At 44.7% G+C, this 143,522-nt stretch overlaps 5 protein-coding genes across 10 annotated transcripts in view; 2 read left to right on the plus strand and 3 right to left on the minus strand.

Annotated features, from left to right (window-relative positions):
- Window positions 1-2,270: 2,270 nt before the first annotated feature.
- MDH2 (malate dehydrogenase 2) lies at window positions 2,271-23,093 on the minus strand. The gene is made up of 9 exons (XM_067472168.1): window positions 22,988-23,093; window positions 19,832-20,000; window positions 18,662-18,745; window positions 17,536-17,645; window positions 15,337-15,462; window positions 13,654-13,731; window positions 12,646-12,745; window positions 10,308-10,459; window positions 2,271-2,597 (listed from the first exon to the last, which is right to left on the minus strand). The coding sequence occupies exons 1-9, from the start codon at window positions 23,054-23,056 to the stop codon at window positions 2,466-2,468; spliced, it is 1,020 nt and encodes a 339-aa protein (XP_067328269.1). The 5' UTR covers window positions 23,057-23,093; the 3' UTR covers window positions 2,271-2,465.
- Window positions 23,094-23,169: 76 nt separating this feature from the next.
- Window positions 23,170-38,346, plus strand: STYXL1 (serine/threonine/tyrosine interacting like 1). Of its 2 annotated transcripts, XM_067472169.1 has the most exons (11): window positions 23,170-23,255; window positions 25,782-25,889; window positions 28,407-28,658; window positions 28,773-28,834; window positions 28,924-29,068; window positions 30,785-30,841; window positions 30,971-31,116; window positions 32,188-32,333; window positions 34,920-35,017; window positions 35,105-35,214; window positions 38,098-38,346. In XM_067472169.1, exons 3-11 carry the CDS (start codon window positions 28,556-28,558, stop codon window positions 38,227-38,229), a joined length of 999 nt encoding a protein of 332 aa, XP_067328270.1. In that variant the 5' UTR covers window positions 23,170-23,255; window positions 25,782-25,889; window positions 28,407-28,555; the 3' UTR covers window positions 38,230-38,346. The 2 variants fall into 2 exon arrangements, with proteins under 2 accessions (XP_067328270.1, XP_067328271.1); XM_067472170.1 differs by lacking the exon at window positions 25,782-25,889 and having other exon boundaries at window positions 23,188-23,255.
- A 2,577-nt stretch (window positions 38,347-40,923) lies between these two features.
- Window positions 40,924-54,479, plus strand: TMEM120A (transmembrane protein 120A). The gene is made up of 12 exons (XM_060756732.2): window positions 40,924-41,096; window positions 42,886-43,004; window positions 43,409-43,537; window positions 43,680-43,739; window positions 46,242-46,337; window positions 46,429-46,518; window positions 48,039-48,104; window positions 48,222-48,283; window positions 48,493-48,585; window positions 50,333-50,397; window positions 50,511-50,579; window positions 53,981-54,479. The coding sequence occupies exons 1-12, from the start codon at window positions 41,022-41,024 to the stop codon at window positions 54,086-54,088; spliced, it is 1,032 nt and encodes a 343-aa protein (XP_060612715.2). The 5' UTR covers window positions 40,924-41,021; the 3' UTR covers window positions 54,089-54,479.
- A 1,977-nt stretch (window positions 54,480-56,456) lies between these two features.
- Window positions 56,457-114,488, minus strand: POR (cytochrome p450 oxidoreductase). Of its 4 annotated transcripts, none has more exons than XM_060756729.2 (16): window positions 114,362-114,488; window positions 88,474-88,716; window positions 80,242-80,290; window positions 78,792-78,920; window positions 78,424-78,573; window positions 73,614-73,738; window positions 71,455-71,544; window positions 71,163-71,261; window positions 69,666-69,782; window positions 69,344-69,462; window positions 62,535-62,716; window positions 61,310-61,459; window positions 59,903-60,170; window positions 59,482-59,627; window positions 58,392-58,477; window positions 56,457-57,469 (listed from the first exon to the last, which is right to left on the minus strand). In XM_060756729.2, exons 2-16 carry the CDS (start codon window positions 88,653-88,655, stop codon window positions 57,325-57,327), a joined length of 2,037 nt encoding a protein of 678 aa, XP_060612712.1. In that variant the 5' UTR covers window positions 88,656-88,716; window positions 114,362-114,488; the 3' UTR covers window positions 56,457-57,324. The 4 variants fall into 4 exon arrangements, with proteins under 4 accessions (XP_060612712.1, XP_060612713.1, XP_067328272.1 ...); XM_060756730.2 differs by lacking the exon at window positions 114,362-114,488 and adding an exon at window positions 111,472-111,586; XM_067472171.1 differs by lacking the exon at window positions 114,362-114,488 and adding an exon at window positions 95,587-95,711.
- A 25,608-nt stretch (window positions 114,489-140,096) lies between these two features.
- Window positions 140,097-143,522, minus strand: part of RHBDD2 (rhomboid domain containing 2) — a 6,170-nt gene continuing 2,744 nt past the window's right edge. The window contains exons 2-5 of one of the 2 annotated variants that reach the window (XR_010910352.1): window positions 143,220-143,522; window positions 142,145-142,295; window positions 140,230-140,829; window positions 140,097-140,180 (exon numbers count right to left, since the gene is read on the minus strand). The exon at window positions 143,220-143,522 is cut by the window's right edge and continues 99 nt beyond it. Coding sequence is in view for 1 of the 2 variants with exons in the window: in XM_060756727.2 (XP_060612710.2) it covers window positions 140,508-140,829; window positions 142,145-142,295; window positions 143,220-143,522 (776 nt within the window). In the remaining variant the exon portion in view is untranslated. Of the gene's footprint in view, window positions 140,830-142,144; window positions 142,296-143,219 lie in introns of both variants that reach the window. The other variant, XM_060756727.2, reaches the window with a different exon arrangement.

The raw sequence follows: 143,522 nt of genomic DNA on the forward strand, positions 1-143,522 counted from the left end.
ATCCGACATAAACAGGCTGGCAGAATGTCGGATAAACGAAAATGGCTGATAATAGGGAGTCTCTTACTGTTACCCGTCCGACACAGCGCTAGACACCTAGAATACTAACAACAGAGACTCCAAGAGTTAAGGAAAGGCAATGCCCCGGGGTTAGAGGGCCCAGCAGGAAGTGCCTGGATCTGGAAGAGGAGAGGGGAAATCATAAAAGGACAGAGGATGCTTCCACTTCTGGTCCTGCCTCTTTTCCCCCTTTCTTCCTCCTCCTCATCTTTCCTTTTTTCAGTTATTGGGAATGGAGAGAGAGTTGGGGAGGTCTCCTTTAAGTGATGGGGAAACACTGGAGCAAAAGGGAAGCGTCGGATAAGACGGAGTGTCGGATAAATGAAAATGTCAGATAATATAGAGTCTTCTACTGTTACCCGTCCGATGCAACGCTAGATACCTAGAATACTAACCACATGGACTCAAAGAGTTAAGGCAAGGCCCCAGGGCTAGAGGGGCCCAGCAGGAAGTGCCCGGATGTGGAAGAGGAACAGGGAAATCATAAAACGAGGGCGGAAGCTTCCCCTTCTGGTCCTGCCTTTCCCCCCCTTTTCCTCCCCCTTCCTCTTTGTCTTGCCTTTTTTCACTTATTGGGGATGGAGAGAGAGTTGGGGAGCACTCCTTTAACTGAAGGGGAAATGCTGGAGGAAAAGAGAAGCGTCAGATAAGACGGAATGTCAGATAAACAAAAATGTCGGATGATACGGAGTCTCCTACTGTTACCCGTCTGATGCAGCGCTAAACACCTCGAATACTAACAACAGGGAATCAAAGAGTTAAGGCAAGGCATCGCCCCGGGGCTTGATGGACCCAGCAGGAATTGCCTGGATGCGGAAGAGGAGTGTGGAAAACAGAGAGGGAAGGAAAGAGGATGTTTCTGCTTCCGGTCCTGCCTCTTTTCCCCCTTTCCTCCTCTCTCCTCTGTGTCTTGCCTTTTCCACTTATTGGGAATGGCGAGAGAGTTGGGAACCGCTCCTGTAATTGAAGGGGAAATGCAGGAGGAAAAGAGAAGCGTCGGGTAAGGCGGAATGTCGGATATATGAAAATGTCGGATAATACTGAGTCTCCTACCGTTACCCATCTGACGTGGCGGTAGACACCTAGAATACTAACAACAGGGACTCAAAGAGTTAAGGCAAGGCAATGCCCCGGGACTAGAGGGCCCAGCAGGAAGTGCCTGGATGCAGAAGAGGAGCGTGGAAATCATAGAGGGGAGGAAGGAGGATGTTTCTGCTTCTGGTCCTGCCTCTTTTCCCCCTTTCCTCCTTCTCCTCCATGTCTTGCCTTTTTCACTTATTGGGAATGGAGAGAGAGTTGGGGACCGCTCCTTTAATTGAAGGGGAAATGCTGGAGGAAAAAGGGGCGTCGGATAAGACGGAATGTCGGATAAGCAAAGGTCGGATGAGCAAAACTCTACTGAAGACTTGAATTCATTTAGTTATTTTGTTACTGCATTCATGTTTTTGTTGGGGTTTTTTTTGTTTGTTAATGTAATTTGATGCTGTTGCTTGTTGCTTATGTTTTGGTTTTATTTTTGCTGTAATATGTTGTCCGGTCTCGGCCCCATGTAAGCTGCTCCGAGTCCCCGTTGGGGAGATGGTGGTGGGGTATAAAGATGATGATGATAATTATTATTATTATTAGAGTAGCCAGACATTCTAAGTTAGTGGGACACCTTATGCTTTTTGGTACACTCCAAAAGCAGTGAGAGAGAAGGGTGGAAAGAATGGACGACATACTTTGTTGTTATGTTGGACTTCAGCCCTTTACGGTCTCCCGAGCCCCATAACCTTCCTCACTCCTAGACCTGGCCTGTTGGGGTCTCCCCCAAGCAATGTCCTCAATCCTACTGTGAATCAGCTGGATTCACCCTTCTGAAACACTGATTCATAGGTTTGGAAGGGGCTCCCAAGGTTCATCCAGTCCAACCCCATTCTGCCATAAAGGAAGACACAATCCAATCCCTCCCAACAGATGGCCATCCAGCCTGTTTAAAAACCTCCAGAGGAGACTCCCCCAGGCTCCACAGTGTATACCATCTGGAGGTTCTGCCTCACGTTGAGGTGGAATCTGTTTCCAAAGCTCCGTTGTGTCCCGATTTCCAGCAAACGAGCCTGGCTCCCTTCCTCCCCCTCCATGGGACCTCCTTCCCAACATGGCTCCCGTGTCCCCTTCTCTCAGCCTTGACCGAGACATACGTACGCTATGACCACCACATCAGTCCCCTGGAAAAAATAAGAGAGGCTTTTAATTGAGGAGAGTAATTCCAATCGAGAGATCACAGGGCGGGGAACGCTAAGGCCTTTTCATTTTGTTTCCGAGGTGGGCAAAGCCAACCCCTTGCTTTGCCTCCGGACGCCTTCACAGTGACATGATGCACCTTAGAATAAATTACGGGGGCTTGGCGGCCCGCGGGGGCAGCCTCACTTCATGCTCTTGGCAAAGTCTTCGCCCTTCTTAATGGAGGCCTTCAGCTCCGGAATGGCCTCCGCCACCATCTTCTCTTCGAAGGGAGAGATCTTGCCGATGCCCAGGTTCTTCTCGATGCCGTTTTTCTGGAATGGAGAAGGCGAGGAGAGGGAGAAAGAAAGGGAAGACAAACAGGATGAGCACACTTGGGGGGCATCATTACCTACTTTGTGCAATCTTCATACCAAAGATAGGCACGTGTCCCAAGTTTCTGACCCTCTCCCTCTCTATTTAAATCAGGCCTGGGCAAACTTTGGCCCTCCAGGTCTTTTGAACTTCAACTCCCAGAATTCCTAACAGTTGGTAGGTAGGAAGGAAGGGAAGGGCCAAGAGAGCCATGTTGCCATGGAGACATTGTGAGATAGGCCCATCTCAGAGCTGGGGAATGGGAAATAGAAAGAACGAAAGAGAAAAAGGAAAGGAAAGGAAAGGAAAGGAAAGGAAAGGAAAGGAAGAGGGAGGGAGGGAGGGAGGGAGGGAGGGAGGGAGGGAGGGAGGGAGGAAGGAAGGAAGGAAGGGGCTAGGAAAAAAAGGAGGGAGGGAAAGGAAAGGGGAAAAGATGATGAGAGGAAAGAAAAAGAAGGGAATGAGGAAGAGAAGAAAGAAGGGATGAGGTAGGGAGGAAGAGAGAGAAAGAAGGAAAGGAATGGGGAAGAAAGAAAAAGGAAGAAGGGATTCAGGAAGGGAGGTAAGAGAGAAAAAGAAGGGAAGGGAGAAGAAAGGGAAGGAAGCAAGGGGAGGAAAGAAAAGGGAAGAAAAGAGGAAAGGGGGAAAAGGAGGAAGGAAAAAGAAGGAGGACAAGGCATGAGTGGAGGAAAAGGAAAGAAAGGGAAAGAAGGGATTCAGGAAGGGAGGGAAGAGAGGAAAAGAAGAGAAGGGATGAGATAGGGAAGGAAGGAAGGAAGGAAGGAAGGAAGGAAGGAAGGAAGGCAGGCAGGCAGGAAGGGGGAAAAGGAGGGAGGGAAAAGAAAGAGGACAAGGCATGAGTGGAAGAAAGGAAAGAAAGAGAAAGAAAGAAGGGATTCAGGAAAGGAGGAAAGAGAGAAAATGCAAGTTGCTTACCTGTAACTGCGTTTCCACGAGTGATAGTCTGTGAAATTCGCACATAATGGGTTTTGTTCTGCGCATGCGCAGCTGTTCGGAACCTTCTAGAATTTTCAAATAGAAATTTTTAATTGGCGGACGCCCCGCCCAAACTCCCCATACTATAAATGCCGCAGGCGGGAAACTCCTGCTCAGTTCCGCAGCCGCTATCAGCAGCTATAGAACAAGCATGACTACTGCGGGGAGGTCGGGCGGGGATGTGCGAATTTCACAGACTATCACTCGTGGAAACGCAGTTACAGGTAAGCAACTTGCATTTCCCCTTCGTGTAGTCTGTGAAAAACGCACATAATGGGTGAAATAGCAAGCTACCCACCTTTGGAGGCGGGAGTCATGCGACACTGGAAAACAGCACCGCTCTGCCAAAAGCCGCATCTTTTCTTGCCATCGCATCCAGTCTGTAGTGGGCGGCGAATGTTGAAGAATTGGACCATGTCGCTGCTTTGCAGATGTCATCGATTGGAATGCCCCTCAGGAACGCTTGTGAGGTCGACACCGCCCTCGTGGAGTGGGCGTGAATTTGCTGAGGGGGCTCTTTTTTTGCTAGCAGGTAAGCAAGTCTGATGGTCGAGACGATCCACGAAGCTAGGCGCTGGGAGGAGACAGGAAGCCCCAGAGAATCCTGGCGGTATTTCAGAAAAAGCTTGACTGATTTCCTATGAGGAGCAGTTCTGCTAGTGTAGAACGCTAGCGCTCGTCTGACATCTAAAGAGTGTAGAGAGATCTCCAGGGGGGAAGAAGGGTTTTGGAAGAAGGCCGGTAAAGAAATGTCCTGTGATAGGTGAAACTTAGACACAACCTTTGGTAGGAAGTCGACATCTGGTCGGAGGACAACCTTCTCCTTGTGGAATCGTAGGTAAGGAGCGTCCACTCTTAGAGCACAGATTTCACTCACTCTCCTGGCCGATGTAATGGCCACAAGGAAGGCTGTCTTCCATGAGAGATGCGACAGGTCGCATGTGGCCAGTGGCTCAAAGGGCGGTTTGGAGAGTTGCGACAACACCAATTCCAGACTCCACGCTGGGGAAGGAGGTGTGACAGGCGGGTGCAAGTTGGAGTACCCTTTAAGGAAGAGCCGTATCATGGGGTCATGGAAGCACGATGGGCGGCCTGTCTGTCTCCAGTACCATGATAGTGATGCCAGGTAGCATTTAATGGAAGACAGAGAGAGTCCTTTTTTGGATAAATACACCAGAAAGTCCAAAATAACCCTCGTCGGGGCTTCCCAGGGGTCAACTTTCAGAGGCTTGAGGTACTCCCGGAAGCGTGACCATTTGTATGCATAGGCCTTCTTAGTGGTGGTTTTCTGGGCCGCCGCGATTATATCCTGCACCGCCTCCGAGAGAGGGGCTTGATCCGGATTCTCCACGCTGTGAGGCGCAGGGAGGCCAAGTCCGGGTGATACACTCTGCCCTCTTGGATGGAGAGGAGGTCCGGTCTGTTTCGGAGATGGAGGTATTCGCCTCTCGAGGCTTTGAGGAGGGGGGCGAACCAGTGCTGGCGTGGCCACCAGGGGGCAACCAGTATCGCATCTGCGTTGTCCTCGATCAATTTGGACAGCACTCTGGGGATCAACGGGATTGGGGGGAATGCGTAGAGCAGGCCCGGTGACCAAGTGAATGTGAATGCGTCCCCCATGCATCCCTGGATCGATCCGGGGCGACGTCTGGCACAGAACGTGTCGCACTGCGCGTTCATTGGCGATGCGAACAGATCCAGGGTTGGTTGGCCCCAATGCCGGGACAAGAAGCGGAACTCTTCTCGATGGAGTTGCCACTCGTGATTCGATGTCTGAGTTCGACTGAGGGCATCGGCGAGAGTGTTGTCTTCGCCCGGGAGGTGCACTGCTGTGAGATGTATCCTTCGTGGGATGCACCATTCCCATATTGTTGTGGACAAGGTGAGGAGGTCGGAGGATCGCGTCCCGCCCTGCTTGTTTATGTAAGCCTTTACAGTTGTATTGTCCGTGACAATTTGTACAGCGTGCCCTGTGATATGGGGCTCGAAAGCACGGAGGGCCTTCTGGACAGCAAGGAGCTCTAGGTGGTTTATATGGTAGACTGCTTCCTCCCGAGACCATCTGTCGTGCACTGTCAGGTCGCGGAGATGGGCTCCCCATCCCTGGTTGGATGCGTCCGTTGTGAGACAGTGGGATGGACGTGGTTGCCTGAAGGCCATTCCTGCAAGGGCGTGCTCCTCCTTTGTCCACCACTTGAGGGATTGTAGGACCTGACGTGGTGGGTACAGGTGGATGTTCTGACTGTCGCGTTGGGGCTTGAACGCCCTGACGAACCAATGCTGCAGGGGGCGCATTCGTAGCCTCGCAAACCTGATGACTGACGTTGTCGAGGCCATGTGCCCGAGCAGGGATTGGAAGGTCCATGCGGTGGCTCCTCCTTGTGAGCGGATGTTGTTTATCATCAATTTGATGGTCTGGAAGCGGTCCTCGGGCAGGAAGGCCTTTTCTGCGATGGAATCTATGGTGGCACCGATGAATTGGATGCATCTTGAAGGAGTCAGGTTGGATTTCCCGAAATTGACGATGAGGCCAAGGCTCTGTAAGAGAGACAGAGTGTAGGTGAGGTCTGATTGCAGTTGACATCTCGATTCCGAAGTTATCAGCCAATCGTCCAGGTACGGGAAGATCGTTATCCCCTTCTGTCTCAGGTGAGCGGCTACCACCGCTATACACTTCGTAAAGACACGAGGTGCAGATGAAAGTCCAAAGGGAAGTACGTTGTAGGAAAACAGCTGGTCGTCTATTGCAAAACTTAGAAACTTTCTATGGTCCTCCCTAATCGAAAAATGAAAATACGCATCGCGGAGGTCAAGGGTCACGAACCATGAACCCCTCTGCAGTAGTGGAAGGATGTTCGCGAGGGTGATCATGCGAAATTTACGAGGTTTTATAAAGAAGTTGACATCTCTTAAGTCCAGGATGGGGCGGAGACCTCCGTCTCTCTTTGAAATCAAAAAATATCTGGAGAAAAAGCAGCCATTGGCCTCCGTTGGGTGGATCCTGGAGATGGCCCCTTTTTCTAAGAGGGATGAGATCTCCTCCAGAAGCTGAGGGGAGGATGGAGTCACTTTGATGGATCCTACCGGGGGCCAGGATTCGAATTCTATAGCATAACCTCGTTCCACTATGGAGAGGACCCAGGAGTCAGTGGTTATCCTCTTCCACGCGTGCAGAAAGGGGGCCAATCGGTCCTTGAAGATTCCTCGCGGGAGGGAGGGAGGGCTGTCATCAGAACAAAGAGAACTAGTAAACGGTGAACTTGGCTGAACAGTGCCAACTGTAGAACTCGAAAACTGGGAACTTGTTGAGGAGGATGGAGACTTGCTTCCAGCCGCGGGGCTAGAAGCGGCGCCTCTGGCGGTCGGGCTGTTTACCTCCGCCGCGTTGTTGCCTATATGGGAGGGAAGGTTTTCTGGCGGCTGGAGCCGGAGCCGTAGGGCGCTGACGTCCTCTATAGGCTGGAGGGCTGTAACGTCTCCGATGTTGATGAAAACGGCTTGGCCAGTATTGTCTGTGGTGCTGCGACAGATAGGGAGAGAAACCATATTTGTGAGCTGTCTGTCTCATCTTCTGTGTATGTTCTAGCTGGGAGTCTGTCTGTGGGTTGAACAGGCCGGACTCGTCCATTGGGAGGTCCTCTATCACTGTCCTTGCTGATTGGGATAAGCCGGAGCCTCTCAGCCAGGCGTGGCGGCGTAGGGTCACTGCTGTCGCCAGAAGCTTGCCCGCGGCGTCGGCTGTGTGTTTGGCCAGGTCTTTCTGAAAGGAGGCCAGCAGAGTTGCCTCCTGGTGGAAGGCCTTTGCCAGCATCTGTTCGTTTGGTGGCAGAAGATCGAGGTATTTAGCCGTCTTGCCCCACAGATGATCTTGGTAGCCTGCCATATACGCCCCGTAGTGGGCCATTCTGGAAGAGAGGCAGGCAGAAGCGTAGATTTTCTTTCCTAATGCTTCTAACTTTTTCCCTTCCTTGTCGGAAGGGGTAGATTGGGACTTCTGGGAGGGGCGAGGTTGGCTGACATCCACTACAATGGAGTTGGGTTTAGGTTGCTTGGCTAGCCATGGAGCGGCGGAAAGGTCCACTTTATAGAGATTCTCTGCCCGCTTGGGTGTTGCTGGTACTGCTGAAGGGGGTACGCCCTCAGCCTTACTAAGTTGTAATAGGAATGGAAGGGAGGGCAGGACCGTCGTTGGAGGTTCTTGCTGCTTGGAGGAAGGATACATTGGGTCCTCTACTACCCTCGCTGATTGTGGTACCGATAATTGTAGGGCCCTGGAAAGTCTGACTAGTAAGGCAGAAAAACCTCCAAGCTCTTCCGGAGTAAGAGCCTCGGAATCAGGATGAGGCTCAGAAAGGGAGTGGTCTTCCGGATCCGAAGAGCCTGATAAAATTGCCTCCATCCGTGGAGTTGTTGCCGCCGGTGCCGAAGAGCTTGCTCGCGGAACCGAGGGGCCCGCAGCAGGTGGCGCTGTTGCAGCGGCAGTGGCTGGGGTTGTCTCAGCCTCCACATGTTGAGCTCCGGTTCCAGGGTGAGGAGGAGCTGAAGCCGTCGGCCCCTGGTGGGTGGGGCTTATGCCCGGGGGCGTGGCCCCCATGGAGGGGGAAGCGTGGCCCGCGTATTGGCAGCAATGGCCATGGCTACAGCAGGTTCTGTCCCAATGGGACGCTGCATACTTGCATTGGGCATAGCCCCTGGCGTGCCTGGGATAGTGCCGCTCTAGGGAGCAATCTTCCTCATATGCATGTCTTGGCGGGCTGCGCGAACGAGAGCTCCATGAGCTAATGGATGGGGATCTGCGTCGGTGCCTAGGCACGTGGCGCGATCGGCGCTCTTGTGAGCGGCCCCTCTCCCTATCCCTTCTGCGCCCTGCCGGCGGAGAGGGAGGACTTTGGCCCTGCTGAGGCGGCCCCGAGGGAGTCAGGGGTTCCCCTGAGCCCCGCGCAACAGGTAAGTTAGTTGGTGGGGAAGGCCCCGAAGCAACCGACGGGGCGGCTCGCACAATGCCGCTCGGAGGGATATCTTCGGCGGGGGAGAGTGTTGGAGGATTCGGCGTCATCTCCTCCCCTTCAGCGGCTCGAGTCGCCATTTGCCGCGTTTCTCCTAGCGGCTCAACAGAGGCCTCCAAAAGGGGGCGAACAGGGGCTCCCTGGGCTGGGCCTCTTGTGGAGCGGGGACTCGGGGGCGAGTTGCCGCCGAGTTGCCCCTTCTTTTTCCCTTTTTTAAGCCCGTCCTTTGACTTGAGGGAGGCTTTTCCCTGCTTTGAGGGTCTGGGCTTCTTCGCGGGCCCCGGTTGGGAGTCATTCTCATCTGCCCGATCGTTCTCAGAGTCCCGCGGCCGCGGGGACAGTTGGGAGGGAACGAGGCCGGAATCTTGGGTCTCAGAGAGGGCCTCAGAGGCCGGGCGCTTCTCCGCCCTGGTGGAGACAGGGGCTAAGGCCCTTTCATAAAGCAGGGCCTTAAGTCTGGACTCTCGATCTTTCCTAGCCCTGGGAGTGAACGCCAAACAGACCGGGCAGGATTGGGGCCGGTGGGATTCCCCTAGGCATAATAAGCACATGGCGTGTCCATCCGAGTCGGGCACCTTGCCGCCACAGGAGGTGCATTTCTTAAAGAAGGAGGTACTCATTTTAAAGATCTGGCCTGATCGAAGCGACGAAATCGTAGTCAAAGAACGTTCCGTGGTCGAGGGGTGTAGAGTAGCACAGGTCGATAAGCTTTCCGAGGTCTAAACTAAGAATCTGTCCGCTAGAGTAAGCACTCGCTAGAGAGGTTCCAAACGCTGCTGATGGCGGAAAAGGAACTGAGCAGGAGTTTCCCGCCTGCGGCATTTATAGTATGGGGAGTTTGGGCGGGGCGTCCGCCAATTAAAAATTTCTATTTGAAAATTCTAGAAGGTTCCGAACAGCTGCGCATGCGCAGAACAAAACCCATTATGTGCGTTTTTCACAGACTACACGAAGGGGAAAAGAAGGGAAGGGAAGGCAGAAGAAAGGGAAGGGAGGAAGGAAGAAAAAGAAAGGAAGGAGAGAAGGGGTAAAGGAGGGAGGGAAAAGAAAGAGGACAAGGCATGAGTGGTGGAAAGGAAAGAAAGAGAAAGACGGGAAGACAAGAATTAAAAGATTCAGGAAGGGAGGGAAGAGAGAAAAAGGGAAGGGGAGAAAGAAAGGGAAAGAGGGGAAGGAAGAAGGAAGGATGGAAAGAAGGAGGGGAAAAGGAGGGAGGGAATAGAAAGAGGACACGGTGTGAGTGGAGGAAAGGAAAAAAAGAGAAAGAAAGAAAGAAAGAAAGAAGGGAAGACAAGAAAGAAGGGATTCAGAAAGGGAGGGAAGAGAGAAAAAGAAGGGAGAAGAAAGGGAAGGAAGCAAGGGGAGGAAAGAAAAAGGAAGGACGAAAGGAGGGGAGAAAAAGAAAGAGAACAAGGAATGAGTGGAGGAAAGGAAAGAAAGAGAAAAAAGAAGAGATTCAGGAAGGGAGGGAAGAGAGAAAAAGAAGGGAACGAAAGGGAGAAGAAAGGGAAGCAATGAGGGGGAAGAAAGAAAAAGGGAGGGAAGGAGGGAAGAAAAGGAAAAGGTACGAGGGGAGGGAAAGGGGCAGAAGGGGTGAAAGCAGGGTGAGCATGACTAAATAAACCATGTGCGGAGGACTCTTTGGCGCATGAGCCTGGGCCCTTTTACCCCGAGGAGCAGCGGCGTGGAGAAATAGGTGCACTCCGTTTCCTCGGACCGGATGAAAGAGCACTCGATGACCCCTTCCTTCCCGTTCATGGCGTCTAGGACGGAGAAGACGAAGCGGGCTCCGGCGTAGGCCATGGAGAGAGTGGCCGATCCTGTGGGCGCAGAGGAGGACACATTATTCGGCGATACATCGCACAGTCCTAGACACTTGCAAAGTGTCCGACGTGTGATCCAATACAACAGCCAGAAGAGTGATTCTGTTTGCTGTGTACCAATCTTGTTGCATTTCTAACAACAAGAAGAAGTAACCTGCAAAGACTCTGGCACAAGCCAATAAAGGTGTCCCAGTGGTGATGAGCACACTGGGTGCAGTGCCTCAAGACCTTGGCCTGCACTTAAAAACAATCAGCACTGACAAGATTACCATCTCTCAACTGCAAAAGGCCACCCGACTCAGACCTGCACACATAATTCGCTGATACATCACACAGCCTCAGACACTTGGGAAGTGTCTGGACATGTGATCGAATACAAAAGCATAGTGATTGTGTTTGCTGTGTACTAATCTTGTTGTGTATCTAATAATAATAATAATAATAATAATAATAATAATAATAATAATAATAGACAAAATCATGATCTGTCAACTGCAAAAGGCCACCTGACTTGGATCTGCGCACAACATTTGAAAATACATCACACAGCCCTAGACGCTTGGGAAGTGTTTGACTTGTGGTTTTGTAATACGAAATCCTGAATATATATCTCGTTTGCTGTGACATACTGTGGTGATGATGGTGATGATGATAATAATAATAATAATAATAATAATAATAACAATAATTCTGTGTGACTGATGTGGGGCTGGCTCAAGCTTTTACAAGGACATGATGATGATGATGATAATAATATGAAATAATAATAATAATAATACAAAGTCCAGCATATATATCTCATTTGCCTTGTCATACTGTGTTTTTGTGTCAGTAAAATAATAATAATAATAATAATAATAATAATAATAATTCTGTTTCATGTGGGGCTGGCTCAAGCTTTTACAAGGACATGAAAATAATAATGATGATGATGATGATGATAATACGAAATAATAATAATAATATAAAATCCAGCATATATATCTCGTTTGCTGTGTCATACTGTGTTTCTGTGTCAGAATAATAATAATAATAATAATAATAATAATAATAATAATTCTGTGTGACATGTGGGGCTGGCTCAAGCTTTTACAAGAACATGATAATAATGATGATAATAATAATATGAAATAATAATAATAATACAAAATCCAGCATATATATCTCGTTTGCTGTGTCATACTGTGTTTTTGTGTCAGTAAAACAACAACAACAACAATAATTCTGTTTGACATGAGCTTTTACAAGGACATGATAATAATGATGATAATAATATGAAATAATAATAATAATACAAAATCCAGCATATATATCTTGTTTGCTGTGTCATACTGTGTTTCCGTGTCAGTAAAACAACAACAACAACAACAATAATATTTCTGTGTGACATGAGCTTTTACAAGGACATGATAATAATGATGATAATAATAATAATATGAAATAATAATAATAATACAAAATACAGCATATATATCTCGTTTGCTGTGTCATACTGCTTCAGTGTCAGTAAAATAATAATAATAATAATAATAATAATAATAATAATAATAATAATAATAATTCTGTGTGACTGATGTGGGGCTGGTTCAAGCTTTTACAAGGATAATGATGATGATAATAATATTAAATAATAATAATAATAATACAAAATCCAGCATATATATCTCGTTTGCTGTGCCATACTGTGTTTTTGTGTCAGTAAAATAATAATAATAATAATAATAATAATAATAATAATAATAATAATTCTGTGTGACTGATATGGGGCTGGCTCAAGCTTTTACAAGGATATGATAATGATAATAATAATAATATGAAACAATAATAATAATAAATCCAGCATATATGTCTTGTTTACTGTGTCATACTGTGTTTTTGTGTCAGTAAAATAATAATAATAATAATAATAATAATGATAATTCTGTGTGACATGTGGGGCTGGCTCAAGCTTTTACAAAGACATGATAATAATGATGATGATGATAATAATATGAAATAGTAATAATAATACAAAATCCAGCATACATATCTCGTTTGCTGTGTCATACTGTGTTTTTGTGTGAGTAAAATAATAATAATAATAATAATAATAATAATAATAATAATTATAGCAGACAGGGAAAGGTCGATGCTGTCAGCACACACTATGCATAGACAGGGCTCCTTGGGACATGCAAACCCACCTGCGCCAGCTTTGGCCTTGACCACTTCTGTGCCGGCCTCCTGGATCCGTCCCGTGAGGGCCGTCAGCTGGTCCTGAGGGAACTCCACTTTGGGCGTACACTGCAGGAAAACAGCAGGAGGAGAGGGTGACAAAGTGAACCCAATGAGGGCTGGACAACGCAACTGCACAATAGATTGGGACAGGGCCACCTGGTTGAACCCAAAGGGTGCTTCTGGCCAATGACTGCTCTTCTTTCCGCCTCCTGGAGAGAAGTGACTACCGACGTAGGAGTCTTGGTAAACCACAAGCTGAGCCTGAGCCCAGTGTGACACAGCAGCTGACAAAAGCCAGTGCCATTCTCAGCTCTTCAACATCTTTATCCATGACATGGATGATGGGATAGAAGGTATGTGGATCAAATTTGCAGATGCGACCAAATTGGGAGAGCCAATGCCCTAGAGGACAGGATCTGGACCCAAAACAACCGTAACAGGTTAGAACAGTGTTTCTGGGCACCACAACTGAAGGGAGATGTTGACAAGCTGGAATGTGTCCAAAGGAAGGCGACTAAAATGATCAAGGGTCTGGAAAACAAGCCCTATGAGGAGTGGCTGAAAGAGCTGGGCATGTTTACCCTGAAGAAGCGAAGGCTGAGAGGAGATATCATGAGGGCAATGTATAAATATGTGAGGGAAAGTCATAGGGAGGAGGGAGCAGGCTTGTTTTCTGCTGCCCTGGAGACTATTTTATTATTTTATCTGAAAATCCTATCCCAACTCTGCTCCAGAATGTGATGGAGGCACTGTCTTTGGAGGCTTTGAAACAGAGGCTGGATGGCCATCTGTCAGGGGTGCTTTGAATGCTATTTCCCTGCTTCTTGGCAGAATGGGGTTGGGGTCCCCTCCAAATGGATGATTCTAAGATCAGGGTGGAAGTGATGAGAAAAGGCTTCTTACTCATTCCTCTTGGACTTCCCAACCTTTGGGGCCCCGGAATCATGGCACGCCCTTTGAACTCGCACACAAACCTGAGAGATCAAGGGGATGATGGTCTTCCCTGCATGGCCGCCGATCACCGGGACATTGACGCGAGCCGGATCCAGGCCCTGCAGATAGAAGGAGAGCCTTTCAGGACAAAGAATCAGAAGGAATGGCTAGGGATTGGAGCTCAGCGGTTTAACCCACTGCGCCACCAGGGGCCTGATTAAAACATAACATATAATAAAAACTAAACAAATCAATACATTATAAATTCATAGTGTCTCCTTGTTAAAAACGTAGTCGGGTCTCATTGTTGTCATTCCATTTTCCTATATCAGTTACTCTGCATTTGGAACCACTTCTTCAAAAAGCCACGTCTTGACTTGTTTCCGGAATGTTAAAAGGGAGGTGGCCAATCCAATATTTATAGGGAGGGCATTCCATAGCTGAGGGGCCACCGCCGAGAAGGCGCTGTCTCTTGTCTCTGCCAAACGTGCTTGTGACGAAGGCGGTAATGAGAGCAGGGCCTCCCCAGATGATTTTAAGGTCCTAGATCAAGGGTCCTCAAACTAAGGCCCGGGGGCCAGATACGGCAAGGTCATTTACCCGGCCCTCGCTCAGGGTCAATCGAAGTCTGAAACAACTTGAAAGCACACCACCACAACAACAATCCTATCTCATCAGCCAAAAGCAGGCACACACTTCCCACTGAAATACTAATAAGTTTATATTTGTTAAAATTGTTCTTAATTTTAATTATTGTATTGTTTTAAGTGTTGTTTTTTTCACTACAAATAAGATATGTGCATAGGAATTCATACTTTTTTTTTCAAAAAAGGGAGGGAGGGAAAGAAGAAAGGAAAGGAAAGAAAGAAAAATAGAGAAGTAAGGAAGGAGAGAAGGAAATAAAAAAAGTGAAAGGGAAAAGAGAGGGAAAGAATGAGAGAAGGAACGAAAGACAGGGAAGGAAGGAAGGAAGGAAGGAAGGAAGGAAGGAAGGAAGGAAGGAGAGAAGGATGCAACCAAAGAGCAAAGAAGGGGGGAAAGAAACAGGTAGATATGGAAGAAAGAAGAGAAATAAGAAGGGAAAGAAATAGAGGAAAGGAAGGAAGGAAGGAAGGAAGGAAAGAAAGAAAAGCAAGGAAGAAAGAGAAGCAAGAAAGGAGAGAAGGAAATAAAAAAGTGAAAGGGAAAAGAGAGGGAAAGAAGGAGAGAAGGAACGAAAGACAGGGAAGGAAGGAAGGAAGGAAGGAAGGATGCAACCAAAGAGCAAAGAAGGGAGGAAAGAAACAGGTAGAGATGGAAGAAAGAAGAGAAATAGGAAGGGAAAGAAATAGAGGAAAGAAAGGAAAGAGGGAGGGAAGTTTGGCCACAGCAACGTGTGGCGGGTACAGCTAGTTATATTATAGATATTAGAGGTATATACAATATACTACATTACATTATATTATATTGTATTATTAGCCCAAGAGCAGAGCCAATATTACACTGGAGGGCAGTTCTTGTAAGGACCTGGCATTGAGCCGGAGCTTCCTCAGGCCAAAGTCAAAGCCACGCTTCTATTTATGGTCAACCTTCAGTCAAAAGGGCAAAGTCCAGCAACCGGCCAAAGGCCAGGTTCCATCGGCTCGGGACATTGGCTTCCTCTCGCCCTCACAAGACGTTCTTTGCTGCCAAAAGGGACCCCCCCCCCCCCAAGGCAGCCCATGTTCAAACAGACTCCAACCTACCTTCAGTTCTGCCACAAAAGTATTTGCTCGGACAATGTCCAGCGTCGTGACCCCAAAGATTCTGTTGGGGTTGTACACCCCGTGCTTCTTAAAGACCTCCGAAGTAATGGGGATGGTGGAATTGACCTGGAAAGCAAAGAGAAGGCGGTCCACTCAGTTTGTGGGTTTTTGTGTGTTTTGCAGGCTATACGGTCTTGTTCCAGAAGCATTATCTCCTGACGTTTCACCTGCATCTATGGCACGCATCCTCAGAGGTTGTGAGGTCTGATTATATATCAGATGACCATCTAGCCTCTGTTTAAAAGCTTCCCCGACAGATGACCATCCAGCCTCTGTTTAAAAGCTTTCAAAGAAGGAGCCTCCACCACACTCCCGGGCAGAGAGTTCCACTGCTGAACAGCTCTCACAGTCAGGAAGTCCTTCCTTATTTTCAGATGGAATCTCCTCTCTTGTAGTTTGAAGCCATTGTTCCATTGCGTCTTAGTCTCCAGGGAAGCAGAAAACAAGCTTGCTCCCTCCTCCCTGTGGCTTCCTCTCACATATTTATACATGGCTATCATATCTCCTCTCAGCCTTCTCCTTTGCAGGCTAAACATGCCCAGCTCTTTAAGCTGCTCCTCATAGGGCTTGTTCTCCAGACCCTTGATCATTTGAGTCGCCCTCCTCTGGTTACATTCCAGCTTGTCAATATCTCTCTTGAATTGTGGTGCCCAGAATTGGACACAATATTCCAGGTGTGGTCTAACCAAAGCAGAATACAGCATGGGCAGCATGACTTCCCTAGATCTAGACACTATGCTTTGAAGCTGCAAGTCCATTCAGTAACCAACTGAAACATTCTCGCTTGCCTCCAACAGACAAGAGTTATTTCTCCCACCCTGGACGCCATTCTACAGATACATAAACCCCATTTTCAGACCTCACAACCTCTGAGGATGCCTGCCATAGATGCAGGCAAAACGTCAGGAGAGAATGCTTCTGGAACATGGCCACACAGCCCGGAAAACACACAACAACCCAGTGATTCTGGCCATGAAAGCCTTCAACAAAACACTGAGGCTCATTTGAAAGGTATTATCATACTTTAAGGCCCTCTGAGGGACCTCTCCACACTAAGAGCTTAACTGCAGAAATATTAAATCCGTGTATAATTGTCCACACAGTTGACCCTTCACATTCACATGTTGTGGATTTGATGAATATGTGATCTCTAGCACCCTACAGGCCCTCCAATGTGATTCTATGGTCCACTTCCAGAAAAAGCGGTGCTTTCCTAGAGGTAAAAGTTTTCCCTTGATATTAAGTCCAGTCGTGTCCGACACTGAGACTTTGGCGCTCATCTCCATTTCTAAGCTGAAGAGCCAGCGTTGTCCGTAGACACCTCCTATGTCATGTGGCCATAGGCATGACCTCATGGAGCGCCCTTACCTTCCTGCCGGAGCATTACCTATTGATTTCACATTTGCATGTTTTCAAACTGCTAGGTTAGCACAAGCTGGGGCTAACAGCGGAAGCTCACCTCACTCCCCGGATTTGAACTGCCAACCTTTTGGTTCCTGCCTGAGCGGTACCTATTCACCTACTCACATTTGCATGTTTTCGAACTGCTAGGTTGGCAGAAGCTGGGGCTAACAGCAGGAGCTCACCCCACTCCCCGGATTCAAACCGCCAACCTTTTGGTTCCTGCCTGAGCGGGACCTATTGATCTATTCACATTTGCATGTTTTTGAACTGCTAGGTTGGCAGAAGCTGGGGCTAACAGCAGGAGCTCACCCCACTCCCCGGATTCAAACTGCCAACATTTTGATTCCTGCCTGAGCGGTACCTATTGATCTCCTCACGTTTGCATATTTTCGAACTGCTAGGTTGGCAGAAGCTGGGGCTGACAGCGGGAGCTCACCCCTTCCCCAGATTCCAACTGTTGACCTTTTGGTCAACACGTTCAGCAGCTCGGTGGTTTAACCCACTGTGCCACCGGGGGCTCCATTTTCCTAGAGAGGACATCTTAATCCATTCTGGGAAAAGCTGACCACTGAGTCATGCTGGAGGTCCTCAACAGTCCTAGAAAGTTTTTTCAAGTTAAGTGACAGACAATTTTTGGCAGGCACAGGATATGCCCACTTATGCCCAAAACGTAGCTAAGCAAGGAATGCCAGGCACTTGTTCCCAATCCCTTGCGGAATGCTGGGTTTGGCTTACCGGGTTCGCAATGATGCAGATCATGGCCTCGGGGCAGTGCTTGGCACAGGCCGTGGCCAGGTTGGCCACAATGGTGGCATTCGTGTTGAAGAGGTCATCGCGGGTCATGCCTGCGGGTCAGAGCAGAGACATGACAATAGTAAGGCCAATTTTGAAGAAGGCCTCCCTAGAGGTATTTATTTATGTATTTCGAGCATTGTCTCGAAATACATTCCGTGTTCATTCTTCCTATTTCATAATTATTTGCTTTTATTTTTGTTTGATTTGGATTGTTGTATTTTTTTTAAAAAGGTAAAGGTTTCCCCTGACCCTGGGACTCTGTTCCTCATCTCAATTTCTAAGCCAAAGAGCCAGCGTTGTCCATAGACACCTCCAAGGTCATGTGGCCAGCATGACTGCATGGCGTGCCATTGCATTTTACGATGCTCTTGTTTTAGTGGTGTTTTTGTTTTGATGTATTGTTTTGCTTTTTTGCCTGTTGGACTTTCTGTCCCATATGGAAGCCACCCTGAGTCCCTTTGGGGAGATGGTGGCAGGGTATAAAAATAAAGTTGTTGTTGTTGTTGTTATTGACACAAAAGCACAGTATGTCACAGCAAACGAGATCTGTATGCTGAATTTCGTATCACAAAATCACAAGTCGAACACTTCCCAAGCATCTAGGACTGTGTGATGTATTTGTATTATTATTATTATTATTATTATTATTACTTATTATTACTTATACCCCACTTTTTCTCTCCACAAAGGAGACTCAAAGTGGCTATGTATCCATTACTATTATTATTCCAACATTATTATTATTATTATTATTATTATTATTTTACTGATATAAAAACACAGTATGTAACAGCAAACGAGATCTATATGCTGGATTTCGTATCACGAAATCACAAATCGAACACTTCCCAAGCGTCTAGGATTGTGTGATGTATTTTTGAATTATTATTATTATTATTATTATTATTATTATTACTCATTCTAGCGTTACCAACCTCAGGCAATAACTGGTGTAAGAGCTGGTCCCTTCCTGAATATACCTGCTATCTCTTGGCCAAAACCAATCCCCACCTTAATAATAGCACTTGCCCAACCGCCTCCGCAATGTACCCGGCAAAAGACTTACCTGGCTTTCTAGGGACTCCGGCAGGGATCACGACAACTTCGCAGCCCTTTAGAGACTCCGGCAGCTGCTCGGGTCCTAAAAAACCTGCAACAGCATAACATGCGTCCACTTTAACTTCCTTACAAATTGTTCTCCATTCCACACACGCAAATGGTGTATCAAAAGACCACACAAAACCATCTGTGTAGGTTAGGAAAGCCTTTTGCTCCCGACTATCAGAACATTCCATTTAATGCCAGCTCTGACAAATTTACTGTTACAACCTTGCATCTGTCTCTCTACTTATCTGTTGCTCCCTTATGTCTATCTGTCTGTCTCTCCATCCATTATCCATCCCTCCATCTATCTATTTGGCTATCCATCCATCCGGCTATCTCTCTCTCTCTCTCTCCCTCTATTTATCTATCTATCCATCCATCCCTCATCGATCCATCCATCTATCTATCTATCTATCTATCATCTCTCATCTATGTATCATCTATCTATCTATCTATCTCTCTATCTACCTATCTATCTATCCATCCTCCATCCCTCATTGGTCCATCCACCTATCATCCATTTATCATCTATCTATCTATCTATCTATCTATCTATCTATCTATCTATCTATCTATCCATCCATCCATCCATCCATCCATCCTCCATCCCTCATTGGTCCATCTACCTATCATCCATTTATCATTTATCTATCTATCTATCTATCCATCCATCCATCCATCCTCCACCCTTCATTGGTCCATCTACCTATCATCCATTTATCATCTATCTATCCATCCATCCATTCACCACCCCTTATTGGTCCATCTACCTGTCATCTATCTATCTATCTATCTATCTATCTATCTATCTATCTATCTCTTACACCCTTATGTCTATCTGTATAAGGAATGTCAATATCCTGTTAATTATTTTAAGTACACCAAAGACAGGAGACTGGGCCTTGCAGTCTACATCTCTGGGAATCTGGATTCAACCCAATGCCATCCCTAATTGGAAGCCAGTCTCACATTCCTTGGGCCCCAAGTCCCAGAAATGTAATTTAAAATAAGGGATTATATTATGGGGCACGGATAAAGACAGGGCTACGAATTCGCAAACTTTGTGGATTTATAACTCAATACCAGACAGAAGAATGGAGAATTGCACCAATAGCAAACGGGGTTCCAATACCTTTCACTTCGGCTCTGGTTTCGATGTGGCTGAGGTCGGCGGCCACGCCGGGAGTGTGGGCGATATCATAGAGGTTGAGGTGGCTGACCAAGGGGCTGTTCTTCAGCAAGAGGGAGAGCGGCTGCCCAATCCCGCCAGATGCACCCAGCACAGCCACTTTTGCATTACTCTAGATGGGGCAGAAGGGAAGGAAACAGTGACAAGTGTGAATGAGGTGCCAATGAGAAACAGAGGTGGCGCTCTTAGGCACATCCTTGTCACATCTGTTGATCTCTGGAATGCTGCTTCTCCACATGTCTCATCACAATAAGGCCACAGCTACTGGCCATATTCCAGAAGCATTCTCTCATGACATTTTGCACACATGTATGGCAGGCATCCTCAGAGGTTGTGAGGTCTGCTGGAAACTACGCAAGTGGGGTTTATATATCTGTGAATATATGTTATGCATACCATGCAGTTGTGGACAAGTCCCCATAGGGACCACCAATCGCAGCAGCATTGCCCAAACAGGAGTCAAGGAACAGGAAAGGCACTGCAGACTATTTTAACCTGAGAAGTCAGCCATAGCAGAGTGTCTGATGAACCCACCTGGACACAGCAGATTATTTGAGAACACAGAAATGCTTTACCACTCGAACAAATACTATGTCAGGCTACTCAGAGAAGCCATTGAAATCCACAAGCATGTGAACCATTTCAACATAAAGGACGAAACTATGAAAATGAACACAGTCTGGCTAAGTAAAGGTAAAGGTCTTCCCCTGACATTAAGTCCAGCCATGTTTGACTCTGGTGCACATCTCCATTTCTAAGCCAAAGAGCAGACATTGTCCGTAGACGCCTCCAAGGTCATGTGGCCAGCATGACTGCATGGAGCGCCGTTACCTTCCCACTGGAGCGGTACCTATTGATCTACTCACATTTGCTAGGTTGGCAGAAGCTGGGGCTAACAGTGAGAGCTCATACCACTCCCTGGATTGAAACCTGCTGTCGCAACTCAGGATAGATTCGCCTTGCTCAGAACAACACCACACACCAAGGCTGTAGGTTTTGTAGTTTATTGAAGAAAAACAAAATCATTAATGTGGAAATAAGATGGCAAAAGTTCAATAGCCAAAACAGAGTCTTAAATGCAAAGGCAGAGTTTCCAAGGTCCAAAGGCAAATAACATGAAGTATAATCCACAAGCGTTGGTCAAACAAGAATCCATGGCAGCATGACAAAGTCCCCAGAAACCAAGATCAAAACCAAAGTCCCAAAGAGCCAAAAGCTTTCCCCAAACACCGAGGCCATTCCAGAGAAGTTAACAGGGTGTAAGCAAACTTGCACTGACAAAGGGTTGACATTAAATATGCTTTCCTAGCATGAAAGCATTACGTTGACCTTGAACCTCCCGTTTGTTAGCAAGCCGAGCACTTTGGCGTATTCTTAATTGCAAACGGTCCTCCCTAACTAAATCCCCATCACCTTCAAGGCCGAATAATTCATTATCCTGGGACTGGCCAACCTGGGAATCGACAGGCACTGAGCTCACAGATGGAGCGGGTGACTCCTCCATCTGCAGCTGTGAAGTTTCACTCAAATCATGACCATCATCTAAAACAACATTCCTTTCTTGCCTCTCGCCACCCCAAGTCCCCTTTGGGGAGATGGTTGCGGGGTACAAAGAAATATTATTATTTGAAACACTACAAGATGAGTCCAGAGCAGACACTCTGCTGGCTGTTGAATTGGATCACATGTCGGACACTTCCCAAGTGTCTAGGACTGTGTGATGTATCGGTGAATAATGCATGCAGATCCCAGTATGGTGGCCTTTTGCAGCTGGCAGATGATAATTTTGTCAGCGCCAATTGTGTTTAAGTGCAGGCCAAGGTCTTTAGGCACTGCACCCCGTGTGCTGATCAACACAGGGACCACCTTGACTGGCTTGTGCCAGAGCCTTCGCAGTTCAATTTTTAAATCCTCATATCGTGTCAGCTTATCTAGTTGTTTCTCTTCAATTCCTCTGTCACCTGGGATTGCGACATCAACAATCCATACTTTGTTTTTTACACGATTGTGAGGTCAGGAGTATTATGCTCCAAAACTCTTGTCTGTCTGAATCTGGAAGTCCCAGAGGAGTTTGGCGTGTTCATTCTCTGTAACTTTTTCTGGCTTGTGATCCCACCAGTTCAATTGGGGCCAGCTAACAGTTCCCAACAAGGATTCCCCCAGTCTGCAAGTAGCCCGGCTTTGAAGCTACAAGGCCATTCAATGCTAATCAAGCCAACTGCAATATTCACACCTGCCTCCAACAGACAAGAGTTCTTTCTCCCATTGGCCATTATACAGATATATAAACCTCATTTGCCTAGTTTCTAACAGAGCTCACAACCTCTGAGGATGCCTGCCATAGATGTGGGTGAAATGTCAGGAGAGAATGCTTCTGGAACAGGGCCAGACAACCTGGAAATACATAAAACCCAACCTGAATGGATTCCCTTCTCTTTGCTTTCCAGGTCAACTCATAGCAAACCAATAATAATAGTAATAATAATACTAATACTACTACTACTAATAATAATAAACGGGCATGGCCCAATTTACCTGTCCGAATGCATCTACCCTTATGAACCACCATGGAGATTAAGATCTTCTAGGGACCCCGTGCTCTTGGTCTCACCACCATCACAGGCGCGTTTGGCGGGGACGAGAGACAGGGCCTTCTCAGTAATTGCCCCTCGGCTATGGAACTCCCTTCCTAATGAGATCAGGCCAGCTCACGATAGCAAGTCCCTTTGAGGTATGGGGGTTTTGTGTGGGAAGTTTGGCCCAATTCTATCGCTGGTGGAGTTCGGAATGATCTTTGATTGTAGGTAAACTATACATCCCACAATATCTGCTTTGAACTGAGTTATCTGAGTCCACACCTAATTAATGTGGGATTTCCTGCCATGATATTCTGGGATAGAGGGCTGTGTGGAAGGGCCCTAAGTCTAACTAACAGCACCTTCAAAACCAGATTGAAAAAGGTGCGTGCAGCTCTGAGTAATCCACGATTGCCTGGGCCAGGGGGCTGCGCATGCGCAGTCGCCCCTTGGAGTAGGCCGCAAGCCTTGCTGCCCCGCCGCCCTCGCTTGCTTTTCCTCCCCGCCCGCCGGGCTCCGTTACCTGGGAGGAGGAAGCGAAGCCTCTCCGGAGGGCCGAGGCAGCAGCCTGGAGGGTGAGCCGAGAGTACATAGCGAGGAAGGCGGCGGGAAGGCAGCGGCAGTAGTGAGGCGACTTCTCCTCTCTCCTTCTCCTCAAGGGACGACCTCCAGGCAGGCAGGGGCACGGCGAGACTTGGCGCCGCCGCTCTCGCGAGACTTGCCGCTCCCCAAGCTCTTCTCGCGTTTCCTCAGGAAGTCGGCCCCTCCCCTTTCCTCAATCGCCCTACTCGGTAGGTTTGTCCTCTCTCCTGCACCAAACCTGTCACGGAGACCCTTCCTGACCCAACTTAAAAGAATGGCCGGGTTTGAAATATCCAAACTACCCGGAGAAGAGGGAAAGGAAAGGAACGAAGCTGATTGGCTGTGGCTAGTTTAAGAATCATCTGTTGCTAGGTAGATTAGCCCTCTATGACGTCACTAGGAAAAGAAGGGCGTGAAGCTGATTGGCTGTGGCTAGCTTAAGGGTCATCTGTTGCTAGGTAGATTAGCCTTCTGTGATGTCACTGGGAAAAGAAGGGAGTGAAGCTTTAGAATCATCTGTTGCTAGGTAGAATAGCCCTCTGTGATGTCAATGGGAAAGGGAGTGAAGCCAATTGGCTGTGGCTAGCTTCAGAATCTTCTGTTGCTAGGTAGATTAGCCCTCTATGACGACACTGGGAAATGAGGGTAGTTTTTGGTTTTGCGTTTTCGGTTTTCTTTTATGTAATTGTTGTCTGGGCTTGGCCTCATGTAAGCCGCTCCGAGTCGCCATTGGGGAGATGGTGGCGGGGTATAAATAAAGATTATTATTATTATTTTTAAGCCAATTGGCTGTCGCTAGTTTAAGAATCATCTGTTGCTAGGTAGATTAGCCCTCTGTGATATCAATGGGAAAGGGAGTGAAGCCGATTGGCTGGGGCTAGCTTAAGGATCATCTGTTGCTAGGTAAAGTAGCCCTCTGTGATGTCACTTGGAAAGGAAAGGATTGAAGCCAACTGGCTGTGGCTACCTTAAGGATAATAATAAGGGTGTTTTCTAAAAAATAAAATTCAATGCCATGTGCAAATGACAGAATAAGCTAACCGAAGAAGTAATTAAAATTAAGAGTTAAAATAGAAAATTAAAATCACTGAATAAAATCAACCTTAGAAAAACATACCATCAATCAGGCTACATAGTTCACACATCTGTTGCTAGGTGGATTATCCCTCTGTGATGTCACTGGCAAAGGAAGGGAATGAAGCTGATTGGCTGGGGCTAGCTTAAGGATCATCTGTTGCTAGGTAGATTAGCCCTCTGTGATATCAATGGGAAAGGGAGTGAAGCTGATTGGCTGGGGCTAGTTTAAGAATCATCTGTTGCTAGGTAGATTAGCCCTCTGTGATGTCACTGGGAAAAGAAGGAAGTGAAGCTTCAGAATCATCTGTTGCTAGGTAGGATAGCCCTCTGTGATATCAATGGGAAGGGGAGTGAAGCTGATTGGCTGTGGCTAGCGTAGGATCATCTGTTGCTAGGTAGATTAGCCTTCTGTGATGTCACTGGAAAAAGAAGGGAGTGAAGCTTTAGAATCATCTGTTGCTAGGTAGAATAGCCCTCTGTGATATCAATGGGAAAGAGAGTGAAGCTGATTGGCTGTGGCTAGTTTAAGGATCATATGTTGCTAGGTAGATTAGCCTTCTGTGATGTCACTGGGAAAGGAAGGGAGTGAAGCCAATTGGCTGTGGCTAGTTTAAGGATCATCTGTTGCTAGGTAGATTAGCCCTCTGTGACGTCAATGGGAAAGGGGGTGAAGCTAATTGGCTGTGGCTAACTTTAGAATCATCTGTTGCTAGGTAGATTAGCCCTCTGTGATGTCACTGGGAAAGGGAGTGAAGCTGATTGGCTGTGGCTAGTTTAAGAATCATCTGTTGCTAGGTAGATTAGCCCTCTGTGATGTCAGTGGGAAAGGGAGTGAAGCTAATTGTCTGTGGCTAGCTTAAGGGTCATCTGTTGCTAGGTAAAGTAGCCTTCTATGATGTCACTGGGAAAGGAAGGGAGTGAAGCAGATTGGCTGGGGCTATCTTAATGATTGTTGATTTTGTCTGTTGTGTGTGATGTGTTTTAATTGCTTAGGATATTGTTGTGATAACCTGTATTGTGTAAACCGCATTGAGTCGCCTAATTAGGCTGAAAAATGCGGTATAGAAATAAAGCAAATAAATAAATTAAGGATCATATGTTGCTAGGTAGATTAGCTTTCTGTGATGTCACTGGGAAAGGAAGGGAGTGAAGCTGATTGGCTGCGGCTAGTTTAAGAAACATCTGTTGCTAGGTAGAATAGCCCTCTGTGACGTCACTGGGAAAGGAAGGGAGTGAAGCTTATTGGCTGTGGCTAGCTTAAGAATCATCAGTTGCTAGGTAGAATAGCCCTCTGTGATATCAATGGGAAAGGAAGTGAAGCTGATTGGCTGTGGCTTGCTTAAGGATCATCTGTTGCTAGGTAAAGTAGCCCTCTGTGATGTCAATGGGAAAGAAAGCAAATAAAAACTTCCCTGTGTACTTTTTGTTTTGCAAATTTTGGCCCGTTGTCTATCATCTGCAAAAGTCCTTTTGGGCCCTGATCCTCGCTCTCCCTCCTAATTTGGGGCCATTTGCATGACCCACATCCCTTCTATTCTGTCATCAATAAAGAGGTTGCGTGGCCCTAAGAGGCCCAGGGCAGAACCCAACGGCCTGCTGAAATCGAATGAGATTCTAGTCTATGGGACATTATTCTAATCTATGGGGTTTTCCCTTAGCAACGGGGTTCCAATGAGGCTCTACAGAAGCAATGGAGGGCTATTGTGATGTCATCAACATTTCCGTTGTATGGGGTTCATTGCCATCCACAGTTTCCTGGTCCCGCAGTAAGTTTGTGGACGTGTTCCCCCTTCAATGGTTTGACTAAATGACAGTGTCGTGAAATTACGCATTTGGGATAAGTTCATTTGGGAGGTGTAGTCAAAACATAGGTCAAGAGGAATGTTAGAGATTATATATATATATATATGACATTTATATGCCACCCTTCTCACTGCGAAGCGGACTCAGAGCGACTTACAAAGTATATATACATACAATATATGTATGTTGCTGTGGCCCAGTCTGTGTATATGTGTTCTGTGTGTGTATATATGTGTGTATGTGTGTGTATATATCTGTATATATATGTGTGTTTGCATATATATTAATTGTTTGATTTGCTTAGATTGTATTGTTGTGTTGTGTGTTGAGGCCTCGGCCTGTGTAAGCTGCATTGAATCCTTCGAGAGATGCTAGCGGGGTACAAATAAAGTTTAATAATAATAATAATCATAATAATAATATATGTGTGTGTGTATATGTGTGTATATATTTGTGTGTTTATATGTGTACATGCATATTGTGTATATGTGTATATATATTTGTGTATATATGTGTGTTTGCTTTTATATATGAGTGTGTGGGTGTATATATGTGTGTATATATTTCTGTGTTTATATGTGTACATGCATATTGTGTATATGTGTATATATATTTGTGTATATATGTGTGTTTGCTTATATATATGAGTGTGTGGGTGTATATATGTGTGTGTATATTTGTGTGTTTATATGTGTACATGCATGGTGTGTATATGTGTGTATATATTTGTGTATATATGTGAGTGTGTGGGTGTATATATGTGTGTATATATTTGTGTGTTTATATGTGTACATGCATATTGTGTATATGTGTGTATATATTTGTGTATATATGTGTGTGTATATATATATGTGTGTGTGTGTATATATTTGTGTATTTGTGTGTTTATATGCCTACATGCATATTGTGTATATGTGTGTGCTTGTCTATATGCATATTTGTGTGTATATATGTATGTATGTGGATATGTATATGTGTGTGCATGTGTATATGTCCCCTCTGGGGTGAGAAGGGCGGGGTAGAAGTAACCGAAATAAATAAATAAATATGTATATATGTATGTGTATATATGTGTGTATTTGTGTGTGTTGTGCATATATGTGTGTGTGTATGAATGTGTTCATGTACATATGTATATGAGTGTATGTTTGTATGCATATATAGTGTATTTTTGGGGTTTTAAAGTCTGTTCTGCTGGGGTTGTGTGTGTGAGTGAGTGTTTATGAGTGATGGACACTCGTTGGACTGTTAGGTGTGTTGTGTCCAAATTTGGTGTCAATTCGTCCAGTAGTTTTTGAGTTATGTTAATCCCACAAACGAACATTACATTTTTATATATATAGATTAGCATAGTACAATATCAGTACTATATATTACTATATCGTACTATACCATTATACTGTAATATTATTAGTAATATTATATGTAATATGAAATATAAAATTGTATTATTATTATTATTATACTATAATATTATTAGTAATATTATATGTAATATGAAATATAAAATTGTATTATTATTATTATACTATAATATTATTAGTAATATTATATGTAATATGAAATATAAAATTGTATTATTATTATTATTATTATTATACTATAATATTATTAGTAATATTATATGTAATATGAAATATAAGATTCTATTATTATTATTATTATACTATAATATTATTAGTAATATTATATGTAATATGAAATATAAGATTCTATTATTATTATTATACTATAATATTATTAGTAATATTATATGTAATATGAAATATAAAATTGTATTATTATTATTATTATGCTATAATATTATTAGTAATATTATATGTAATATGAAATATAAAATTGTATTATTATTATTATTATACTATAATATTATTAGTAATATTATATGTATTATGAAATATAAAATTGTATTATTATTATTATTATTATTATTATTATACTGTAATATTATTAGTAATATTATATGTAATATGAAATATAACATTGTATTATTATTATTATTATTATACTATAATATTATTAGTAATATTATATGTAATATGAAATATAACATTGTATTATTATTATTATTATTATTATTATTATACTATAATATTATTAGTAATATTATATGTAATATGAAATATAAAATTGTATTATTATTATTATACTATAATATTATTAGTAATATTATATGTAACATGAAATATAAAACTGTAGTATTATTATTATACTGTAATATTATTAGTAATATTATATGTAATATGAAATATACAATTGTATTATTATTATTATACTATAATATTATTAGTAATATTATATGTAATATGAAATATAACATTGTATTATTATTATTATACTATAATATTATTAGTAATATTATATGTAATATGAAATATAAAATTATTATATTGTAATGTTATTGTTATTATTATTATTATTATTATATTGTGTTACATTCCTCATTTCTCACCCTGGTCTTTATTATTATTTTATTTTAGTTCGAACGGTCGACCGCAGAACGGAAAATGTGGGATTTCCCATCACCCCGTTCATGTTGAAGAGCCTCTTCCGATTGACGACTCCTCTCGATGTCAAGACGGTTCGCAATTGACGTGGTTGCCCTCAGCATCTCTCTTGGCTTTCCAAGATGGCGGGCGTGGCCTTGTGTGAGCCCAACGAACTCTACAATTTGCTGAACCAAGCCACCAGGATCTCCAGGTTGGCAGAGCCCAACTACCTCTGTCTGTTGGGTAAGTCTTACCCAACAAACGTAAGAACTAAAATTACAAAAGTAAGACAGAAGACTTTGGGAATCTTAATTAGGGAAGAAGTGGATGATCGCGTACCATTGTCCACATTTTCAGATGCCCGGAGCAAGCGGGAATACAACGAAGACCACGTGGTGACGGCGATACGAGCCAAAACGGTGAGTGAGTTGCCCTTTCCGGGACTGCGCTTCTTCCCTCCCTGGCAGGGTGTTGAATGCCACTTTCTTCTTCTTTTCTTTGCCCGAAGAACCCCTTGGGCAAATACTTGGTCCCGCAGACCGTCAACCTGGAGTGCATCCGCTACTGCGTGGTTTACGACGGCGTCACCAGTTCCGTGGAGGCCGCCTTCGACATGGATTACGACCTGTTCGAAGTGGACACGGAACTCAAACGTACGCGCGGCCTTCTTCCGTGTAGAAAGTAGAACTTCTCAGGGTTGGAGAAAAAAAGTTCTCTCAGAGCTGGAGAAGGGAGAAAGTAGGCCTTCTCAGAGCTGGAGAAGAGAGAGAGTAGGATTCATCTCAGAGTTGGAGAAGGGAGAAAGTAGGCTTTTTTCCCTCAGAGTTGGAGAAGGGAGAATGTAGGGTTTCTTAGAGTTGTAGAAGGGAGAAACTATAACTTCTCAGAGCTGGAGAAAGGAGAGAGTATGACTTCATCTCAGAGTTGGAGAAGGGAAAAAGTAGGCTTTTTCCTCAGAGCTGGAGAAGGGAGAAAGTAGAACTTCTCAGAGATGGAGAAGAGGGGGAGTAGGACTTTGTCTCAGAGCTGGAGAAGGCAGAAAGTAGAGCTGGAGAAGGGAGAGCGAGAGCATAGAACTCACAACTGGAGAAAAGAGAAAGTAGGTCTTCTCAGAACTGGAGTAGAGAGAGAGAGAGTAGGCATTTTCATAGCCAGAGAAGCTGGAGAAGAGAGAAGTAGGCCTTCTTAGAGCTGGAGAAGAGAGAGAGTAGGATTCATCTCAGAGTTGGAGAAAGGAGAAAGTAGGGTTTCTTAGAGTTGTAGAAGGGAGAAACTACTCAGAGCTGGAGAATGAAGAAAGTAGGCCTTCTCAGAGCTGGAGAAGAGAGAGTAGGACTTCATCTCAGAGTTGGAGAAGGGAAAAAGTAGGCTTTTTTTCTCAGAGTTGGAGAAGGAAGAAAGTAGAACTTCTCAGAGCCAGAGTAGGTAGAAAGTAGAACTTCTCAGAGCTGCAGAAGAGGGAGAGTAGGACTTTGTCTCAGAGCTGGAGAAGGCAGAAAGTAGAACTCAGAGCTGGAGAAGGGAGAACATAGAACTCACAACTGGAGAAGAGAGAAAGTAGGCCTTCTCAGAACTGGAGAAGGGAGAGAGAGTAGGCCTTTTCATAGCTGGAGAAGGTAGAATTTCTTAGAGCTGGAAAAGAGAGAAGTAGGCCTTCTCAGAGCTGGAGAACAGAGAGAGTAGGACTTCATCTCAGAGCTGAAGAAGGGAAAAAGTAGAACTCAGAACTGGAGAATAGAGAAGTAGGCCTTCTCAGAGCTGGAGAAGGGACAAAGTAAGCCTCAGAGCTGGAGAAAGCAGGATTTCTCAGAACTGGAGAAGAGCGAGAGTAGGCCTTTTCAAAGCTGGAGAAGGTAGAAGTTCTCAGAGCTGGAGATGGGCGAAAGTAGAACTAGAGAAGGGAAAACGTAGACCTTAGAGCTGGAGAAGAGAGAGAGTAGGTCTTTTCAAAGCTGGACAAGGTAAAACTTCTCAGAGCTGGGGAAGGGACAAAGTAGGCCTGTTCAGAGCTGGGGAAGGGAGAGAATAGAACTTCTCAGAGTTTGATAAGGGACAAAGTAGGCCTGTTCAGAGCTGGGGAAGGGAGAGAGTAGAACTTCTCAGAGCTGGAGAAGGGAGAAAGTAGGTGGTCAGCAGTTCCAAGGACACCTGGCAACACCAAGTAGATAAGTTGGTATGGTACCTAACTGAGTAGCTACACTAATTCTCTACTAAGAACTAAGTAAGTCGTTACTCTTGAAAGGAACTTGTAGCTCATTCTGTGCAAGCTTCGGCCACCTCTTTGTGGTTTTTTTGGGCAAACGGATCAGGCCACAGGATGACCGCTAATTAAAACATGTGTGACCGATGCTCCTCTTTCCTCCGCTCAGCTTATGACACGGGAGCAGACATCAAGGAGCTGCGGCACAAGCCTTCCTCTGAGGAAAGTAAGCGTGATTTTCTCTATCTTTCCTTGCATTCAATAGACGCGTAACGTTCTTGGGGTGGGGTGGCTATGGGGCAGGTGGGCAGTCGTGACACGGGTCAGTGTCCCCACTCTTTCCGTGTTCCTCCAGACACCAAGGATGGGTCTGCGGCTCGCTGTGCCCGGGTCATGCAGCGCCTCACCCGCTTCCCCGTCCTGGTCCTGCGCGGAGGCTACCAGCGCTTCACCCGCTGCTACCATTACCTCCGGACACAGAAGATCATCTGGATGCCACGGGTAGGGATCCTAGAGAGGGAAGGGACTCCCAAGGGACATCCAGTCCAACCCCTTGAATACTGGAAGGCACCATCCACTCCCTCCCGACAGATGGCCATCCATACTCTGCTTAAAATCCATATCATAGAATCCTAGAGAAGGGCTATCCAGTCCAACCTCATGAATACTGGAAGACACCATTCGATCCCTCCTGACAGAAGGCCATCCAGACTCTGCTTAAAATTCATAGAATCCTAGAGTTGGAAGGGACCCCCCAAAGGCTATCCAGTCCAATCCCATGAATACAGGAAGTCACCATTCAATCCCTCCCGATAGATTGCCATCCAGCCTCTGCTTAAAATCTATATCATAGAATACTAGAGTTGGAAGGGATGCCCAAGGGCCATACAGTCCAACCCCATGGATACTGGAAGACACCATTCAATCCCTCCTGACAGATGGCCATCCATACTCTGCTTAAAATCCGTATCATAGAATCCTAGAGTTGGAAGGGACCCCCAAGGGTCATCCTGTCCAATCCCATGAATACAGGAAGTCACCATTCAATCCCACCCGACAGATGGCCACCCAGGCTCTGCTTAAAATCCGTATCATAGAATCCTAGCGTTGGAAGGGACCCCTAAGAGCCATCCAAGCCTAACCCCGTGAATGCAGGAAGACACCATCCGCTCCCTCCCAACAGATGGCCATCCAGCCTTTGCTTAAAATCCATATCATAGAATCGTAGAGGTAGAAGGGACCCCTAAGAGCCATCCAAGCCTAATCCCATGAATGCAGGAAGACACCATCTGCTCCCTCCCGACAGATGGCCATCCAGCCTTTGCTTAAAATCCATATCATAGAATCCTAGAGTTGGAAGGGACCCCCAGGGGCCAACCCCATGAATACTGGAAGATACCATCCAATCCCTCCTGACAGATGGCCATCCAACCTCTGTTTAGAAACCTTCAGAGAAGGAAGGAGACTCCACTAGAGTCCCAGGCAGCGTCTTCTGCTTCCAAGCAGCTCTCCCCATCCAAATATGTGTATGAAGAGAAGGAAGGATGGGTCCATTCTTCCTTCTCTCTGCAGGAACTGGAGGCCTTCAAGCCGTACCCCGTGGAGATCCTCCCTATGAAGCTCTACATGGGGAATTTCTCCCAGGCCTGTGACAGCCAGATCCAGAAGGACCTGAAAATCAAGGCCCACATCAACATCTCTGAGGAGGACGGCATCTTGTGAGTCGTACGGTCCTGGGTCACAACATGTTCAAGGGGTTCATTCTGCCTTCTCTCTTTGGTATATAGACAATCTAAGCTTTTGCTTTTTGGCATGCTTGTTGTAGCCTGGTAAGATTCTGCGTGCTCAGAAGACGAGAAAGGGCATGCTGGGATAGATTTGGAGGACCCAGAGGAGGATAGAAATGGTCTGGAGAGAGTTGTTTTGGAATCTCCTGACAGTTCCCACCAGACTGGAGAAAGCGATATCAGTTCTCATGAGAATCTGCCAGAAGTGTCAGTTGAGAGAAATGTGGGGGGTGAATGTTTGTCCAAATCAAGGCACTTGGAACTTCGGAGGGAGAGCGTTCAATAGAGACAGACTCACTTTTCGCAGCGGCTCAGAGATAAGGAGAAGAGAAGCAGGTGTATGAGGAACGATGTCATGGGAGGGATTGAAGCCTTTTAAGTGGTTTTCTGTTGGTACAATTCCTTGTGAGAGCAATGTTGTATTCAGGTGAACATCTCTCGGTTCCTGGTCCTACATGGATTCATGTATTCAAGTTTCTAAGTTCGTATCTGTTTCTAGTTCGTAGGTTGCCTGTCTTGGATTCATGCTATCATGTTTATGGATATATCTGTGGATTGACTCTTGAGGCTGTATTTGAAAGGATTTTGGAATCTTGGCTATCTTGGAAATATCTTGGAAATAAGATGCCTTCACTGTGTCTGGTTGTGATCCCCAGGTTGTGACAGTCAGCTTTCGTATGATATTATTTCTAGCAGCCACTCTTTGCTTGATAGTCAAGCAGTGCTTCTTGTAGGTCTGAGCACAGTCCAGAATAACCTCCAGGTATTTGGGGTGCTGCAATGTTCCAGTGGGATTCCTTCACAGGTAATAATCCTCAGAGCTTGAGATGCTTGTCTGTTCTGAAGGTGTTTTAGATGGATTAGGAATCAGCTGGTTTCCTCTGTAATGTTAGTTAGGCGATCCCTCGTTGTCTGAGTAGGGTAGTCTTCCAAGATCAGTCTACTGATGGGTCCATAGGTGACTCTGGAGCACTATTCTTGATCTGCATCTTCTCCCACAGTGAGGGCATTGGTTTCCAGGTGGAAGGTGGTCTTGTTTGGGGTTGGCTTGACGTGCCTTCTTCTTGGCATGTTTCTCTCTTTCGCCCTCCATTTGTGCCTCTAATTCAAATTCTACAGCACTGCTGGTTACAGCTGACCTCCAGCTGGAGCGCTCAAGGGCCAGTGCTTCCCAGTTCTCAGTGCCTCTCTGCAATAGGCAGTAAGATCACCTAAAGCTTTGGAGAGCTTCTGTTCCACCATTTCAAAGTTCCCTGCTTGGGTGGTGATGACACGATCGTCAGCATAGACGAAACTCTCTGCCCCTTTTGGCATTGAGTGTTCATGTGTGTAAATGTTAAGCATTTATGGAGCAAGCACGCTCCCCTGAGGCAGGCCGTTCTTCCGTTTCCGCCCTCTGCTTCTCTGGCCCTGGAACTCAACAAAAAAGCTCCTGTTTTGTAGCAGATTTTGTATGAAGTGGTCGTCCTTTGTGATACTATATTTTTTTCTCATGAGAAGTGACTTGCAGTATCCAGATCCTAAAAACAGTAAAGAGTATACTGCATTCTTGCTGACTTTGGAGAGCTTTGGATCTTTGGAGAGCTTCTGTTCAACCATTTCAAAGCTCCCTGCTTGGGTGGTGATGGTGGGATCGTCAGCATAGATGAAATTAGATGGATTAGAAATCCGCTGGTTTTCCCTGTGATAAGAGCATCTCAAGCTTTGAACAGAATGAACTGGTTTCCCCTGTAATAGACAGTAAGAGCATCTCAAGCTTTGGAGATGTTTTGTTCAACCATTTCAAAGCTTCCTTACTGAGCAGTGATGGCACGATCATCAGCATAGATGAAACTTAGATGGATTCGGAATGAGCTGGTTTCCCCCGTAATAAGGCAGTAAGAGCACCTCAAGCTTTGGAGAGCTTCTGTTCAACCATTTCAAAGCTCCCTGCTTGGGTGGTGATGGTGCGATCGACAGCATAGATGAAACTTAGATGGATTAGAAATCAGCTGGTTTCCCCTGTAATAGACAGTAAGAGCACCTCAAGCTTTGGAGAGCTTCTGTTCAGCCATTTCAAAGCTTCCTTACTGAGCGGTGATGGCACGATCATCAGCATAGATGAAACTTAGATGGATTAGAAATCAGCTGGTTTTCCCTGTAATGGGCAGTAAGAGCACCTCAAGCTTTGGAGAGCTTCTGTTCAACCATTTCAAAGCTTCCTTACTGAGCGGTGATGGCACGATCATCAGCATAGATTAAACGTAGATGGATTACAAATCAGCTGGTTTTCCCTGTGATAGGCAGTAAGAGCACCTCAAGCTTTGAAGAGCTTCTGTTCAACCATTTCAAAGCTCCCTGCTTGAGTGGTGATGGCACGATCGTCAGCATAGATGAAACTCTCCAATTAGGAAAAGGCAAGTGAGGTGGTCGTCCTTTGAGATACTGTAAGTTTTTCTTACAGTGTCATAAGCTGCTGACAGGTCTGTGAGGACAGCTCCGCTAATCTGCTGCTTTCCAAAACCCTCTTGGTCCCAGTTTCGTCGGAGACAGCGAGAAGCTCCTTCACATTCCCGTCCCGGATTCTCCGGAGGCCAATATCTTTCCGTACTTTGGCGACATTTGCCACTTCATCGGTGAGTAGTTTGCACTGCCGTTCCCCCTTTTCTCCCTGTCTTAGCGTCACCGTAAGTTAAAAGAGACGACACTTTCCTTCCGCACAGACACTCGCATCGATAAAGACGCCGTCTTGGTTTTTTCGACGTTGGGCATCAGCCGCAGCAGCACGGCCATCATGGCCTACCTGATCCATTCGTGTCGGCTCTATCTAAAGGTAAACATAAACTCCAGGTAGTAGTAATAGTAGTAGTAGTAGTTATTATCATTATTATTTAGTTGCCTGACCATTATATAGTCTCTATTTATATCTAGCTAGTAATCAATAAATAATAACCACTGTTATAACTATAACAACAACAACAACAACAATAATAATAATAACTACCTCTATTATAACTAAATAATAATAGTAGTAGTAATACTGTCGTATGTATCCAGCTGGGGGAATCTTGGTGTTGTAACCCCCCAAGTAATAATAATAATTAATTGATGTTGTTATTATTACTATCCTATAGTTGTATGGCCATTATATAGTCTCTATTTCTATCTAGCTAGTAATATTGTTTTAGATATCGTTGTTGTTGTTGTTATTATTTAGTTGTCTGGCCATTATATAGTCTCTATTTGTATCTAGCTAGTAATAAATAAATAGTAACCTCTGTTATAACTATAATAATAATATCTAGCTAGTATAACTATAATAATAATAATAATAACAATAATAATAATAACTACCTCTATTATAACTAAATAATAATAGTAGTAGTAATGCTGTCATATGTAACCAGCTGGGGGAATCTGGGAGTTGTAACCCCCCCAAGTAATAATAATAATAAATTGTTATTGTTATTATTACTATCATATAGTTGGATGACCATTATATAGTCTCTATTTCTATCTAGCTAGTAATACATAAATAAGTAAATAAATATTAACCTTTGTTATAACAATAATAATAATAATAATAATAACATCTATTATAACTAAATAGTAGTAATGCTGTCATATGGATCCAGCTGGGGGAATCTGGGAGTTGTAACCCCCCCCCCAGTAATAATAATAAATTAATTAATTGCCTCTACTATAACTAAATAATTATAATAGCAATAAATTATAATTAAATATTAATTACCGCTACTATAACTATATAATAATAAATAAGAATAATAACGATCTCTACTATGTATGATAATAACAATAATAAAATAAATAATAGCAACTTCTACTGTAACTAAATAATAATAATAATAATAATAATAATAATAATAGATATAAGAACACCAGGGCCCCTTGTTGGCACGGTGGGTTAAACTGCTGAGCTACTGAACTTGCTGACCGAAAGGTTGGCGGTTCAAATCTGGGGAGCAGGGTGAGCTCCCACTTATAGCCCCAGCTTCTACCAACCTAGCAGTTTGAAAACATGCAGATGTGAGTAGATCAATAGGTACCGCTCAGGTGGTAAGGTAACTGCGCTCTGGTGGGAAGGTTGGTTTTTTTTGTTGTGCCAGGAGCAACTTGAGAATCTGCAAGTCGTTTCTGGTGTGAGAGAATTGGCCATCTGCAAGGATGTTACCCAAGGATGTTACCCAGGGGATGTTACCCAGGGGATGTTTTTATCATCCTTGTGGGAGGCTTCTTTCATGTCCCTGCATAAGGAGCTGGAGCTGATAGAGGGAGCTCATCCGAGCTATCCCCGGATTCGAACCTGCGACCTGCCGGTCTTCAATCCTGCCGGCACAGGGGTTTAACCCACTGCGCCACTGGGGGCTCCGGTGGGAAGGTAACAGCGCTCCATGCAGTCATGCAGTCCACATGACCTTGGAGGTGTCTAGGGATAACACCCACTCTTCGGATTAGAAATGAAGATGAGCATTGGAGTCCCAAAGTCGTATACGACTGGACTTAATGTCAGGGGAAACTTCTACTTTTAGGTAGATAGACAGATAGATATATTGATACATCACAAGACTACCAGGGATGGTTGGGAAGAGGCTGTGAATGGCACTTTACCTTCACCTATTTGTATCTGACTCTGCCTCTGTTTCTATCCAACCCTGCCTCTATTTCTATATAGCGGTAGGTATTCATATTCATATCATACTAGCGGTCCCCTGCCACACATTGCTGTGGCCCAGTCTGTTGATCTGGAAAATAAAGTAATTAGAAAGTGCTGGTTTCTAATATATGGAATTTCTTTATGCTTGTGGGTAAATAGTATTTCTTAATGTTTCTTTGACAGTGTTGACGTAGAGATTGTCTGGTTTGGAACATGCAACATAATAATTGTCCATCTTTAGGAGTCCCTTTCAAATCGATAATACTTTATCTGTGTATGTGTGAATCATATATATCTCTGGCTGGATGGCTCTCTATCAGGAGGGCTTTGATAACACGTTCTTGCCCTGGTGAAGGGAGTTGGACTGGATGGCCTTAAGTATTTTCTGTTGGTCATGGAGGTTCTGCGTGGGAAGTTTGCCCCAGTTCTGTCATTTGTGGGGTTCATTCAGAATTGTCTTTGATTGTAGGTGAACTATAAATCCCAGTAACTACAACTCCCAAATGCCAAGGTCTATTTCCCCCAAACTCCATCTGTGTTCATATTTGGGCATATGGAATATTTGTGCCAAGTTTGGTCCAATTCCATCATTGTTTGAGTCCATGGTAGTCTCTGGATGTAGGTGAACTACAACTCCCAAACTCAAGGTCAATGCCCACTGAACGCTGCTAGTATTTTGTGTTGGTCATGGGAGTTCTGTGTGCCAAGTTTGGTTCAATTCCATCACTGGTGGTGTTCAGAGTGCTCTTTGATTGTAGGTAAACTATAAATCCCAGCAATTACAACTCCCAAATGACAAAATCATGATTTTTTTGAGTGATGCTCACTCCTTGTGTTGTGAGATGTTTTGTTTCCAAATTTGGTCTGATTTCGTTCATTGGTTCTTTTGTTTTTAAGGTACTTATTATGCACAGAGCATTTTAATATATATAGATAGTCGTATGGCCATTATAGATTCTCTTCTATATTGACTCTAGCCAACCTGTCTCTATTCTTCCCTGGCTCCCGACCTTCGTAGTGAACCTTGCCTTTCCTTTGCAGAATGCGTGGACCTACCTCCAGAAGTGCAAGGGCAACATGCGGCCCAACCGGGGGTTCGTCAAGCAGCTCTCGGAGTGGGAGGAGCGGATCAACTTCACCACCATCACTGACATCTCCGAACCCAATTACTGACGGCAAGCGTCTCCCAGTGCGATGGCCTAGGATGGGATGCGTTCTCCCTTCAAGAGCAGTCTTTTTTTAAAAAAATATTTATTTTATATTTTTTGAAATATACATATTAACTTTGCAGTGTCCCTGTGTGTTCATCTGCCTGCAATGTGTTTGCGCTTTGCATTTTTCCGGATTTAGCTGAGAAAGAGCGGGACCTTATATGAATTCTGCTTGGCTGGGGACGATGGGAATTGGAGTCCACATAAAAACCAGTATTTGGGGGGGGGGGGCAGGCCGTTTTGCTCTTTTGAGACCCAGTTATGGAGCATAGCACTAATACACAATAATAAACAACTACAACTACAAAATAACGTCAACAATATAGAGTTGTAGTACTAGCAGTGGTTTATTATTATAATAATCACAATAAACAACGACTACAATTATTACTATTACTATTATAAATATTAATAGTTATAATAATTACTATTACTATTATACTATTATTACTAATTGTAATTTATTTATTTTAAATAAATAAATACTAATTGTAATAATAATTACTATTACTATTATAAATGGACATGAGAGAAGCCTCCCACAAGGATGATAAAAACAACAAATCATCCAGGCAATGTCCCCTGAGCAACATCCTTGCAGACGGCCAATTTTCTCACACCAGAAGCGACTTGCAGTTTCTCAAGTCGCTCCTGACACGACAAAAAAAAACCTATTATAATTATAATATTTAAAATATTGTAATACAATATATTACTACTAATAATAATATATTATAATTATATTTATATATTTTATATTATATTATTATATTTATATTATAAAATTATATTAGATTTTATATTATTTATATTATATATATTATATATTATGTTATATATAATATTGCTAATAATATTAAAATATAGTACAATATAGTAATATATGATAATGATATTGTGCTATGCCAATAATATAATATATTGTATATATAATATATCTTGTAAGCCACTCTGAATAAATATTAGGACTATATAATAATAATAAAAATAATAAATGTCATAAATAAATAAAAATAAATAAATATTATAACTATATAATAATAATAAATGTCATAAATAAATATAAATAAATAACTAAATATTAGTACTATATAAAAATAATAAAAATAATAAATGTCATAAATAAAAATAAATAAATATTATAACTATATAATAATAATAAAAATAATAAATGTCATAAATAAAAATAAATAAATAAATAAATATTATAACTATATAATTATAATAATAATAGTTTTATTTCTTGCCTGCCTCTCCTCACAGCTCAAGGCAGGTTACAGCATAGTTATAATAGCGGTAATTATTATTATTTTATTATTATTATTTATTTATTAGTATTAGTATTAGTATTATTTAGTTATAGTAGAGCTATTTATTATTATTATTATTATTATTATTATTACTACTACTACTACTACTACTTGGGGAGACTACAACTCCCAGATTTCCCCCAACTAGATCCATATGACAGCATTACTATTATTTAGTTATAGTAGAGGTAGTTATTATTTATTTATTTATTTATTATTTACAACATTTATTTATTATTTATTATTTAATTATTATTTATTTGTATTATTATTTAGTTATAGTAGAGCTATTTATTATTAATTTATTATAATTATTATTACTTAGGGAGACTACAACTTCCAGATTCCCCCAACTAGATCCATATGACAGCATGATTATTATTTATTTATATTAGTAGTTATTAATTAATTTATTTATTATTTGCACCATTTATTTATTATTATTATTTCATTAGTATTATTATTATTTAGTTATAGTAGGGCTATTTATTATTAAATTATTATTATTGTTATTATTATTATTATTATTATTATTATTATTATTACCTGGGGAGACTACAACTCCCAGATTTCCCCCAACTAGATCCATATGACAGCATTACTATTATTTATTTATAGTAGAGGTAGTTATTATTATTTATTTATTTACAACATTTATTTACTATTTATTATATAGTTGTAATGGAGGCAATTATTATGGATTTGTGTATTATTTGGGGGACTCCCAGATTCCCCCCTATGACAGCATGACTATTATTATATATTGTTATTATTGTTGTTATTATTATTATTATTATTATATATTGTTGTTATTATTATATTGTTATTGTTATTGTTATATTGCTATTATTATTATTATATTGTTATTATTATTATATTGTTATTATTATTATATTGTTATTGTTATTATTGATGTTGTTATTATTATTATTTTATATTGTTATTATTATAATAATATTGTTATTATTAATTATATTGTTATCTTTATTATTATATTGTTATTGCTGTTATTATTATTATATTGTTGTTATTATTATTATTATTATTATATATTGTTATTATTGTTATTATATTGTTATTATTATTTTATATTGTTATTATTATGATTATTATGATTATTATTATTGTATAGTTGGAGGTCTGGCTCTTCCTATGAGCTGTCACTCAAAGTGCCTTCTTTTGTCCACAAAGGGGCGTGGCTAGAGATTTCCCCCGCCCACTGCCTCTCAGCAACGGTTGCCCTGGGCTACGCCCCGCCCCCTGGCATCTCCCCGCCCCCGCGCGGCGCTGATTGGCTGAGGCGGCGTGGGGCAGGCGTGCGTGCGCTGATTGGCTGTTTCCTTTCCCGGAAGCGAGCCTGCTCTCCTTCCTTCCTTCCTCCCTTCCTTCCTGGTGGGCTTCTTTCTTTCTTTCTTTCTTTCTGAGGGAAGGAAGGGTGTCGGCCATGATCCGCCGGGCCTCGGTCAGCGACTGCTTGCGGGACTGGGAGGAGCTGCAGGACGGATTCCAGAGGGTCCAGGTGAGGGCTGGGAAGGGAGGGAGGGAAACAAGGGGGCTCCTGGGCATCAGCAGAGGGACAGCAGGGCAGTCAGGGAAGGAGGGGGTGGGGCTGGGAAACAAGGCCTGAGACAGGGAGCCAGAACCAGGGACTGAGCAGGAGACCATGCTCTGGGGAAGCAGCAGAAAAGGCCAATGCGAGCCCCAACAGATTGCACTTTAGGGTAAAACAAGGCACTGTGTGTTTGTGGGTATGTATATATGTGTGTGTGTATGAATACATACACACATACACACACAGACTCACATATATTCACACACATATATACACACATACACACACACACATATATATACACTCACATATACACACACATATATACACACACATATATATATATACATACACACATATATATATATACACATACACACACATATATATACACACTCATATATACACACACTTATATACACACACATATATGTATATATACATACACACTCAGATGCACACACACACATATATATATACACACTCAAGATATATATATACATATATACATACACACTCATACACACACTCACATATATATACACACACATATATACATACACACTCATACACACACTCACATATATATACACACTCATATATGTATATATACATGCACACTCAGATGCACACACATATATACACTCTCAGATATATATATGTAAATATATATATATATACACACACATATATAAATACACTCACATATATATACACACTCAGATATATATACACATATAGACACATATATACATACACACTCATATATACACACATATATATACACACACTCACATATATGTATATATACATGCACACTCAGATGCACACACATATATATACATACACACACTCACATATATATACACTCTCAGATATATATATATATATATATGCACACACATATATACACACACATATATACATACACACATATATATACATACTCACATATATATATATATATATATATATACACACTCAGATATATATACACACACTCACATATATTTATATATACATACACACTCAGATGCACACACATATATATATATATACACACTCATATACACATATAGACACATACTCACATATATATACATAAACACACTCACATATATATACACTCTCAGATATGTACACACACATATACATACACACTCACATATACACACACACATATATATACACACTCTCATATATATATACATATTCATACACACACACACACACAAACATACACACACATGCGCACACACATATACACACAGTCCATTGTTTTGTTCAGATAATATTTTGGGATAATATTTTTCTCCTTCTCTGGAGGCTGTTAAGCAGCAGCTGGGTGGCCCTCTGTCAGGAGGGAGTGGATGGTGCCTGCCTTCATGGCGGAAAGGGGTTAGACTAGATGGCTTTTGGGGGTCCCTTGCAACTCTAGGATTCTCTTGTTGGTAGCTTTTGTCTCTTGGGTATGCCTTTTACAATGGCCAAGGAAGAATTGTGTTGCTCGGCTATGGTGACAGAGATGGTCTTGCGCCATGCGCTGCCATGGATAGGGCTCTCCTCTGCCCTCCTTGGCCCAGTTGCTGCCTCTTGAGCAATGCTTGTCCTTTATCACAGAGGAACTGCTGTTGTTTTGTCTGCAGTGCCAAGAAAGCCCACATTTCCAGCCTAGAAGACTTTGCAGAGTCTTCACTTTTTCCAACAAATTTTGTAACGCGGTGTAATAATATCCTAGTTCTTTTGTTGTTGTTAGGAGACTCACCGGCTCTACAAGCAAAAGTTGGAGGAGCTGACCAAGCTCCAAGATGGGATCTCCAGCTCCATCTCGAGACAGAAAAAGCAGCTGAAGGAGCTCTCGCTTGCCCTCAAAAAGTACGTCCATCCATTCTGGGAGGTTATGGCTTCCCATCCAAATCATAACCAGGATTAACCCTGCTTCGCTGCCAAAATCAGAGACCCTTAGTGCATTTTAAGCCCTTGGCAATGAGACCATTGTCTTTGTTTGCGTTAAGAGATTAAGTTCATCTCATTTGTTTCCCATTCTCTCTGTATTAATGCATACCTTACCTTCGAGCCCCTGTTGGTTTTCCTGCCTATGAAACTAGCCAACATTACATGATATTCCTTGGTGGTCCCCCTTTCCAGAGGTCCTCTGTCTCTCTCTTGGTCCGAACAGCAGAAACAAGACCCCGCTTGACCTTGTTGTGGGAGTCAAAGCAGTGTAGGAGTGTCAGAAAGTGGTTTGCGAATGTAAGAAACATGTTGTTTTGCTGCAGGTGCAAGACCTCTCTCACCGACCAGGAGGCCAAAGAGAAAGACCCCGCCATCCAGGAGCTGCAAGGGATGGTCAAAGACCGGCAGAGCGTCTTCTTCGAAATGGAGGCCTACTTGCCCAAGAAGAACGGGTGAGATTGCACTCTAAACGTCTAGACCCCTTTTCCATGGAGTTATCAAGCAATCGGCGTCACCTGTCCTATATCTGTGCATTTCCTTCGTTTTGGCCTTGATCTCTCCCTTTCTCTCTCTCTCTCTTTGTTTACCATCCAGGTTGTATCTGAGTCTCGTCCTGGGGAATGTGAATGTCACGCTGCTGAGCAAGCAAGCCAAGTAAGGATGCTCATATTCCCTGTACATGCTCCAGTGAGCAATTTGCTGCCTGATTGACCAGTTGAGACTTTCGAACAGTCTTCAAAGGCAACCCCACGTAGAGTGCATTGCAGTAGTGTATTCAGGATGCCCATATTCCCTGTACGTGCTCCGGTGAGCAATTTGCTGCCTGATTGACCAGTTGAAACTTTCGAACAGTCTTCAAAGGCAGCCCCACGTAGAGTGCATTGCAGTAGTCTATTCAGGATGCTCATATTCCCTGTACGTGCTCCGGTGAGCAATTTGCTGCCTGATTGGTCAACTGAAACTTTCGAGCAGTCTTCAAAGGTAGTCCCACGTAGAGTGCATTGCAGTAGTCTATTCAGGATGCTCATATTCCCTGTACGTGCTCCGGTGAGCAATTTGCTGCCTGATTGATCAATTGAAACTTTCAAACAGTCTTCAAAGGCAGCCCCACGTAGAGTGCATTGCAGTAGTCTATTCAGCATGCCCATATTCCCTGTACGTGCTTTGGTGAGCAATCTGCTGCCTGATTGACCAGTTGAAACTTTCGAACAGTCTTCAAAGGCAGCCCCACGTAGAATGCATTGCAGTATATTCAGGATGCTCAGTAGTCTATTCAGGAACCTCATCTAGAGGTTGTGAGATCTGTTGGAAACTAGGAAAATTGGGGTTTTTGTATCTGTGGAATAATGTCCAGGGTGGGAGAAAGAACTCTTATCTGCTTGAGATAGGTGTGACTGTTGCAACTAGCCACCTTGATTAGCATTGAATGGCCTTGCAGATTCAAAGCCTGGCTGCTTCCCACTTGGGGGAATCCTTTGTAGGGAGGTGTTAGCTGTCCCTGATTGTTTCCTGTCTGGAATTCCCCTGCTTTTTGAGACGTCAGCCATAAAAGAGCCAAGCTGGACATAGCATATTATTGGAGAACACAGAAATGCTGGACCACTCTCACAACCACCGCGTCAGGCTACACAAAAAGCCTTTGAAATACACAAACAGGTGGACAATTTCAACACAAAGGAGGAAACCATGAAAATGAACAAAATCTGGCTATTAATAAACTCTAAAATCAGGACAGGAAATAAAGGTGGGAGCTACAGACAAGAAACAAGCAGGGACAGCTAATCACCTCTCAACAATGGATGCCCTCAGGCAGTAAGAAGCAACACCTTTTTTTGAGCAATACTAAAAAAAAGCAAAAACGGGTGAATTCCAGGCAGGAACAATGAGGGCCAGCTAACACCTCCCAACAAAGGATTCCCCCAGACAGGAAGCAGCCAGGCTTTGAAGCTGCAAGGCTTTGCAGTGCTAATGAAGGTGATTAATTGCAACATTCATACTTCCCTCCAACAGACAAGAGTTCTTTCTCCTACCCTGGATATTATTCCTCAGATAGATAGATAGATAGATAGATAGATAGATAGACGGATAGATAGATAGATAGATAGATAGATAGAAGGATAGATAGATAGATAGATAGATAGATAGATAGATAGATAAAAATGTAATGTTTGAACTCAAAAACCATTGGACGAATTGACACCAAATTTGGACACAAGACACCTAACAACCCAATGTATGTCCTTCACTCAAAAAATTGATTTTGTCATTTGGGAGTTGTAGTTGCTGGGATTTATAATTCACCTACAATCAAAGAGCATTCTGAACTCCACCAACGATGGAATTGAACCAAACTTGGCACACAGATCTCCCACGACAAAGAGAAAATACTGGAAGGGTTTGGTGGGCAATGTCCTTTGGTTTTGGAGTTGTAGTTCACCTACATCCTGAGATCACTGTGGACTCAAACAATGAGAATCTGGACCAAACTTGGCATGGATACTCAATATGCCCAAATGTGAACACTGGTGGAGTTTGGGGAGAATAGAGTCTTGACATTTGGGAGTTGTAGTTGTTGGGATTTATAGTTCACCTACAATCACAGAGCATTCTGAACCCCACCAACGATAGAATTGGGCCAAGCTTCCCACACAGAACCCCCATGTGGGCCACAGCAATGTGTGGCAGGAGACGGCTAGTATATGTATGTATGTATGTATGCAAACCCCACTTTCCTAGTTTCTAACAGACCTCACAACCTCTCAGGATGCCTGGCAGAGATGTGGGCAAAACATCAGGAGAGAATGCTTCTGGAACTTGATCAGACAGCCAGGAAAACTCACATTAATTCACTGATTCGGGCCTTGAAAGCCTTCAGCAACACAATTCTACATCTTTTGTGGCAGCCACAAAAACAAACTTTCTGGAGTGGAATAATGACTTTCAAACTAAAGACAACACAATTAAACAGGAAATGGCACTTTCGAAACAGGAACCGAACATTTTTCTGTAGTTATAAATGGCGAGAGGGCTTCGCTAACCCAACGTAGTCTGCATGAGGCCAAGAGGGATCAATTCAGGAGGATTTCCCCCCCTTAGCGTTGAGCTAGAGCTGAGCTTTGAGGCCAGATCCATCCTTGTTTCACTCCCTCCTGACAGGTTCGCCTACAAGGACGAGTACGAGAAGTTCAAGCTCTACCTCACCATCATTCTCCTCATCATCTCCTTCACCTGCCGGTTCCTTCTGAACTCCAGGTGAGTCTCCAGCCTCAGGTTGGCAGGTGCCTAGCCCAACCCATCCCTATCCCTACATCCATCTACCTGTTGTTTTTGGTCTTCCTCCCAGGGTGACCGACGCCGTCTTCAACTTCCTCCTGGTCTGGTACTATTGCACTCTGACCATCCGGGAAAGCATCTTGATCAACAACGGCTCCAAGTAAGGGCTGCTTCCCCTAGAGTCATAGAATCCTAGAGTTGGAAGAGACCTCCTGGGCAATCATCAGTCCAACCCCATTCTGCCAAGAAGCAGGAATATTGCATTCAAAGCACCCCTGACAGATGACCATCCAGCCTCTGCTTAAAAGCTTCCAAAGAAGGAGCCTCCACCACACTCCGGGGCAGAGAGTTCCACTGCTGAACGGCTCTCACAGTCAGGAAGTTCTTCCTCATGTTCAGGAAGCCTCCCGACTTCAAGGCTCCCAAGCCAATCTTTTGAGGCTTGAGCCACGGCAGGGCAAGTTGGGTTCAAAGGGGAAAGTTCAATAAAAATTTTATTTTTATTTATTTATGGCATTTCTATGCCGCCCTTCTCACCCCCAAGGGGACTCAGACAGGCTTACAAGATATATAGATATACAATATATTATGTTACTAGCTGTACCTGCCACGTGTTGCTGTGGCCAGTCTTCCCTCTTTCTCTCCCCCTTTCCTTCTTTCCTTCCCGTCTTTCTTCCTTCTCTATCTCTTTCCTTTCTTCCCCCTTTTTCTTTCTCTCCTGCTGTCTCTCTTTTCTTCCTTCTCTCTTTCCTTCTTTCCTTCCCTCCCTCTCTCTTTCTCTACATCTTTCCCTCTTCCTTCGCTCCCTCTTTCCTTCCTTCTTTCCCTTTTTCCTTCTCTCCCTCCTTCCTTTTCTAACTTGCCTTCTCACTTTTTCTTTCCCTCCCTCTTTCCTTCCTTCCTTCCCGTCTTTCTTTCTCTATCTTTTTCCTTTCTTCCCCCTTTTTCTTTCTCTCCTGCTGTCTCTCTTTTCTTCCTTCTCTCTTCTTTCCTTCCCTCCCTCTTTCTCTACATCTTCCCCCCTTCCTTCGCTCCCTCTTTCCTTCCTTCTTTCCCTTTTCCCTTTCCTTCTCTCCTTCCTTTTCTAACTTTCCCCCTTTTCTTTCCCTCCCTTTTTCTCTCCTTCCTTCCTTCCTTCCTTCCTTCCTTCCTTCCTTCTCTGCCTCTTTCCTTCCTTCCTTCTCTCTTTGCTTCCATGCTTCCTTCTCCCTTTCCTTCTTTCTTTCCCTCCCTCTTTTCTTTCTTTTTTCTCTCTCCTTCCCTCCCTCTTTCTTCCCTTTTTTAACAGCCTGGCTTCTTCTGTCCAGCAAGAAACCTTTGATGGGAAGGGTTCCCTGGCCCAGATATTGCTTCATGTCTGCAAATCCTCTGTTTTCTGAGGGCCACAGCAACGCGTGGCCAGGTACAGCTAGTACATACATATACATACATACATACATACATGCATACATAATGAATGGGTGAAAAAGGCAGGGTTCCTATTGCCAAAGGGAACAAAACCGTGGAGGTTTAGCTGTTGAAGTCCAGGTAGTCCCCAAGACTTGGTCTTGTAGGTTTGTTCTTAAGCTGAATGTGTATGTAAGTCAGAACAGGGACATTTCTAAAGTGTCACTCCAGCCATATATACATTCATGAATTCAAACTCCTCCTTTCTCTTCCTGGTTCTGCTCCCTCTCCTAGGATTAAAGGCTGGTGGGTTTTCCATCACTACATCTCCACCTTCCTCTCCGGAGTCATGCTGACCTGGTGAGTCGCTGGTGCTTTGCGTACAATCCTTTGCTTTTTTGGGGGGGATCATCACTCGATGTTGAGCGTCCAGGAGTAAACACAACTTCCTCTCTCTCTCTTTCTGGCGTCGCTCAGGCCAGACGGACCCATGTACCACAAGTTCCGGAACCAGTTCCTCACCTTCTCCATGTACCAGAGTAAGTCTTCCCTAACCCTCAGTCCTGCCAAAAGCTTGGACTCCAGTCCCCATCATCCCCTGTCGTGTCTGGATGATAGACTCAGTCAAAAACATGAGCTCACCATTTCAGTTCTGCCAAATCTTGATAAAATGATTCTGACTATAAAGCTAGATAAACATGGAAAGGCTCTCTTTGCCTGATCCTAACCGGCAGCGTTTCTCTCGCAGGTTTTGTCCAGTTTCTCCAGTATTACTACCAAAGTGGCTGCCTGTACCGGCTGAGAGCGCTGGGCGAGCGGCACAACATGGACCTCACGGTGGGTAAGTGGGCACAAGGGTGGCTCAGGCCACAACATCGCCATGGCTGTCTTCACAATACTTCCTTTGATCCCTCCCCCCACATCCATAATATTGGTTTCCCCCCAAAATATGGGACGCAAGACCATTCCCAGCATAAGGTTCTTGTGGGTTTTTTCGGGCTATATGGCCATGTTCTAGAGGCATTTTCTCCTGACGTTTCGCCTGCATCTATGGCAAGCATCCTCAGAGGTACCTTGCCATAGATGCAGGCGAAACGTCAGGGGAAAATGCCTCTAGAACATGGCCATATAGCCCGAAAAAACCCAGAAGAACCTAGTGATTCCAGCCATGAAAGCCTTTGACAATACATTCTCAGCATACTTTAGAAAGGAAGAACAGCTGAAGAAAATCAGCATTTTTAATAAAGGGAGGGCAAAAGGATTCGCCTAACAGCAAAAGCTATCTATCACGGAATCCAAGAGTTGGGATCCCAAGGGCTCTACCCATCCACCTAGAATCCTAGACTTGGAAGGGACCCCAAGGGTTCTGTCTGTCTGTCTATCTATCTATCCATCTATCCATCTATCCATCTATCCATCTAACCTAGTTGGAAGGGATCCCAAGGGATTGATCTGCCTGCCTTCCTGCCTGTATATTTCTAACAGAATCTGAGCATTGGAAGGGCTATATCTATCCATCTACCTATCAATCAATCAATCAATCCTAGAGTTGGAACGGACTCCAAGGGCTCTATCTATCTATCTATCACCCACCCTAGAATTGGAAGGGATCCTAGGGCTATTTCTATCTGTCTGTCTATCTTTCCTTCCATTCATCCATCCATCCATCCATCAATCAATAATAGAATCCTAGAGTTGGAAGGAACCTCAATGGATTGATCTGTCTGTCTGTCTACCTATCATAGAATCCTAGACTTGGAAGGGACTCAAGGGCTATCTCTATCTATCTATCTATCTATCTATCTATCTATCTATCTACCTACCTACCTACCTACCTCTATATATCTACCTACCTACCTACCTACCTACCTGCTTACCTATCCATCCATCTTAGAGTTGAAAGGGATCCCTAGGGTTCTATCTATCTATCTGTCTATCTATCTATCTATCTATCTATCTATCTATCTATCTATCTATCTATCTATCTATCCATCTATCCACCCAACCACCCACCCACCCATCCACCTACCCACCTGCCTACTTATCTACCTCCCTACCTATTCATCCATCCAACCATCCTAGAGTTGAAAGGGATCCCTAGGGCTCTATCTATCTATCTATCTATCTATCTATCTATCTATCTATCCGTCCATCTATTCTAGTTGGAAGGAATCAGTCTGTCTGTCTGACTGGCTGTCTATCTATAACAGAAGAGTTCGAAGGGACCCCAAGGGCTATCTCTCTCTCTCTCTATCCGTCCATCTATCAATCAATAATAGAATCGTAGAGTTGGAAGGAACCTCAAGGGCCCCATCCATCCTAGAACTAGACTCCTAGGCTTGGAAGAACCCCAAGAGCTCGATCTATCTATCTATCTATCTATCTATCTATCTATCTATCTATCTATCTATCTATCTATCCATCTATCTATCTATCTATCCCTCTATCTGGCTATCTCTCCATCCATCTTTCCTAGTTGGAAGGGACCCCAGGGGCCATCCAGTCCAACCCCATTCTGCCATAAAGGAAGAAAAGTCAATAGGCAAAGCCCCCCCTGTGATGCAATTAACCCCCCTCTTTTCTCCCAGAGGGTTTCCAGTCCTGGATGTGGCGCGGCCTCACCTTCCTCCTCCCCTTCCTCTTCTTTGGCCAGGTGAGTCCCATTTCACCAAGAGAGGGTGGGAAGGCTTTGGAAGCCCAGTTAAGGGCTGAACCATCTTGATTTCCCCCCCTTCTCTTCCCCATTTCCCTTGCTTCTTCCCATAGTTCTGGCAACTGTACAATGCCATCACTCTCTTCCAACTGGCCAGGCATCCAGAATGCAAAGAATGGCAGGTAAGACGAAGGCAGCGGGGTTAATATGGCCGGGAGGAGGAGGGCGGCCTTGAATCTGAACTCTTATTCTCTTGGTCGCCTTGCATTTCCTTCCTTCTTTTCCCTCTTGCATCTTCTTCCTCTCTTTCATTCTTTTCCATACCCCTCATACACTTTCCTCCCTCTTCCTTTCCTTCTTTTGTCCCTTTCCTGTTTCTCTTTCCATTCTCTTCCTCCATTCCCTTTTTCTCTTCCCCTCATTTATTTTTCCCTTTGCTTCCTCTTCCTTCGATCTATCCATCCTTTTTCTTTCTTCCTCCCCCTTTTTTGGTTCTGTTGGGCAAGTTTGCTCTAGATGCATCCTCGGTGGGGTTCAGTGTGCTCTCTGGCTGTAGGGTAAACTACAACTCCCACTATGGCAAGTCAGTCCTCTCAAACCCCTCCAGTAGGTTGAGCTAGTCATGGCGGTTCTGTGTGCCAAGTGTGGTCCAGGTCCATCATTGGTGGAGGGCACCGTTTCTCTAGATGTGGGTGAACTACAATTCCCAGAAAGGAAGGTCAGTTCCCGCCAAACCCCTCCAGTAATCAGGTTTTGGCATATTAGATAAATGTGCCCAGTTCCAGCTGTGTACGGGTTCACAGTACTCTCTGGATGTAGGTGAACTACAGCTCCCCCAAGTCAAGGTGAATTTCCCCCAAAGACCTCCAGTATTTTTTGCTGGTCATAGAGGCTCTGTGTGCCAAGTTTGGTCCAATTCCATCTTTGGTAGAGTTCAGAGTGCTCATGGATTGCAGGTGAACTATACATCCCAGTACCTACAACTCCAAAATATCCAGGCCAGTTACTCTCAAACCCCACCAATATTCAAATATGGGCGTATTGGGTATGGATGTCATGTTTGGTCCAGATCAATCATTGTTTGGCTTCATAGTGTGCTCTGGGTGTGGGTGAACTACAACTCCCCCAAATCAAGGTGAATTTTCCCTAAAGACCTCCAGTATTCGTTACTGGTACAGTATTTTTTGCTGGTATGTATGCCAAGTTTGGTCCAATTCCCTCTTTGGTGGAGTTCAGAGTGCTCCTTGATTGCAGGTGAACTATACATCCCAGTACCTCCAACTCCAAAACGTCCAGGCCAGTTACCCTCAAGACCCACCAGTATTCAAATATGGGCGTATTGGGTATGCATGCCACGTTTGGTCCAGATCTATCCTTGTTTGGGTTAATAATGTGCTCTGGGTGTGGGTGAACTAGAACTCCCTTAGATCAAGGTGCATTTTCCCCAAAGACCTCCAGACAATACATTGACCTCCAGTATTTTTATTTTTTGCTGGTCCTGTATTTTTTGCTGGCCTGTGTGCCAAGTTTGGTCCAATTCCCTCTTTGGTGGAGTTCAGAGTGCTCCTTAATTGCAGGTGAACTATACATCCCAGTACCTCCAACTCCAAAACGTCCAGGCCAATTCCCCTCAAAACCCACCAGTATTCCAATTTGGGCATATTGGAGGTCACTAATTCTCTAGTTGTGGGTGAACTACAACTCCCAGAAAGGAAGGTCAGTTCTCCCCAAACCCCTCCAGTAATCAAGTTTTGGCATATCAGGTCTGTGTGCCAAGTTTGGTCCAGATCCACCATTGTTTGGGTTCATAGTGTGCTCTGGATGTAGGTGAACTAGAACTCCCCCAAATCAAGATGAATTTTCCCCAAACACCTCCAGTATTTGTTGCTGGTCCAGTATTTTTTGTTGGTCTGTGTGCCAAGTTTGGTCCAATTCCCTCTTTGGTAGAGTTCAGAGTGCTCATGGATTGCAGGTGAACTATACATCCCAGTACCTCCAACTCCAAAATGTCCAGGCCAAATCCCCTCAAAACCAATCAGTATTCAAATTTGGGCGTATTGGGTATGCATGCCACGTTTGGTCCAGATCCATTCTTGTTTGGGTTCATAGTGCGCTCTGGGTGTGGGTGAACTACAACTCCCCCAAATCAAGGTGAATTTTCCCCAAAGACCTCCAGTATGTTTTGCTGGTTGTGGGGGTTCTGTGTGCCAAGTTTGGTCCAATTCCCTCTTTGGTGGAGTTCTGAGTGCTCATGGATTGCAGGTGAACTATACATCCCAAGATCTACAACTCCAAAAAGTTCAGGCCAATTCCCCTCAAAACCCACCAGCATTCAGATATGGGCGTATTGGGTATGTGTGCCAAGTTTGGTCCAGATCTATCATAGTTTGGGTTCATAGTGTGCTCTGGATGTAGGTGAACTTCAACTCCCCTAAATCAAGGTGAATTTTCTCCAAAGACCTCCAGTATTTATTTTATTTTATTTTATTGCTGGTCCAGTATTTTTTGCTGGTCTGTGTGCCAAGTTTGGTCCAATTCCATCATTGGTGGAGTTCAGAGTGCTCCTTGATTACAGGCAAACTATACATCCCAGTACCTCCAACTCCAAAACGTCCAGGCCAGTTACCCTCAAAACCCCCCAGTATTCAAATATGGGCGTATTGGGTATGCATGCCACGTTTGGTCCAGATCTATCCTTGTTTGGGTTAATAATGCGCTCTGGGTGTGGGTGAACTACAACTCCCCCAAATCAAGGTGCATTTTCCCCAAAGACCTCCAGTATTTTTTGCTAGTTATGGGGGCTCTGTGTGCCAAGTTAGGTCGAATTCCATTTTTGGTGGAGTTAAGGGTGCCGTTCTTAGATTGCAGGTGAACTATAAATCCCAGAACAAGGTGAATTTTCCCCAAAGACCTCCAGTATTTTTTACTGGTCTGTGTGCCAAGTTTGGTCCAATTCCCTCTGGTGATGTTCAGAGTGCTCCTTGATTGCAGGTGAACTATACATCCCAGTACCTCGAACTCCAAAATGTCCGGGCCAGTTACCCTCAAAACCCACCAGCATTCAAATATGGGCGTATCGGGTCTGCATGCCACGTTTGGTCCAGATCCATCATTGTTTGGGTTCATAGTGTGCTCTGGATGTAGGTGAACTACAACTCCCCCAAATCAAGGTGCATTTTCCCCAAAGACCTCCAGTATTTTTTGATGGTCATGGGGGCTCTGTGTGTCAAGTTTGGTCCAATTTCATCTTTGGTGGAGTTCAGAGTGCTCCTTAATTGTAGGTGAACTATACATCCCAGTACCTCCAACTCCAAAATGTCCAGGTCAGTTACCCTTAAAACCCACCAATATTCAAATATGGGCGTATCGGGTATGCATGCCATGTTTGGTCCAGATCCATCATAGTTCGGGTTCATAGTGTGCTCTGGGTGTGGGTGAACTACAACTCCCTTAGATCAAGGTGCATTTTCCCCAAAGACCTCCAGTATTTGTTGCTGGTACAACAAATTTGGTCCAGATCCATCATAGTTTGGATTCATAGTGCACTCTGGGTGTAGGTGAACTACAACTCCCTTTCTTTTAGGTCCTGATGTGCGGCCTCCCCTTCTTCATCCTCTTCGCCGGCAACTTTTTCACCACTTTGCGGGTCGTCCACCAGAAGTTCCAAGACAAGTCCCAGAAGGCGGAGTGAGGACGATGGGAACCCGAGTGCCTGTCCTGTTCCGTCCCCAGAGGTCTTGAAAAGCCAGGCTTTGAGGATTGTGGACCCGAGGGTCTTCTCCGGACACTACCCTTCCGCTCCGAAACCCAATTCCAGGACTGGGACCAGTCTCGTTTGAGAGCGTTGGGACCATTGGTCTGAACTGGGATCCCAAGGGAAAGTTGTCGAAGTTGTGCGTCTGGAAACGGTCCCGTTTCCCTTCCGATGTTGTTTGTGTCCGTCGTGTTGTCTTGAGCGCCGTCTTGAAAGATCTGGCCTGGGTTGACCAGCAACTCTTGCCAACGAATGTACTTCTTGTCGTTCCGTATATGTATGTTTATATATATATTGACGTTTGGGAAAATAAAGCAAAGGGAAATGCCTTGTTGGTCCTGCGTTGTGGTTTGAGGTGCAAAAAATTGGTATTGGACAAGCACAATGTCCCAGGTTTTCTGCTTCGAACCGGATTATATGGCAGTGTGGACACAGATAACCCTGTTCAAAGCTGATATCCCACGAAAATATCACTCTAGATTTGAGAAATGTGAATTTAATAACGATGTGTGGAAATGAATATAAGAATGTAATATATTTTTCAAAGCCTGGCTGCTTCCTGCCTGGGGGAATCCTTTGTTGGAAGGTGTTAGCTGTTCCTGATTTTTTTCCTGTCTGAAATTCCATTTTTTTTGTTTTGAGTGTTCCTCTCTGCCTGGGGGAATCCTTTGTTGGAAGGTGTTAGCCGTTCCTGATTTTTTTTCCTGCCTGAAATTCCATTTTTTTGTTTTGAGTGTTCCTCTCTGCCCGGGGGAATCCTTTGTTGGAAGGTGTTAGCCGTTCCTGATTTTTTTCCTGCCTGAAATTCCATTTTTTGTATTGAGTGTTCCTCTCTGCCTGGGGGAATCCTTTGTTGGAAGGTGTTAGCTGTTCCTGATTTTTTTTCCTGCCTGTAATTCCATTTTTTTTGTTTTGAGTGTTCCTCTCTGCCTGGGGGAATCCTTTGTTGGAAGGTGTTAGCTGTTCTTGATTTTTTTCCTGCCTGAAATTCCATTTTTTTGTTTTGAGTGTTCCTCTCTGCCTGGGGGAATCCTTTGTTGGAAGGTGTTAGCTGTTCCTGAATTTTTCCTGCCTGAAATTCCCCTTTTTTTTGGTGTTACTCTTTATTTACAGAGGTTGTGAGGTCTGTTGAAAACTAAGAAAATTGGATTTATATATCTGTGGAATGTGTCCAGGGTGGGAGAAAGAACGCTTGTCTGTTGGAGGGAAGTGTGAATGTTGCAATTAATCACCTTGATTAGCACTGCAAAGCCTTGCAGCTTCAAAGCCTGGCTGCTTTCTGCCTGGGGAAATCCTTTGTTGGGAGGTGTTAGCTGGCTCTCATTGTTCGTGCCTGGAATTCCCGTTTTTGTTTTTTGGAGTGTTGCTCAAAAAAAAAAGTATTGCTTCTTACTGCCTGGGGGAATCCTTTGTTGAGAGGTGATTAGCTGTCCCTGCTTGTTTCTTGTCTGTAGCTCCCGCCTTTATTTCCTGTCCTCATTTTAAAGTTTATTAATAGCCACATTTTGTTCATTTTCATGGTTTCCTCCTTTGTGTTGAAATTGTCCACCTGTTTGTGGATTTCAAAGGCTTCTTTGTGTAGCCTGACGCGGTGGTTGTGAGAGTGGTCCAGCATTTCTGTGTTCTCCAATAATATGCTGTGTCCAGCTTTGTTCTTCTATGGATAACTTCTCAAAAAGCAAGGCAATTCCAGACAGGAAACAATCAGGGACAACTAACACCTCCCAATATGCTGTATCCAGCTTGGTTCTTTTATGGCTGGCTTCTCAAAAAGCAGGGGAATTCCAGACAGGAAACAATCAGGGCCAGCTAACACCTCCCAACAAAGGATTCCCCCGAGCAGGATGTAGCCAAGCTTTGACGCTGCAAGGCCATTCAATGCTAATCAAGGTAGTCACATCTACCTCAAGCAGAAAAGAATTCTTTCTCATGGTCTCTTCTGCTTTTTCTTCCTTCCAATGAGGACGCATTTTGCCTCTTTCTTAGGCAAAATGTAGCTGCCGCCACAGCGTTTCGAGGGTTTTCCTTCCACTGAAGGAGCAAATTTGACTTGAGAAGTATTGAGTTCGGTGGGTGATCAGATTTTTTTGGTCATTTTACCCTTTACCTTTCTAAGAAGATGAGATTTAATAAGCTAGATATCCCTCTGAACCCCCCCCCCCCCCCCGCGATCCCCCCAGAGGTCCCGAGCCCCTGCTGGACTACGTCTTCCAGAATCCGTTCCTGAACACTTCCTCTCAAGGGCCACGTGAATGGCGACCGTGGCACGACGACACGCGCTTTGATACACTCCAAACAAAGGAAATGGTGCAAAAGAACCAAGGGTTGTTTTTATTCGAAGAGCAAGTCTCCTGAACCGTATGCACATTCGATGGACAGTCATCAGGATCACCGAATGCAAATATTGGGGCCCCATAGCAGCTTCAATGTGCGGAAAGGAGCAAGCGAGGCCACGACGGGAAGGCCCTGCCAGCCAAATTCCCTCCTCCGCCGCCACAGCGTTTTGAGGGTTTTCCTTCCACCGAAGGAGCAAATTTGACCGGAGAAGCATTAAGTTCGGCGGGCGATCAGAAGAGGCTTCTCCGCAGAGTCGGGGAGCAAGAAGACGGAAGCGAAGCCCTCCACTCCGAAGGAAAGCGGCCTCGAAATGAGCCGTTTTCCTGCCCTGTTTCCCCATCTTGTCGGAGCTTGAGAAGGAAGAGAGAGAGAAAAGCCAAGCGGCCACCAAAAGCTCCTCCCCGAACGGGTTTCGGAACAGATCCGGACTGTTTAACAGGCCGAAGGAAATAAAGCGAGAAGGATGAGAAGAAGAAGAGCGCCACCGCCGTCGTTTTGAGTCTGGGGCCGGTGGAGGCGGCTCGCCAAAAAGAGACGCTCTCGAGACACAAAAAGACAGACCGAAAGACACCTCAAGGAAGGAAGATGGGCACTCCCTCAATGGTGCAGAGGCTCCCGCGAAAGAAGCAGGCGATAAAGGAGGGAAGGGGAAGGAAAGGGTGTGTGTTCTCACGCAAATCCCGCTCCTCGCAAAAGAGCGCCAAAAGTCCCCAAAGGGAATGGATGGAGTGGCAGCGGAGGGACCTGCTCGGCCACTTTCTCCCCTTCCGCTAACCCTTTGAGAAGCAAAACAAACACCTCCTCCTTCTCCTCCTCCTCGTCCTCCTCCCCCCGTCTTAACTCCAGATGTCCAAGGAGTAGCGGCCCTTGGTCATGAGCTTCTTGATGTAGTCCACCGCCTGCGGCTGGTCCATCTTGCCGAACTCGGCCACGATCTCGTAGAAGGTGTTCTGCACGTCGCGAGCCATGTTGCGGGCGTCCCTGCAAAAGGAGGGAAGGCATAACATTGCAGAGGGAGTCGCAATCATGTCTTACTGCATTACATTAGTAGTCAGCTGCACTAAATCACCACTATAAATCCCAGTACCTACAACTCCAAAATGTCTAGGCCAATTCCCCTCAAAATCCACGAGTACTCAAATTTGGCCATATCGGGTATGCACGCCACGTTTGGTCCAGATTCATTGGTGTTTGGGATCACAGTACTTTCTGGGTGTAGGTGAACTACAACTCCCCCATATCAAGGTGGATTTTCCCCCAAAGACCTCCAGTATTTTTTTTTCTGGTCATGGGCGCTCTGTGTGCCAAGTTGGGTCCAATTCCCTCTTTGGTGGAGTTCAGAGTGCTCATGGATTGCGGGTGAACTATAAATCCCAGTACCTACAACTCCAAAATATCCAGGCCAATTCCCTACAAAACCCACCTGTATTCAAATATGGGTCCAGATTCATTGGTGTTTGAGATCACAGTACTTTCTGGGTGTAGGTGAACTACAACTCCCCTATAATCAAGGTGATTTTCCCCGAAAGACCTCCAGTATTTTTTGCTGGTCATGGGGGCTCTGTGTGCCAAGTTTGGTCCAATTCCATCTTTGGTGGAGTTCAAAGTGCTCTTAGACTGGAGGTGAACTATAAATCCCAGGACCTACAATGGCTATAAATCAAGGTCAGTTCCTCCCAAACCTTTCCAGTCTTTTTTATAATAATAATAATAATAATAATAATAATAATAATAATAATAATAATAATTTTCTTTGGTCATGGGGGTTGTGTTAGTTCTGCTCTGCTTGTTGTGTAGAAGGAAAGAGTTAAGGGAGAGGCAAAGGGACAAGGGAGCATCCAGTCCAATCCCCTTTCGGCCAGGCAGGAAGACACAAACAAATCCCTCCCTACAGATGACTCACCCGCAGACGTAGATGTGGCCGTTGTCTTCGTTGATCAGCTTCCAAACGCTCTCCTTGTTCTTCTTCAACAGGTGCTGGACGTAAACCTGGGGAGGGATCGCAAAGGGAAATGAGCTGCAAATGGCCGGGCATCTTGGCTGGAAGGGCCCGAAAGGACCCGAAAGGCCTTGTTTTCCCTCCTCAGGATTTGGAATCTCCTCTTAGAATGAAATATTGGAGAGGGAGGACATTTATGTGGCTCTCCTGAGACAAGAAGTTACACTGGCACATTTCTCACTCATACAGATCCATGGATGGATGGATGGATGGATGGATGGATGGATAGATAGATAGATAGATAGATAGATAGATAGATAGATAGATAGATAGATGATAGTCAAATTGGATGGATGGATGGATGGATGGATGGATGGATGGATAGGTAGGTAGATAGGCAGATAGAGGATAGTCAAATTAGATGAATGGGTGGGTGGGTGGGGTGATGGATGGATGATAGTCAAATTAGATGGGTGGGTGGGTGGATAGATAGAGTTTAGATTGATAGATGATAGTCAGAAAAGATAGATAGATGATAGATAGATAGATAGATAGATAGATAGATAGATAGATAGATAGATGAGAGACAAGATAGACAGGCAGATAATTAATAATAATTATCATAATAATAATAAAAATAACGACAACAACATCTTTATTTGTAGACCGCTCTATCTCCCCGAAGGGACTCAGGTTGGTTCCCAGCACATATGGCAAACATTTAATGCCAATAAAGAGACATAACGGTATATGTATGTATGTATGTATAGAGATAGCTAGATAGATGATATAGCAGATGCTGTTAACCAGAACTGAATGGATGGATGGATGGATAGAAAGATGGATGGATGGATGGATGGATGGATGGAAGGAGGATGGATGGATGGAAGGAGGATGGATGGATGGATGGAGTTGATGGATGGATGGATGGAAGGAGGATGGATGGACGGACGGACGGACAGATAGATAGATAGATAGATAGATAGATAGATAGAAGGATAGATAGATAGATAGATAGATAGATAGATAGATAGATGGATGGAAGGATAGATACCTTCTGGGCCTGATCCCGGGAGAAGGCCACGTGGAGCTGGGTGAGGGCTCCCTCCTTGAGGAAGTTGGCCAGTTCCTCCTTGTAGAGGTAGTCCTCATTCTCGTGCCGGCAGCCATAGTAGAGCACTGTCTCGCCCACATCTTTGCCTGGAACGCAGAAAGGTACAGATCCCATTGGTTACCCTTACTGCCCCAATTGCCCCTTGAATCATAGAATCCTAGCATTGGAAGGGACCTCAAGGGCCCTCCAGTCAACCCCCTTGAGCTAGGCAGGAAGACACCACCCAAGCCTTCCTGCAAGATGGCCATGAAACCATATCACAGTTGGAAAAGATGCAAGGGATACCCAAGGTGCCATGCAATCCCTCCCAACAGATGGCCATCCAGCTTCCATTTCAGACAAGGCCAAGGGTGTCCCTCACCTTGCTTCTTGTGCCATCCGCGCTCCTGGATGAAGCCGATGAAGGGGGCCACGCCGGTGCCGGGCCCGATCATGAGGACAGGCGTGGTGGACTTGAAGGGCAGCCGGAACTGGGACTTGCGGACGTACATGGGCACCACGGACTTGTGCCCGTTGTCCATGGGCTGCTTGCTCTTGAGCCAATTGGTGGCCACCCCTTTGTTGACCCGCCCCGTCTTGGTGGTGTACTCCACCACCACCGCACAGATGTGGATGGAGTTCGAATGCACCTGGGAGAGCCAGAGAGAGCCAGGAAGACGGTCAGCGGGGAGGTTTTCGCAAAGGCAAAAGATTACAGCCAGCCCACAAGTTGAAAGAAAGAATTGACTTCTTGTGGAAACAAGAACGGAAGATAAAGCTTCTGTGGAGACCCCTTTCCCCCCTGATAGTAACCTTTCCAGTTGAATATAAGCAGGTGTGCCTGTAACTTAGTAGCCATCAGGCTGAGGTAAACCTCAGTGTGAGGTAGGCCTCAGTCTGAAAGAGTAGGCCTCACAGTCTGAGGCAAACCTTGGAAGGAGAAAGGTCTGTCTGAGAGAAAGCCTCACAGTGTGAGATAGGCCTTAGTCTGTGAGAGAAGGCCTCACAGTTTGAGGTACGCCTTAGTCTGTGAGAGAAGCCTCTGTGTGAGGTAGGCCTCACAGTCTTAGGCAAACCTTGGAGAAAGATCTCAGTCTGAGAGAAGGCATCACAGTATGAGGGGGTCCCCAGATGTTTTTGGCCTACAACTCCCAGAAATCCCAGCCAGTTTACCAGGTGTTAGGATTTCTGGAGTTGAAGGCCAAAAACATCTGGGACCCCAGGTTGAGAACCACTGCCTTAGTCTGTGAGAGAAGGCCTCGCAATGTGAGGTAGGCCTTAGTCTGTGAGAGAAGCCACTGTGTGAGGTAGTCCTCACAATCTGAGGCAAACCTTGGAGGGAGAAAGGTCTCGGTCTGAGTCTGTGAGAAAAGGCCTCGCAATGTGAGGTAGACCTTAGTCTGTGAGAGAAGCCTCCGTCTGAGGCAAACCTTGGAGAAAGTCTGAGGGAGGGCCTCACAGTGTGAGGTAGACCTTTGTCTGTGAAAGACCGCCTCAGTCTGTGTGAGAAGGCTTCTCTGTAGGCCTGTGTGTTAGTTTGTCTCAGTGAGAGTTCACCATCAGTCTGAGGTAAACCTCAGTGGAAGAATAGCTCCCAGTGGTAGTAGGCCTCACTGTGGGAGAAAGGCCTTAGAGTGTGAGGTAGGCCTCGTGTATGGAAGATATAACATTGGTCTCTGTGTTGTTCTTTTTGTCACTTTGGGCTCCTGGTGCTGGGTCACGCTGTGCATTTACGAGAAGGGTCTTTTGTTAATAAGCCCACTCGCCCAACGGTTTGTGCGCTGCTCACCTTGGAGGAAGAGGCGATGGAGTAGTAGCGCGCCTGGAGGCGGGGCAGGAGCTCGCAGAGGTGGTCGATGGGCGGCCGCAAGGACGGCGTGTCTTGCAAGATGGCCAGGATGTTCCTCCGGGCCTCCACCACCCAGCTAAGGTACAAGGCCTGCAACACAAGGCAAGAAAAGTATAACAGGATGGGTGACACCTGGCTTGGAAACAGTCCACGTGAAAAGGATCTCCTAGTCTTAGTGAAACATCAGCCAGGAGTGCAATGCTGCAGCTAAAAAGGCCAATGTGATTCTTAACCTGCATCAATAGGAGTCTTAGTGTCCATACTGAGGGACATCATAGTCCCACTCCATTCTGGTTTGGTCAGAACTCACCTGGAATAATATTATGTCTAAATTTTTGGGCAATTCAAGAAGGAAGGCTCCCCAGAGACCTTGGAAGCCAAGATCAATGGCAGTAGAAGACATTCCACCTAAATATTAGGATGAGCTTCCTGACAGAGCTATTCAAGTCTGGTGGGGGTTTTGAAGAAGGGGCTAGATGGCCATCTGTCAGGAAGGCTTTCATTATGCTTTCCTGCATGGGAAATTCGGGATGGACTGGGGACCCCCCTTAATATCGTAACAGAATATAGGTGAAGTTTTCTCTTCTTGAAGACTTGAAACAGAGGCTGGATGGCCATCTGTCGGGAGGGATAGGGCTGTGACCTGCCTGGCAGAAAGTGATTGGACTGGTTGGCCTTTGGGATTCTCTTGATAGTGTTATGGGATACAGACTGCCTGGTAATCTGGTGGAGTTTCCTCTTCTTGAAGCAGAGTCCTCAAGATGGATGGCCATCTGTCAGGAGGGATTGAATTGTGACCTCCTGGCCTGGCAGAAGGTGGCTGGACTGGATGGCCTTTGGGGATCTCTTAATAGTGTAATGGGACCTAGACTGCCTGGGAATCTGGTGGAGTTTTCTTTTCTTGAGGACTTGAAGCAGAGGTTGGATGGCCATCTGTCGGGAGGGGTCGGATTTCGACCTCCTGCCTGGAAGAAGGTGGATGGCCTTTGGCGATCCCTTGATAGTGTAATGGGATCTGGACTGCCTGGGAATTGGGTGGACTTGAAGCAGAGAGGCCAGATAGGCGTCTGTTGGGAGGGATCCGATTATGTCCTTCTGCTTGGCAGAAGGGGGTTGGACTAGATGGCCCCTTGGGTTCCCTTCCAACCCTTTTGAGGGTACGCACCTTCCCTTCGGCAGAGGAGGAGGCCATCTTGCGCAGGTGCTCCTGCTCCTCGGGGGAAGTGGCGTACTGGGCCAGTTCGTAGAGGACGTTGGTGCGCGGTGGGTTGGTGATGTCCAGGTAGTGGGTCAGCGCCGTCCGGTAGGTGGTCGGGCATGGGAAGGGGTGCTTCTTGTTGGACTCCTCTGCAAAGGAAGGAAAGAGGCATCAGCCAGGGAGGAAGGCAGCCAAAGGATCCAGAGTTCACTGGGAAGCCTGCCTCTTTGGGGGACTACAACTCCCAGAATCCCCCACAATATGGAAAGTGGTAGGTGACGACGCCCACATTCCCCCAGCTAGCCCAAAGGGATAGTGCATTGCAATGCTCAAATTGTATTGTTAATGTAAGCCGCTTTGTGTCTTCTTGTGGAGAGAAAAAGCAGAATACACATAAAAATAATAAACATAAACATCATCATCAACAACAACAAAGCGAAAGGCCAGCTGGGTGATTCTGGACACCACCACCACCACAACAACAACAACAAAGCAAAGGGCCAGCTGGGTGATTCTGGACAACACCACCACCACCAGCAGCTGGGTGACTCTGGACACCACCACAACAACAAAGCAAAAGGCCAGCTGGGTGATTCTGGACACAACAACAACAGTGATAAAGGCCAGCTGGATGATTCTGGAAACAACAACAATGCTAAAGGCCAGCTGGGTGATTCTGGACACAACAACAACAACGCTAAAGGCCAGCTGGGTGATTCTGGACACATCAACAACAACGCGAAATGCCAGCTGGGTGATTCTGGATACAACAACAACGCTAAAGGCCAGCTGGGTGATTCTGGAAACAACAACAACGCGAAATGCCAGCTGGGTGATTCTGGATACAACAACAACGCGAAATGCCAGCTGGGTGATTCTGGATACAACAACAACGCTAAAGGCCAGCTGAGTGATTCTGGAAACAACAACAACGCTAAAGGCCAGCTGGGTGATTCTGGATACAACAACAACGCGAAATGCCAGCTGGGTGATTCTGGATACAACAACAACGCTAAAGGCCAGCTGAGTGATTCTGGAAACAACAACAACAACAGCGCTAAAGGCCAGTTGGGTGATTCTGGACCCCACCACCACCACCACAACAACAACAAAGTGAAAGGCCAGCTGGGTGATTCTGGACACCACCACCACCACCACAACAACAACAACAATAAAGTAAAAAGCCAGCTGGGTGATTCTGGACATCACCACCACCACAACAACAACAAAGCAAAAGGCCAGCTGGGTGACTCTGGACACCACCACCACCACCACAACAACAACAAAGCAAAAGGTCAGCTGGATGATTCTGGAGATGACAATGACAACAACTACAACAAAGTGAAAGACCAGCTGGGTGATTCTGGATACTTCTACTACTACTACATGAAAGGCCAGCTGGGTGATTCTGGACACAACAACTACAACGCGAAAGGCCAGCTGGGTGATTCTGGAGATGACAATGACAACAACAACAAAGTGAAAGACCAGCTGGGTGATTCCGGATACTACTACTCCTACAACTATTACTACATGAAAGGCCAGCTGGGTGATTCTGGAAGTTGTAATGACCCTGACCCCTCCTCTCTTTTCCTACTGGTCTCCCATTTTGCCAGTAGGCCAAGCTGGGGGCTTCTGGGAGTTGTAATCTTCCCTTTTCTTACTTGTCTACCATTGGGCCAGGTGGAAGATGCTGAGAGCTGTAGTCTTCCTTCCTTCGGCCTATTTCTCTCCGACTTTAACACTGAGCTGGCTGGAGAATTTCTGTATGTGTATGTATATATTATTTTTGGTCAAAGACCAGGAATGATTTTGGGAACTCCCTCTTTTCCTCCTTTCTCCAACTCTACCACTGGGCTGACTGAGGGATTCTGGGAGCTGTAGTTTTTGTTGCATATTCAAGGACCTCAGGGCAACATGCCCTAAAACCAACTGAGAACAGTTTAGGGGTCTGCTGAAGGCCGTAAGGCATAACAATATATAATAAGAAGCCCATTTCCCAAGGCCTGATCCCATTCTACAAGTCCAAATGCCCGCCTTCTTTGCCAGGGCAGGGCGCTCTACATATCCCAGCCAGTCTTTGGGGAATACTCCCACGTGACACAGACAACTGTGCCGCTTATGGGGCAACCGGTTTGTCCGGAAAGGTTTCAGAAAAAGTTGAAATCGGCACCAACCCCGTGGGAGGAAGGAACCAGTTCGGCTGGAAAAGAACACGAGCCAGAAATGCCACTTTTTTGGCCCCAGGAGCCAGGACACTGGAAAGGCAATTAGCCGTCTGGGGGATTCCGGGAGCTGCAGTTCCAAAGGACTCCTGAAGCAGTTTCCCCTTTGGCTTTGGCTCAAAACTATGATGACTGAATCCAACGCGCACCCAAATTTTGACAAGGCCACTTAGCCCAAAAAGGTTAGATGGAAAGTAAATGCTTCCATAAGAATTAAAGTTTCTCTGGGAGTAAAGAGACAATAGTTTTGAATGCTTTTAATGTTAGCCACTTTGAGTCTCCTTATGGAGAGAGTAAGTGGGATATAAATAAATATAAACATAATAATAATTTATATCGATAATAATACGTTGGTTGGATAGAAATAGGAACAGAGTCAGATAGAAAATAGACTATATAATAATAATAATATCATCATCATCATCATCATCATAATCATAATCATAATCTATATTGATAATACGTAGGTTGGATAGAAATAGGGACAGAGTCAGATAGAAAATAGACTTAATAATAATAATAATAATAATAATAATAATAATACGTGGGTTGGATAGAGATAGGGACAGAGTCAGAAAATGGACATAATAATAATAATAATAATAATCTATATTGATAATAATACATAGGTTGGATAGAAATAGGGATAGAGTCAGATAGAAAATAGACTATATAATAATAATAATAATAATAATAATAATCTATATCCATAGTAATACGGGAGTTGGATAGAAATAGGGATAGAGTCAGATAGAAAATAGACTTAATAATAATAATAATAATAATAATAATAATCTATACCCATAACAATAATCTATATCCATAATAATACATGGGTTGGATAGAAATAGGGACAGAGTCAGATAGGAAATAGACTATATAATAATAATAATAATAATAATAATAATAATAATAATCTATATCCATAATAATGCGTGGGTTGGATAGAAATAGGGACAGATAGAAAGCAGACTATATAATCATCATTATCATCATCATCATCTATATCAATAATAATACGTGGGTTGGATAGATAGGGTCAGAGTCAGAAAATGGATCATATAATAATAATAATAATAATAATAATAATCTATATCCATAATAATGCGTAAGTTGGATAGAAATAGGAACAGAGTCAGGTAGAAAATAGACTTAATAATAATAATAATAATAATAATAATAATAATACGTGGGTTGGATAGAGATAGGGACAGAGTCAGAAAATGGACATAATAATAATAATAATAATAATAATAATAATCTATATTGATAATAATACATAGGTTGGATAGAAATAGGGGCAGATAGAAAATAGACTATATAATAATAATAATAATAATAATAATAATAATAATAAGTGGGTTCGATAGAAATAGGGACAGATAGAAAGCAGACTATATAATCATCATCATCATCATCATCATCATCTATATCAATAATAATACGTGGGTTGGATAGAGATAGGGTCAGAGTCAGAAAATGGATCATATAATAATAATAATAATAATAATAATCTATATCCATAATAATGCGTGAGTTGGATAGAAATAGGGACAGAGTCAGATAGAAAATAGACTTAATAATAATAATAATAATAATAATAATAATAATCTATATCCATAATAATGCGTGAGTTGGATAGAAATAGGGACAGAGTCAGATAGGAAATAGACTTAATAATAATAATAATAATAATAATAATCTATACCCATAAGAATAACCTATATCCATAATAATACATGGGTTGGATAGAAATAGGGACAGAGTCAGATAGGAAATAGACTATATAATAATAATAATAATAATAATAATAATAATAACAACAACAACCTATATCCATAATAATGCGTGAGTTGGATAGAAATAGGGACAGAGTCAGATAGAAAATAGACTTAATAATAATAATAATAATAATAATAATAATAATCTATATCCATAATAATACATGGGTTGGATAGAAATAGGGACAGAGTCAGATAGAAAATAGACTTAATAATAATAATAATAATAATAATAATAATCTATACCCATAAGAATAACCTATATCCATAATAATACATGGGTTGGATAGAAATAGGGACAGAGACAGATAGGAAATAGACTATATAATAATAATAATAATAATAATAATAATAATAATCTATATCCATAGTAATACGGGAGTTGGATAGAAATAGGGATAGAGTCAGATAGAAAATAGACTTAATAATAATAATAATAATAATAATACGTGGGTTGGATACAAATAGGGACAAAGTCAGATAGAAAATAGACTATATAATAATAATAATAATAATAATAATAATAATCTATATCCATAATAATATTTCGGTTGGATACAAATAGGGACAGAGTCAGATAGAAAATAGACTATATAATAATAATAAGTGGGTTGAATAGAAATAGGGACAGAGTAAGATAGAAAATAGACTATATAATAATAATAACCTAGATCCATAATAATACATGGGTTGGATACAAATAGGGACAGAGTAAGATAGAAAATAGACTATATAACAACAACAACAACAATAATAATAATAACAACAATAATCTATACCCATAATAATATGTGGGTTGGATAGAAATAGGGACAGAGTCAGATAGAAAATAGACTTAATAATAATAATAATAATAATAACTAGCTGTGCCCTGCCACGCGTTGCTGTGGCCTATAGTAAAACTTATCAAAGTTGAGGTAGATATCTGGACTATTATGTGTGTGCAGCGGCGGGGGGAATGATGGAGCCTGGGGTTGCGTGTCTGTGTGCGGCGGCGGGGGGAGTGATGGAGCGTGGGGTTGCGTGTGTGTGTGCAGCGGCGGGGGGAGTGATGGAGCATGGGGTTGTGTGTGTGTGTGTGCAGCGGCGGGGGGAGTGGGGTTGCGTGTGTGTGGCGGCAGAGGGAGTGATGGAGCGTGCAGTTGCGTGTGTGTGTGCGGCGGCGGGGGGAGTGATGGAGCGTGGGGTTGCGTGTGTGTGTGGCGGCGGGGGGAATGATGGAGCCTGGGGTTGCGTGTGTGTGTGCGGCGGCGGGGGGAGTGGGGTTGCGTGTGTGTGTGCGGCAGCGGGGGGAGTGATGGAGCGTGGGATTGTGTGTGTGCGGCGGCGGGGGGAGTGATGGAGTGTGGGGTTGCGTGTGTGTGTGCGGCGGCGGGGGGAGTGATGGAGCGTGGGGTTGTGTGTGTGCGTGCGGCAGGGGGTGTGTGTGTGTGGGAAGCGGCGCGGAGGGGCTTGGAGTGGGCATGGCTTCTGCAGAGGGAACGTTGGCTGGAAGGCTGTGTGCGTGCACCAGGGAACCTGCGGCTGGGCACCAATGCGCATGCTCAGTTGTTTTGCCGTTTTGTGAGTGTGTTGTTGTGTTGTTTTTCATTTTGAGTAGATATGTTTGTACCTTGTGGGTTGTGTTATGGGCATGGGAACTTTGGTTAAGTTTCGTTGGTGGGTTTGTGAGTTTTGTTGTTTTGCCGTTTTGTGAGTGTGTTGTTGTGTTGTTTTTCATTTTGGGTAGATATGTTTGTACCTTGTGGGTTGTGTTACGGGCATGGGAATTTTGGTTAAGTTTCGTTGGGTTTTTTTTTTAGTTTTGTTGTTTTGCCGTTTTGTGAGTGTGTTGTTGTGTTGTTTTTCATTTTGCGTAGATATGTTTGTACCTTGTGGGTTGTGTTATGGGCATGGGAATTTTGGTTAAGTTTCGTTGGGGGGTTGTGGAGTTTTGCTGTCCGGTTGAACCAACCTAACAGATTTATATATATAGATAATAATATGTGGGTTGAATAGAAATAGGGACAGAGTCAGATAGAAAATAGACTTAATAATAATAATAATAATAATAATAATAATAATAATATGTGGGTTGAATAGAAATAGGGACAGAGTCAGATAGAAAATAGACTTAATAATAATAATAATAATAATAATAATAATCTATATCCGTAATAATACATGTGTTGAATAGAAATAGGGACAGTCAGATAGAAAATAGACTATATACCAATAATAATAATAATAATAATAATAATAATAATAATAATCTAAATCCATAATAATATGTGAGTTGGATAGAAATAGGGACAGAGTAAGATAGAAAATAGACTATATAATAATAATAATAATAATAATAATAATAATAAGTGGGTTGAATAGAAATACGGACAGAATAAGATAGAAAATAGACATAATAATAATAATTATCTATATCTATAATAATACGTGGGTTGGATAGAAATAGGGACAGCTTCAGATAGAAAATGTACAGTATATAATGCCTATATGATTATATGATAGGAATACTCTATACCAGGCATGGGCAAACTCCAGCTCTCCAGGTGTTTTGGACTTCAACTCTAGAGCAAACTTGCCCAACATAACAAACTTTGAGACCAGATGGAGTGTCAGGAGGTTAACCTGGCAAGATGGGAGTTGTAGTTCACCCACAACCATATGCGTTTGGTACAATTAAAAAAATGACTTTTTCAAATAACCCGGGCAACGTCACGTACCAAAGCTAACAACAACAACAACAAGAATATAGTTTGGTCCTGACACTCACCATCCAGGTTGTTTAGGGAAATGACTGTATCCAAATCAGCGCCCAGGATCTCTCCCAGCTGGTTCACTAGCGAAGTGTCATTGCAGGGGTAGACGGCCACATGGTCCCCGGACTCGTACCTAGAAGATTTCAAAATAATAATAACAATAATAACAATAGCAACAACAGCACTACGCAACAAAATACAGTTTAATAAATTTTTCCCATGTTTGTTTGTTTGTTTGTTTGAATAGAAGCAATTAGGAAATGATATTTGTAACCCAGGAACAAAAATCATGTGACCTAAGTGTAAATCTGGAGTGTTCTCTGCTGCCACACTTACCTGATTTTGGACCCGGTGATGTCCACCTCGAGGTGCATGAGGTGCCGCTCCCCACCTTGGTTCAGCTTCCGGTTCACCATCACAGGAGCCAAGAAGGGGTTTTTGGCATCGAACGGCCTGGAAAGAAACCAAAAACGCTTGAAGCAGAGGCTGGATGGCCATCTGTCCAGAGGGCTTTGATTGTGTCTTTCTTCCTGGCAGAAGGAGGTTGGACTGGGGGTCCCTTCCAACTCTAGGATCCCATTGGTCTACAACCCTATTTCTCCATTAAGCTTCTGATGCCTATGAGGATGGATGTCCATCTGCTGGGAGGGTTTTGATTGTGTCTTCCTTCATGGCAGAAGGAAATTGGACTGAATGGCCCTTGGGGGTCTAGAATCCTATTGGTCTACAGCCCTATTTCTCCATTAACCTTCTGATGCCTATGAGGCTGGATGTCCATCTGCTGGGAGGGTTTTGATTGTGCCCTGGCAGAAGGAGGTTGGACTGGATGGCCCTTGGGGATCTCTTCCAACTCTAGAATCCTATTGGTCAACAGCCCTATTTCTCCATTAACCTTCTGATGTCTACGAGGATGGATATCCATCTGCTGGGAGGGTTTTGATTGTGTCTTCTTTCCTGGCAGAAGGAGGTTGGACTGGATGACTCTTGGGGGTCTAGAATCCTATTGGTCTACAGCCCTATTTCTCCATTAAGCTTCTGATGTCTATGAGGATGGATGTCCATCTGCTGGGAGGGTTTTGATTGTGTCTTCCTTCCTGGAAAAGGAGGTTGGACTGGATGGCCCTTGGGGGTCTAGAACCCTATTGGTCTAGAGCCCTATTTCTCCATTAAGCGTCTGATGTGTATGAGGATGGATGTCCATCTGCTGGGAGGGTTTTGATTGTGTCCTGGCAGAAGGAGGTTGGACTGGATGGCCCTTGGGGGTCTCTTCCTACTCTAGAATCCTATTAGTATACAGCCCCATTTCTCCATTAAGCGTCTGATGTCCATGAGGATGGATGGCCATCTGCTGGGAGGGTTTTGATGGTGACCCCTTGAGGTCTCTTTGAACTAAGATTCTATTTTAGTTCGCAGCCCTTCCAAACGAGACTTGTTTTAATAGATATGATTCCCTAGAGCAGTATGGACACAAAGTATGTCTTAGTGGAGAAGTCCACCTTCTGGAGGCCAAATAATAATAATAATAATAATAATAATAATAAATTAATATGTATATCCTGCTTTTCTCCCTCACGGGACCCAAAGCAGCTTACAACATATTAACATTATGTAAACAACCATCCAAATAAGTATAAAACAGCATAAAATAACATTTTAAACCCACAATAATATACATTCACATTCTTCTAGCCTCATGTCAGATCATATTACACTTTGTCCCAGTCCAAAATGGTCCCATTTGAATGAGGGGTGCATTTTTGGGATACTTTGGGGGATCCTTGAGCCCTAAATGGCGCATGTTGCGCATGATCCTGCCCGTATGTCTTCACTTACGGTTTCTGGTTCTCGAAACTCTTCAGCCGGCCCATCTCCCCGGTGTAAACCTTGTTTGCGTTGATGTCCGTGTGGACGACCAGCTCGTATTGGCGTATGCTGCAGGAGGAGAACGGAGAAGGAGGCTGACGTAAGGAAGAGGGAGCAAGGCTTGTTTTCCGCTGCTTTGGAATCTGGGGGTGGGCTAGATGGCCCTTGGAGTCTCTTCCACCTCTAGGGTTCTAGGCTGCCCTTGCAAAACCCATCCCAGCTCCAAGCCCATGCATCCCAACGTCCACATGCACGTACTGACCTGGATTCGTCTCCCGTCGCCTCCACGCCAAAGTGTTCGCAGACGGCCGGCCAGAACTGTTCCCGCCACGTGATGAAGTCTTCCTCCAGGCTGTTTGGGAGGGAAAGCAACACAAAAGCAAGTTATCAAGACCCCCAAACAAAATCCTTCCGCGTTGCTTTGGAACACACTACTTTGATTTGGTAGTTCGGTAGCTCCAAAACCCGTGAAGGCTTTCCTGACTGATGTGAAGAAGCATCAGAAGCATCTATAGAGTTAGTCTGGAAATCTGGGGATTCAGACAAACCTCAGAAGGAGAAAGGTAGGCCTCACAGTCTGAGGCAAACCTCGGAGGGAGAAAGGCCTCAGTCTGAGAGAAGGCCTCACAGTGTGAGGCAGGCCTTAGTCTGTGAAAGAAAGCTTCACAGCGTCAGGTAGGCCTTAGTCTGTGAGAGAAAGCCTCACAGTGTGAGGTAGGCCTCACAGTCTGAGGCAAACCTCGGAGGGAGAAAGGTCTCAGTCTGAGAGAAGGCCTCACAATGTCAGGCAGGTCTTAGGCTGTGAGAGAAAGCTTCACAGTGTGAGGTAGGCTTTAGTCTGTGAGAAAAGCCTCTGTGTGAGGAAGGCTTCATAGTCAGAGGCAAACCTCAGAGGGAGAAAGGTCTCAGTCTAAGAGAAAGCTTCACAGTGTGAGGTAGGCCTTAGTCTGTGAGAGAAAGCTTCACAGTGTCAGGTAGGCCTTCATCTGTGAGAGAAAGTTTCACAGTTTGAGCTAGGTCTCACAGTCTGAGGCACACCTCGGAGAAAGAGAGGTCTCAGTCTGAGAGAAGGCCTCACAGTGTGAGGCAGGCCTTAGTCTGTGAGAGAAAGTTTCACAGTGTCAGGTAGGCCTTAGTCTGTGAGAGAAAGCTTCACAGTGTCAGGTAGGCCTTAGTCTGTGAGAGAAAGTCTCACAGTTTGAGCTAGGTCTCACAGTCTGAGGCACACATTGGAGGAAGAGAGGTCTCAGTCTGAGAGAAGGCCTCACAGTGTGAGGTAGGCCTTAGTCTGTGAGAGAAAGTTTCACAGTGTCAGGTAAGCCTTAGTCTGTGAGAGAAAGCCTCAAAGTGTGAGGTAGGCCTCACAGTCTGAGGCAAACCTCAGAGGGATAAAGGTCTCAGTCTGAGGGAAGGCCTCACAGTGTAAGGCAGGCCTTAGTCTGTGAGAGAAAGCTTCACAGTGTGAGGTAGACCTTAGTCTGTGAGAGAAGGCCTCGCAATGTGAGGCAGGCCTCACAGTCTGAGGCAAACCTCGGAGGGAGAAAGGTCTCAGTCTGAGAGAAGGCCTCACAGTGTAAGGCAGGCCTTAGTCTGTGAGAGAAAGCTTCACAGTGTGAGGTAGACCTTAGTCTGTGAGAGAAGGCTCTGTGTGAGGTAGGCTTCCTAGTCCAAAGCAAACCTCGGAGGGAGAAAGGTCTCAGTCTAAGAGAAAGCTTTACAGTGTGAAGTAGGCCTTAGTCTGTAAGAGAAGCCTCTGCGTGAGGCAGGCCTTAGTCTGTGAGAGAAGGCCTCGCAATGTGAGGCAGGCCTCACAGTCTGGGGCAAACCTCAGAGGAAGAAAGGTCTCAGTCTGAGAGAAGGCCTCACATTGTGAGGTAGGCCTTCATTTGTGAGGTAGGCCTCACAGTCTGAGGGAGAAAGGTCTCAGTCTGAGAGAACACCTCACAGTGCGAGGTAGGCCTTTGTCTGTGAGATAACGCCTCAGTCTGTGTGAGGAGGCTTCTCTGTAGGCCTCTGTGTTAGTTTACCCCAGTGAGAGTTCGCTGTCAGTCTGAGATAAACCTCAGTGGGAGAACAGATCTCAGTGGTAGTAGGCCTCACTGTGGGGGAAAGGCCTTAGAGTGTGAGGAAGGCCTCATTATGAGAAAGCCTCATGTGTGAAGCTCCAGTGTGAAGGTCGAACTATTTCTGTGTTATGGAAACCTTGTTCTTGTAAATATTGCAACCATATTATTTTACTACAAAGAAAAGCCTCCTATGGATAACATTGGTCTGTGTGTTGTTGTTCTTTTTCACGTTGGGCTCCTGGTGCTGGGTCACGCTGCTGCTACTTTAATGGGGAAGATCTTTTGTCACTAAGCCCACTCGCCCAACTGTTATGTTTATTTATACTCCAGGAGAAAACTGAATGGGGCCACTCACTTGCCATCGTCGTCACCCAAGCCGAGCTCGAAGATCCGCTGGGCTCCCAACTCCTCCATCCGCTTGTCCACGTACTTCCCCATAGCGTTGAAGTGTTCGTAGGTCTTGTTCCCGAGCCCAAAGACCTGAATGACAGTGAGAAGAGGAGAAGCCATTCAGGAGGCTGAGCCCAAAGAATCAAAACTCAGGACCAAGTTCCCTCCTGCTGGGATGCTCCGAAGAAAAAGGTTTGAGAGATGGGAAGGGAAGGAAGGAAGGAAGGAAGGAAGGAGGGAAAGGTGGAAGGGTTTGGGGGATGGGAAGGAAAGGAAGGAAAAGGAAGGAAGGCGAAGAAAGGAAGGAAAAAGAAAAAGGAAGAATAGAAAGATAGAAAGGAGAAAAAGTATAGGAGATGGGAAGGAAAGGGAGAAAGAAGAAAAGAAAAGGAAGAAAGGAAGGAGAAAGAAAAAGGAGGAACGGAAGGAGGGAAAGGAGAAGGTGTGAAATGGGAAGGGAAGGAAGAAAAAAAAGGAAGGAGAAAGAAAAATGAGGAATAGAAGGAGGGAAAGTAGAAAAGGTTTGGGAGATGGGAAGGAAAGGAAGAAAGAAAGTAGAAAGAAAAAAGGGGGAAAGGAAGGAGGGAAAGGAGAAAAGGTATGAGATGGGAAGGGAAGGAAGAAAAAGAAAGGAAGGAGAAAGAAAAGGGGGGAAAGGAAGGAGAGAAAAGAGAAAAGGTATGAGAGATGGGAAGGAAAGGAAGAAAAAGAAGAGGAAGGAAGGAAGGAAGGAAGGAAGGAAGGAAGGAGAAAGAAGGAGGGAAAGTAGAAAAGATTTGGGAGATGGGAAGAAAAGGAAGAAAGAAGAAAGAAAGGAGAAAGAAAAAGGGGAAAGGAAGGAGGGAAAGGAGAAAAGGTCTGAGAGGGGAATGAAAGGAAGAAAAAGAAAGGAAGGAGAAAGAAAAAGGAGGAACAAAAGGAGGGAAAAGAGAAAAGGTATGAGAGAAGGGAAGGAAGGGAAGAAAGAAGAAGGGAAGAGAAAGGAAGGAAGGAGAAAGAAAAAGGAGGAATGGAAGGAGGGAAAGGAGAAAAGGTCTGAGAGAAGGAAATGAAAGGAAGAAAAAGAAAAGAAGAGGGAGGGAGAAAGGAAGGAGGGAGAAAGGAAAAGGAGGAAAGGAAGGAGGGAAAGAAGAAAAGGCACGAGAGATGGGAAGGAAAGGAAGAAAAAAAGGAAGAGGAAAAGAAGGAGGGAAAGGTGAAAATGTATGAAACATGGGAAGGAAAGGGGGAAAAGAAAGGAAGAGGAAGAGGGGAAGGAAGGAGGGAAAGGAGAAAAGATTTGGGAGATGGGAAGAAAAGGAAGAAAGAAGAAAGGAGAAATAAAAGGGGAAACGAAGGAGGGAAAGGAGAAAAGGTCTGAGAGGGGAATGAAAGGAAGAAAAAGGAAGGAGAAAGAAAAAGGAGGAACAAAAGGAGGGAAAAGAGAAAAGATATGAGAGAAGGGAAGGAAGGGAAGAAAGAAGAAGGGAAGAGAAAGGAAGGAAGGAGAAAGAAAAAGGAGGCGTGGAAGGAGGGAAAGGAGAAAAGGTCTGAGAGAAGGAAATGAAAGGGAAAAAAAGAAAAGAAGAGGGAGGGAGAAAGGAAGGAGGGAGAAAGGAAAAGGAGGAAAGGAAGGAGGGAAAGAAGAAAAGGCACGAGAGATGGGAAGGAAAGGAAGAAAAAAAGGAAGAGGGAAAGAAGGAGGGAAAGGAGAAAATGTATGAAACATGGGAAGGAAAGGGGGGAAAAGAAAGGAAGAGGAAGAAAGGAAGGAGGGAAAGGAGAAAAGGTATTAGAGATGGGAAGGAAAGGAAGAAAAAAAGAAAGAGGAAAAGAAGGAGAGGAGGGAAGGTGTATGCAGAAAGTGAGGGAAGGAGAAAATAAAGGAAGAATAGAGAGGGAGAAGGTTCATAAGGGAAAGGGAGAAAGAAAGGAAACTTGCAAGGAGAGCTTGCCCACGATTGCCACAGCATTACCAACGGAGACACTCTTTTCTAAGAGCTGGAGAATGGGGAAAACAGGCAGGCAATGGTTCCAATGCCACATGGGCAACACTGGGGATAAACACTAGTAGAAGATAGCCGTATGGATATATGAAGCATCGTAGATCCTAATCACAGGATCCTGACACATAGGGAAGCGGTTGGGATGTTTGGAGACCTTCAGGAAGTTGGGATGGAACCCCAAAAGGGTTTAATTTGTGTGCCCTAATTGGACAAAGCGAGCCGCCTCTGCGCCGGAGACGTGCCTCCTTCAGTTTGGTCCTGAGAGCCGGCCAAGCTTCTCCTCGCCTCATTACTCCCGCCAATTAAGAACTGAAGCACCGCAAAAGAGCGACTAAATTGGGACCGAGACGGATGGAGACCCAATTAGCCGACCCTCGGCCCGCTAAGGAGCCCATCTGCGTCTATAAATACACGCATTGTTTCCTCGGTGACGCACGCACTCCGAAGCAGACATGGGTCTCGGGCAGTTTTCCCAATCCCCGAGCCTGGGAAAAGGAACTTCCCCAAAAGACGGCTGGAGGGGCGGCTCCTGTGGGTAGTAACCCTCCCGCAAAGTAACTTGTTTTTGCAAGCCCGGCATTCCTTCCTAAGTGCTTGCAGATTGTCTCTTTCGTGATCTGCTCCAGAATCTTTCGATGTCAGGATGACATTGTTTTGGTCCCCTTTCCCCCCATATTTTGAAGATAGGGACAACACTGGCCTTCTTCCAATCTGATGGGGTTTCCAGGAATTCTCAAAAAAGGATTGCTCCGAAGAGATTTCCACCACTTCTTTTAATATCCTTGGATGGAGTTTTCCTAATCTTGGAGACTCGAATCTGTTTGGAGTAGCCAGGTATTCCTGCGCTGCCTCTTTTACCTATTCTGTGCCGCGTTTCCCCATCTGCACCCTCTGTAGGAGTCCCGGTGGCCCTATGGGTTAAACCCTGAAGACCGACAGGTCAGAGGCTCAAATCTGGGGAGAGCACGGGTGAGCTCCCTCTGTCAGCTCCAGCTCCCCATGCACGGACATGAGAGAAGCCTCCCACAAGGATGGACAAACATCAAATATCCGGGTAACGTTTCCCGGGCAACGTCCTTGCAGACCGCCAATGCTCTCAACACCAGAAACGACTTGCAGTTTCTCAAGTCGCTCCTGACACGAAAAAAACAAAATCCTTCGCTTCATAATCTGGCCTTCAAAGACGTGAACCCATTTGGAGTGACTCAACGTTCCTGTGCTGACCCTTTACCTATTCTCCCCGACTGTATCACTTGCTCTACTATCTCCAAGTTGAGCGTGTCATGGGATTTGCTGGTACATGAAGTGATTTATAGTTTCCAAATCACGACCTCCCCGAAACGCTGCAAACTGGGTAGCAAATGTCACTCACACTGAGTCACGCAGGAGAGAGAAAGATGGATTCCTTCATCCTCCTTAGATAACCTCCCTGAACCATTGCAAGCTGGATAGCAAGTGTCAATCACACTGAGACATGTGCTTTTCACCTTAAGAACAGACAATTACCTGGGAAAGAATCCCACGGGAGCATTGCAGCGCACCCAAATACCTGGGAGTCACTCTGGACCGTGCTCTGACCTATGAGAAGTACTGCCTGAATATCAAGGAAAAAGTGGGTGTAGAAACAATATCATACAAAAGCTGACTGGCACAACCTGGGGATCACAACCAGACACAGTGAAGACATCTGCCCTTGCACTATGCTACTCTGCTGCTGAGTATGTATGCCCAGTGTGGAACACATCTCACCACGCTAAAACAGTGGATGTGGCTCTTAATGAGACATGCCGCATTATCACGGGGTGTCTGTGCCCTACACCACTGGAGAAATTACACTGCTTAGCTGGTATTGCACCACCTGACATCCGCCGAGAAGTAGCAGCCAATAGTGAAAGGACCAAGGCAGAGACATCTCCAGCCCATCCTCTGTTTGGGTATCAGCCAGCACCTCAATGACTTAAATCAAGAAATAGTTTTCTAAGATCTACAGAGACATTCGCTGGAACACCTCAGCAAGCGAGAGTCCAAAAGTGGCAGGCTCAAACCCAGAATCTGATACCAAATGGGAGACTCCCCCCTGGGCACACAGAAAACGGGGCGACTTGGAAGGCACTGAACAGACTGTGCTCTGGCACCATGAAATGCAGAGCCAACCTTCAGAAATGGGGCCACAAAGTGGAATCCACGACATGCGAGTGTGGAGAGGAGCAAACCACTGACCACCTGCTGCAATGCACCCTGAGCCCTGCCACATGCACCAGGGAGGACCTTCTTGCAGCAACACCAGAGGCACTCCAAGTGGCCAGATACTGGTCAAAGGACATTTAATCCACTACCAAACTCACACATTTTGTATTTTGTCTGTTTGTTTGCTTTGTTCTGTTAGAAATGTAATATAATTGACTGGTTGCCCTGACACGACAAATAACTGGCTGATGCGACCCCTTTGCAATAACCCTCACATGGTTATGACTCAGCCATTACCACATTCCCTTAGGTATTGCATCATGACATTCAGTCACTACCAAGGTGCTACCAACCAACCACGTTCATCAAATAGTGTTTTTCTCCAGGATTAGAAATGCTTTGCCATTTCTATCTAACAGAGCACTGTTTGACTCCCAAGCTACAGCAGAAATTTTTGATTTGGAAGGATTTGCCACGGATCTGTAGTTGGGGAGATACTAGGCCTCTCCACCAAGGAACTCCAAAACAACCAATCCCAACAGCTTAAAGTGGTGATCTAACCAGTCCCAGGAATGAATTGGGAGAGGGGAGGAAAGGACTCACCGCGAACTTGAGGCCGGACAGATCGGCGTCCGTCTCCTGCAGCCAGTCGTAGAAGTCCTGGGCGTTGTCCGTGGGGTCTCCCTCGCCGTAGGTGGCCATGCAGAAGACCGCCAGGGATTTGTCGATCTCGGGGAGGCGGTTCAGGTCAGACTGCGGGAAGAAAAGAACAAACGTCAAGGCTGTGAAGTCCCAGCGGAAGTGAGAAACAGAGCAGAAGCATACCATACAGTCCAAACAGATCACTTAGTAAGTCCTCTCTAGGCATTACTAGGTCCTCCAATGTGATTCATACAGGTCTCAGTCTGACAGTCAGAGGGAGAAAGGTCTCAGTCTGTACAAACCGAAATGAGAAATAATGGGGAATGTACCAAGTTGTACTCCTCGGGGTCAGCAGACATGCCCCGCATCCCGTAGCGATGGGCGTCCTTGGCGAGGCGGTTGGCGAACTCCTCGGCCGTCCCTGTCTGGGAGCCGTAGAAGACGACGATGTTTTTCCCCTGGGAAGGAAACATCAAAGGCAACCGAGTGAGACCCTCAAAAGCCTGGTTCGAATGGAACGCCGTTACCTTCCCGCCGGAGGCTCCTTACAGAATTTTACCCTATTATTATTATTATTATTTATTATTACAATAATAGAGTAAAATAATAAGTATAATAATAATAATAATAAAGTAAAATAAAGGAAATGCAATAACAGTAATAATAGAGTAGAGTAACAAATGTAATAATAGAGTAAAACAATAAATGCAATAATAAAGTAAAATAATAAATGCAATAATAATCAAAAATAGTGTAAAATAATGTAATAATAATTACAGTATTTTACTCTATTATTATTATTACATTTTGAGGACTGTAAATGATAATAAGTAAAGGTTTCCCCTTGATATTAAGTCTAGTTGAAGCTGACTCTGGTGCTCATCTCCATTTCTAAGCTGAAGAGCCGGTGTTGTCCGTAGACACCTCCAAAGTCATGTGGCCAGCATGACTGCATGGAGCGCCATTACCTTCCCGCAGAAGTGATACCTATTGATCTACTCACATTTGCATGTTTTTGAACTGCTAGGTTGGCAGAAGCTAGGGCTGACAGCGGGAGCTCACCCCACTCCCTGGATTCGAACCGCCAACCTAAGTCTAGCTGTGTCCGACTCTGGGACTCTGGTGCTCATCTCCATTTCTAAGCCGAAGAGCCGGCGTTGTCCGTAGACACCTCCAAGGTCATGTGGCCAGCATGACTGCATGGAGCGCCATTACCTTCCTGCAGAAGTGATACCTATCGATCTACTCACATTTGCATGTTTTTGAACTGCTATGTTGGCAGAAGCTGGGGCTAACAGCAGGCGCTCACCCCACTCCCTGGAATCAAACCGCCAACCATTCAGCAGCTCAGCGGTTTAACCCACACCCGGGTTGGAGTGATAATAAATACTGTAAGTTAATACTTTTTCTTTGTGTCAGGAGCAACTTGAGAAACTGCAATTCGCTTCTGGTGTGAGAGAATGGGCTGTCTGCAAGGACATTGCCCAGGGGATGTCGCCTGGATGTTTTGATGTTGTACCATCCTTGTGGGAGGCTTCTCGCATGTCCCCGCATGGGGAGCTGGAGCTGACAGAGGGAGCTCAACCCACTCTCCCTGGATTTGAACCTCCAACCTGTTGGGCTTCGGTCCTGCCAGGACAAGGGTTTAACCCATTGCGCCACTGGGGGCTCCAATTAATAAATATAATAATAATACTAATAACAGTACTATAATAATAATAATAATAACAATAATAATAATAATAATAATTAATGCACCGCTGCTTTCTCCAAACTTACCGTCTTTTTCATTTTCTCAATGAAGCTGCTGTCGTTCGTCGTCTGCCCTCTAAAAGAGAGACAAAAAAGAGAAGCGTTGGGCTCTGAACCAGAAGATGGATGGCCATCTGTTAGGAGGGTTTGGGTTGTGTCTTCAAAGATGAGATATTGGGGGGGGGGGGGGTGTGTGAATGTGTTGATAAGAGTCCAAATGAAAGGGATAATCCTGCTCTGGAAGAAGATTATGTAGGAAGACTGGATTGGCTTGGCTGCTGCGTCTCTAACATGTCCCATCATCCCCCAACATTGAACGCACGGGAGATAAAGGCAGCTGCAAGGCCATTCAATGCTAATCAAACCAGACAATGGCAACATTCACACTTGCCTCCAACAGACAAGCGGTCTTTCTCCCACCCTGGACATTATCATTCCATATAGGGTGCCTCCAAGCCACAAAGGCCAGGCTACCTCTATGAAGACGCCCTCCCTGATTGACTTTGCAGCTGCAAAGCCATTCGATGCTAATCAAGCCGGCCAATGGCAACGTTTACACTTGCATCCAACAGACAAGCGGCCTTTCTCCCACCCTGGACATCATTCCACATGGGGTGCCTCCAAGCCACAAATGCCAGGCTACCTCTATGAAGACGCCCTCCCTGATTGACTTTGCAGCTGCAAGGCCATTCAATGCTACTCATGCTGGCCAATTTGACTTTGCAGCTGCAAAGCCATTCAATGCTAATCAAGCCAGCCAATGGCAACATCTACACTTGCCTCCAACAGACAAGCGGTCTTTCTCCCACCCTGGACATCATTCCACATAGAGTGCCTCCAAGCCACAAAGGCTTGGTGATCTAACCAAACTTGGTACACAGTTCTCCCATGACCAACAGAAAATACTGGAAGGGTTTGGTGGGCAGTGTCCTTTGGTTTTGGAGTTGTAGTTCACCTCCATCCAGAGAGCACTGTGGACTCAAACAATGATGGATCTGGACCAAACTCTACACGAATACTCAATATGCCCAAATGTGAACACTGGTGGAGTTTGGGGAAAATAGAATCTTGACATTTGGGAGTTGTAGTTGCTGGGATTTATAGTTTACCTACAATCAGAGAGCATTCTGAATCCCACCAACGAGAGAATTGGGCCAAACCTCCCACACAGAACCCCCATGTGGGCCACAGCAATGCGTGGCAGGGGACAGCTAGTCTATATAAATAAAAATGTAATCTTTGTTTGTTTGTGGGATTAACATAACTCAAAAACCACTGGACGAATGGACACCAAATTTGGACACAAGACACCTCTCAGGCCAACAAGTGACCATCACTCGCAAAAACATTGAAAAACACAGCGGAAGAGACTTACAAAGCCAAAAAAATAAAAATGACATTACAACGCATGCACAAAACCACATAGATACAGGCAAACACACATATATTTATTTGTTATTTATTTTATTTACAGTATCCATATACCACCTTTGTCACTCCTACATATACACCCAATCTGTGTATATGTATTTTGTGTAATTATATATGTGTATATATACCCCAGAGTATGTATACACATATATAAATACACAAAATACATATACACAGATTGGGTCACAGCAACGTGTGGCAGGGTTCGTCTAGTAGTATAAAATAATAATAATAATAATAATAATAATATAATTTGTTATAATAATAATAATAATAATAATAATTTATTTTATTTACTGTATTCATATACCACCTTTGTCACCCCTACATATACACCCAATCTGAGTGTATATGTATTTTGTGTATTTATATATGTGATATATACCCCTGAGTATATATATATACACAATACACAAAATACTTATACACAGATTGGGCCACAGCAACGTGTGGCAGGGTTCGTCTAGTAGTATAAAATAATAATAATAATAATAATGTAATAATATAATAATTTGTTATAATAATAATAATAATAAATTATTAATAATATTAATAATATAATAATAATTTGTTATAATAATAATAATAATAATTTATTTTATTTACAGTATTCATATACCACCTTTGTCACCCCTACATATACACCCAATCTGTGTGTATATGTATTTTGTGTATTTATGTATGTGATATATACCCCTGAGTATATATATATACACAATACACAAAATACTTATACACAGATTGGGCCACAGCAATGTGTGGCAGGGTTCGTCTAGTAGTATAAAATAATAATAATAATAATAGTAATAATAATAATAATAATAATGTAATAATATAATAACTTGTTATAATAATAATAATAATTTATTTTATTTACAGTATTCATATACCACCTTTGTCACCCCTACATATACACCCAATCGGTGTATATGTATTTTGTGTATTTATATATGTGTATATATACCCCTGAGTATATATACACATATATAAATACACAAAATACATATACACAGATTGGGTCACAGCAACGTGTGGCAGGGTTCGTCTAGTAGTATAAAATAATAATAATAATGTAATAATATAATAATTTGTTATAATAATAATAAATTAATAATAATATTATTAATATTATAATAATAATAATAATAATAATAATAATAATAATAATATAATTTGTTATAATAATAATTTATTTGTAGACCACCCAATTTCCCCAAAGGGATTCAGCGCGGTATCCGACACATATGGCAAACATCCCATGCCAAGAGGGAAAAACATACCAATCCATTTCCCGCAGCTGGAAAAGAGTTTGGAGTTTGGAAAAGAGAAGGAGAGGGAGAAGAACAGGCAAATGGGAACAAGCTGTCCCGAGTCTAGAGAGAGATTGCGAAACCTCGAAACCCCTCGGCAGCTTTGCTGGACTTCCCAGAAGCCGAGGAAAAAACAACAACAGCCTTGGCATCCTACGAGGACGACAACAACGTCTTCCGAATCTCTCCAAAGCCAAAGCCAAGGCAAGGACAACAATGACGACTTACCTCCCAGTGGGCCCCTCTTCTTGGGGGGAGGAATAGGGGCACCCCATACTTTGCAGAGGGATCTTTTTTTGGGGTGGGGGAGAAGATCAAACCCTATTTCTCATGGTGACCCCGTCCTTTTGCCTTGGGTCCCCCAGCCCCAATCCCCAGAGCGCTCTCCTCCTCCTCCCAAGGACTTCCACATCTGGCGGAGGCAGGAAGGAAGGAATGAAGGAGAAGAAGAAAGGGAGAGAAAGAAAGGAAGGGAGGGAGGGGACAGAGGGAAAGCCACAGGAACACGACGGCGGCAAATGCATTCTCTCCCCCTTCTGACACTCAGATGTGGGGACGGAGAGAGCGCCAGGTTTCCAACGCAACTGGAGTGACATCAGAGCCCTTTTCGGAAAGGGTAGAAAGGAAAGGGGTCGCGGGTGGGGGGTTGTTTCCCCCCACACCCACCCATTCTTGCCACTGTCGCAGTCGAGACAAGCAGGGAGGAAAAACAAAGTTTTCCAGTGTAGCCATGAAGCAGCTACGCAGTTGCAAAGTCAATCAGTGAGGGTATCTGCAAAGAGGTAGCCAGGCCTTTGTTGCCTGGAGGCACCCTCTGTGGAATGACGTCCAGGATGGGAGAAAGAACTCTTGCCTGATTGAACCAAGTGTGAATGTTGTCATTGGCCAGCTTGATTAGCATTGGATAGCCTTGCAGCTGCAAAGTCAAGCAGTGAGGGTTTCTATATAGAGGTATGGAATGACATCCAGTGTATTATTTGTTGGAGGCAAGGGTGAATGTTGCTATTGGCCACCACACAAGTACAAAGTCAAGTAGTGAGGGTATGTGCAGAGAGGTAATCTGGCCTTTGTTGCCTGGAGACACCCTCTGTGGAATGACGTCCAGGGTGAAGGATGAACTCTTCTCTGTTGGAAGCAAGTGTGAATGTTGCCATTGGCCAGCTTGATTAGCACTGAATAGCCTTGCAGCTGCAAAGTCAAGCAGTGAGGGTATCTGCAAAGAGGTAACCTGTCCTCTGTTGCCTGGAGGCACCCTCTGGAGAATGGCGTCCAGTGTATTGTTTGTTGGAGGCAAGGATGAATGTTGCCATTGGCCACCATGGTTAGCATTGAATAGCCATGCAGCTGCAAAGTCAAGCAGTGAGGGTCTCTGCAAAGAGGTAGCCTGTCTCCTGTTGCTTGGAGGCACCCTCTCTGGAACAACATCCCAGTGTATTGTTTGTTGGAGGCAAGGGTGAATGTTGCTATTGGCCACCACGCAGATGCAAAGTCAGTCAGGGAGGGTATCTGCAGAGAGGTAATCTGGCCTTTGTTGCCTGGAGGCACTCTCTGTGGAATAATATCCAGGGTAGGAGAACAGACTCTTGTGTGTTGGAGGCAAATGTGAATGTTGCCATTGGCCAGCTTGATTAGCATTAAATAGCCATGCCGCTGCATAGTCAAGCAGTGAGGGTCTCTGCACACAGGTAGCCTGTCTCCTGTTGCTTGGAGGCACCCTCTGTGGAACGACATCCAATGTATTGTTTGTTGGAAGCAAGTGTGAATGTTGCCATTGGCCAGCTTGATTAGCATTGAATAGCCATGCAGTTGCAAAGTGAAGCAGTGAAGGTATCTGCAAAGAGGTAGCCTGTCCTCTGTTGCCTGGAGGCACCCTCTGTAGAATGGCGTCCAGTGTATTGTTTGTTGGAGGCAAGGGTGAATGTTGCTATTGGCCACCATGGTTAGCATTGAATAGCCATGCAGATGCAAAGTCAAGCAGTGAGGGTCTCTGCAAAGAGGTAGCCTGTCCTCTGTTGCCTGGAGGCACCCTCTGCGGAATGATATCCAGGGTGGGAGAAATAACTCTTCTCTGTTGGAAGCAAGAGTGAATGTTGCCATTGGCCAGCTTGATTAGCACTGAATAGCCATGCAGCTGCAGCAAAGTCAAGCAGTGAGGTTATCCGCATAGAGGTAGCCTGGCCTTTGTTGCCTGGAGGCACCCTCTGTGGAATAATATCCAGGGCGAGACATTATTCCACAGCCTGTCCTATTAAATGCTACTCAAACTGTCCAATTTCAACATTCACACTTGTTTCAAACAGGCAAAATTTCTTTCTCTCACCCTAGATATTATTCCACAGGGGGTGTCTCCAGGTAACAAAGGCCAGGCTATTTCTATGCAGAGACCCTCAGTGATTGACTATGCAGCTACAAAGCCATTCAGTGCAAGCTGGAAATGGCAACATTCACATTTGCCTCCAAAAGACAAGAGTTTGTTCATCCTCCTACCCTGGACATTATTCCACAGAGGCAACAAAGGCCAGGCTACCCCTATGCGGAGACCCTCACTGATTGACTTTGCAGCTGTAAGGCCATTCAATGCTAATCTAGCTGGCCAATGGCAACATTCACACTCCAAAACGGCGCCAAATGACTCCCCTCCAGGAATCAACCACCCAATTTAACTCCAAGTTAAGTCAGAGATGGAAGGAAGGAAACCCAAAAGCTGTCATTTTCCCTTTGGGACCGAAATAGACGCAACATTTTAAGCACCAAAACCCATTCCTTGCGCGCTTTTTCTGTCTGTCTTTATAAAGTCGCGGCCAAACCACACAAAAAAGACCAATGCAAATCGAGACACAGAAACAGGATATTTTCCAACACACGAGAAAGCCATTATTATTACTATTATTATTATTATTATTATTATTATTACTATTATTATTATTACTATTATTATTATTATTACTATTACTATTATTGTTGTTGTTGTTGTTGTTGTTAGCTTGGGTAACCCTAGATCTGGGTTATCCTAGATCATGCCAATTCCACACCAATGGAGAGAGAGAGTCAGAAACACTGGGATGCCTGTGGTGGAGGAAACACAAAGTTTCCTCCACCACAGGCATCCCAGTGTTCCTGACTCTCTCCACTGGTGTGGAATTTGCATGACCTCCACCCACTGCCTCTCCCTTCACCCTTTCCTACTCAGAGGAATTGACTGGCAACTGAACATACTAGAGAGGTTTGGGAAGAATTCACCAGGATTTATAGGATTTGTGGGTCCTGGAATGTATAGTTCACCTGCAATCTAAGAGCACTCTGGACTCCTCCAACGATGGACCTGGAAGTAACTTGGCACACAGAACCCTCATGACCAACAAAACATACTGGAAGTCTTTGGAGGGATTTATAGGAGTTGTAGTTCACCTACATCCAGAGCGCACTATGAATCCAAACAAGGATGGATCTGGACCAAACTTGGCGTGCATACTTAATATGCCCATATTTGAATACTGGTGGGTTTGGAGGGGAGTTGACCTGGATATTTTGGGGAGTTGTAAGTACTGGGATTTATAGTTCACCTAAAATCTAAGATCACCCTGAACTCCACCAATGATGGAATTGGACCCAACTTGGCACACAGAGCGTCCATGACCAGAAAAAAAAAATACTGGAGGTCTTTGGGGGAAATTCACCTTGATTTGGGGGAGTTGTAGTTCACCTACACCCAGAGAGCACTGTGAGCCCAAACAGTGATGGATCTGGACCAAACTAGGCACACAGACCTGATATATTGAAATTTGATAACTGGAGGGGTTTGGGGGGAACTGACCTTCCTTTCTGGGAGTTGTAGTTCACCCACAACCAGAGAAATGGTGGCTTCTACTGATGATGGATCTGGATCACACTTGGTATGAATACCAGATATGCTGAAATTGGATTACTGGAGAGGTTTGGAGGGAAGTGACCTTCCTTTCTGGAAGTTGTAGTTCACCCACAAGCAGGGAAACAGTGACCTCCAACAATGATGGACCTGGACCCCCATGACTGACTCAACCTACTAGAGGGGTTTGAGGGGACTGACTCACCACAGTGGGAGTTGTAGTTCACCCTACAACCAGAGAGTTCACTGGATCCCACCCATGATGCATCTGGAGAAAACTTGCCCAACATAACAAACTTTGAATACTGATAAAGTTTCTCAGGGATGATAACCTGGCGTGATGGGAGTTGTAGTTCACCCACAACTTTATGCATTTGGTGCCATTAAAAATTAACATAGATGATGCATCTAGAGCAGACTTGCCCAACATCACAAAGTTTGAGTACTGATGGAGTGTCAGGGGGTTGACCTAGCATGATGGGAGTTGTAGTTCACCCTACAGCTAGAGAGCACACTGAACCCCACCGATGATGTATCTGGAGCAAACTTACTCAACATAACAAACTTTGAGTACTGATGAAGTGTCAAAGGGTTAACCTGGCATGATGGGAGTTGTAGTTCACCCACAAGCAGAGAAACAGTGACCTCCACCGATGATGGACCTGGACCAAACTTGGCGCACAGAACCCCCATGACTAACTTGACCTACTGGAGGGGTTTGAGGGGACTGATCCACCATAGTGAGAGTTGTAGTTCACCCTACAGCCAGAGAGCACGCTAGACCCCACCGAGGATGTATCTTGAGCAAACTTGCCCAACATAACAAACTTTGAGTACTGGTGGAGTGTCAGAGGGTTGACCTAGCATGATGGGAGTTGTAGTTCACCCTACAGCCAGAGAGCACACTGACCCCCACCGATGATGTATCTGGAGCAAATTTGCCCAACATAACAAACTTTGAGTACTGATGGTGTTTCTCGGGGATGATAACCTGGTGTGATGGGAGTTGTAGTTCACCCACAACCTTATGCATTTAGTATCACTAAAAATTGACACCGATGATGCATCTAGAGTAGACTTGTCCAACATCACAAACTTTGAGTACTGGTGGAGTGTCAGGCGGTTGACCTAGCATGATGGGAGTTGTAGTTCACCCACAACCTTATGCATTTGGTACCATTAAAAATTAACACCGATGATGCATCTAGAGGAACCTTGCCCAACATCACAAAGTTTGAGTACTGATGGAGTTTCTCGGGGATGATAACCTGGTGTGATGGGAGTTGTAGTTCACCCACAACCTTATGCATTTGGTACCATTAAAAAAATTGACACTGATGATGCATCTAGAGCAGAATTGCCCAACATCATAAAGTTTGAGTACTGATGGAGTTTTTCGGGGATGGTAACCTGGTGTGATGGGAGTTGTAGTTCACCCACAACCTTATGCATTTGGTACCACTAAAAAAAATTGACACCGATGATGCATCTAAAGGAACCTTTCCCAACATCACAAACTTTTGAGTACTGGTGGAGTGTCAGGGGGTTGACCTAGCATGATGGGAGTTGTAGTTCACCCACAACCTTATGCAAAGGAGAGTGAAATTCCCCGAAGCCTAACGAAGGGGGAAGCGCAGGGGGAATGTGACTTACGGGGAGGGCGTCTGGATCTTGGCGAAGTCGGGGACCTCCTCTTTCTTCTTGCGGAAGAAGAACCAGTAGGTCAAGAGGCCGATGATGATGGAGAAGAGGAAGACGTCGGTGAGGCTGAAGGGGACCGAGGCCTCGGGGGTCGTGGCCGAAGCGGAGTCCTCCTTGGACGAAGCCGACCCCATGGCAGAGGAGGAGGAGGGAATGCTGCAAGCGACAACACAGAGGAGGAGGAGGAGGAGGAAGCTGCAGGAGGGACAATAACAACACGGGGCGCGTCAATACAGACAATTAATATTTATCCATACTAATATATAGGATGCAATATATATTCTAATATGCCCTCATGCCCCCTGTAATTAGCGCAACGTATCAGCATAATGCATGCATTATAATATATTTGTAGGCATCTAATAAGTAATACACATCCTTTCTAAACAAGAATAGGTTACACAAGGTGTGTGTTGTTGGGGGGGGGGGGGTTTCCGCAATTCTATTGTATTCGAAGACGCCGTCCATTGCTAATTTCAGTCCCACCAGCAAGACATGTCATACTCTATTATTAATATTATTGGGGCAAGTTACTATTATTATTATTAGTAGTAGTACTACTACTTGGATAACAAATGTATTAAACCATGATAAAATTCGAAGACGCCGTCCATTGCTAATTTCAGTCCCACCAGCAAGACATGTCATACTCTATTATTATCATTATTAGGGCAAGTTACTATTATTATTACTACTACTACTTGTATAACAAAAGTATTAAACCATGATAAAATAATAAAAATATTTTTTTTAATTACTACTAGAACTACTACTACTGAATCACCTGAGGGCTGAGAAGGGTGGTATATAAATACAGCAAATAAATAACTAAATACTATTACTACTACTACTACTATTTTTATTACTGCTACTTCTATTAGGCTAAGTCAGAGTATTATTATTATTATTACGGTACTAGTATTAAACCATGATAAAATAAAAAATATTTTTAAAAATTACTACTACTACTACTACTACTACTACTACTGAATCACCTGAAGGCTGAGAAGGGTGGTATATAAATACAGCAAATAAATAAATACGATTACTACTACTACTATTTTTGCTACTACTACTATTAGGCTAAGTCAGAGTATTATTATTTTTACTCTTATTAGAAGAAATCACACATTATTTTTACTATTACTACTACTATTAGGGCAACTCACTTTATTACTATTATTAGGACAAGTCACACCACTACTATTATTATTACTATTATTATTACTATTACTATTACTATTATTAGGGCAAGATACTATTATTATTATTATTATTATTATTACTACAACTATTAGGAGAAGTCACACTATTACTACTATTATTAGAACAAGTCAGACATAATTATCATTACTATTAATTTTACTACTACTACTATTAGGGCAAGTCACATTATTATTATTATTATTATTATTATTAGAACAAGTCACACTACTACTATTATTATTACTATTACTATTAGGGCAATATACTATTATTATTAATATTATTATTACTATTACTACAACTATTAGGCCAAGTCACAGTATTATTATTATTACTATTATTAGAACAAGTCACACATTATTCTCATTACTATTAATTTTACTACTACTTTTAGGACATGTCACATTATTATTATTTGGACAAGTCACACTACTATTAGTATTATTACTAGTACTGTTATTACTACTACCAAGTCACAGTGTTACTATTATTACTTTTATTATTATTTACTACTATTGTTAGAAGTCACACATTATCATTACTATTAATTTTAATACTTTACTACTATTACTATTACTACTACTACTAGGCCAAGTCATAGTATTATTATTATTACCATTATTTGGAAAAGTCATGCATTATTATTACTATTAATTTTACTACTACTACTACTACTATTAGGGCGAGTCAAATTATTATTATTAGGACAAGTCGTAGTATTATTATTATTACCATTATTTGGAAAAATCATGCATTATTATTACTATTAATTTTACTACTACTACTACTACTACTATTAGGGCAAGTCAAATTAGTATTATTATTATTATTAGGACAAGTCGTAGTAGTATTATTATTACCATTATTTGGAAAAGTTATGCATTATTATTACTATTAATTTGACTACTACTAGTAGTAGTAGGGCAAGTCAGACTCCATTATTATGATTATCCTCCACTTTCCTCTTCCAAAGCGACTAACTATGCTAAAAACAGTACAACTCACAACCTTCAACATATAAACCCCAAAATAGAATTCAACACAGGGCATGTATATATGTATACATATACGATGTGTATGTCGATATATCCCACGATCCTAAGACTCATCCCATGACTAGAGATGTTTACACAGGAGGAAAGCATCAACACCACCATCCACCACTTACAAAACAATACAATTCCACACATACACAGGGTTAAGTATTTCCCAAAGTCTCAACTCACTTTCGAGACTAGACAAACGCCCTAAGAGTAGGAATTAGAGGGATTTATTGGGGTCAGGGAGGCAAATATGAGTGGCGTTTCCCCATCGCCATTCCTTTGCGGCATGAGCAGCCCTGCTTGCAATGCAAGGTTATTTCAGGAGCAGCTTGGCGTCAGTGGGACAATTAAGGGACATTAGGTCTGCAGAAAAGCCGCCTTCTCCAATGGAGACACCGCACAACCCTCTCCATAAACCGGTATTTTGAGGGCTGAGGAGGAGGAGGAGGAGGAGGAGCAGCATTACAAATGCATGACAAATCCTTCCACGGAGGAGTCGGTTGCCCAAACGGTTGAGAAATCCCACCCAGGACTGGGTGAAAAGCCATGCGGTGATGCAACCTGCAGCACGTCATATATTAACTAAAACTAACCCTCCCTCAGAATGGCAGGGATTGACTCCATCAGGAAGGTAAAGGAAAGAATCAGAGTTGGAAGGGGCCCCGAAGGCCATCTAGTCCAGCCCCTTGGATGTATGTATATATAGTGGTTTGCACATTTGTATGCACCTGCCTCTGTATCACAGAATTCTAGAGTTGGAAAGGAACTCTAAAGGATATCCAGTCCAACCCCCTTCTGCTGTAAAGGGCACCATCAAAGCCCTCCCAACAGATGACCATCTAGGCTCTGAGATAGTCATAGAATCATAGAACGCATCTCCCTCTACGTCCCACCTCGGAGTTTAAGGTCCTCCGGGGAGGCCCTGCTCTCGGCCCCACCTTTATCACAAGTGAGACTGGCGGGGATGAGGAGCAGGGCCTTCTCAGTGGTGGCCCCTCACCTGTGGAATTAACTCCCCGGGGAAATTAGATCATCGCCATCCCTCCTTTCCTTTAGAAGGAAATTGAAGACATGGATTTGGGACCAAGCGTTCGGGCAATCTGGCAGATAGATAAATAAAGGACAATGATGACCGATAGGAATGGAAAATGTGGAATGAAGTTATGGACTCCGAGTTGCGAACGTTGAGCATAAGATTAGTTTTTTATCTATTGTGATGTATATTGATTGTTTTAACTGTCGAAACGGTTTTAATTGCTGTCTATATTTTATCTGTATTACTGTGCAGGCATCGAATTGTGCCTTTTTATAAGCCGCCCTGAGTCCCCCCTCGGGGGTTGAGAAGGGCGGGGTAGAAGTAGACAAAATAAATAAATAAATAATAGAATGAGAATAGTAATAGTATATTTTATTTGTACCCCACCACCATCTCACGGAGGGACTCGGGGCGGCTTACAAAGCACTCCGAAGCGCCACACATAAGATAAACAATACATAGAACTAGAAGAAGAAGAATAACAACAAAAACTACTACTAGTAGTAGTACTATTTTATTTATACCCCACCACCATCTCCCAGAGGGACTCAGGGTGGCTTACAAAGCACTCCGAAGTGCTGCACATAAGATAAACAATACATAGAACTAGAAGAAGAAGAAGAAGAACTACTACTACTACTACTTTATTTATACCCCACCACCATCTCCCAGAGGGACTCGAGGTGGCTTACAAAGCGCTCCGAAGTGCCGCACATAAGATAAACAATACATAGAACTAGAAGAAGAAGAATAACTACTATTACTACTACTACTACTACTTTATTTATACCCCACCACCATCTCCCAGAGGGACTCGAGGCGGCTTACAAAGCGCTCCAAAGTGCCGCACATAAGATAAACAATACATAGAACTAGAAGAAGAAGAATAACTACTATTACTACTACTACTACTACTACTTTATTTATACCCCACCACCATCTTCTGGAGAGACTCAGGGTGGCTTACAAAGCACTCCGAAGTGCCACACATAAGATAAACAATACATAGAACTAGAAGAAGAAGCATAACTACTACTACTACTACTACTACTACTTTATTTATACCTCACCACCATCTCCCGGAGGGATTCGGGGAGGCTTACAAAGAACTCCGAAGTGCCGCACATAAGATAAATAATACATAGAACTAGAAGAAGAAGAACTAGAAGAAGAAGAACTAGAAGAAGAACTACTACTAATACTACTACTACTTTATTTATACTCCGCCACCATCTCCCGAAGGGACTCAGGGCGGCTCACAAAGCAGTCAAAAGGTGCAAACACGTAATGTGGAGGGAAACGGAATAAGAAAGCTCATCTCTGGCATTCAAAAAATGCCAGTTGATGAGCTACTGACGACTGGCACTGCTCGTTTGCTTCCTTTGGCTTCCCACTACAAGGCAGTGGCACCAATTTCTCCCCACAAGAGCTACGTGCCTTGTAAATTTACTTTCCGAATATCCCTTATTCATGGCAAACTTTGTACTCAGAAGGAAACGGAACGAGGGCGATCACTAACCTTCACCACAATGCCAGGCAATGAGCTACTGACGACTGGCACTGCTCGTTCTTTTCCACCTACAAAAATTCCCTGTGAGAGCTACATGCCTTGGAACCTTACATTCCAGATAACCTTCATACATATTAAAAAGCATGGGGGAAAGAATAGAAGCCAAGACGCAAGACAGGAAGACAGAAAGACACAATCCGATCCCTTCTGACAGATGGCCATCCAGCCTCTGCTTTAAAAAACCTCCAGAGAAGAAGACGCTGTTGGATTCTTTCAAACATTTTGATGTAATGTAGAAAGAGTTTGACGGCATCTCCGTCTCTGGAGATTCTTACCAAAGAGGCTAATGGTCATCTGTTGGGAGGGATCGGATTGTGTCTTCCTGTCTTTTCTGGTTGGAAAGCGTCATTTCCTATTTCATTGCGCAGTCTTTCCTTTGAAAGGATTTCTTCTACTGCAGAAACTTCCATTTTCTTGGCTGCCACAAACTAGGTTGAGTTGGTTGAGGCTTGAAGGGAGATTCCAACTCCCAAAACTTCAGTTTACGTGGCTGCTGCAAGCAAGATTGAATTGGTTGAGACTTGATGGGAGAGACTGACTCCCGAAACTTCCGATTCCGTGGCTGCCACAAGCAATATTGAATTGGTTGAGGCTCGGCAGGAGATTCCGACTCCCGAAACTTCCATTTTCGTGGCTGCCACAAACTACATTGAATTGGTTGAGGCTCGATGGGAGATTCCGACTCCCGAAACTTCCGTTTTCGTGGCTGCCACAAGCTAGGTTGAATTGGTTGAGACTCGACGGGAGATTCCGACTCCCGAAACTTCCGTTTTCATGGCTGCCACAAGCTAGGTTGAATTGGTTGAGACTCGGTCGGGAGATTCCGACTCCCGAAACCTCCGTTTTCGTGGATGCCACAAGCTAGGTTGAATTGGTTGAGACTCGACGGGAGATTCCGACTCCCGAAACTTCCGTTTTCGTGGCTGCCACAAGCTAGGTTGAATTGGTTGAGACTCGGTCGGGAGATTCCGACTCCCGAAACTTCCGTTTTCGTGGCTGCCACAAGCTAGGTTGAATTGGTTGAGACTCGGTCGGGAGATTCCGACTCCCGAAACCTCCGTTTTCGTGGATGCCACAAGCTAGGTTGAATTGGTTGAGACTCGACGGGAGATTCCGACTCCCGAAACTTCCATTTTCGTGGCTGCCACAAGCTAGGTTGAATTGGTTGAGACTCGACGGGAGATTCCGACTCCCAAAACTTCCATTTTCGTGGCTGCCACAAGCTAGGTTGAATTGGTTGAGACTCGACGGGAGATTCCGACTCCCGAAACTTCCATTTTCGTGGCTGCCACAAGCTAGGTTGAATTGGTTGAGACTCGACGGGAGATTCCGACTCCCAAAACTTCCATTTTCGTGGCTGCCACAAGCTAGGTTGAATTGGTTGAGACTCGACGGGAGATTCCGACTCCCGAAACTTCCATTTTCGTGGATGCCACAAGCTAGGTTGAATTGGTTGAGACTCAACGGGAGATTCCGACTCCCAAAACTTCCGTTTTCGTGGCTGCCACAAGCTAGGTTGAATTGGTTGAGACTCGGTCGGGAGATTCCGACTCCCGAAACCTCCGTTTTCGTGGATGCCACAAGCTAGGTTGAATTGGTTGAGACTTGACGGGAGATTCCGACTCCCGAAACGTCCGTTTTCGTGGCTGACACAAGCTAGGTTGAGTTGGTTGAGACTCGATGGGAGATTCCGACTCCCGAAACTTCCGTTTTCGTGGCTGACACAAGCTAGGTTGAGTTGGTTGAGGCTCGACGGGAAATTCCGACTCCCGAAACTTCCGTTTTCATGGCTGCCACACGCTAGGTTGAATTGGTTGAGACTCAACGGGAGATTCCGACTCCCGAAACGTCCGTTTTCGTGGCTGACACAAGCTAGGTTGAATTGGTTGAGACTCAACGGGAGATTCCGACTCCCAAAACTTCCGTTTTCGTGGCTGCCACAAGCTAAGTTGAATTCGTTGAGGTTCAGTAAGAGATTCATTGAAAAACGAGAGCAAAATGTGCAGGAACAGAACGAATTCCTTGTCCATTTTGGTTACATAAAGATAATTGGGGGGCATCTGGATTGCATTGTCCTCGATCGGATCCTCTTTCCGAAAACGGAGCCAGCTTGTACGAGTCACACTGGGAGAACAGAGACTCCTTTATTTGTGTTTGAAGAGGTTTCTGAATGTTTCCGAGGCAGAGAGAGCATCTCGAAATCGAATTACCTGAGCTTGCCGCGACACCTCTCCCCATTAAAGCCAAGGACCGTGGATGGGGAATCGTGCCAAGTGACACATCGAGTGGACCACTCTCTGGACCGGTTGCTTTGCGCTCTCTCGTCCGCCGGCTGCTCTTCCAAGAGAGGAAAAGAGGACAACTTGTCCGTTCCCTTTTGTCTCCCCCACTTCGAGTCCCCTTAAGCGACCTTCACTCCTATCTCCATGCCTTGCTTGTTATTATCTTCTCTTTCCACAAGAGTTGAAGAGTCCAACTCTTACGTAAAGCTCTCTCCGAGTTTCGCAATCACTGACGAAGAATACAGTTCCAAGAGGTTGGATTTTTGGACGTGGAGCGGAGCTTCTGCTCTCAGAGGCAGTCTACCTCTCCTCCTCTTCTCCTTCCTAACTTCTCAAGCATTTTCCTCTTTTGTCTCTTCTTGGTATGTCTCAATGGGCCTGTTGCACATGAAAGGGACCTCGGAGACTTAGTAGACTGTAAGCCATGAGCGGGTTTAACTGCTGAGCTACTGAACTTGCTGACCGAAAGGTCAGCAGTTCGAATCTGGGGAGCGGGGTGAGCTCCCACTGTTAACCCCAGCTCTCCTCCTCTTCTCCTTCCTAACTTCTCAAGCATTTTCCTCTTTTGTCTCCTCCTGATATGTCTCAATGGGTCCGTTGCACATGAAAGGGACCTCGGAGACTTAGTAGACTGTAAGCCATGAGCAAGTTTAACTGCTGAGCTACTGAACTTGCTCACCGAAAGGTCAGCAGTTCGAATCTGGGGAGCAGGGTGAGCTCCTGCTGTTAACCCCAGCTCCTGCCAACGTAGCAGTTCAAAAACATACAAATGTGAGAAGGTAATGGTTACCTATCCGAACGCATCTCCGCCTATGAACCCACCAGGACTTTAAGATCTTCTGGGGAGGCCCTGCTCTCGATCCCGCCTGCATCACAAGCACGTTTGGTGGGGACGAGGGACAGGGCCTTCTCAGTGGTGGCCCCTCGGCTGTGGAACGCCCTTCCCATGGACATTAGATCGGCCCCCTCATTAATGGTATTTCGAAGAAAACTGAAAACCTGGCTATTTGAACAGGCGTTTGGATAGGCAGTGCAATGAATATAGGAAAACGGAATTACGGATGACGAGTTGGATCATGATTCTAGTTACGAGGTGCTAATGAGTTGCTTATTGATGTGTAATTACTTAGTATATTATGGTGTTCATTGTTTTAAATAGTTTGTATGTTGTTAGCATTGAATTTTTGCTCCTGTTGTTAACCGCGTTGAGTCGCCTACGGGCTGAGAAACTGCGGTATACAAATAAAGTAAATAAATAAATAACGTTGCCCCAATGCAGTCATGCTGGCCACATGACCTCGGAGGTGTCTACGGACAATGGCGGCTCTTCGGCTTAGAAATGGAGATGAGCATCACCCTCCAATTGGACACGACTAGACTTAATGTCAAGGGGAAATCTTTATCTTTAAGCCAAGAGTGTGACGCAGCAGCGAAAAAGGCCAATGCGATGTGAAGCTGCGTCAATAAGAAACGTATTGAGAAGCTAGAACTCTATTAGGATCTTCTTTATATATATCTAAAAGTCAAAACAGGTAGATAGGTAGGGAAGAAAGACAAGGAAAAGGAGGAAGAATCTGGACGAAGCTAGTCAACTGCTCAAATCACAACACTATGCTTGCTCCAAACAGCATTATTATTACTATGATTATTGTTCTCTCTCTCTCTCTCTCTCTCTATATATATATATATATATATTTGTTTGCCTGTTTGTTTGTATATAAAGGTCATTGTTGAGTGAAGGATTGGCTGTTGCCAGGTGAAGTGGCCCTGTTACATCACTGGGAAAGAAAGGTGGCTTGTGTATGAGGCAGAGGAAGTGAGGACGGGAAGGGAAGGAAGGGAAAAGAAGGGAAGGGAAAGAAAGGAAAAGGAGAGAAGGAAGAAAAATGAAAGAGGAAAAAATATGAGGGAAGGGGAGAAAGAGAAAAGGAAGGAAACAAAGAAGGGATGATGGGAAGGAGGAAAGAGAGAAAAGGGATGAGAAAGGAAAGAAGGGAAAAGAAAAATAGGAGGAAAGGTATATAAGGGGAAGAGAGGAAGGAAGGAGGAAGAGGTTTGAGGGGAGGAAAGGAAGGAAGGAAGGAAGGAAAGAGAAGTAGAGGAAGAAAGAAGGGATGAAGAAAGGGAAGGAAGAGAAAAAAAGAGGACAAGATGGGAAGGGAAACAGGAGGTAAGTTATATGAGGGAAAGGCAGGAAGGAAGGAGGAAGAGGTTTGAGGGAAGGGGAGGGAGGGAGGGAGGAAAGGAGGGAAGGAAGGAAGGAAGGAAGGAAGGAAGGAAGGAAGGAAGGAGGAAAAGGTTTGAGGGGAGGGAAAGAAAGGAAGGAAGGAAGGAAGGAGGAAAAGGTTTGAGGGGAGGGAAAGAAAGGAAGGAAGGAAGGAAGGAAGGAAGGAAGGAAGGAACAGAAAGTAGGGGGAGAAAGAAGGGACGAAGAAAGGGAAGGAAGAGAGAAAAAGGAGGACAAGATGAGAAGGAAGGGAAACGAAAAACAGGACGAAAGGTATAAGAGGGAAAGGAAGGAAGGAAGCAAGGAAGGAAGGAAGGAAAAGGCATATGAGGGAAAGGGAGGGGAAGGGGAAGAAAGGAAAAGGAGGGAAGGGAGAAAGAGAAGGGAAAGAGGAAAAGGTTGGAGAGAAAGAAAAGAAAGGAATAACAAGAGGAAGGAAGGAAGAAGAAAAATAAAAGGAGGGGGAAGGAAGGAAAAGGAAAAACAGGAGGAAAGATATAGGGGAGGGAAGGAGGAAAGGGAAAAGAAGGGAAGGGGGAAAAGATAAAGGAGGGAGAAAGGAAAGTTCGAAAGGAGGAAAGAAAGAGAAAGGAAGAGATGAAGGGAGGGGGAAGAGAGTAAAAAAGGAATGTGAAAGGAAGGAAAGAAAAGGAGATAATGTAAATGTGGGGAAGGGAGGAAGGAAGGGAAGAAGGAATAAAGGAAAAGGAGAGGAAGAAGAGAGGAAAAGGGGGAAAGGTACGCTAAGAAAGAGAGTAAAAAACCCCTACCCACTTTCAGTCAGCAAAATATGACTTGCTCGTGAATTAAAACCTGTGCAAGTTGCAAAAGCAAACCTTTCAAAAGTCAGACCAGATTGATTGAAAACTGGTTCGATTTGTTGTATTCCTTTTCTAAAGTTTTTTTTCTCCCCTCTGGCCATTTTCCGCCCCGAAGAAGAACAAACGGGCCAAACCGGCTCGGAGGGATGGATCCCTTGCTGGGAGACAATCCCCGTGAAACTCGAAAAGGGTCACCGCAAGTTGACAGAGACAGGCAAAGGCATGCACAACAACCCACCCTTGTGCTCCCTTTCCGTGCAATATTCGGCGCATGAAAACAAACATTTGGTGCATAAATCGTCTCAGCGGCCCATGTGGACGACTTTTAATTCTGGATTTCGAAATGACGGATACGTGTAATAATAATCCCATTTTGGAGCATTTCGGGAGGATGGATAAGGGATGCTCAGTCTGGATCAAGACCCACGTCTTTCACTAAAGCCAAGCCTGTTGTCTCAGCCTCGTTCTTAACTTTGGAAGATGAATGTTTGTAACTCGGGGACAGCCTATATAAACCAAGTGGCTTGCTTTCGGAGAGGCAAACGGCGCCTTTCTCTGAACTTTACCACTCCTTGTCCGCATGCTCCTAATTCCAGGGAAAAGTTCAGCACATTCCAGAAGTCAAGCCAAGTTCAGCGGCCAGAGAGAGAGAGAGAGAAGGTACAATGCTGAAAAGTCACGGCCAAGAGATAGCACCAGATTGGCCAAAACCTGGCTAGGGTTGCGGGGAAAGTGGCTCGTCGAATGCGAACACCCGTGGCAAGGAAGCCCACCCCAAATCGGTGCGTTTCCTACGCTACTTCCAACCTAACGCTGTGCCAAGGGGAAAAACAAAACACTCCAGGCTCCAAGGGGAATTATATAACAAGGACGGAGCTGCCAAACAACGGGGAGGCAAAGGAATCCAGTTCTGCGTAGGACTGCCAATGAGAGGCCCAGGAACAAACGCGGGCTTGCCAAGCCAAGAGTGCGTCTACGCTGGAGAGAATTAATGCCACTTGATACCACTTTAGCTGCCCCTGGCACACTGCTGTGCAAAGCTGGGAGTTGCAGTTTGGTGGGAACTGGAAAAAGAGTCTTTTTCTTTTTGGAACTTAGGTCTGAAAGTGCTTCTTTAGTTTGTTGTTATTAATATGACTCCTTTTCCTCCCTTAACAAGAGGAATTCGTGCGCCTTTAGTTAACAGCTTCCTGTTCCCCAGCTGGTGTACAACTGCTTTAAAGTTTTGGGTTGCTTTTAGGGTCTTATTTTTCTTTCTGGAACTCTAGTTTGAAAGTGCTCTTTAGGGACATGTTATTTATATGACTCCTTTTCCTCTCTTCACAAGTGGAACTCGTGTGCCTTTAGTTAATAGCTTCCTGTTCTCCACCTGGTGTACAACTGCTTTTGAGCTTTGAATTACTTTCAGAGCCTTATTTTTCTTTCTGGAAGAAAGAAAGTACTTCTTTAGGGACATGTTGGTTGTTATTTATATGACTCCCTTTCCTCTCTTAACAAGAGGAACTTGTGCGCCTTTAGTTAACAGCTTCCTGTTCCCCAACTGGTGTACAACTGCTTTAAAGTTTTGGGTTGCTTTCATAGCTTTATTTTTCTTTCTGCAACTCTAGTTTGAAAGTGCTCTTTAGGGACATGTTTGTTGTTATTTATATGACTCCTTTTCCTCTCTTCACAAGACGAACTTGCGCGCCTTTAGTTAACAGCTTCCTGTTCTCCAGCTGGTGTACAACTGCTTTAAAGTTTTGGGTTGCTTTCAGAGCCTTATTTTTCTTTCTGGAACTCTAGTTTGAAAGTGCTCTTTAGGGACATGTTGTTATTTATATGACTCCTTTTCCTCTCTTCACAAGACGAACTTGTGTGTCTTTAGTTAACAGCTTCCTGTCCCCCAAGTGATGTAGAAGTGTCTTGTAAGTTTTCAGTAGCTTCCAGAGTCTTATTTTTCTTTCTGGAACTCTAGTCTGAAAGTGCTCTTTAGGGACATGTTGTTGATATTAATATGACTCCTTTTCCTCTCTTAACAAGAGGAACTCGGGCGCCTTTAGTTAACAGCTTCCTGTTCCCCAGCTGGTGTACAACTGCTTTTAAGCTTTGTGTTGCTTTCGGAGCCTTATTTTTCTTACTGGAACTCTAGTTTGAAAGTGTTCTTCAGGGACATGTTATTTATATGACTCCTCTTCCTCTCTTAACAAGAGGAACTTGTGTGCCTTAAGTTAACAGCTTCCTGTTCCCCAACTGGTGTACAACTGCTTTTAAATTTTGGGTTGCTTTTAGGGTCTTATTTTTCTTTCTGGAACTCTAGTCTGAAAGTGCTCTTTAGGGACATGTTGTTGTTATTTATATGACTCCTTTTCCTCTCTTAACAAGAGGAACTTGTGTGCCTTTAGTTAACAGCTTCCTGTCCCCCAAGTGATGTAGAAGTGTCTTGTAAGTTTTCAGTAGCTTCCAGAGTCTTATTTTTCTTTCTGGAACTCTAGTCTGAAAGTGCTCTTTAGGGACATGTTGTTGATATTAATATGACTCCTTTTCCTCTCTTAACAAGAGGAACTCGGGCGCCTTTAGTTAACAGCTTCCTGTTCCCCAGCTGGTGTACAACTGCTTTTAAGCTTTGTGTTGCTTTCAGAGCCTTATTTTTCTTACTGGAACTCTAGTTTGAAAGTGTTCTTCAGGGACATGTTATTTATATGACTCCTCTTCCTCTCTTAACAAGAGGAACTTGTGTGCCTTAAGTTAACAGCTTCCTGTTCCCCAACTGGTGTACAACTGCTTTTAAATTTTGGGTTGCTTTTAGGGTCTTATTTTTCTTTCTGGAACTCTAGTCTGAAAGTGCTCTTTAGGGACATGTTGTTGTTATTTATATGACTCCTTTTCCTCTCTTAACAAGAGGAACTTGTGTGCCTTTAGTTAACAGCTTCCTGTCCCCCAAGTGATGTACAAGTGTCTTTTAAGTTTTCAGTAGCTTCCAGAGTCTTATTTTTCTTTCTGGAACTCTAGTCTGAAACTGCTCTTTAGGGACATATTATTATAATTTACACTATTATTTACAATAGTTCAGCTTCCCCCAGACAGCTGTGGGATAGACTACAACTCCCACTTCATAAGCTTCAGTGAGATGATGAGAACTGTAGACCAACTTCACTTTCCAGGGCACCGAGTTATCAAAGGCTGACACAATTTCCTTTTTTTTAGTGGGGCAGAAGAGCCTTCAATTAACTTTACGAACTGATTTGCAAAAGGAAAGAGATTGAGTCACTCAAAGAGCGGAAACCGTGTTGTCGCCAAAGTGATTTTTCATGAGTTATTTCAACAGCTTATGAAATCCTCGCTCCGGGGAAGTTAACAAGTGTCTAATGTTCAATGCTCACTAGGCTAAGGGGCTCAGACTCCTTTAGTGAAGAGCTTCCTGTGCCATAGCAACAACATTAAAAATTGTATTGTCGAAGGTTTTCATGGCGGAATCACTGGTTTGTTGTAGGTTTCTTCGGGCTATATGGCCATGCTCTAGAGGCATTCTCTCCTGACGTTTCGCCTGCATCTATGACAAGCATCCTCAGAGGTAGTGAAAAAAAATCTGGAGAAAGTTACAAAACCGTAGTTATTCCTACTTCACGCGAAGCACGACTCTTCTTCAGAAAGAGCCTCAATTACACAACCTGATCCACCCAAGCAAGACTCCCAAGATAACTTCAATGTCCCAATTACGCATCTCCGCCTATTTATCTAAATTCACAATCTCTCTACGTGGCTGAGATTACCTCCAATTGGAGAGCAAGCTTTTGTGTCCTGAATTCTTACTCCCACAAGAAGATGACTAGTCCGGCACAAGGCCTACTACTCCTATAATCCTATAATCCTCCGCCACACATAATGGCACCTGGGAGCCGCAATTCTCCAGAAGTAACTTCTCCAAGCTCTGCCGACAGCTACTGCAGTCCCTCTTTGAACAAACTATGGCGAAGAACAGAAGATTTCATGAAACAGATTGAGAACCCATGCCGTGTTAGTTAAAAGCTTCCTGTTTGTCGTAATGATTTATTTATTTTTCGTGTCAGGGCAACCACTCAATTGTATGACATTTCTAACAGAACAAAACAAACAGACAGACAAAACATAAAATTTGCAAGTTTGGTAGTGGATTAGATGTCCTTTGACCAGTATCTGACCCCTTGGAGTGCCTCTGGTGTTGCCGCAAGACGGTCCTCCATTGTGCATGTGGCAGGGCTCAGCGTGCATTGCAGGAGGTGGTCAGTGGTTTGCTCTTCTCCACACTCGCATGTCGTGGACTCCACTTTGTGGCCCCATTTCTGGAGGTTGGCTCTGAATCTCGTGGTGCCAGAGCGCAGTCTGTTCAGCGCCTTCCAAGTCGCCCCGTTTTCTGTGTGCCCAGGGGAGAGTCTCTCATTTGGTATCAGTTCTGGGTTTGAGCCTGCCACTTTTGGACTCTTGCTCGCTGAGGTGTTCCAGCGACTGTCTCTGTAGATCTAAGAAAACTATTTCTTGATTTAAGTTGTTGACGTGCTGGCTGATACCCAAACAAGGGATGAGCTGGAGACGTCTCTGCCTTGGTCCTTTCACTATTGGCTGCCACTTCCTGGCGGATGTCAGGTGGTGCGATACCGGCTAAGTAGTGTAATTTCTCCAGTGGTGTAGGGCGCAGACACCCTGTGATAATGCGGCATGTCTCATTAAGAGCCACAACCACTGTTTTAGTGTGGTGAGATGTGTTCCACACTGGGCATGCATACTCAGCAGTAGAGTAGCATAGCGCAAGGGCAGATGTCTTCACTGTGTCTGGTTGTGATCCCCAGGTTATGCCAGTCAGCTTTCGCATGATATTGTTTCTAGCATCCACCTTTTGCTTGATGTTCAGGCAGCGCTTCTTGTAGGTCAGAGCACAGTCCAGAGTGACTCCCAAGTATTTGGGTGTGCTGCAATGCTCCAGTGGGATTCATTCCCAGGTGATCCTCAGGGCTCAGGATGCTTGTCTGTTCTTGAGATGAAAAGCACATGTCTGTGTTTTAAATGGGTTAGGGATCAGCTGGTTTCCCCTGTAATAGGCAGTAAGGGCACCTAGAGCTTCGGAGAGCTTCTGTTCAACCATCTCAAAGCTCCCTGCTTGAGCGGTGATGGCACGATCATCAGCGTAGATCAAGCTCTCTGTCCCTTCTGGCAGTGGCTGGTCATTTGTGTAGATGTTGAACATGGATGGAGCAAGCACGCTCCCCTGAGGCAGGCCGTTCTTCTGTTTCCGCCATCTGCTTCTCTGGCCCTGGAACTCAACAAAGAAGCTCCTGTTTTGTAGCAGGTTTCCTATGAGGCAGGTGAGGTGGTCGTCCTTTGTGATATTATACATTTTTCTCAGGAGGAGGCAGCGGTGGTTCACAGTATCATAGGCTGCTGACAGGTCTATGAAGACAGCTCCTGTGATCTGCTGCATTTCAAAGCCATTTTCCATGTTCACTTGTTCAGCACTTGCGATGAGCAGCTTTTGATAATGTCAATTGGAATGAACAGCAGAATCCCAACAGTCATTGAGAAAATGAAGGATATTTTTGAAAGGCAGTGACTAGCACTCTTCCTAGACACCCCCATCCCAAAAGAAAATCAGTAATAACACTAATAATAATAATAATAATAATAATAATAATAACTTTATTTATACCCCGCCACCATCTCCCCAAGTCTCAACTCTTTCAACCAAGTTTGTAGCAGCCAAAAAAGCAAAGTTTCTGGAGTAGAACTACTTCTTCCCAAAGTAAGGATTGCACAATGAAACAGGAAATAACACTTTCAAACCAGGAACAGAAAATGTTTCAAATTTTGTTATGTAGTGTAATCAAGATGCTTCAATAGTTTATGAAATCTCTGCTCCAGAAAACTAACGCACAATGTTCGCCAAGCAAAGGGGCTCAGACACCTTTACTTAAAAACTTCCTGTGCCAAAGTGGAAATACTAAAGAATCTGGTATTTCTTGATCGAACCGCCTGCATTTTCTTATAGGTGTCTTAAAATACCTCCCCGCTTTAAGCAGTAACTATTTATCTACTCACATTTGCTTTCAAACTGCTAGGTAGGCAGAAGCTGGGTGAAAGATCAGGAGCTCACCCCGACCTGAGCTTCAAATTGCCAACCTTTCAATTGGCACAATTTACAGCAACTGGAGGTTAACCTGCTGTGCTAAAGCCCGGCCCTGGGACACATTCATCTGTCTAACCATCCTCCGTATCCACAAAACCCTCCTCCAGGAAGAACTGACTTTGCTCTTCATCGTTTTCTTGACTTTCACATCCGTAAAAACCGAAAATACAAGTTTTTACGGACTAGACTTCGGACTGTCAACCTTTCAATTGGCAAGATTTACTGCAGATGGAGATTAACCTGCTGTGTGAAAGCCCGGCTCTGGGACACATCCATCTAACCATCCTCCGTATCCACAAAACTCTCCTCCAGGAAGAACCGACTTTCCTCTTCATCATTTTCTTGACTTTCACATCCGTAAAAACTGAAAATACAACAGCATAGACCAAGAGCTCACCCTGACCCAGGCTTCGAACTGTCAACCTTTCAATTGGCAAGATTTACTGCAACTGGAGGTTAACCTGCTGTGCTAAAGCCCGGCCCTGAGACACATCCATTTCTCTTTCTAACCATCCTCCGTATCCACAAAACTCTCCTCCAGGAAGAACTGACTTTGCTCTTCATAGTTTTCTTGACTTTCACGTCCATAAAAACTGAAAATACAACAGCATGGACCAGGAGCTCACCCTGACACAGGCTTCGAACTGTCAACCTTTCAATTGGCAAGATTTACAGCAGCTGGCGGTTAACCTGCTGTGCAAAAGCCCGGCCCTGGGACACATCCATTTGTCTAACCTTCCTCCATATCCACAAAATTCTCCTCCAGGAAGAACCGACTTTCCTCTTCATTGTATTGTCGAAGGCTTTCATGGCTGGAATCACTAGGTTGCTGTAAGTTTTTTCGGCCTATATGGCCATGTTCTAGAGGCATTCTCTCCTGACGTTTTGCCTGCATCTATGGCAAGCATCCTCAGAGGAAGTGAGATCTGTTGGAACTAGGAAAATGGGTTTATAGATCTGTGGAATGACCAGGGTGGGACAAAGGACTCTTGTCTGTTGGAGCTAGGTGTGAATGTTTCAACTGACCACCTTGATATAATGGCCTGACAGTGCCTGGGGGGATCTTTTGTTGAGATGTGATTAGATTTGCCTGATTGTTTCCTCTCTGTTGTTGTGCTGTTGTAATTTTAGAGTTTTTTTAAATACTGGTAGCCAGACTTTGTTCATTTTCATGGTTTCCTCCTTTCTGTTGAAATTGTCCACATGCTTCTTGTGGATTTCAATGGCTTCTCTGTGTAGTCTGACATGGTGGTTGTGAGAGTGGTCCAGCATTTCTGTGTTCCCAAACAATATGTTGTGTCCAGGTTGGTTCGCCAGGTGCTCTGCTATGGCTGACTTCTCTGGTTGAAGTAGTCTGCAGTGCCTTTCATGTTCCTTGATGCGTGTTTGGGCAATGCTGCGTTTGGGGGTCCCTATGTAGACTTGTCCACAGCTTCATGGTTTACAGTAGACCCCTGCAGAAGTGAGAGGTTCCCTCTTGTCCTCTTCATTGTTTCCTTGACTTTCACATCCATAAAAACTCAAAATACAACAGCATGGACCTGGAGCTCACCCCGACCTAGGCTTCAGACTGTCAACCTTTCAATTGGCAAGATTTACTGCAGCTGGAGGTTAACCTGCTGTGCTAAAGCCCGGGCTTGGGACACATCAATTTGTCTAACCATCCTCCATATCCACAAAACTCTCCTCCAGGAAAAACCAACTTTCCTCTTCATCCGTTTTCTTGACTTTCACATCCATAAAAACTGAAAATACAACAGCATGGACCATCCTGATGTTAGTCTCTGAAGATGTGAGGGACTTGCCTCGTTGCTTCCTGTCTGTCCCGTCTTCTTCTGATCTCTTGATGGCAGTTTCCCTTCTGATTCGTGACTTGAGCAAAGTTGCGGACAATCTTCAACTACAGGTCCTCAACACTTACAAACGCGGAAGCCTTCAAGCCAATCAAGAGCAGACTTTTGGATCTTCACGTTCATAATCTGACTCTTGGAGCACACACCACTTGTTCCCCTACCACATCATTGATTCCGTACGAGCGTTTGGTGTCTACAAGATGCAATGTTTTGCCATCAGCTCTTTGGGATGGGAGATATTGTTTTTGTGAGACACTCATTTTGATTCTTGAGATTAGTAACTTTTCAGTATGCTTTCCATTCTATCTGCGAATACCTCTTGTTGTATTTGCCTATGTTGTGATTTTGTTGTTGCACGCCAATAAAGGCTGTGCATGAGTAACTACAGGTCGTGGATCCCTTTATCTAAAGCGCATGGGGCCAATGCTTTCCCCGAATTTGGGAAGAGCTGTATGCCAAAACACCGCCCCTCGCCTTTCCAAACAAGAGAAGCCAGGACGGAACGCTCCAGACTATAACTCCCGGCCAAAGAGTTGCAGGCCAAAAAGAATGGCTTCTCTTTGTTCTCACCATTCAAAAGATTTCTTGGTATTGTAAGTATTTCTTCCTCCGGGCCCTTCTCATTCCTCCCGTTCCTGAAGGACCTATATAACCCCAAAGAGCACCCAGGGGCCAGTCAGAAATGTAAAGGCAATTCTATTTTAAGGTTCTTAGATTGCAGATTTGTAAACTGTAAGCTTTTTGGGTTGTTGTAGGTTTTTTTGGACTATATGGCCATGGTCTAGAGGCATTCTCTAGCCTCTGAGGAGGCTTGCCATAGATGCAGGCGAAACGTCAGGAGAGAATGCCTCTAGACCATGGCCATATAGCCCAAAAAAACATACAACAACCCAGTGATTCCAGCCATGAAAGCCTTCGGCAATACATGTAAGCCTTTTCTTTTCTTGAGAAACTGCAAGTTGCTTCTGGTGTGAGTGAATTGGCCGTCTGCAAGGACGTTGCCCAGGGGACATTGCCCGGATATTTGACCATCCTGTGGGAGGTTTCTCTCATGTCCTTGCACGAGAAGCTGGAGCTGACAGATGGGAGATCACCCCAAGCTGTATTGTTTTGAGTGCTGTAGGCCGCTTTGAGTCTGGTTTTCAAAGAGGAATGCAGGATACACAGTGTTCCCTCATTTACCGCTGGTGTTATGTTGCAGGACCACCCCGCGAAAAGTGAAAATTCACTGAGTAGGGACTATATATATATATAGTATAGTATATATTGGAAGCGATTGCAACCAGTCTCTGAGATTCTTCTTGGAATAGCAAATGGAGGAAAGCTGTTGCTAATATTATTATTACTATTATTATATTTGTCTACACTGTTCCCTCACTACTTTGCGGTTCGCTTTTCGTGGACTCGCGGTTTCGCGGGTTTTTGCATCCTGGTAACAATGGAGTGTGGAAGGGGATTTCAACCTCCCCCTCAGGTATAATCCTCTCTCTCTTTTTTAATGATTGGCTGCCTCTCTCCCAAGGTTGAAATCCCCTTCCACACTCCATTGTTACTAGGAGGCAAAAACCTGCAAAACAGCGAGTCCGCAAAAAGCGAACCGCGAAGTAGTGAGGGAACACTGTAGACAAATATAATAATAGTAATAATAATAATAGCAACAGCTTTCCTCCATTTGGTATTCCAAGAAGAGGCTCAGAGACTGGTTGCAATGCCTCCCAATAAAAGGGAAGCAGGTTCTGTGCATAATAATAATAATAATAATAATAATAATAATAATCTTTATTTATACCCTGCCACCATCTCCCCAAGGGACTTGGAGCGGCTTACATGAGGCCAAGACACCTCTCAGGCCAACGAGTGACCATCACTCATAAAAAACACTGGAAAACACAGCAAAAAAAAAACCATTACAACGCATGCGCAAAACCACATATATAGAGAAAGAGGGAGGGAAGGTTCGCCACAGCAACGCGTGGCGGGTAGAGCTAGTCACATATAAACAATAACCAATAAACAATAACACACAGGGAATTAAAAACGTATGGCCAGACAATTCCCTTTCCAATAGATAAACAGAAACTCAGGCAAAAAAAGGACAGAGGAATCCAATTCATCAATCCACCCCATCAAAAAAATAACCAAAGCAAAAGAGTATCTGAACTTTTCATTACACGGTGGCGCAATGGGTTAAACCCTTGTGTCGGCGGGACTGAAGACCAACAGGTCGGAGGTTCGAATCTGGGGAGAGTGAGGCTGAGCTCCCTCTGTCAGCTCCAGCTCCCCATGTGGGGACATGAGAGAAGCCTCACACAAGGATGGTAAAATATCAAAACATTTGGGCAACGTCCTCTGAGCAACGTCTTTGCAGATGGCCAGTTCTCTCACACCAGAAGCGACTTGCAGTTTCTCAACACAAAAAATTACACTATGGGCCCTTCCACACAGCCATATAACCAAAAATACTAAGGCAGAAAATCCCTCAATATCTGCCGGGTTATCCGAGTCCACACTGCCATCTATCCCAGTTCAAAACAGATAATGTGGGATTTTTTTTAGCTGTGTGGAAGGGGCCTACATGTCACACGGTTTTTGTTCCTGGGTTATCAATGTCATCTCCTAATTGGTGCGATCATAAAAACATGGAAAAGGTTTACTAAACTGCAAAAACGTTTTTTTGCAGGAGGGACATCCCTAGAGCAGCACATCTTGCTTTAGTTTTTCAACGACTATCTCATTGAATCTTAACCAATTGTGGCAGCCATAAACATTAAGTTTCTGGATTAGAACTACTTTCAAAATGAGGACTGAACAATGAAACAGGAAATAATACTTTCAAACCAGGAACAGAAGTGGGTTGTTGTAGGTTTTTTCGGCCTGTATGGCCAATGCCTCTAGACCATGAAAGCCTTCTACAATACAAGGAACAGAAGTGTTGTCGAGGGCTTTCATCATTGGATTGCTGTTGTGTTTTCCAGGCTGTATGGACATGTTCTAGCAGCATTCTCTCCTGATGTTTCACCCACATCTATGGCAGGTATCCCCAAAGGTTGTGAGGTCAGAGATGTGGGCGAAACCGCAGGAGACAATGCTTCTGGAACATAGCCATACAGCCCAGAAAACTGACAGCAACAGCAACCCAGGAATGGAAGTTATTTTTTTCCAAATTATGTTACATAGTGTTATTATTATCACTACCTCTGAGGATGCTTGCCATAGATGCAGGCGAAACGTCAGGAGAAATGCCTCTAGAACATGGCCCTATAGCCCGAAAAAAACCCACAAGAACCTAGTGTTATTATTGTTTACATTTCTCTTTCCTCTCTGAAAAGAGGCCCAAATCAGCTCACAACAGCAAACAAACAAACAAAACAAAAAAGACCAAAACAATACACCTTCCAATTTAAAGCCCACAATGTATAAACACATGAATAGAATTACACGCAGAACTATCAAAAACAAAGACTCCAAAGTCATGTAGAACCATGAAAAACTATTATATTGCTGAAAAAACCACACAGTACCCACATGACAACCTGTCCCTCCAGGACAAGGCTGGGAAAAGAGGGGGAAATGGGGAGAGGGACCCAAAATTGCTGGTCAATCATCACCATCAGCTGCCTCTGCTCTCGGCTTGTAAACAGAGGGATAATTAAAACACATCTATTAAAATACACACAGCGTTATTAAAAGGAACCTAGGAGGTCATCCAAAACCTAAGACCCTCCCCAATGCAAAAAGGAAGCCAGGAATAGAGCTAAGACCCTCCCTAATACAAAAAGAGAGTCAGGAAGAGAGCTAAGACCCTCCCCAATACAAAAAGAAAGACAGGAATAGAACTAAGATCCTCCCCAATACAAAAAGGAAGCCAGGAAGAGAGCTAAGACCCTCCCCAATACAAAAAGAAAGACAGGAATAGAACTAAGACCCTCCCCAATACAAAAAGGAAGCCAGGAAGAGAGCTAAGACCCTCCCCGATACAAAAAGAGAGTCAGGAAGAGAGCTAAGACCCTCCCCAATACAAAAAGAAAGACAGGAATAGAACTAAGATCCTCCCCAATACAAAAAGGAAGCTAGGAAGAGAGCAAAGACCCTCCTCAATACAGAAAGGAAGCTAGGAAGAGAGCAAAAACCCTCCCCAATAAAAAAGGAAGCCAGGAATTGAGCTAAGACCCTCCTCAATACAAAAAGGAAGCCAGAAAGAGAGCTAAGACCCTCCTCAATACAAAAAGGAAGCTAGGAATAGAGCTAAGACCCTCCTCAATACAAAAAGGAAGCCAGGATTTGAGCTAAGACCCTCCCCAATACAAAAAGGATGCCAGGAATTGAGCTAAGACCCTCCCCAATACAAAAAGGGAGTCAGGAATACAACTAAGACCCTCCCCAATACAAAAATGGAGTCAGGAATGGAGCAAAGACCCTCCCCAATACAAAAAGAAAGAGAGCTAAGACCCTCCCCAATACAAAAAGGAAGGAATAGAGTTGACCCCCTCCCCAAAATACAAAAAGGAAGCCAGGAATATAACTAAGGCCTCTCAAAACCAAAAGGAAGGAAGGAATAGAGATAACACACTCCCCAATACAAAAATATAGCTAAGACAACCCTCAAAATATATAAATGGCACCCCCCACACACCTCAATGAACCTCCCCTCTCTCAATGTCCATCCCTTTAGGTCCAAAGTCCGGCCCTTGAGTCACTTTTTCCCCCCAAAGCAGAACCCCGGAACCAAAGACCCCCGGAACCCCCAAACGGGGCTCGTGTCCCCCTTCGGGCCCTCACCGGGAGACGCTCCACTGAGCCAAAGCGGACGACCGTCGAGTGGCGAGAGAAACAGCCGACTCTCAGCCAGGCCAAGACTCCCCAGGGGGCGGGGCTACAGCTCTGGATCGTACCACTGCTCCGAGAGGGGGGAAGCAAGGAATCAAAAAAGCCACACTCCCAACTCCATTTCCCAACCTCCCATTTTGCACCCCTCTCCGTCTTTACTTTTCTTCCCCCCCCCCCCCACACACGAAGGGTTGCCAGGGGAAACCATTCCCCTCCAAGGGAAGTCTAAACTCACCGCTGAACACCCCCCCCTTCTCCCGCAGTGGTACGTCCCACACAGTCCTCAGCTGACAGGAGAGAAAAGAGGCTGTGGTTTTACGCATGCGTACTAGCGAGGTTTTTTTGCGCACGCGTACTAATGAAGGAGGAGGGAGGATTCGAGAGCTTGCCCTTTCAGTGGGGTTTCTGGCAGAACTGGGCACAGCTTGGAAAAGTTACTTTTCCTGATGACAACTCTGTGTGTATGTGTATGTATATATATATATATACATACATACAGTATAAGTGTATATATTATATATTGTGCGTATATATGTATATGTATATATGTGTGTGGATATGTGTATATATACATACAAACATATGTATATATACACATATCCACACACACACACACTTATTTGTATATACTTATGTGTGTATACAAATGTAGGAATATATGTATATAGGTGTGTATGTATGTATGTGTATATATGTGTGTGTGTGGATATGTGTATATATACATACAAACATGTATATATACACATATCCACACACACATATATACATACACATATGTGTATATATATACATACAAACATGTATATATACACATATCCACACACACACACATACTTATTTTTATATATTTATGTGTGTATACAAATGTAGGAATATATGTATATAGGTGTGTATGTATGTATGTATGTATGTGTGTATATATATACACATAAGGTATATGTGTATATATATTGTGTGTGTATATATGTATATATGTGTGTGTGGATATGTGTATATATACATACAAACATGTATATATACACATATCCACACACACATATATACATACACATATGTGTATATATATACATACAAACATGTATATATACACATATCCACACACACACACATACTTATTTTTATATATTTATGTGTGTATACAAATGTAGGAATATATGTATATAGGTGTGTATGTATGTATGTATGTATGTGTGTATATATATACACATAAGGTATATGTGTATATATATTGTGTGTGTATATATGTATATATGTGTGTGTGGATATGTGGATATATACATACAAACATGTATATATACACATATCCACACACACATATATACATACACATATGTGTATATATATACATACAAACATGTATATATACACATATCCACACACACACACATACTTATTTTTATATATTTATGTGTGTATACAAATGTAGGAATATATGTATATAGGTGTGTATGTATGTATGTATGTATGTGTGTATATATATACACATAAGGTATATGTGTATATATATTGTGTGTGTATATATGTATATTTGTGTGTGGATATGTGTATATATACATACAAACATGTATATATACACATATCCACACACACACACATCCAGTTCAACCCCCTTCTGCCATAAAGGAAGACACCATCCGATCCCTCCCAACAGATGGCCACTCAGCCTCTGTTAATTAATCTATATTAGTATCTTTAGTTGGAAAGGACCCCAAGGACCATCCAGTTCAAAACTCTTCTGCCATAAAGGAAGACACCATCCGATCCCTCCCGACAGATGGCCATCCAGCCTCTGTTAGTTAATCTATATCAGTATCCTTAGTTGGAAAGGATCCCAAGGGTCATCCAGTTTAACCCCTTCTGCCATAAAGGAAGACACCATCCGATCCCTCCCGACAGATGGCCATCCAGCCTCTGTTAATTAATCTATATTAGTATCTTTAGTTGGAAAGGACCCCAAGGACCATCCAGTTCAACCCCCTTCTGCCATAAAGGAAGACACCATCCGATCCCTCCCGACAGATGGCCATCCAGCCTCTGTTAGTTAATCTATATCAGTATCCTTAGTTGGAAAGGATCCCAAGGGCCATCCAGTTCAACCCCCTTCTGCCATACAGGAAGACACCATCCGATCCCTCCCGACAGATGGCCATCCAGCCTCTGTTAGTTAATCTATATCAGTATCCTTAGTTGGAAAGGATCCCAAGGGCCATCCAGTTCAACCCCCTTCTGCCATACAGGAAGACACCATCCGATCCCTCCCGACAGATGGCCATCCAGCCTCTGTTAGTTAATCTATATCAGTATCCTTAGTTGGAAAGGACCCCAAGGACCATCCAGTTCAACCCCCTTCTGCCATAAAGGAAGACACCATCCGATCCCTCCCGACAGATGGCCATCCAGCCTCTGTTAGTTAATCTATATCAGTATCCTTAGTTGGAAAGGATCCCAAGGGCCATCCAGTTCAACCCCCTTCTGCCATACAGGAAGACACCATCCGATCCCTCCCGACAGATGGCCATCCAGCCTCTGTTAATTAATCTATATTAGTATCTTTAGTTGGAAAGGACCCCAAGGACCATCCAGTTCGAAACTCTTCTGCCATAAAGGTAGACACCATCCGATCCCTCCTGAAAGATGGCCATCCAGCCTCTGTTAATCTATATTCATATCTTTAGTTGGAAAGGACCCCCAAGGCCATCCAGTTCAACCCCCTTCTGCCATACAGGAAGACACCATCCGATCCCTCCCGACAGATGGCCATCCAGACCCCCTTAAATCATCCTATCCCACTGTTGGACAGCTCAGGCTGCCTATGGTCGAGCTCTATGGGATTGAAACTCACCGTATCGGAGACTGTTCTGTTCCTACGAGGCGTTCTTTTGCCGGCTCTTTGTGCTGATCCAAGATAGTCAAGGCCCGCAGCTTTGTCCTTTGCCACCGGCTGGCTGATGATCCCACAATCACAAGACCTTTGCCCTGGAGCCTCCCTTATTTAACTGCGGAGCTGAGTTAAATAACTTGCCAGGTGCCAAGAAAGAACAAGCAGAAAATTATAAAGTGGGTGGAGAAAGAAGAGAGCCATTGGGATCGTCATTGCGGGCCGGAAATGGAAAGGATGTCCTCCTGGGCTCATCTGGTTTCCTCCACCTCCATTTCCCTCTCCTCGTATGCATCTACACTGTGAGATTAATTCACTTTAAGCACCACTCTACTGATTTATAACTTTACTTACTCACTTTGTTTACATCCTGTTTTTGTTCCAAAACAGGGACTCAAGGCATGATTATCCCCAAGGGTGGGGTCAAAGGTCTCCTGAAAGCACCGGAAGAGACCCCCAAAGGGCATCCAGTCCAACCGCTTTCGGACCGGCAGAAAGGCACAGGCAAAACCCTCTCAACAGATGGCCCTCCCATTGGATGATGTGTGATTGAGTTGCCTTCTCTGGAGGTTCTTGAAGCAAAGGCTGGATGGTCATCTCTCCGGAAGGCCTTCATGCTGTCTTTCCTTATGACAGAAGCGGGTTGGACTGGATGGCCTTTAGGGTCCCTTCCAACTCTAAGTTTCTATGATATGTATGTTTAGCAGAGGGAGGATGACTATCTGTCGAGAGGGATTGGATGGTGTCTTCCTGCCTGGCGGAAGGGGTTGGACTGGATGGCCTCGAGGGTCCCTTCCAACTCTAGGATTCTATGATATGTATGTTTAGCAGAGCCTGGATGGCTATCTGTTGAGAGAGATTGGATGGTGTCTCCCGGCCTGGCGAAAGAGGGTTGGACTGGATGGCCTTTAGGGTCCCTTCCAACTCTAGGGTTCTATGATATGTATGTTTAGCAGAGGCTGGATGGCTATCTGTTGAGAGAGATTGGATGGTGTCTCCTGGCCTGGCGAAAGAGGGTTGGACTGGATGGCCTTTAGGGTCCCTTCCAACTCTAGGATTCTATGATATGTATGGTTAGCAGAGGCTGGATGGCCATCTATATACCGGCGGAATAATGTCCAGCGTAGGAGAGAGAACTCTTGTCTGTTTGAGGCAAGTGTGAATGTGACAATTGGCCACCTTGATTAGCATTTGATGGCCTTGTAGCTTCAAAGCCTGGCTGATTGCTGCCTGGAGGGAACCTTTGTTGGAAGGTGTTAGCTGTCCCTTATAGATTCTTGTCTGGAATTTCCTTGTTTTTTGAGCATTGCTCTTTATTTACTTTACTGATATTGCTGTTCCTTCGTTCAGTCGTTTCCGACTCTTCATGACCTCATGGACCAGCCCACGCCAGAGCTCCCTGTTGGCCGTCACCACCCCCAGCTCCTTCAAGGTCAATCCAGTCACTTCAAGGATGCCATCCATCCATCTTGCCCTTGGTTGGCCCCTCTTCCTGATATTAGAGTTTTTTTAAATACTGGTAAAATTCCCACTGGGCAGCAATCAGCCAGGCTTTGAAGCTGCAAGGCCACTAAATGCTAATCATGGTGGCCAGCCCGGAAAACCCACAGCCACCCAGAACTATCGGAGATCAGAGTTTTGTGGGATCGGCAAAGGCCTAAGGGGGTTGGACTGGATGGCTCGAGAGTCCCTTCCAACTCTAGGATTCTATGATATGTATATTTAGCAGAGCCTGGATGGCTATCTGTTGAGAGAGATTGGATGGTGTCTCCCAGCCTGGCGAAAGAGGGTTGGACTGGATGGCCTTTAGGGTCCCTTCCAACTCTAAGATTCTATGATATGTATGTTTAGCAGAGGAGTGGATTCATTGCCCCACTAACTTTATATAATGCCAAAAAGATAATTCCGAGCTCACCTGGGACGTGTAATTGAAGACACACGCGTGTCCATGCACGCCTATGTGTTTGGCAATGGCCCACGATGAATTATACATGTTGGCCAATTAAAAAGGCTTATCTGGCGCTCAACACGTCTTTCATGTCCGCCTCCAGAAGGCGCATGAGCTGCAATTGAAATGCAAGGCCGGAGTGGAAATGCACCGAGCATCAGCCTGATGCTTAATTATCATGCTCTCCCAAGGTTTCCTTCCCAAAGGTCATCCTGCCCTCTCCATCTTGGGCGGCTCAAAAGGCCCATGCAATATGCAGTGTTGACCGCGAGGGAAGCCTTCTTCTGCTTGGCCAAACCTTCTCACCCAGGACAACCCCATGTCCAGTTCTGGGCAAAGCCACTCAAGGTGGAAGGGAAACCAAAATGACAGGGTTTGGCCTCCGGCGAAATGGGAGGAACAAGCCACCAATCTGGACCCACTTCCAGGATGTGCTTAATGGGAGAGGTGCCCTGCACTAATCATTAAGGTTACTACAGATAGTATCAAGGCCTCGGAGGTGAGGCAACTGGTTCCATGAAGGTGCCCATCTGAATCACAAAGTCCACCAGTCCGAAAGATCAACAATTGCATTATCAATGCCAATCTATCAGAGATCTGTTAGGAGTATTTGTTATTGTTGCTGACTTCTTCTTCTCCACCTTCTTCTTGTCTTCTTCTCCTTCTTTTTCTCTTCTCATTCTCTCCTTCTTTTCTTCTCCTTCTTCTCCTCCATCTTTTTCTTCTCTCCGCCTTTTCATCCTCTCCTTCTTCTCTTCTTCTCTTTCTGTTTCTCCTTCTCCTCCTCTCCTTCTCCTCCATTTCCTTCTCTTCTTCCTCTCCATCTCCATCTCCTCCGCTTCTCCTCTCCTCCGTCTCCTTCTCATCCTTTCCTCCATCTTCACCTTCTCCATCTCCTTCTCCTCCATCTCCTTCTCCTCCTTCTCAATTTCCTTCTCTTCTACTTCTCCTCTTCTCCTCCTCTCCTTCGTCTCCTTCTGCATTTCCTTCTCCTCTTCTCTTCTGTCTCCTTCTATTCTTTCCTCCATCTTCACCTTCTCCATCTCCTTCTCCATTTCCTTCTCTTCTCCTTCTCCTCCTTCTGCCTTCTTCTCCTGCTGCCTCTCCTTCTCTTCTCCTTCCCCTCCTCCCCTCCGTCTCCTTCTCCATTTCCTTCTCTTCTCCCTCTACATCGCCTTCTCCTCCTCTCCTTCTTCTCCTTCTGCCTCTCCTTCTCTTCTCCTTCCCCTCCTCCCCTCCGTCTCCTTCTCCATTTCCTTCTCTTCTCCCTTTACATCGCCTTCTCCTCCTCTCCTTCTCCTCCTTCTGCCTTCTTCTCCTGCTGCCTCTCTTTCTCTTCTCCTTCCCCTCCTCCCCTCCGTCTCCTTCTCCATTTCCTTCTCTTCTCCCTCTACATCGCCTTCTCCTCCTCGCCTTCTTCTCCTTCTGCCTCTCCTTCTCTTCTCCTTCCCCTCCTCCCCTCCGTCTCCTTCTCCATTTCCTTCTCTTCTCCCTTTACATTGCCTTCTCCTCCTCTCCTTCTTCTCCTTCTGCCTTTCCTTCTCTTCTCCTTATCCTCTTCTCATCCTCCCCTCTGTCTCTTTCTCATCCTTTCCTCCATCTTCACCTTCTCCATCTCCTTCTCCTCTTCTTCTCCTCTCCTCCATCTCCTTCTCCTCCTCCCCTCCTCCACCCCTCTGTCTCCTTCTCATCCTTTTCTTCATCTTCACCTTCTCCATCTCCTTCTTCTCCATTTCCTTCTCTTCTCCTCCTTCTCTTTCTTCTCCTCTCTTCCGTCTCCTTCTCATCCTTTCCTCTATCTTCACCTTCTCCATCTCCTTCTCCTCCTCCATCTCCTTCTCCATTTCCTTTTCTTCTCCTTCTCCTCCTCTCCTTCTGCATTTCCTTCTCTTCTCCTTCTTTTCCTCTCCTCTGTCCCCTTCTCATCCTTTCCTCCATCTTCACCTTCTCCTTCTCCATTTCCTTCTCTTCTCCTTCTCCATCTCATTCTCCTCTTCCTCTCCTCCTCTCCTCCATCTCCTTCTCCATTTCCTTCTCTTCTCCTTCTCCATCTTCTCATCTCCTTCTCCTCCTCTCCTCCCTCTCCTTCTTCTCCATTTCCTTCTTCTTGAAATAGAGCAATTTGAACCGGCTGCAGATGATGAGATCCTCGTTGTGGATAGCGAAACCTGAACCGCGGATACCAAGTCCCATTAAGTTGGGGGGGGGGGGCTGGCAGTACCCCACTTTCCACATTGCAATTTCCCCTTTTTCCCAGGAACGGATTCATAATCCTATCATCATGGACAATATTCTGTTTAAAAATACAGTGGAAGCACCAGACCCACACAGTTGGGGCTCATAAATACAACAATCACAACATTAGACCTAAAGGTCCCACTTTGTTCGTCCCGGAGTTGGGACAAGGTAATCCAACCATAAAACTACGTCTCCTCTGTGTGAAGTTTCCATTTTGCGCTCTGTCAGCCATTGGAGGGCAGAAATCTGCATTAGGAGTGGAGAATGCTCTCTGATTGGCTGGCGGGCACCACAGTCCCACCTCTGCGGGGAATCCTCCATCAGCTATTCTGACATCATCAGAGCTTGGCCAATCACTGCTCCGTCAGGTCCAGCTGGACGGGAGCGGGAATTTCAAAATATTGGGTGGACTGTCGCTGGTACTGGTAACCACGTATCGGATACCGGTAACCATGTATCAGGTCTCGGTATCCGCGGTTCAGGTTTCGCCATCCGCGGCTCAACTCTCACTATCCGCAGCCATTTTAAATGGCTCTATTTCACATGTGAAAGGGAGTCAAGGGGCTTGGTAAACCACAAGCTGAACGTGAGCCAAGACTGTGATGCAGCAGCTAAAAGGGCCAACACGATTCTAGGCTGCATCCAAGGGAGGATAGTGTCCAGAACAGTGGTTCTCAACCTTCCTAATGCCGCGACCCCTTAATACAGTTCCTCATGTTGTGGTGACCTCCAGCCATAACCCTAACGTTATGAATCACCATGTAAATAATGATCTTCAGGATGTATTTTCATTCACTGGACCAAATTTGGCACAAATACCCGGTATGCCCACATTTGAATACTGGTGGGATTGATTTTGTCATTTGGGAGTTGTAGTTGCTGGGATTTATAGTTAACATGTAAACAAAGAGCATTCCAAACCCCACCAACAATGGAATTGAACCAAACTTGGCACAGAGAACTTCCATGACCAACAGAAAATACTGTAAGGGTTTGGTGGGCATTGACCTTGAGTTTGGGAGTTGTAGTTCGCCTACATCCAGAGAGCACTGTGGGCTCAAACAATGATGGATCTGGACCAAACTTGGCATGGATACCCAATATGCCCAAATGTGAACACTGATGGACTTTGGGGAAAATAGACTTTGACATTTGGGAGTTGTAGTTGCTGGGATTTATAGTTCACCTACAATCAAGGAGCGTTCTGAACCCCACCAATGATAGAATTGGGCCAAACTTCCCACACAGAACCCCCATGACCAACAGGAAATCTGTGTTTTCTGAAAGTCTTTGGCGACCCCTCTGACACCCCTTTGCGACGCCCGCCCCCCCCCCCCCGGGGCCCCAACCCCCAGGTTGAGAAACACTGATCCAGAACGAGGGAAGTCACCTGCAAATCTGATCAGTCTGCTCTTCTAGGATCCAGAACTCAAAGGACGCCTCCTTCCGCCATGGCTCTCCTTTGTTGGGCGCTCAGCATTGTTTGGTGCGAGACACCTGGTCATGGACAAACAGACAGGTGGCTTTTGTGACCAGAATGACATCATCTGGTTGTTGAGTCAAGCCCAACGTTAGGAGGCTCCCGCCATTGTTTTGGAGAGTTTTGTGGCATCTGACGCAAGAGACGCGGAGCAGACAGCAGAGGTTGTTCCCAGCTTGGGTTTGCATCTTCCTCTCTCGGATCAAGGTAAGGCCATAGCTCCAAGTCTTGGATCCATTCCTGGTTTTGGTCCGAACTTTAAATTCCCTCTCCAACATCCTTGGAAGGGCGGATAAGGGACAGGTTTGTTGACATCTCCTTTAATGTTTGGATTAGAATCCGGAGCAGGTTCTCACCAACGTAGGAGACACCTACGTTGCTAGATCGTCTACAGATGTGATTGGGTGGTTCTCAACTTTCCAAGTACCGCGACCCCTTAATATAGTTCCTCATGTGGTGGTGACCCCCAGCCATCACATTGTTTTTGATGCTACTTCATCACTATCATTTTGCTCCTGTTATGAATCGTCATGTAAATATCTGATATGCAGGATGTATTTTCATTCACTGGACCAAATTGCGCAAAAATACCCAATAGGCCCACATTTGAATACTGGTGGGGTTGATTTTGTCGTTTGGGATTTATAGTTCACCTACAATCAAATGGCATTCTGAACTCCACCAATGATGGAATTGAACCAATCTTGAAACAGATCTTCCATGAGTAAGAGAAATGAGGAAATTGAACCAAACTTGGCACACAGAACTCCCATGGCCAACAGAAAGTACTGGAAGGGTTTGGTGGGCATTGACCTTGAGTTTGGGAGTTGTAGTTCACCCACATCCAGAGAGCACTGTGGACTCAAGCAAGGATGGATCTGAACCAAACTTGGCACGGATTGCCCAAATGTGAACACTGGTGAAGTTTGGGGGAAAATAGTCCTTGATATTTGGAAGTTGTAGTTGCTGGGATTTATAGTTCACCTATAATCAAAGAGCATTCAGAACCCCACCAATGATACAATTGGACCAAACTTCCCATACAGAATCCCCATGACCAACAGAATAAATAAAAATACTGTGTTTTCTGGTGGTCTTTGGCGACCCCCACTGAGACCCTCTTGCAACCCCCACAGGGGTCCCAACACCCTGCTTTAAAGTATTTAGACCATGTTATTTTTCAGGGTTGTTGTTGTTCATTCGTTCAGTCGTCTCCGACTCTTCGTGACCTCACGGACCAGCCCTCTCCAGAGCTCCCTGTCGGCCGTCACCACCCCCAGCTCCTTCAAGGTCAGTCCAGTCCCTTCAAGGATGCCATCCATCCATCTTGCCCTTGGTCGGCCCCTCTTCCTTTTGCCTTCCACTTTCCCCAGCATCATTCCCTTCTCTAGGCTTTGCTGTCTCCTCATGATGTGGCCAAAGTACATTTTTCAGGCTAATACCTTATTATTCTATGGGAACTGTGGACACATTTGCATTTCTAGTTTACTGTGCATCAAGGGCTGACTTTGGACATTTTGCCAACCTCGGTGTTTTCCCTTTCAGTGCTGCTTCCTCTCAGCCCAATCCTCCATCTGGACAGATCTTTTGGCACTCTCCTTCACAGATGGCACAGGTCTATTACCAAAAGGTATTACGATTATGAGAACTACCTATTAGAAAGTGGGTTAGACATCCAAAAGGTGAAGATTAAAGTCTACTGGAATTGAACACAACGTTCCGTAACCCTGAAGTGGACTGCATGGTCCATCCATGTTCAGTGCAATGGAATCCTGGGAGCTGTAGTTTGCACACTCTGCAGCAAAGAAGGCAAAACGACAACTCCTCGGATTCCATAGCATGGACCCAAGACAGCCTTCTTCTGCATGCCAGCTTTAGGCTGGAGGATTTGGGGAGCTGGAGTCCCAAAACAAGCAACTCTGGGGACATCTAATCCAGAGAAGGCTGGACCGAAATAAGATCTATTCCCTCTGGTTTTGTTTCCTGCAGCCAAAACGAAGGGCCCTGCGGTGTTACTACTGCTGTATCGAAGCCCTCAGTGGGTTCCTTCTCCTGATGTTGGTTGCCACCGTGATCACGTTGCTGCGGTATTTCCTAGGTAAGAGCAGGAATGCGTTGGAACTTGGCACCAAGTGGTTTTGGGGATGCATGACCATCTCCTTTCCTTTGGTTGTTGCAAAGGACATATCCAAAATGAGGATTTCGGTGATGAGAAGGATGAGAATTAGGGTTAGGGGTAAAATGGTTAACCAGAGCATCTCAACCTACAAATCGCAGTATTCCAGCTATAATTATAATTTTATTATATAGAGGGTGTATGATGGCTTCCCCTCTTTGTTCCTCTTATTTATTTATGGAGTCAGAAGCAAACTGAGGGTACATTGTAATGTATTTAAAAACACAAACAAAGTTAAAAACTTGGCATTATACTAAATGTCCCTTGACCGGAAGCTGACCACTTGGAGTGCCTCTGGTGTGGCTGTAAGAAGGTCCGTTGTGCATGTGGTGAGGCTCAGGCTGCTTTGCAGTAAGCGGTCTGTGGTTTGCTCATTTCCGCACTCGCATGTTGTGGACTCCACTTCGTGGCCCCATTTCTTAAGGTTGCCTCTGCATCTCGTGGTACCAAAGGGCAGCCTATTCAACGGCTTCCAAGTCACCCTGTTTTCTGTGTGCCCAGGAGGGAGTCTCTCATCCGGTCTCAGCCACTGATTGAGGTTTTGGCCTGCCACTTTTGGACTCTTGCTTGCTGAGGTGTTCCTATGAGTATCTCTGTAGATCTTAGAAAGCTATTACTTGATTGAAGGAATTGGTGTGTTGGCTGATATCCAAACAGAGGATGGGCTGGAGATGTCACTGCCTTGGTCCTTTCATTACAGGCTGCTACTTCTCGACGGATATCAGGTGGTGCAATACTGGCTAAGCAGTATAATTTCTCCAGTGGTGTTGGGCGTAGACATCCTGTGATAATGCGGCATGTCTCATTAAGAGCCACATCCACTGTTTTAATGTGGTGAGATATATTCCACACTGGGCATGCATATTCAGCATATTCAGCAGCAGAGTAGCCAAGTGCATGGGCAGATGTCATCACTGTGTCTGGTTGTGATCCCCAGGTTGTGCCAGTCAGTTTTCGTATGATATTGTTTCTAGCGCCCAAATTTTGCTTGATAGCCAAGCTTCTTATAAACCAGAGCACGGTCCAGAGTGACTCCCAGATATTTGGGTGTGCTGCAAAGTTCCAGAGGGATTCCTTCCCAAGTAAACCTCAGAGCTCAAGATGCTTGTCTGTTCTGAAGGTGAAAAGCACACGTCTGGATTTGAGATGGATTAGGAATCACCTGGTTTTCCCAATAATAGGCAGCAAGGGCACCTAAAGTTTTGGAGAGCTTCTGCTCAACCATTTCAAAGCCCCCTGCTTGGGTGGTGATGGCATGATCGTCAGCATAGATGAAACTCTGTCCCTTCTGGCAGTGGCTGATCATTTGTGTAAATGTTAAACATGGATGGAGCAAGCACACTCCCCTGAGGCAGACCATTTTTCTGTTTTTGCCATCTGCTTCTTTGACCCTGGAACTCAACAAAAAAGCTCCTGTTTTGTAGCAAATTTCCTATGAAGCAGGTGAAATGGTAGTCCTTTGTGATATTATGTGGGTGATACAATATGTGGGTGAATGAATGAGTCTGATTATTTTTCATTTTCTGCCACAACAGAGTTCTCAAGTCTTTCGTTCAGATATGGTGGGCAAGCTCAAGTCTCAATAGTCCCAACCCAACAACCCAACGGAAGCTTTGCGAGGACTTTGGCGCAAACCATGAATGCGTCCATTTCCCAGCAAGTGGAAGGCCACATGTCGATGGATCCACAGAATTTGCCCCCGAGGAAAAACTATGCTCCTCCGTGGCGGCCAAAACCACCTCGGCCTTTGTCTCCTCCTGATGAGCACTGGAAACCAACATCTCCGAGTGCAACACTGAGACAAAGTTCTCCAACATGGTTGGCCACCACAAGAGCATGGGAATCATCTCGCTCCTCCTCGCCCACCCCTTCTTTTCTCTCACTGTCAACCCAAGTCTCTCGTTCCACAGTGTCACCAAAAAAGCTGACCATGGACACCAAATGGCTGTCTTCAAGACAAACCTCTTCACCCTCGTTGGCCACCAGGATAGGATGGAAATCATCACATTTCCCCTCAGCCACTCCATCTTTTCTACCACAGTCAATCCAAGTCTCTCGTTCCATGGTGTCTCAGCACAAGACGACCACCAACACTTCTGCTGGTTGGGCAACTTCACCTATCAAGTTGAGCCCAATGGACCCAACTGTAACGTCTCTGCACCCAACTCAAGCATTGAGACAAAGTTCTCCAAAATGGTTGACCACCACAAGAGTATGGACATCATCTCACTCCTCTTCGGCCACCCCATCTTCTCCACCATGGTCAACTCAAGTCTCTCGTACCATGGTGTCTCAGCATAAGACAATTACCAACACATCTTCTGGCTGGGCAACTTCACGCATCAGATTGAGCTCAGTGGACCCAACTGTAACATCTCTACACCCAACTCAAGCATTGAGACAAAAATCTCCAACATGGTTGACCAGCACAAGAGTATGGACATCATCTCACTCCTCTTCGGCCACCCCATCTTCTCCACCATGGTCAACTCAAGTCTCTCGTTCCATGGTGTCTCAGTATAAGACAGTTACCAACACATCTTCTGGTTGGGCAACTTCACCCATCAGGTTGAGCTCAGTGGACCCAACCGTAACATCTCTACACCCAACATTGAGACAAAATTCTCCAACATGGTTGACCACCACAAGAGTATGGACATCATCTCACTCCTCTTCGGCCACCCCATCTTCTCCACCATGGTCAACTCAAGTCTCTCATTCCATGGTGTCTCAGCATAAGACAATTACCAACACATCTTCTGGTTGGGCAACTTCACCCATCAAGTTGAGCTCAATGGACCCAACTGTAACATCTCTAGACCCAACTAAAGTGTTGAGACAAAGTACTCCAACATGGTTGACCACCACAAGAGCATGGAACTTGGCACGATCCTCCTTGGCTTCCTCATCTTTTCCTCCCTGGTCAACCCAAGACTCTCGCTCCATGGTGTCTCCAAAAAAGCTGACCATGGACACCAAATGGATTTCCTCAAGTCAAACTTCTTCACCCTTGTTGGCCACCATGGCAGGAGGGAAATCATCTCGATTCTTCTTGGCCATCCAATCTTTTCCTCCATTGTCAACACAAGTGTCTCCACAGAAGATGGCCTCAAGTACAGAACAGACATCTTCTGGTTGGGCACATTCACCGATGAAAGTGAGCTTTTTGTCTCCTGACTCAACTGTAACATCTCTGAGCTCAACTAAAGCATCAAGACAGCGTTCTCTGCCATCATCGGCTGCCACAACCAAACATAAATCATCTAGATCATTCTCAGCTGTCTCATCTTCCCCGCCTTGGTCAACCCACGTCTTTCCCTTCACGGTCTCTCCAAAAAAGCTGACCATGGATACCAAATGGACATCTTCAAGCCAAGCTTCATTGTTGTCCACCACAACAGGATGGAAATCATCTCGCTCCCCCTCAGCCAACTCATCTCTTCCAAAACGGCCAACCCAAATCACTCATTCCACATTTTCTCCACAGACCACGGACACAGGACAGGTATCTTCTAGTTGGTCAACTTCGGCCATTCGGTCAAGTTTTGTCTCTTCGCCCACAACTATTAAACAGATGCCTCCAAAAAGTCCAGTTGTTGAACGGAGACCTTCCTCTTGGCTGCCTACAGTTTTCAACCTCACAAAGCCACGTTCTCCAGGGAACCCTGCTGTGGTTTCTCCCTTGTTGCCTAAAGAGAGGTCTCCTCCTGCTGAAACATCTCCACTTGATGGGAACAAAACCAACCAGTACATTCAGGGTTCCTTTCACCTTCTGAATAAAGTCTTCAATTCGAGTTACAAAGGCCAGACTTCTGACAGTTACAAGAAGAAGGCCTTCAAGCTGGAGAATATGGTGAGCGGGACTCTTGAATTTTGACCGGGTTTGGGAGGAGAACTCAAACGTGAAGCCGTGGGGCAGGGAGTCCTCTCCAGGGTTGTAGTCCAATTTGCAAATGCAGTCTCCAAGCTGCTGGACCTGTTTTAGGAATAATAATAATTATTAATATTATTGTTGAAGGCTTTCATGGCCGGAATCACTGGGTTGTTGTAGGTTTTTTCGGGCTATATGGCCATGGTCTAGAGGCATTCTCTCCTGACGTTTCACCTGCATCTATGGCAAGCATCCTCAGAGGTAGTGAGGTCTGTTGGAACTACGAAAAAGGGTTTATATATCTGTGGAATGACCAGGGTGGGACAAAGGACTCTTGTCTGCTGGAGCTAGGTGTGAATGTTTCAACTGACCACCTTGATTAGCATATAATGGCCTGGCAGTGCCTAGAACAAACTTTTGTTGAGAGGTGATTAGACGTCCTTGTTTGTTTCCTCTCTGTTGTTGGGCTGTTGAAATTTTAGAGTTTTTTAATACTGGTAGCCAGATTTTGTTCATTTTCATGGTTTCCTCTTTTTTGTTGAAATTGTGGTCAGTTGAAACATTCACATTTGGCTCCAGCAGAAAAGGGGTTTATATATCTGTGGAATGACCAGAGTGAGAATGTTTCAACTGACCACAATTTCAACAAAAAGGAGGAAACCATGAAAATGAACAAAATCTGGCTACCAGTATTAAAAAAACTCTAAAATTACAACAGAGAGGAGCGCCATTACCTTCCCGCCAAAATGGTACCTATTGATCTGCTCTCATTTGCATGTTTTCGAACTAGGTTGGCAGAAGCTGGGGCTAATAGTGGGAGCTCACCCCACCCCCCAGATTCCAACCTGCGACCTTTCCATGAGAGGGTTATAGTTAACCCAACTCAACGGCAGGTCTAAAAGGGTGGCTTTTCTCCATCCAAGATCTCCTACATCTCCAACCCAAGATAATGTTGCCTTGAACTCAGACCACAAATACCTTTGGCTCAGTGGTAGGAGAAACACCCTGAACTGGTTGGGCAGCCTCACCTGTGCCAAGGCACCTGCCCACAGAGAGACAAAGGATGGGCTTATGAATGGGGCCTATCAGGTTTCATCCATGCCCTGCTGTTTTGATGTGCTACTTATCATTCAGATGGGTATCATATTTCCTGGAGGGACTTGATAGTTTGGGATCAACACACTGATTGTTCATAGGTGCCATTTGTAATGTGTTCCACACCAAGCATAAATGAGTTTGATGGACCCTGCTTCAATGTGTGGACATTGCTGCTCGTCCCCATGTTGGTGGGTTGAGGAATCCATTCCAGGTTTTACTGTAGGCTTTCCAGAAGTTCTCCAAGGTGCTGACCTTTGGGTGACTTGGGACAAGGGAGTAGCTGCTTTGAGAAAAAGTGGGGTGTAAACAAACATCATCATCATCATCAAAGGCATTGCTTTCCAGATGGGACAACATTGGGAGGGATTGCTCATACTCCTGAAAGTTGTGAAGGAAATTCACAGGAAACAGAATGATTTCATGAGTGTCTATTAAACAACAAGTTGTTTACCTTAAGGTCAGTTCAGGCAACACTTCGTTAGAGTGAGAACCTAAGCGTGAGTCTCTTGGTCCTGGTTCAAGCCAAGCTTTGATTTTAGCTTCTCATTCGAACGGACCTGAAGGGCCTCAAAGCCAGTCAGAGATGCCAGAAGGAGCAACAGCAGATAAGGAATCGAGTGAAGACCTGAGTGATAAGGAGGGTTCCCATGGGAACCCACTTGTAGCTACGGAGATCAACAAAAGTCTTTGTTGACAAATTAGAGCCAAAAATAGATTGTGGCGTTACTTGGGAAAGTCATGAAGGAAATTCACAGGAAACAGAATGATTCCATGGGTATCTATTAAACAAGCTGTTCACCTTAAGGTCGGTTCAGGCAGCACGGCGTTAGAGTGAGAAGCTAAGCCTGAGTCTCTTGTTCCTGGTTCCTGAAGGGCCTCAAAGCCAGTCAGAGGTGCCAGAAGGAGCAACAGCCGATAAGGAATCGAGTGAAGAGCTGAGTGATAAGGAGGGTTCCCATGGAAACCCACTTGTAGCTACGGAGATCAACAAAAGTCTTCGTTGGGTTGTTGTAGGTTTCTTCGGGCTATATGGCCATGGTCTAGAGGCATTCTCTCCTGACGTTTCACCTGCATCTATGGCAAGCATCCTCAGAGGTAGATGCAGGCGAAACATCAGGAGAGAATGCCTCTAGACCATGGCCATATAGCCTGAATATACCTAAAACAACCCAGTGATTCCGGCCATGAAAGCCTTCGACAAAACAAAAGTCTTTGTTGACAAATCAAAGCCGAAAATAGTTTCCGTCGGGAAAGTCGTGAAGGAAATTCACAGGAAACAGAATGATTTCATGGGTATCTATTAAACAAGTTGTTCACCTTAAGGTCGGTTCAGGCAACGCTATGTTAGAGTGAGAACTTAAACCTGAGTCTCTTGTTCCTGGTTCAAGTCAAGCTTTTATTTTAGCTTCTCATTCTAATGGACCTGAAGGGCCTCCAAGCCAGTCAGAGGTGCCAGAAGGAGCAACAGCAGATAAGGAATCGAGTGAAGAGCTGAGTGATAAGGAGGGTTCCCATGGGAACCCACTTGTAGCTATGGAGATCAACAAAAGTCTTTGTTGAGTTGTTGTAGGTTTTTTTGGGCTATATGGCCATGGTCTAGAGGCATTCTCTCCTGACGTTTCGCCTGCATCTATGGCAAGCATCCTCAGAGGTAGATGCAGACGAAACATCAGGAGAGATGCCTCTAGACCATGGCCATATAGCCCGAAAAAACCTACAACAACCCAGTGATACCGGCCATTAAAGCCTTCGACAATACAAAAGTCTTTGTTGACAAATCAGAGCCAAAAATAGATTGCATCAGGAAAGTCGTGAAGGAAATTCATAGGAAACAGAATGATTTCATGGGTGTCTATTAAACAACAAGTTCTTTACCTTAAGGTCTGTTCAGGCAACACTGCGTTAGAGTGAGAAGCTAAGTCTGACTCTCTTGTTCCTGGTTCAAGTCAAGCTTTTATTTTTCGCTCTAACGGACCTGAAGGGCCTCCAAGCAAGTCAGAGGTGCCAGAAGGAGCAACAGCAGATAAGGAATCGAGTGAAGACCTGAGTGATAAGGAGGGTTCCCATGGGAACCCACTTGTAGCTACGGAGATCAACAAAAGTCTTTGTTTACAAATCAGAGCCAAAAATAGATTGCATCGGGAAAGTCGTGAAGGAAATTCACAGGAAACAGAATGATTTCATGGGTGTCTATTAAACAACATGTTGTTGACCTTAAGGTCAGTTCAGGTAACACGGCGTTAGAGTGAGAAGCTAAGCCTGAGTCTCTTGTTCCTGGTTCAAGTCAAGCTTTGTTTTTGGATTTAATACATCCTGGAAATTTTCTATGCTTCTGTTCATGTACTCCTGTTCAACTTTTACTAGATACACCTTCTTGATTGTGGAGTTGTGCTATATCTGTGATTTCTGGCTGTTCTTGTCACCTCTGGAACTTTACGAGACATTTGGATTATAGTTTGTTTAACACCTGTTGCTAAGATCTTCCTTTCTTATTCCTCGCACAGCTTAGGTTTGTTTCTTAAGACAAAGCAACATATAATTATTGGTTCTTGGGAGCGAACAAAAATCCACCCTGGAACAGAATGTATTCGTTCTTTTCTTGATCTCATGAAGCTCACAATGTAATTGAAGAGCGATCCTAAGTAGGCTTTGGATAGAAATACAGGAAACGGTTTCTGGTTTCTCTGTTTATTGGAGCTCTGAAACTTAGTACAGCCCATATTTGCACAACCTGTATTTCTATGTATGGTTGGACTCTATATCCGTAGATCCAACCTCCCGCAGATCCAACCACCATATATGTATGTGTGTTAGTTTGTCTGTTTGCACCACAAAGGCTTCTCTGTGTCTTGGTAGATGGTTCAATTTAAATCATGGTTCAATTTAAATCATTGCGGGGTTTGGACTAAAGGAAACAGCCCGTTTCAGAGCTGGAGAAGGGAGAAAATAGGCCCTTTCAGAGCTGGAGAAGGGAGAAAGAAGTTTGAGAGCTGGATAAGGAAGAAAGTAGGCCATTTCAAAGCTGGAGAAGGGAAGGAGTAGGCAGGCAGTGGTCCCAATGACATAAGAGTTGGAGAAGGGAGAAATTAGGACCTTTTAGAGCTGGGGAAGGAAATAAGTAGGCCCTAACAGAGCTGGAGAAGGGAGAAAGTAGGCCCTAACAGAGCTGGAGAAGGGAGAAAGTAGATCCTTTCAGAGCTGATGAAGGGAAAAATGGGCTATTTTAGAGTTGGAGAAGGGAGAGAATAAACAGGTAGTGGTCCCAATGACATACGAATTGGAGAAGGGAGAAAATAGGGCCACTCAGAACTGGAAAAGGGAGAAAGTAGGCCATTTCATAGCTGGATAAGGAAGAAAGTAGGCCATTTCAGAGCTGGAGAAGGGAAAGAGGCAGGTGGTGGTCACAATTGCATATGAGTTGGAGAAGGGAGAAATTAGGCTCTTTCAGAGCTGGAGAAGACAGTAAGTAGGACCTTACAGAGCTGGAGATGGGAGAAAGTAGGCTCTTTCAGAGCCGGAGAAGGGAGAAAGTACACCCTTTCAGAGCTGAAGAAGGGAGAAAGTAGGCTATTTTAGAGCTGGAGATGGGAGAGAATAGATAGGCAGTGGTCCCAATGACATATGAGCTGGAGCATGGAGAAAGGAGGCCTTTTCAGAGCTGACGAATGGAGAAAGGAGGCTCTTTCAGAGTTGAAGAAGGGAGAAAGTAGGCCATTTCAGAGCTTGAGAAGGGAGAGAGTAGGCAGGCAGTAATCCAAATAACATACCAGCTGGAGAAGAGAGAAAGTAGGCCCTTCCAGACCTGGAGAAGAAAGCAGGCCCTTTCAGAGCTCGAGGAAGGAGAGAGTAGGCAGGCAGTAATCCAAATAACATACCAGCTGGAGAAGGGAGAAAGTAGGCCCTTTCAGAGCTGGAAAAGGGAGAGAATAGGCAGACGGTGCTCCCAATGACATATGAGCTGGGGAATGGGAAAAAATAGGCCCTTTCAGAGCTGGAGACGGGAGTAAGTAGGCCCTTACAGAGCTGGAGAAGGGAGAAAGTCGACACTTTCGGAGCTGGAGAAGGGAGAGAATAGACAGGCAGTGGTCCCAATGACATATGAGCAATGCCAGGTACATATGCTAGTAATAATAATAAATGGGGTGATGATGGTGGCGATAACAAGGAGTCCAAACAGAACCGCCATACGTCTTTCCAAGTTCTAACTGTCATCAGCCACTTCCATTCCCAGCTATTCCTCTTCCCTTGTGAGTCTAGTTACCTCCTCACAGGAGGAAAAGGTGCTTGGGTTGTTGCCCAATGATAATACATTATTGTCAGGTATTTCTCAAAATATTTATCCACAGCTTGCTCTTGAATATGCAACGAAGCTCCATTAGCTTGACAAAATTGATCAGAAGGAAGCTAGCGGCAGACGGTATGGCGACAGGAATCCACCCAGCCGCCGGCATTTTTGGACACTTGGAGTGGACGTGCGGATGGGGACGTGGCCGCCTTTATTAATACACATCTCGTATTTCTATTATTCATGCCATAATTCTCCAATGGGCTCTTGCAGGAAGCGATCAATTCTTCATAGCCAGCTCATTGGCATCGGCACTCCCATAATGAGAGCCTACTCTTGATAATAATCCATATTCAATGCCCAGGAAGATCGTCCACGGGGACGACGCAAATTGTAGCGTTGTTGTTGTTTGGGAAGTGCGTTGATTGATTCCAATCGATCAATAGGATTGGTTCGTGCAAGGTGTCTTGGGTGCTGTCCTTCCTCCTCTTTGCACCAATCTAAATTACATTTGGTTTGGTAAGTGTGTTCCAGTTGGCATCACTCAATGAGTCGGTCTCTGGAATCCAGAGCGCATGACTCACCTTCCAGGTTGCGTTGCAGGAAGGCAGGAGGACAATCCATCTCACCTTCCAAAGTGCTTGGCAAAGCGCAAGCAAGAAACGTAGGCGTCCCCCAATTTGTTGACCGTCGCCGGAAAACAAAACACTTCCACGCAACCGTAACATACCACGATGACACCACGTGAGCCGCATTAACATTTCTGCGGTGTTCCATAACGTCGAGCCAAAATCAACACAAGAGTTGTTATGCAACACCAGCATTATTTGGCTCAGAGGAGGCCGACCGAAAAGGCCAAACTGTGAATCTCTCTGAGGAGGAGATGGAGATGTTTAGTTTGGAGAGGAGAAGGTCAAGGTCAGAATGATAGACATGTCTACATATTAGGAAGGATGTCCCAATCCTGTTCAACATCTTGACTTAGACGAGTGGTTCTCAACCATCCCTTAATGCAGTTCCTCATGTTGTGGTGATTTTGTCACTTGGGAGTTGTAGTTGCTGGGATTTATAGTTCACCCACAATCAAAGAGCATTCTGAACCCCACCAAGGATGGAATTGAACCAAACTTGGCACACAGGACTTCTATGATCAAGAGAAAATACTGGGTTTGGTGGGCATTGACCTTGAGTTTTGGAGTTGTAGTTCACCTACATCCAGAGAGCACTGTGAACTCATGCAATGATGGATCTAGACCAAACTTAGTACGAATAATCAATATGCCTAAATGTGAACACTGGTGGAGTTTGGGGGAAATAGACCTTGACATTTGGGAGTTGTAGTTGCTGGGATTTATAGTTCACCCACAATCAAAGAGCATTCTGAACCCCACCAATTATGGAATTGAACCAGACTTGGCACACAGGACTTCTATGATCAAGAGAAAATACTGGGTTTGGTGGGCACTGACCTTGAGTTTTGGAGTTGTAGTTCACCTCCATATAGAGATCACTGTGGACTCATACAATGATGGATCCATGATCAAATGAAAATACTGGAAGGGTTTGGTAGGCATTGGCCTTGAGTTTTGGAGTTGTAGTTCACCTACATCCAGAGAGCACTGTGGACTCACACAATGATGGATCTGGACCAAACTTGGCATGAATGCTCAATATGCCCAAATGTGAACACTGGTGGAATTTGGGGGAAATAGACCTTGACATTTGGGAGTTGTAGTTGCTAGGATTTATAGTTCACCCACAATCAAAGAGCATTCTGAACCCCACCAACGATGGAATTGAACCAAACTTGGCACACTGGACTCCCATGATCCAATGAAAATACAGGAAGGGTTTGGTGGGCACTGACCTTGCGTTTTGGAGTTGTAGTTCACCTACACCCAGAGAGCACCGTGGACTCGCACAATGATGGATCTGGACCAAACTTGGCACTAATACTCAATATGCCCAAAGTGAACACTGGTGGAGTTTGGGGGAAATAGACCTTGACATTTGAGGGTTGTAGTTGCTGGGATTTATAGTTCACCTACAATCAAAGAGCATCCTGAACTCTACCAACGATGGAATTGAACCAAACTTGGCACGTTGAACGCTCATGACTAAGAGAAAATACTGGAAGAGTTTGGTGGGCATTGACCTTGACATTTGAGGGTTGTAGTTGCTGGGATTTATAGTTCACCTACATTCAAAGAGCATCCTGAACTCTACCAACGATAGAACTGAACCAAACTTGGCACGCTGAACGCTCATGACTAAGAGAAAATACTGGAAGAGTTTGGTGGGCATTAACCTTGACATTTGTAGTTGCTGGGATTTATACAATCAAAGAGCTATCTGCACCCAGCCCACATTGGATCTGCAATAAGTACAACAAAATAATAATAATAATAATAATAATAATAGCACTATATAACAAAATGTGAAAAATATCTTCCTAGTTTGAAAGCTCTTTTGCTTGCATTTTGTTTGGACTTGCAGGGTTTTAGATAAAGGATTGGATGGATTGACTGATGGAGGGACTGAACGGGTTATCAATCCAGCAGCTCGCAACCCAGCACTGGAAGAAAACCCATTCCTGAAAGGAGAAAAGAAGAAGTTTGGAAGATCTGCTATTGACCCAAAGCCAGAATAAACAGGCGAGCAAGAGGGTCAAGCGTGACAACAAGGCAAGGAAGGGCCTTGAGGCAAGCCTTGGGCAACTCCAGGTTCACGGTTGCAATCCAGGGCAGGATTTCGCCACCGGCTGCAAGCCTTGCGTGACATTGCTGCCCCACACGCTGTCACCAACAACAAAGAGGAGGTTTGCTTTCTTTCTTAGATAATGCCAGGCAAACAACGTCAACCCTGTCATGTGGCCTCCGCAGTGCAAAGTCAACTTCCCCTGACAGTCACAGCAAACAACAATATACCCTATTTACTTGAGTCTAATGCTCCCCTTTTAAGGCTAAATGACCTGGGAGAGCATGAGATCCACACAATACGGTCATCTTAGCACTGGTGGCTTTCTCTCTGCAAAAAAGCCTCACTTTGTGGCAGGACAGGGACTCCGTTTGGTCTCAATCCAGAACCCAGGGTCAACTGAGGTTGTTCTCAGCTGCTTTTTCTTATCCAGTGCAAACATAGCTGTTGAGTTCACTTTCTGCTGTCCAACTTGGGGAGTGGATGGTCCAAAGGTCCTCTTGTCACAATGCGATCCCTGGAAAGGAATTCTCTGTTCTTACGGCGAGGGCTGGCAGGTCATCGGAGTTTGCAGGGGTTGGAAACATGGCTTTCCAAGAAGCCAAAGCCATAGAATGAAAGAGTTGGAAGAGACCTCCTGGGCCATCATCCAGTCCAACCCCATTCTGCCAAGAAGCAGGAATATTGCATTCAAAGCACCCCTGACAGATGGCCATCCAGCCTCTGCTTAAAAGCTTCCAAAGAAGGAGCCTCCAACACACTCCCTATGGGGCAGAGAGTTCCTTTGTCCCACCCTGGTCATTCCACAGATATTGGTCATTCCAGAGGAGGGCGACTAAAATGATCAAGGGTCTGGAGAACAAGCCCTATGAGGAGCGGCTTAGGGAACTGGGCATGTTTAGCCTGAAGAAGAGAAGGCTGAGAGGAGATATGATAGCCATGTATAAATATGTGAGAGGAAGCCACAGGGAGGAGGGAGCAAGCTTGTTTTCTGCTTCTCTGGAGACTAGGACGTGGAACAATGGCTTCAAACTACAAGAGAGGAGATTCCATCTGAATATGAGGAAGAACTTCCTGACTGTGAGAGCCGTTCAGCAGTGGAACTCTCTGCCCCGGAGTGTGGTGGAGGCTCCTTCTTTGGAAGCTTTTAAGCAGAGGCTGGATGGCCATTTGTCAGGGGTGATTTGAATGCAATATTCCTGCTGGAATCACTAGGTTCTTTTGGGTTTTTTCGGGCTATAGAGCCATGTTCTAGAGGCATTTCTCCTGACGTTTCGCCTGCATCTAGAAACGTCAGGAGAAATGCCTCTAGAACATGGCTCTATAGCCCGAAAAAACCCACAAGAACCTAATATTCCTGCTTCTTGGCAGGGGGTTGGACTGGATGGCCCATGAGGTCTCTTCCAACTCTTTGATTCTATGATTCTATATAAACCCTTTTTCCTAGTTCCAACAGACCTCACTACCTCTGAGGATGCTTGCCATAGATGCAGGCGAAACATCAGGAGAGAATGCCTCTAGACCATGGCCATATAGCCCGAAAAAACCTACAACCCAGTGATTCCGGCCATGAAAGCCTTCGACAATATAAAAATTGCTTAGTTTGGATATATTTTGTCTGTTGTGAAAGTGCAAATACTGGCCCCACGTGTATGTGTTACTTAAAGTAAAAATAAAATAAAATGTTGAAGTAGTGTATATTATTTTATGGTTTAGAGCAGTGATTTCCAACCTTTTTTGGGTTATGAATCAGTTTTTGGACCAGGGACCACTCTCCAACATTAGTACCAAAAGGGTTATGAATCAGTTTTTGGTCAACTTTCGATTTGGTTTGGTTATTTGGGGTGCTGGTTCAGAAAGTTGCATTGGATAGTCCACATCAGCTCTGCTTTCTGATACAGAACACATGCCACCCAGTAGTCGGCATCTGCTCACCTACAGAAAATCATATTTAATAATCTAGAGCTTATTTATTTATCGTGTCAGGACAACCAGTCGATTATATTACATTTCTAACAGAAAAAAGCAAACAAATAGACAAAATACAAAATTTGTGAGTTTGGTAGTTGATTAAATGTCCTTTGACCTGTATCTGGCCACTTAGAGTGCTTCTGGTGTTGCTGCAAGAAGGTCCTCCCTTGTGCATGTGGCAGGGCTCAGGGTGCATTGCAGCAGGTGGTCAGTGGTTTGCTCTTCACACTCGCATGTCGTGGACTCCACTTTGTGGCCCCATTTCTTGAGGTTAGCTCTGCATTTCGTGGTGCCAGAGCGCAGTCTGTTCAGTGTCTTCCAGGTCGCCCAGTCCTCTGTGTGTCCAGGGGGGACACACAGGGTATCAGCCATGGATTGAGGTTCTGGGTTTGAGCCTGCCACTTTTGGACTCTCGCTTGCTGAGGTGTTCCAGCGAGTGTCTCTGTAGATCTTAGAAAACTATTTCTAGATTTAAGTCGTTGACGTACTGGCTGATACCCAAACAAGGGATGAGCTGGAGATGTCTCTGCCTTGGTCCTTTCACTATTGGCTGCTACTTCCCGGTGGATGTCAGGTGGTGCGATACCGGCTAAGCAGTGTAATTTCTCCAGTGGTGTAGGGCGCAGACACCCCGTGATAATGCGGCATGTCTCATTCAGAGCCACATCCACTGTTTTAGCGTGGAGAGATGTGTTCCACACTGGGCATGCGTACTCAGCAGCAGAGTAGCAAAGCACAAGGGCAGATGTCTTCACTGTGTCTGGTTGTGATCCCCAGGTTGTGCCAGTCAGCTTTCGTATGGTATTGTTTCTAGTGCCCATTTTTTGCTTGATGTTCAGGCAGTGCTTCTTGTAGGTCAGAGCACAGTCCAGAGTGACTCCCAGGTATTTGGGTGCGCTGCAGTTCTCCAGTGGGATTCCTTCCCAGGTGATCCTCAGAACTCGGGATGCTTCTCTGTTCTTGCGATGAAAGGCACATGTCTGTGTTTTAGATGGGTTGGGAATCAGCTGGTGTGGTAGAGCTGATGTAGTAGTAGTAGTAATAATAATAATAAAACTTTATTTGTACCCCGCTACCATCTCCCCAAGGGACTCGGTGTGGCTTACATGAGGCCAAGCCCACAGCACATCAATAAACAAAGGCAATAACAATAGTCAATACAAAACAGTTAAAATAAACTCAAAAACAGAAAATACACAATAAGCAATAACAATAACAATAATATACGACATTTAAAACCTAAATGTAATAATTAAAATGAAAATTTAAAATGCTGGGGATGAACAAGGTAGAGTAAACTAGAATAGAGTTTTCAGAGAAAGATGAGGGTGTGCAGACAATCTTAAATCAATATTAAAGTTGAGGGGCCACCACCGAGAAGGTCCTCTCCCTTGTCCCCACCAATCGTGCCTACGAAGGAGGTGGGAGAGTGAGCAGGGCCTCTCCAGATGACTGAAGAGATTGTGCGGGTTCGTACACAAAAATGCGGTCACGTTTCATGGTTAGCCTCTGTTTCATGGTTAGCCTCTCCCCTCCCAACATTGCCTCGGCACTGTATCAGGGTTTTGCAAGACCAGTCGCTCTCGTTGCCACGTGATTTTGACGCAACTGTGTAGTAATTGTGAGGCTGTGGTCCATATTCTCGTTCTTGCAGACCACAGGTTGGCAACCACTGCTTTAGGTGTGTGCCAAGGAACTCCTGAAGTTGCACTTGTTTGCTTTCCTTAACCCAGGTCCCCATAAGATCCCAATCCCAACAAAATAGCCCCCAAAATAGCAGCAGAAAGGCATTTGGCATCACGTGGGGCACAACAACACACGTTGATGTGATGTGCCAGGCAGATATGGGTTATTAGTAGTAGTATTTAATGAGTGTTGGATCAAGAAACGGATATTACTCATGGTGTTCTATGTTCTATACAAACATTGCTTTTGCCCCAGTTCCCTTGCCATGCAAGATCTCTAAATGAGAGCTTGGAAAAGTCTTCTTTTTCACGCTTGGGATACACCTCCCATCTGGCAAGGCTATGCAGAGGGATTCTGGGTATTGTAGTCCCCCCAAAGGGTGTTTCCAAGAAATGGGAGGAAATATTCGTGACCTGAGAGGCTTTACAAGAGGAAACAGGCACAGCTGCTTATAAGTGTTTTGACTTGAGTAATCCTAGGTGTGATTCTTGGAGGCAGGTCATCCTCAGAGCTCGAGATGCCAAGGTTTCCCCTGACACATAGGTTTTTAAATCTTTGTGTGTTATTGTCTATATGTGAGTAATATTGGTTGTATTGTTTTATTTGCTTATTGCTTTGTTGTTTTTACTGATGTGTTGTTGGGCTTGGCCTCATGTATGCCGCCCGAGTCCCCTGGTGAAATGGTGGTGGGGTATAAAGTATTATTATTATTATTATTATTATTATTATTTTATGCTTGTCTGTTCTTAAGGTGAAAAGCACATGTCTGCATTTTAGATGGATGAGGAATCAGCTGGTTTTCCTTGCAATAGGCAGTAAGAGCACCTAAAGCTTTGGAGAGCTTCTGCTCAACCATTTCAAAGCTCTCTGCTTGAGTGGTGATGACACAATCGTCAGCGTAGATTAAACTCTTTGTCCCTTCTGGCAGTGGTTGGTCATTTGTGTGAATGTTAAATATTGATAGAGGCAGGCCCTTCTTCTGTTTTCGTCATCTGCTTCTCTGTTTACTACCCACATCCAACAAAGGGAAAAGTAAAGGTTTCCCCTGACATAGTTGTATCCAATTCTGGGACTCTGGTGCTCATCTCCATTTCTAAACCAAAGAGCTGGCGTTGCCTGTAGAAGCCTCCAAGGTCATGTGGCCAGCATGACTGCATGGAGCGCTGTTACCTTCCTCCTGGAGCGGTACCTATTGATTTACTCACATTTGCATGTTTTCGAACTACTAGGTTGGCAGAAGCTGGGGCTAAAAGCTCCCACCACTCTCCGGATTCGAACCGCCGACCATTTGATCAGCAAGTTCAGCACCTCAGCGGTTTCCCCCACTGCACTGGAGCAGCGTACCCAAATATCTGGGAGTTATTCTGGACCGTGCTCTGACCTACAAGAAGCACTGCCTGAACATCAAGCAAAAAGTGGGCGCTAGAAACAACATCATACGAAAGCTGACTGGCACAACCTGGGGATCACAACCAGACACAGTGAAGACATCTGCCCTTGCAGTATGCTACTCTGCTGCTGAGTATGCAAGCCCAGTGTGGAACACATCACATCACGCTAAAACAGTGGATGTGGCTCTTAGTGAGACATGCCGCATCATCACGGGGTGTCTGTGCCCCACACCACTGGAGAAATTACACTGTCTAGCCGGTATTGCCCCACCTGACATCCGCCGGGGAGCAGCAGCCAATAGTGAAAGGACCAAGGCAGAGACATGTCCAGCTCATCCCTTGTTTGGGTATCAGCCAGCAAGTCAATGACTTAAATCAAGAAATAGTTTTCTAAGATCTACAGAGACACTCGCTGGAACACCTCAGCAAGCGAGAGTCCAAAAGTGGCAGGCTCAAACCTGGCTGATACCAAATTAGAGACTCCCCCCTGGGCACACAGAAAATTGGGTGACTTGGAAGGCGCTGAACAGACTGCACTCTGGCATCACGAGATGCAGAGCCAACCTCAAGAAATGGGGCCACAAAGTGGAATCCTCGACATGCGAGTGTGGAGAAGAAGAGCCAACCACTGACCACCTGCTGCAATGCAACCTGAGCCCTGCCACATGCACAAGGGAGGACCTCCTTGCGGCAACACCAGAGGCACTCCAAGGGGCCAGATACTGCTCAAAGGACATTTAATCAACTACCAAGCTTGCAAACTTTGCATTTTGTCTGTTTGTTTTGTTAAAAATGTAATACAAATGTCATGATAAATAAAATACCCGCTGTGCTAAACAAATACATTTAGACACAATGTTATAGATTTCACAGTAGGTTTTTAAAAAAAATCAAAATATACACATATAAAAAAGCACAGTAAAAATTGAACGTATTAATCACCTGATCAGAAATTCAAACAGATATTAAAAAAATTGAATGTATTAATCACCTGATCAGAAATTCAAACAGATATAAAATTTCCCAGTGTGAGCTTTGGTAAGAAGTGAGCAGAGACCCCATACTTGGGCTTTAGGTTTCCCAAACAGGACAGAGAGGGAAAAAGTTGAGGGAAATCATCCTCGTTCGGTCCACATGAGAAGCCAACGAGTGTAGAAGAGAGTCTGGTTTCTCGGGGTGTCAAACCATTTAGCACCGTTTCAGAATCCGTTTCAGAGGACGTTCAGATCTGATTTCCAGCACGACCTAAAGAGTTGAGCTTCCCGCAGATCAACCAACGTGAACCCGGCAAGACTCTGGCAATTCCTGGGTCTGGTGGGCGCTGGAGCCGCCTCTCCCCGCAGACGGCCATGACTCTGACCCACCCAGGTGCGGAGAAGAGGAGAAGGATCCCGGTGGAGTGTGGAAATGGTTCTGGGCAACTGGCGCTCCAAAGGCATTCGCATTTGGAAACTGGGAAGGACCTGGTGGGATCGGGAGCCTTGAAGTCAAGGGGTGCGCGTTGGGGTGCTGCGGAGGGGGGGCAAAGAAGGCAGGAGGAGGGGGGGCCTGGTAGCTTTGCGTCGGGTAAGAGCCAGGCACTGGGTTTATCCTGGAGAGAAAAGAGTAGGCAAGAAGTGAGTCACTCATGTGTCCCTTTAAATCATTTCCATCTTGGGTTGCTGTGAGTCTTTTGGGCTGTATGATCATGTTCCAGAAGCATTCTCTCCTGACGTTTCTCCCACATCTATGCTCTTATTTTATCTCATTATAGTCTGTTAATTGTTTTTATTTGGAATATATGGCCCGCGCATTGTCATTTCTATCATGATTGTGTTTATTGGTATTTTATTTTATTTTTACTATCATTTTTTATTTATTATATATTTTTATTTTTATACATACACAACATTTATAGTTCCCACCACCATGAGGATTGTTTTCTTTTACATATTAATCCTTTTTGTGATGAACCTTACAGATTAACGTTTTATATAACATTTGTATCCTATTTCTTTCTTTTTTTCTTAAATATTTTTAATTAATTACTTGACACAATCTCATATATAATCAGAAAATATACGTTCAGAATTGTGCCCGGTAGCAAACTGGCAGCCAGTGGAGCTGGCGTAACATAGAAGTTGTATGCTCCCTGTATGCTGCCCCAGTTATTAACCTGGCTGCCTCTCGTTGGACTATTTGAAGCTCCCGAGCAGTCTTCAAAGGCAATCCCATGTAGAATGCATTGCAGTAGCCTATCCTAGATGTAACGAGAGCGTGGACCACCGTGGCCAAGTAGATAGAAGAGGGTTGCTTTTGCCTCCCTCTGAAGCTGAGAATGATTTGCACAACTTCACTCTGAGCAGAAACGCGATCCTAGAGTTGGAAGAGACCTCCAGGTCCATCCAGTCTTACCCATTTATGCCAGGCGGAATCACATAAGGCACTCCCGACAGATGACCCTCCACACTTGTCTTAATTTTTTTTATCCTAATCAAACATTTACAACCATTTCACAAAACCAACTCCAAAGATGTTGTCAGGTTGAGAGAGTGTGACTCGCTCAGCCAACATAGTCATAGTGTGCCAGAAATTCAAACCTTGAAGGCTGACCAGAGACGCCGATTGACTACTTCTCTAGGATCCTCTAGATCCTCCAGTACAACTTTAGGGTCAAAGTCCAGTGGAGATTGACTGAAGAGTCATGATGGTGGAGCTAGAGATTCCTAGAAAAGTACTCTCTCAGGTTAAAAAAAATCATATTTTTATTTGCCACAGATTTCCCCACTTTCCTAGAGGCTCTGCACCCCAAACCCAGCATCCCCAGCCAGCAGAGGCAATGGTTAAGGAAAATAGGAGAGGGAGTCCGACAGACAGAGAAATACTATACACACACAATTCTCTTTAAGCAGGATGTGCACACTTACTTCCGGGTCTGGGAGGCTCTTCTTTCTGCTAGAGACCCTGGAACGTACTGGAGGACTGGGATTCTCTTCAGCAGTCGGAAAGGGATCTTCTGATCCAGGCGAGAGGCAGTTGATTCAGGGAGATCCACTCGAGAGCAGAAGCCATAACCGTCTTGACGTTGGCAGCAGGATAAGGAAAAGAACTGTGACTGGAAAGGAAGACATTCCCATGCCTGACCCCTTGATGCTAGGAAACTGCTGAAAAATACTCAGCAATTTCAACGGATCCAGAAACAGAGCTACTGCACCACAACTGGCACAGAGCACTCATTTAGGATGAGTTCTGTCTCCAGCTTTACTGAGTTGCATTCAAAGTACTACCGCAGACCATTTTCTAGATCAGCGTTTCTCAAACTGGGGGTCGGGATCCCGGGGGGGGGGGGGGGTCACAAGGGGGTGTCAGAGGGGTCATCAAAGATCATCAGAAAACACAGTATTTTCTGTTAGTCTTGGGGGTTCTGTGTGCCAAGTTTGTCCCAATTCTATCGTTGGTAGGGTTCAGAATGCTCTTTGATTGTAGGTGAACTATAAATTCTAGCAAACTACAACTCCCAAATGACAAAATCAAGCCCACCAGTATCCAAATTTGGACGTATCGGGTATTTGTCCCAAATTTGGTCCAGTGAATCAAAGTACATCCTGCCTATCGGATTTTACATTACGATTCATAACAGCAGCAAAATTAGTTGTGAAGTAGCAATGAAAATAATGTTATGGTTGGGGGTCATCACAACATGGAGAACTATATTAAGGGGTCGCAGCATTAGGAAGGTTGAGAAACACTATTCTAGATGGACAGGTTGAGGGGTCTAAATTCCCCTTCTCCCCAAACATCTAGCAAATAACACTCCTCCTAAATTTCCCCGTGTTTTTCTTTGCTGCCAATCTACTTATACAATTGCCATAGCTATACAGGGCAATGGGTCACACACAGTCTGACATGCATAGTTCTTTGGGAGTCCTGTGAACATAGACCCGGTCCCAGCATGAGACCAGTTCGCCTTGCCACTTCGTGGGAATCCATGGTAAAGGATACAGAGGTTCCCAATCAAGATGCCGCAAAGGTTTGCCAAGAAGGGAGAGATCAGGGCAAACCAGGCCACGCCGAGCAGGAGCCAGGGGACGAGGAACACGCGGACGTTGAACCCCAAAAGTAGCATGTTTCTCAATGGGGAGCGGGCGATGGAGGCCGTTAGCATGGCAAAAGCCACAGGTGCAAACCCTGTGGCATCCGCCGCCTCCAAAAGACTGGCCAAGGCGGGCGAGAGCAAGAGGTAGAGCAGGGCCGCGGCAACGGCAAAGGCCATGGTGAGGAGGCTGTGTTTCACTGTGCCTACCG

The sequence above is a fragment of the Anolis sagrei genome, chromosome 11 (genome assembly GCF_037176765.1).
Source record: "Anolis sagrei isolate rAnoSag1 chromosome 11, rAnoSag1.mat, whole genome shotgun sequence".
Lineage (NCBI taxonomy): Eukaryota > Metazoa > Chordata > Lepidosauria > Squamata > Dactyloidae > Anolis > Anolis sagrei.

Coding starts and splice junctions, on each gene's coding strand:
- MDH2 (XM_067472168.1), bottom strand. CDS start 23,056: ATGTACTCTCGGCTCACCCTCCAGGCTGCTGCCTCGGCCCTCCGGAGA. Junction 18,746..19,831: donor AACCAGAGCCGAAGTGAAAG/GTATTGGAACCC, acceptor ATGCTGTTGCAG/GTTTTTTAGGACCCGAGCAG. Junction 17,646..18,661: donor CGGAGTCCCTAGAAAGCCAG/GTAAGTCTTTTG, acceptor TCTGACCCGCAG/GCATGACCCGCGATGACCTC.
- STYXL1 (XM_067472169.1), top strand. CDS start 28,556: ATGGCGGGCGTGGCCTTGTGTGAGCCCAACGAACTCTACAATTTGCTG. Junction 28,659..28,772: donor CAACTACCTCTGTCTGTTGG/GTAAGTCTTACC, acceptor CCACATTTTCAG/ATGCCCGGAGCAAGCGGGAA. Junction 31,117..32,187: donor AGATCATCTGGATGCCACGG/GTAGGGATCCTA, acceptor TTCTCTCTGCAG/GAACTGGAGGCCTTCAAGCC.
- TMEM120A (XM_060756732.2), top strand. CDS start 41,022: ATGATCCGCCGGGCCTCGGTCAGCGACTGCTTGCGGGACTGGGAGGAG. Junction 46,338..46,428: donor CGGTTCCTTCTGAACTCCAG/GTGAGTCTCCAG, acceptor TCTTCCTCCCAG/GGTGACCGACGCCGTCTTCA. Junction 46,519..48,038: donor TTGATCAACAACGGCTCCAA/GTAAGGGCTGCT, acceptor TCCCTCTCCTAG/GATTAAAGGCTGGTGGGTTT.
- POR (XM_060756729.2), bottom strand. CDS start 88,655: ATGGGGTCGGCTTCGTCCAAGGAGGACTCCGCTTCGGCCACGACCCCC. Junction 61,460..62,534: donor CCTCCTCTGCCGAAGGGAAG/GTGCGTACCCTC, acceptor CTTGTGTTGCAG/GCCTTGTACCTTAGCTGGGT. Junction 57,470..58,391: donor GGCCACATCTACGTCTGCGG/GTGAGTCATCTG, acceptor CTCCTTTTGCAG/GGACGCCCGCAACATGGCTC.